At 40.1% G+C, this 113,896-nt stretch overlaps 7 protein-coding genes and 1 pseudogene across 11 annotated transcripts in view; 2 read left to right on the top strand and 6 right to left on the bottom strand.

The window, feature by feature from the left end:
- Positions 1-4,277, top strand: part of LOC119739138 (NFX1-type zinc finger-containing protein 1-like) — a 6,111-nt gene extending 1,834 nt beyond the window's left edge. The window contains exon 1 of the mRNA XM_038213966.1: positions 1-4,277. This exon is cut by the window's left edge and continues 1,834 nt beyond it. Within this exon, the coding sequence (XP_038069894.1) occupies positions 1-4,186 (4,186 nt within the window). The 3' untranslated portion in view covers positions 4,187-4,277.
- An 18,366-nt stretch (positions 4,278-22,643) lies between these two features.
- LOC119739527 lies at positions 22,644-28,582 on the bottom strand (annotated as a pseudogene).
- Positions 28,583-38,946: 10,364 nt separating this feature from the next.
- LOC119739431 lies at positions 38,947-50,461 on the bottom strand. The gene is made up of 8 exons (XM_038214381.1): positions 50,343-50,461; positions 47,387-47,575; positions 45,349-45,398; positions 44,638-44,699; positions 43,631-43,846; positions 42,476-42,643; positions 41,351-41,468; positions 38,947-40,682 (listed from the first exon to the last, which is right to left on the bottom strand). Exons 2-8 carry the CDS (start codon positions 47,542-47,544, stop codon positions 40,291-40,293), a joined length of 1,164 nt encoding a protein of 387 aa, XP_038070309.1. The 5' UTR covers positions 47,545-47,575; positions 50,343-50,461; the 3' UTR covers positions 38,947-40,290.
- Positions 50,462-52,944: 2,483 nt separating this feature from the next.
- LOC119739088 lies at positions 52,945-59,626 on the bottom strand. Its single transcript, XM_038213922.1, has 6 exons — positions 59,415-59,626; positions 58,345-58,472; positions 57,266-57,378; positions 55,230-55,478; positions 53,651-53,744; positions 52,945-53,012 (listed from the first exon to the last, which is right to left on the bottom strand). The coding sequence occupies exons 1-6, from the start codon at positions 59,624-59,626 to the stop codon at positions 52,945-52,947; spliced, it is 864 nt and encodes a 287-aa protein (XP_038069850.1).
- Positions 59,627-61,534: 1,908 nt separating this feature from the next.
- Positions 61,535-64,703, bottom strand: LOC119739456. The gene is made up of 5 exons (XM_038214419.1): positions 64,460-64,703; positions 63,747-63,877; positions 62,892-63,004; positions 62,163-62,405; positions 61,535-61,943 (listed from the first exon to the last, which is right to left on the bottom strand). Exons 1-5 carry the CDS (start codon positions 64,678-64,680, stop codon positions 61,749-61,751), a joined length of 903 nt encoding a protein of 300 aa, XP_038070347.1. The 5' UTR covers positions 64,681-64,703; the 3' UTR covers positions 61,535-61,748.
- Positions 64,704-65,961: 1,258 nt separating this feature from the next.
- Positions 65,962-76,437, bottom strand: LOC119739452. 3 transcript variants are annotated; one of them, XM_038214412.1, is made up of 7 exons: positions 76,353-76,437; positions 73,194-73,310; positions 71,328-71,662; positions 70,639-70,769; positions 70,040-70,152; positions 69,242-69,490; positions 65,962-68,159 (listed from the first exon to the last, which is right to left on the bottom strand). In XM_038214412.1, the coding sequence occupies exons 3-7, from the start codon at positions 71,582-71,584 to the stop codon at positions 67,740-67,742; spliced, it is 1,170 nt and encodes a 389-aa protein (XP_038070340.1). In that variant the 5' UTR covers positions 71,585-71,662; positions 73,194-73,310; positions 76,353-76,437; the 3' UTR covers positions 65,962-67,739. The 3 variants fall into 3 exon arrangements, with proteins under 3 accessions (XP_038070340.1, XP_038070341.1, XP_038070342.1); XM_038214413.1 differs by having other exon boundaries at positions 76,310-76,425; XM_038214414.1 differs by having other exon boundaries at positions 76,271-76,425.
- An 8,222-nt stretch (positions 76,438-84,659) lies between these two features.
- Positions 84,660-89,571, bottom strand: LOC119739128 (solute carrier family 52, riboflavin transporter, member 3-B-like). 2 transcript variants are annotated; one of them, XM_038213956.1, is made up of 3 exons: positions 89,404-89,571; positions 85,805-87,200; positions 84,660-85,022 (listed from the first exon to the last, which is right to left on the bottom strand). In XM_038213956.1, the coding sequence occupies exons 2-3, from the start codon at positions 87,140-87,142 to the stop codon at positions 84,762-84,764; spliced, it is 1,599 nt and encodes a 532-aa protein (XP_038069884.1). In that variant the 5' UTR covers positions 87,143-87,200; positions 89,404-89,571; the 3' UTR covers positions 84,660-84,761. The 2 variants fall into 2 exon arrangements, with proteins under 2 accessions (XP_038069884.1, XP_038069885.1); XM_038213957.1 differs by having other exon boundaries at positions 85,805-87,222.
- Positions 89,572-89,595: 24 nt separating this feature from the next.
- On the top strand, positions 89,596-110,112 carry LOC119739130 (deoxynucleoside triphosphate triphosphohydrolase SAMHD1-like). 2 transcript variants are annotated; one of them, XM_038213958.1, is made up of 16 exons: positions 89,596-89,785; positions 91,327-91,597; positions 91,958-92,027; positions 92,504-92,600; positions 93,257-93,417; positions 93,797-93,912; positions 95,436-95,506; positions 96,061-96,201; positions 97,542-97,757; positions 98,144-98,235; positions 99,226-99,282; positions 102,897-103,095; positions 104,847-104,942; positions 105,775-105,879; positions 107,103-107,240; positions 109,135-110,112. In XM_038213958.1, the coding sequence occupies exons 2-16, from the start codon at positions 91,417-91,419 to the stop codon at positions 109,237-109,239; spliced, it is 1,845 nt and encodes a 614-aa protein (XP_038069886.1). In that variant the 5' UTR covers positions 89,596-89,785; positions 91,327-91,416; the 3' UTR covers positions 109,240-110,112. The 2 variants fall into 2 exon arrangements, with proteins under 2 accessions (XP_038069886.1, XP_038069887.1); XM_038213959.1 differs by lacking the exon at positions 91,327-91,597.
- Positions 110,113-113,896: the final 3,784 nt, after the last annotated feature.

Here is a 113,896-nt window from a genome sequence, read left to right on the forward strand (position 1 = left end):
GACACGTTCCCCAACAACTTCTTCTTCAGACGAATCAGCTCCTTGGAGGAGTTCCGCATACACCCAACCGTCGTTCGGAAGTGTGTGGACGTGTTATCGTTTCGATCAAGAAAAAGGGAGAAAAAATAGTGAAAAGAGAGGAATAAGCAATCTTTGCGAAACAAAGATATTAGAGGATTCATCTAATCCTGGCCAAATACCGATTCGTAGATTCGAGGCATGGCCTGGCGAGAGTGTTACCTGTTTAGACGAGTCACAGAGACGGGCCGTTTATGCGGCTCTGACGCAGGAATTGGCAGTGATACAAGGTCCGCCCGGAACGGGGAAAACCTACGTAGGACTGAAAATCATGGAGGTCCTCCTCAACAAACGCAACCGTGATGTATGGTCCGGCGAAAAGATCAAGAGGCCTATCCTCGTCGTTTGCTACACAAACCATGCGCTAGACCAGTTTTTGGAAGGAATACTTCAATTCGAGGGGGATGTTGTCCGCATTGGTAGTCGAAGCAAAAGTCAGACACTGGAAAAGTACAACCTTAAACATGTGAAGCAACAAAAATTGCAGGCAATCGATGATGAAGAACGACTGGACATCATCAAGGACAAACTCAGGCTCTTGAGAAACAGGGATGCTTGTAAGCGTTCAATCGAAGACAAAGTGAGAGAAGCGTCTGCTTTCACTAAGGCTGTGATAGGCTTTAAGAAGTTGGAGCGTGTTATGACTCCTCGGCACATTCAAAGTCTTTGTAGTCGACCAATCACAGATTCGGCCATCATTTCGCACTGGCTTGAACTGGAGTCTTTCCTGTTGAATTATTCACGATCTAGACTTCACCTGGAGCAGGTCCGTGGCCATCAAGATGATGTTTATCAGGAGGATTTAGACAGTGAAGAGGAAAGAATGCTGGACGATGAACTGGACGGTACATCTACCTTCACACGGATAGCTAAGAGAGGAAGTGTGACAGAGCACACAGGCGGTGATTTTATACTGGAACAGTTTAAGATTGTGGTGGAAAGGGGGGAGGATGGCCCAAACAAGCAAGATAAGCTGAAAGCATTACAATATATAGAACGACACATGAGAAGCACCGACAGGTTGAGCCAGAATGAGGCCAATGAGATAAACGATGTCTGGAATCTTCACATTGAAGACAAATGGAAGCTTTACAGGCACTGGGTTGACATGTATCGTACTGACTGCTTAAACGCGACCTCCAAACCTACACAAGAGTACGATATCTTAACGCCAGCAATCAAAGAGATTGAAAATGTCGAGGTGTGTCGTATCCTGAGAGACGTGAAAGTGATTGGCATGACCACGACCGGTGCTGCCAAATGGCAGTCGGTGTTGCAGCAGGTCGGGCCCCGCATTGTTGTGGTAGAGGAGGCTGCTGAGGTGATGGAGGCACACGTCATCACCACCCTCAGCCAGCATTGCCAGCATCTGATACTTATTGGAGATCACCAGCAGCTGAAGCCGAACCCTGCTGTCTACCGTCTGGCCAAACAGTATAACCTGGACATTTCCCTTTTCGAACGACTGGTCAACAACAACTTCCCGCTGCAGACCCTCGCTCGACAACACCGCATGCGTCCTGAGATCTCAGAGATTATGAGGAATCACTTCTACAAGGACCTGCAAGACGATGACTCGGTTCTTGGCAAGGAAAAGGTACGTGGAATAACAAAAAATATGTTTTTTATCAACCACGGGTTCACCGAGGATAGTTGCGATGACGGGATGAAAAGCCACTCTAGCAAGCACGAAGCTGATATGATAGTAGCTCTCAGCAAGTACCTTCTTCAGCAAGGCTACTCCGCCTCACAGGTTACTATTCTAACCGTATACACAGGTCAGCTGCTGTCTATCAAGGCCCTTTTACGTGACGATCCAAATCTAGACGGGGTGCGCGTGTCTGTAGTGGATAACTACCAGGGAGAGGAAAGTGACATTGTCTTGCTCTCTCTCGTCCGAAGTAATGACGAGGGCGTCATCGGCTTCCTCAGCACACACAACCGCATCTGCGTCATGCTTTCGAGGGCCAAGCTGGGGCTCTTCTGCATCGGGAACTTCGACCAGCTGGCTGCTAAGAGTGACAAGTGGAAGGCGATCACGGGTGAAATGAGAGAAAAACAGCTGCTTGGCGACAGTCTTGTCCTGGCCTGTTCTGTTCATCCCGAAGTAGAAACCAAGGTTGCCTGCGCTGCAGATTTCAAGAAGGTACCTGATGGTGGCTGCACTCGGCCTTGTGAGTTTCGCTTAACTTGCGGTCACGTCTGTACCAGATCATGTCATCCAGACGACCGTTCACACACGAGGTTTGTGTGCCGTAAACCATGCGAGAGAGCATTTTGCGAGGCAAAACACAAATGTCCGAATTTGTGCGGCGAGGAGTGTCCAAGGGTCTGCGAGCACACTGTCGTTAAGCAGCTTCCTGGATGCGACCATTCAGCTAAGATGAAATGCTTTAACAATCCAGCCTATTTCGACTGTGTTGAGAAGTGTGGTAAACAACTTCAATGCGGCCACACCTGCAGAAATAAATGTGGGCAGCCATGTATCGACAGACGTTGCGTGGAGAAGGTTTTACGTTCTGATCTGCCTTGCGGTCATCAAGAGATGATGCCGTGCTCTGACGATGCTGACCAGTGTCCAGCTCTTTGTGGCAATATTCTGGCGTGTGGTCACAAATGTCCCGGTAAATGTTCCAGCTGTCTTGGAGGAAGACTACACGTGTCTTGCAAGCTAAAATGTGGTCGAATTCTTGTGTGTGGGCACAAGTGCCGATTTCCGTGTGCCAGCAACTGTCCACCTTGTCAAGCCAAATGTGAGAATCGATGCATTCACAGCGAGTGCAAGAAAAAATGTTGGGAGCCATGCACACCCTGCCAGGAGCCCTGCAAGTGGAAATGCCGCCATCACAAATGTGGCAAGAAATGTAGTGAACCGTGCGATCGGCCACCGTGCGATAAGCCATGCATGAAGCGGCTCCGTCCTATAAAAAAATGCGGCCACCCCTGTATCGGCATGTGTGGTGAACCCTGTCCCACCAAATGCCGTGTCTGTGACAAGAAAGAAGTCACTGAAATTTTCTTCGGTTGTGAGGACGAAGATGGTGCCACCTTTGTGCAGCTACGCGACTGCGGTCACGTCATTGAAGTGTCCGGTCTGGATCAGTGGATGAAACAAACAGACCATTCACCCTCGGAGTTTGCTGATGGAAACGATGCAGATAGGCCGGTGGATGCGGAGGAGCCTACCTCTGTGTCCATTCAACTGAAGTCTTGTCCAAAATGTAAAACCCCGATCAGACGAAGCACACGTTACGGCAGTATCATCAACAAGATGTTGGAGGATATTGAGAGGGTCAAAAGTCAAGTCATTGGGGAATCCGACCAGAACAATCAGAGGAAACGAGAGATCAAGTCAATGCTGTCGGAAGTCAAAGAAAGTCGTCCTTTCAATGAAAAGTCCGTGGACACCATTGCTAAACCCCTACGATCCGAATCGCCGTCTCTTTACGAACTGAACCTGCTTCACAATCAAACTAATTTCGCAATTGAAGTCGTGAAACTCGACAAGCGACTCGCCCAGAAGGTAATGGAATCACTCTTGTACCTCCAGACAGCGACGAACACCAAACAAGTCGCACGTCGGCTGTTCAATCCAGCGAGACCTTTTCGAGGCACTGAGCAAGAGCTGCTGGATTTTCCCAACGAACTCCGGCGCCTCAATCTCTGCATCGATGCATGTGAGTTCACAGATGTCCTACAGACGTCGCAGAGCGGTATTGAGGAATTAAAAAGTCAGATGAAGAAAGTCAATCAACTGCTCCTTAGTGGCAAGCCACTGACTTCAGACGGCGAGCTGGAAACCACAGAGCTCTTGCAGAAGATAGGAAAGAGTGTGGGTGGTTTGGGCGTCAGCGAACAGACGAAGGTCATGATAGTCAAGGCGATGGGTCTGTCGAAGGGTCATTGGTACAAATGCCCCAATGGGCACGTATATGCCATCGGCGAGTGTGGTGGAGCCATGCAGAGCGCCAAGTGTCCCGCGTGTCAGGCAGAGATCGGAGGTGCGAGCCACCAGTTGGCTAGTGGTAACAGTGTAGCCTCAGAGATGGACGGGGCCCAGTACGCGGCATGGTCGGAGCAGGCAAATCTTGCCAACTATGACCTCTAGAATACACAACTCGACTTACCAGTAAACGGCCAGTTAGTGTTTGCTTAAATGTTTAATTTCAATTTGAAGTGTAAAAAAAACTCCTAGCTGCAAACCCGATGTAGAGGTTCGTGGTTGTTATTCATCAGTCTTCATCAAGAAAATAGTAATGATAGATACAAAAAAAGCAAACAGAACACTTGAATACTTGATACCTAAAATTCACTTGTAGTAACGCTGTAGGCTAGACTGATGATTCCTCTTGCTTCAATTTTGTCCTATTACTGTTTTCAGTTCAGGCAAGGACGAAAATTCCGGAGGATGGGGAAGATATCCTTCCCCAACTTTTGGACCGGGGGCATTGGATCATCCAGGGGGGGGGGGGGGGGGGGGGGGAGTGGGGGGCAGATTTTGTAGTGAAGAAAAACATGCCGATTGTTGTAACTTTGCAACAGTCCAAGTGTATTGAATAGTTTTGAAAGACATACAGAACAAAAGCTTTAAATGCACCGTTTATGGTTTTGATTCAAGTTAAAGGTCAGAGAACACAACTTTGCATATAAAAGATATACAATTGTATCTTGAACAGCGCCCCTAGTGACATGCGGTTTCAAGCTCCCCGCCCGTCCTTCCCCTCGAACCCCCACCCCCACCCCACCCCGCATGTCGAATTTCCACGGCCGGGCAATTTTTTTGATTTTTGGTCATCCCCCATCCCCCCACTCGCCGATACGGATTTACGTCACAGAGTACAAAAATACCGTTTTCCATACTTATACAAACAAAAAGATTTGTATTTTCTTGTCTATCATTTTATATTTTCCTTTTTTTGTATACGCAATAACACTTTCTTTTGGTGACTTTTAAACAAAGTCTTGATAAATATACTAGGAAAACGTACCAGATCCCCCTGCAAGTGTGCCAATGGTGCATGTATAACTCTGTCAAAGCAACTTGTATTGAAAATCGTCAGATAGGGTGCCTGTTTTGTATTAAGATTAATTCAGTAGTAATTTTTTTTTTTGGAGAGTGGGGCGGATTAGGCAAGATGGCATCCCCAGAAAGAAAGTGTGGCTGCTCGATATATTTTGCTGTTGTTGATAAACTATTCCAAAAAAAACCCCAAGGAATGGATCCAAAACGACAAGCGGAGTTATAATCATACGAACAGGTGTCTTTCACGAAAAACATTATTTAAAGATCAGCACACGTTCTCTTTGACCCCTGGGTCCATTTCAATGTAAATATTAATTAGCAGGAAGGAAGCCATCATGTTTTACAGTCATACAGATCCACTGGCTACATCATACTCGTTAAATAACGATCTTTGACATAAAAGAAATGCGAAAGTGTTTTTTTTTAATAACCCGCGATAGTGATTAATAATTTCAGTACTAGAATTATCATAAGTATGCCTTAATATTTTATCCTCTAAAATTACTATAGTCAAATAGTCGGAGCATTGCGTCAACAATTGTTTAATAAAAGTGATCTTAGTAAATGTTGGGCTTAATTTAGACAGGAATGTTGAGCAAAAAAAATAGAACAAACAAACAAATTGGGAAATCGTTTACAATTAAAAAGTGACAAAGTTGATTTGAAGTGACAGGTGGATATTTGAATGGACTGGGGTTTAGATATCACTGAACACCCAAACACCTGCCAATGGCAAAGTAACGGGGTATTAAATATCCAAGCCTCACATCTTAATTTATCTATATATATATATAGAATGTATAATAATAACGGATTGTGTAAGTCTCCCGGTTGTGAACTCGTATCAGGTTAAATTCTAATTTGGCAGGATTTGGTGATTCCTCTCATGATTTTGTCGAAGAACTCTTTTCTGCAACTTTATTAGTTTATGCAAATTCGTAAGGAATGTATACCCCAAACAATGTTAGAGTAAAAAATACGGAAGTATTAATGGACTATATAGAGTATTTAATACCTCAAAGAGAACAATATGTTTGTTTTAATCTGTTGATAACCCCAATACTCTTAGAAACTTTACTTACAATCTCATCGATGTGATATTTCCAAGTCAATTTGTCATCGATGATTACACCTAAAAACCTAAACTTATCCACTTTCTTGATAGTTTTGCTATTCATTAAAATATTTAAGTTTGATGAGTTATTCTGTGTTTTTCCCTGTTACTGAAGATAGTATAATTGCATTTAAATAAATTAAGGGAAAAGCGGTTATCTTTTAACCAATTACAGATACTGATCAGTTCATTGTTGACAATATTATACAGGGAAAGAAGATCTTTGTTACAATAGAATAAACTAGTGTCATCAGCATGTAATATAAAGGATAATAACTTAGATGTCTTTGAAACATCATTAATGTAGAGTAGAAATAGCAAAGGTCCCAACAGAGAGCCCTGGGGTACTCGGCATGAGATGCCTTTTAAATCAGAGAGTCAATTATTAAAAGTTGTACACTGTTTACGATTATTCAAATAACTCGCAAACCAATCATGGGCAACCCCGTGGATACCTTATAGTAATTTCATTTATGAAGAAGAATATCATGGTTTGTAGTATCAAAAGCTGTTAATAAATCTAAGAATATACCAATTGAAAAGGCATTCTCAAATGTTTGGACTACTTTACCTGCTAGGTCAATAAGTGCCATTGAAGTGGAGAAATTAGATCGAAAACCATATTGATTATCAGAAATGAGGTTATACTTGTCTAGAAATGTTACTTTGTCCTATAGTACACAAATCTTTCAAGAATCTTGGAAAAACATGATAGTACCGAAATTTGTCTATAATTACCAAGCTCAGCGGGGTTTTCTTTTTTAAATATAGGAGTGACTTTGGCAATTTTCAATGTATCTGGGAAACCCTTTAGATAAAGATAAATTAAACAGGTGACACAGGGGATCGCTTATATTGGTTATGACAGATTTGATCAACCCTGGTTTGACACCATCCAAGCCAGGAGACTTATTATTTTTAAATTTGGAAACAATTTCATGAATTTCTGTTTTTGTTATAGGATTAAAGAAAATGGAATTTTCGTTAGGATCAGTCAAGTAATTCTCATAACTAGCATTTGCTTGAGGAAGATTTCGATTGAGAGAAGGGCCTATCTGTGTAAAGTAGTCATTAAATGCATTTGAAATATCTTGGGTGTTATTGTTATTTGTATGGTTTCCACGTTATATTGAATTCAGAAGGGTACTTTTTATGATTCTTTTTGTTTATTAATGAATTAATTATACACCATTATTTTTAGCACTACTTTCTACTTTTTCCAACTTATCTTTATAAAATTTTGCTTTAGTAATCTCGATGATGGCATTTAACTTGTTACGGAAATGCTTGTATTTGTCAAAATAGTTACTAGTCGAATTGTTTAAATATTTTTTGTATAGTTCATTTTTATGATTAATTGAGTTTAAGATTCCACCGGTCATCCATAATTTGAGTTTCTTAGAGGGCTTGGTTTTCTTTAGGGGAAAGTTATCTTGAAATATTTCTAAAAAGTCCATGTGAAAAAATTATCAAAAATGAAGTAAGGGTTATCCGTACAAGTGATACTCCAATTTGCAATGTTTAAGTTGATTTTGAACCTTTCCAATCTATCCGCTGTAATGTGTCTATATGAACCACCTGCATTTTGTTTATCAATGCCTCTAATATTAAAGGAAGATATCTGATAAATTGGTAAGTCGTCAGAAATGTCATTGCACACGATGCCGCTTTCTGTACGTCCAACACTGATATGATATTATCTATTAAGGTAGCAGTTTTAGACGTAATACGAGTTGGACTGTCTATTAGCGGTAAATATGAGTTGTTAAAAAGCGAGTTAACTAAATTCTGAGTTGGATTATGGGTATTGTAGTTTAATAAATCAATGTTAAAATCGCCCATGATGAAGGAAATTTTATTTTCCTTGTTTATATTTGCGAGGATAGAGGATAGTTGTCTCTCATTGCGCGGTGTGTGCTCCATCAGCTGGAGAAAACAACATTGACCGGGGGAGTGGGGGAGTGGGTGACTGTTGTTAGGCTCAGGAAGTGTCCCAATCATTCAAAGGACAATGAAGTGAGGGAACCAGATTAGCCTGCTGCACCTTTTAAACAGCTACAGCAGCTTTAATTATGTCTTTATATATATAGGGCATGACAAGTTACCCAGATTGCCATCCCTACTTCCTTCACAAGATTCTGTGAAGCTCATCAGCCTAGCCTCTTCCCTGCCCAGCGCCCCAGCCCGTGTTTGCAGGGCGGGGTACGTGGGAAACGCTATCATAAAGGAGGCACATCGGTATCGTGAACAGCTTCCCTGGTGTAATGTGGTGTCCTGGTGTAATGTTGTTTTCGTGTATTTTTAAGATTTTTTTTTAAATTTAAGGATGAGAACGTTCTGTTTGCTTTATATTTCAGGAAAATAACGTTTGATTACAGCCTGGTGAAGGACTGTTGGGTACAGCGAACGGAATAGGATAGAGGTCTGATTTACAGTGTTACCAAACAAATCTGCAAGAACAAATTATCGTGTTTTTTTTTAAACGTCCGTATTTTTTTGAAATAGTAGTGATGGAGTTGAGAATCTGTATCTGTCCAAATAAAAACAATAGAAGTCAGGCGCGGATCCACACGGAATTCAAACCCCCACTCCACTGGACAGCCCCTCCCCGCTCTGACACACAAAACATGCTAAAAATTATAAAATTATAAGATCGGATATAGACATCTAACGGGCATGAAATCTCCCCCACCCCGCCAAAATTCAAAATAGCCTACATAATAATAGGGTTCATTGTTGCGTAACGATGAGTATGTTAAGCACACGTGTAGGCCTACGACTAACGAGACTGCCGTATTATTTTTTTCAAACAAATGAAAACAGTTGACTCATTATACTGTTCGAAACAGACTTCAATTCTGTTTGTCATGAAACCAAAAACAGATGCACACAGCAATGTTCCAGGTTTCTCCGCCTATTATTAAAACAAATTGTTTTGGAGGAGAATTCTAAGGAAGCCTGATGGCCGAGTGGTTTGATCCGTCGTCCACGAATCGCGGAGTCCGGGATCGAATCCCGTCGGTGTCTTTTTGCTTTTCACCGCTCGCGTTCTATCCAGTCATTATAAGATGTTTAACTTCCCGTCGTAGAATACCAACAGTACCTTAGCGTAATCGGTAAGCACTGCTGCTGGTACTTTCCGCGAGTTCCAGGTTGGCACCTTCGTACAGGTTCAGGGCATGTGGTCCACTCGGAGGATCAGGGCTTAGGGGCCGCCCTGTTCCTTCCTTAGCTCTTTGCTTTTACATGGTGACTGGCCCTCCGGGGTCACATGGATGGACAGGGAAGGAAGTGTGTATTGGCCGGGACACCCGAGAGCCCAGAAGAATCCTAAGGGGTTGGCTGGGGCATTGTTATGGCTCTGACCGATCCCTGAATGCTTGGCTAGCACATAACTTTCTGATTTTTTTTTAGCCTCTATTATTCTAAAACTTTGTTTTTATAGTTTGATACATCTGCTCGGCAGGCCTACGGTAGTATTAAAAACAAAACAAAGGTTTATGAAATAAATCAATGAATTTTTAATAATTGACTATAGTCATAACAAATTTTGTTCTATCGATATGACAATACCATTATTAATGTCGCAATTTCCAAATGAAGTAAGAAACGCATTATGCAATATACGCGGGCAAAAATAAAAATGTACATTGTAATATGTTAATGAAATGTTTCCAAATAATAAACGTATCTTTAATTGTGAACATTCCCCAAAAATATAGTAATTCGCAAACTAGGAAAACGCAAGAAAACAAAGCCCCTCACCCTTAAAACTGGAAATACAAAAAACAAAGTCTAGTGTGACACCCGAATGTACCTAAGAGGATTGAATTTGAAATTCCATATGGTGCTTTTACAGACTTGCCTTTACTGTTAGTGACATGCAGTCACGGATCCAGAGGGGGTGGGGGTCGAACCCCTCTCCTGCTCTAACACACCGTAAGTAAATATATTCTGCAGTGGTTATTATGTATCTGACGGGCCTGAATCTGACGGGCCGGGAACCACTCCCCCTCCTCCCAACCCATCCCCAGCAAAAGTTGCTAGATCCGCCTCTGACGTAAGTTGGTACATTATATGAAATGTGATATCGACTTATCACTATTTTGATCCAAACGAAATTTCTGTAGCTCATATAATTAAAATTGACAAAAATTGCAAGGGATTAGCCTTACATTTTCGATGAAAAGAAGCCAGAATATGTATTTCTTTTAATTGATATATCTGCCCCTCGATCGAGTAAGAATGAGTTCGAGGGTCCCTTAGGAGTTTTTTTCAGGAGGTTTAGAGCAATTTCATTTTTTTGACCAAAATTGACAACAACTGCAAGGGGTTAGCCTTACATTTTCGATGGAATTGACCAAAATATGTTTTTCTTTTGAATGATTTGTCTGTCCCTAAATCGAGTGTGAATGTGTTCGAAGGTCCACTAAGGAGTCTTTTCAGGAAGTTTGGAGCAATTTCATTTTTCGACCAAAATTGACAAATATTGCAAGGGGTTAGCCTTACATTTTCGATGAAATATGAATTTCTTTTAATTGATATATCTGTCCCTAAATCGAGTTTGAATGTGTTCGAGGGTCCCCTTAGGAGTCTTTCAGGAAGTTTAGAGCAATTTCATTTTTTGACCAAAATTGACAGAAATTGCAAGGGGTTAGCCTTACCTTTTTTTATGAAATTTGGTCAAAAAAAAGAATTTCTTTTTATAGATATATCTGTCCCTAATTCGAGTTGGAATGTGTTCAAGGACCCCTAAGGAGTCTTCCAGGAAGTTTTGAGCAATTTCCTTTTTTGACCAAAATTGACAAAAATTGCAAGGGGTTAGCCTTACATTTTTAATGAAATTTGGCCAAAATATGAATTTCTTTCAATTGATATATCTGTCCCGAAAACCAGTCGGAATGAGTTCGAGGGTCCTTTAGGAGTCTTTCCAGGAAGTTTTGAGCAATTTCATTTTTTTGACCAAAATGAACAAAACTTGCAAAGGGTTAGCCTTATATTTTTGATAAAATGTGGCCAAAATATGTATTTCTTTTAATTGATATATCTGTCCCTTAAACGAGTTTGAATGTGTTCGAGGGTCCCTTAGGAGTCTTTCAGGATGTTTAGAGCAATTTCATTTTTTGACCAAAATTGACAGAAATTGCAAGGGGTTAGCCTTACCTTTTTTATGAAATTTGGTCAAAATATGAATTTCTTTTAAGTGATATATCTGTCCCTAAAACGATTTGGAATGTGTTCGAGGGTCCCTTAGGAGTCTTTCAGGAAGTTTGGAGCAATATAACTTTTTGACCAAAATTGACAAAAAATTGCAAGGGGTTAGCCTTACATTTTTGATGAAATTTTGCCAAAATAGGAAATTCTTTTAAGTGATATATCTGTCCCTTAAACGAGTTGGTTTTGTGTTCGAGGGTCCCTAAGGGGTCTTTCCAAAGGTTTAGAGCAATTTCATTTCTTGACCAAAATTGGTAAAAATTGCAAGGGGTTAGCCTTACATTTTTGATGGAATTGACCAAAATATGTTTTTCTTTTTAATGATTTGTCTGTCCCTAAATCGAGTCGGAATGTGTTCGAAGGTCCCTTAAGGAGTCTTTTCAGGAAGTTTGGAGCAATTTCATTGTTCGACCAAAATTGACAAATATTGCAAGGAGTAAGCCTTACATTTTCGATGAAATATGAATTTTTTTCATTGATATATCTGTCCCTAAAACCAGTTGAATGTGTTCGAGGGTCCCTTAGGAGTCTTTCTAGGAAGTTTTCTGCAATTTCATTTTTTGACCAAAATTGACAAAAATTGCAAGGGGTTAGCCTTACATTTTTTATGAAATTTGGTCAAAATATGAATTTCTTTTTATAGATATATCTGTCATTAATTCGAGTTGGAATATGTTCAAGGACCCCTAAGGAGTCTTCCAGGAAGTTTTGAGCAATTTCCTTTCTTGACCAAAATTGGCAAAAATTGCAAAGGGTTAGCCTTACATTTTCGATAGAATTGACCAAAATATGTTTTTCTGTTTAATTGACATATCTGTCCCTAAAACGAGTTTGAATGTGTTCGAGGGTCCCTAAAGAGTCTTTCCAAAAAGTTTAGAGGAATTTCATTTCTTGACCAAAATTGGCAAAAATTGCAAGGGGTAAACCTTACATTTTTGATGAAATTTGGCCAAAATATGAATTTCTTTTAATTGATATATCTGTTCCTCAATCGAGTTGGAATGTGTCCAATGACCCCTAAAGAGTCTTCCAGGAAGTTACGAGCAATTTCCTTTCTTGACCAAAATTGGCAAAGATTGCAAGGGGTTAGCCTTACATTTTTGATGAAATTTGGCCAAGATATGAATTTCTTGTAAGTGACATATCTGTCCCTAAAACGAGTTTGAATGTGTTCGAGGGTCCCTAAAGAGTCTTTCCAAAAAGTTTAGAACAATTTCATTTCTTAACAAAAATTGCAAGGGGTTAGCCTTACATTTTGGATGAAATTTGGCCAAAATATGAATTTCTTTTAATTGATATAACTGTTCCTAAATCGAGTTGGAATGTGTCCAATGACCCCTAAAGAGTCTTCCATGAAGTTTTGAGCAATTTCCTTTTTTGACCAAAATTGACAGAAATTTCAAGGGGTTAGCCTTACATTTTTGATGAAATTTGGCAAAGATACGAATTTCTTGTAAGTGATATATCTGTCCCTAAAACGAGTTTGAATGTGTTCGAGGGTCCCTAAAGAGTCTTTCCAAAAAGTTTAGAGAAATTTCATTTCTTGACCAAAATTGACAAAAATTGCAAGGAGTAAGCCTTATATTTTTGATGAAATTTTGCCAAAATATGAATTTCTTTTAATTGATATATCTGTCCCTAAATCGAGTTTGAATGTGTTCGAGGGTCCCCTTAAGAGTCTTTTCAGGAAGTTTAGAGCAATTTAATTTTTGACCAAAATTGACAGAAATTGCAAGGGGTTAGCCTTACCTTTTTTATGAAATTTGGCCAAAATATGAATTTCTTTTAATTGATATATCTGTTCCTAAATCGAGTTAGAATGTGTCCAATGACCCCTAAAGAGTCTTCCAGGAAGTTTTGAGCAATTTCCTTTTTTGACCAAAATTAACAGAAATTGCAAGGGGTTAGCCTTACATTTTTGATGAAATTTGGCAAAGATATGAATTTCTTGTAAGTGATATATCTGTCCCTAAAACGATTTGGAATGAGTTCGAGGGTCATTTAGGAGTCTTTCTAGGAAGTTTTGATCAATTTCATTTTTTGACCAAAATTGACAAAATTTGCAAGGGGTTAGCCTTACATTTTGTATGAAATTTGGCCAAAATATGAATTTCTTTTAATTGATATATCTGTTCCTCAATCGAGTTGGAATGTGTCCAATGACCCCTAAAGAGTCTTCCAGGAAGTTACGAGCAATTTCCTTTCTTGACCAAAATTGGCAAAAATTGCAAGGGGTTAGCCTTACATTTTCGATGGAATTGACCAAAATATGTTTTTCTTTTTAATTGACATATCTGTCCCTAAAACGAGTTTGAATGTGTTCGAGGGTCCCTAAAGAGTCTTTCCAAAAAGTTTAGAGCAATTTCATTTCTTGACCAAAATTGACAAAAATTGCAAGGGGTTAGCCTTACATTTTTGATGAAATTTGTCCAAAATATGAATTTCTTTTAATTGATATATCTGTTCCTAAATCGAGTTGGAATGTGTCCAATGACCCCTAAAGAGTCGTCCAGGAAGTTTTGGGCAATTTCCTTTTCTGACCAAAATTGACAAAAATTTCAAGGGGTTAGCCTTACATTTTTGATGAAATTTGGCAAAGATATGAATTTCTTGTAAGTGATATATCTGTCCCTAAAACGATTTGGAATGAGTCCGAGGGTCCTTTAGGAGTCTTTCTAGGAAGTTTTCTGCAATTTCATTTTTTGACCAAAATTGACAAAAATTGCAAGGGGTTAGCCTTACATTTTGGATGAAATTTGTCCAAAATATGAATTTCTTTTAATTGATATATCTGTTCCTCAATCGAGTTGGAATGTGTCCAATGACCCCTAAAGAGTCTTCCAGGAAGTTACGAGCAATTTCCTTTCTTGACCAAAATTGGCAAAGATTGCAAGGGGTTAGCCTTACATTTTTGATGAAATTTGGCCAAGATATGAATTTCTTGTAAGTGATATATCTGTCCCTAAAACGAGTTTGAATGTGTTCGAGGGTCCCCAAAGAGTCTTTCCAAAAAGTTTAGAGCAATTTCATTTCTTGACAAAAATTGCAAGGGGTTAGCCTTACATTTTGGATGAAATTTGTCCAAAATATGAATTTCTTTTAATTGATATATCTGCTCCTAAATCGAGTTGGAATGTGTCCAATGACCCCTAAAGAGTCTTCCAGGAAGTTTTGAGCAATTTCCTTTTTTGACCAAAATTGACAAAGATTGCAAGGGGTTAGCCTTACATTTTTGATGAAATTTGGCCAAGATATGAATTTCTTGTAAGTGATATATCTGTCCCTAAAACGATTTGGAATGAGTTCGAGGGTCCCTAAAGAGTCTTTCCAAAAAGTTTAGAGCAATTTCATTTCTCGACCAAAATTGACAAAAATTGCAAGGGGTAAGCCTTACATTTTTTATGAAATTTTGCCAAAATATGAATTTCTTTTAATTGATATATCTGTCCCTAAATCGAGTTGGAATGTGTTTGAGGGTCCCCTTAGGAGTCTTTTCAGGAAGTTTAGAGCAATTTATTTTTTTGACCAAAATTTTACAGAAATTGCAAGGGGTTAGCCTTACCTTTTTTATGAAATTTGGTCAAAATATGAATTTCTTTTTATAGATATATCTGTCCCTAATTCGAGTTGGAATGTGTTCAAGGACCCCTAAGGAGTCTCCCAGGAAGTTTTGAGCAATTTCCTTTCTTGACCAAAATTGGCAAACATTTCAAGGGGTTAGCCTTACATTTTCGATGGAATTGACCAAAATATGTTTTTCTTTTTAATTGACATATCTGTCCCTAAAACGAGTTTGAATGTGTTCGAGGGTCCCTAAAGAGTCTTTCCAAAAAGTTTAGAGGAATTTCATTTCTTGACCAAAATTGGCAAAAATTGCAAGGGGTAAACCTTACATTTTTGATGAAATTTGGCCAAAATATGAATTTCTTTTAATTGATATATCTGTTCCTCAATCGAGTTGTAATGTGTCCAATGACCCCTAAAGAGTCTTCCAGGAAGTTATGAGCAATTTCCTTTCTTGACTAAAATTGGCAAAGATTGCAAGGGGTTAGCCTTACATTTTTGATGAAATTTGGCCAAGATATGAATTTCTTGTAAGTGATATATCTGTCCCTAAAACGATTTGGAATGAGTTCGAGGGTCCTTTAGGAGTCTTTCTAGGAAGTTTTGATCAATTTCATTTTTTGACCAAAATTGACAAAAATTGCAAGGGGTTAGCCTTACATTTTGGATGAAATTTGTCCAAAATATGAATTTCTTTTAATTGATATATCTGTTCCTAAATCGAGTTGGAATGTGTCCAATGACCCCTAAAGAGTCTTCCAGGAAGTTTTGAGCAATTTCCTTTTTTGACCAAAATTGACAAAAATTTCAAGGGGTTAGCCTTACATTTTTGATGAAATTTGGCCAAGATATGAATTTCTTGTAAGTGATATATCTGTCCCTAAAACGATTTGGAATGAGTTCGAGGGTCCTTTAGGAGTCTTTCTAGGAAGTTTTCTGCAATTTCATTTTTTGACCAAAGTTGACAAAAATTGCAAGGGGTTTGCCTTACATTTTTGATGAAATTTTGCCAAAATATGAATTTCTTTTAATTGATATATCTGTCCCTAAATCGAGTTTGAATGTGTTCGAGGGTCCCCTTAGGAGTCTTTTCAGGAAGTTTAGAGCAATATAATTTTTTGACCAAAATTGACAGAAATTGCAAGGGGTTAGCCTTACCTTTTTTATGAAATTTGGTCAAAATATGAATTTCTTTTTATAGATATATCTGTCCCTAATTCGAGTTGGAATGTGTTCAAGGACCCCTAAGGAGTCTCCCAGGAAGTTTTGAGCAAACTCCTTTCTTGACCAAAATTGGCAAAAATTGCAAGGGGTTAGCCTTACATTTTCGATGGAATTGACCAAAATATGTTTTTCTTTTTAATTGACATATCTGTCCCTAAAACGAGTTTGAATGTGTTCGAGGGTCCCTAAAGAGTCTTTCCAAAAAGTTTAGAGGAATTTCATTTCTTGACCAAAATTGGCAAAAATTGCAAGGGGTAAACCTTACATTTTTGATGAAATTTGGCCAAAATATGAATTTCTTTTAATTGATATATCTGTTCCTCAATCGAGTTGTAATGTGTCCAATGACCCCTAAAGAGTCTTCCAGGAAGTTATGAGCAATTTCCTTTCTTGACTAAAATTGGCAAAGATTGCAAGGGGTTAGCCTTACATTTTTGATGAAATTTGGCCAAGATATGAATTTCTTGTAAGTGATATATCTGTCCCTAAAACGATTTGGAATGAGTTCGAGGGTCCTTTAGGAGTCTTTCTAGGAAGTTTTGATCAATTTCATTTTTTGACCAAAATTGACAAAAATTGCAAGGGGTTAGCCTTACATTTTGGATGAAATTTGTCCAAAATATGAATTTCTTTTAATTGATATATCTGTTCCTAAATCGAGTTGGAATGTGTCCAATGACCCCTAAAGAGTCTTCCAGGAAGTTTTGAGCAATTTCCTTTTTTGACCAAAATTGACAAAAATTTCAAGGGGTTAGCCTTACATTTTTGATGAAATTTGGCCAAGATATGAATTTCTTGTAAGTGATATATCTGTCCCTAAAACGATTTGGAATGAGTTCGAGGGTCCTTTAGGAGTCTTTCTAGGAAGTTTTCTGCAATTTCATTTTTTGACCAAAGTTGACAAAAATTGCAAGGGGTTTGCCTTACATTTTTGATGAAATTTTGCCAAAATATGAATTTCTTTTAATTGATATATCTGTCCCTAAATCGAGTTTGAATGTGTTCGAGGGTCCCCTTAGGAGTCTTTTCAGGAAGTTTAGAGCAATATAATTTTTTGACCAAAATTGACAGAAATTGCAAGGGGTTAGCGTTACCTTTTTTATGAAATTTGGTCAAAATATGAATTTCTTTTTATAGATATATCTGTCCCTAATTCGAGTTGGAATGTGTTCAAGGACCCCTAAGGAGTCTCCCAGGAAGTTTTGAGCAAACTCCTTTCTTGACCAAAATTGGCAAAAATTGCAAGGGGTTAGCCTTACATTTTCGATGGAATTGACCAAAATATGTTTTTCTTTTTAATTGACATATCTGTCCCTAAAACGAGTTTGAATGTGTTCGAGGGTCCCTAAAGAGTCTTTCCAAAAAGTTTAGAGGAATTTCATTTCTTGACCAAAATTGACAAAAATTGCAAGGGGTTAGCCTTACATTTTGGATGAAATTTGGCCAAAATATGAATTTCTTTTAATTGATATATCTGTTCCTAAATCGAGTTGGAATGTGTCCAATGACCCCTAAAGAGTCTTCCAGGAAGTTTTGAGCAATTTCCTTTTTTGACCAAAATATGTTTTTCTTTTTAATTGACATATCTGTCCCTAAAACGAGTTTGAATGTGTTCGAGGGTCCCTAAAGAGTCTTTCCAAAAAGTTTAGAGGAATTTCATTTCTTGACCAAAATTGACAAAAATTGCAAGGGGTTAGCCTTACATTTTTGATGAAATTTGGCAAAGATATGAATTTCTTGTAAGTGATATATCTGTCCCTAAAACGATTTGGAATGAGTTCGAGGGTCCTTTAGTAGTCTTTCTAGGAAGTTTTGATCATTTTCATTTTTTGACCAAAATTGACAAAAATTGCAAGGGGTTAGCCTTACATTTTGTATGAAATTTTGCCAAAATATGAATTTCTTTTAATTGATATATCTGTTCCTCAATCGAGTTGTAATGTGTCCAATGACCCCTAAAGAGTCTTCCAGGAAGTTTTGAGCAATTTCCTTTTTTGACCAAAATTGACAAAAATTTCAAGGGGTTAGCCTTACATTTTTGATGAAATTTGGCCAAGATATGAATTTCTTGTAAGTGATATATCTGTCCCTAAAACGATTTGGAATGAGTTCGAGGGTCCTTTAGAAGTGTTTCTAGGAAGTTTTGATCAATTTCATTTTTTGACCAAAATTGACAAAAATTGCAAGGGGTTAGCCTTACATTTTGTATGAAATTTGGCCAAAATATGAATTTCTTTTAATTGATATATCTGTTCCTCAATCGAGTTGGAATGTGTCCAATGACCCCTAAAGAGTCTTCCAGGAAGTTACGAGCAATTTCCTTTCTTGACCAAAATTGGCAAAAATTGCAAGGGGTTAGCCTTACATTTTCGATGGAATTGACCAAAATATGTTTTTCTTTTTAATTGACATATCTGTCCCTAAAACGAGTTTGAATGTGTTCGAGGGTCCCTAAAGAGTCTTTCCAAAAAGTTTAGAGGAATTTCATTTCTTGACCAAAATTGGCAAAAATTGCAAGGGGTAAACCTTACATTTTTGATGAAATTTGGCCAAAATATGAATTTCTTTTAATTGATATATCTGTTCCTCAATCGAGTTGTAATGTGTCCAATGACCCCTAAAGAGTCTTCCAGGAAGTTATGAGCAATTTCCTTTCTTGACTAAAATTGGCAAAGATTGCAAAGGGTTAGCCTTACATTTTTGATGAAATTTGGCCAAGATATGAATTTCTTGTAAGTGATATATCTGTCCCTAAAACGATTTGGAATGAGTTCGAGGGTCCTTTAGGAGTCTTTCTAGGAAGTTTTGATCAATTTCATTTTTTGACCAAAATTGACAAAAATTGCAAGGGGTTAGCCTTACATTTTGTATGAAATTTGGCCAAAATATGAATTTCTTTTAATTGATATATCTGTTCCTCAATCGAGTTGGAATGTGTCCAATGACCCCTAAAGAGTCTTCCAGGAAGTTACGAGCAATTTCCTTTCTTGACCAAAATTGGCAAAAATTGCAAGGGGTTAGCCTTACATTTTCGATGGAATTGACCAAAATATGTTTTTCTTTTTAATTGACATATCTGTCCCTAAAACGAGTTTGAATGTGTTCGAGGGTCCCTAAAGAGTCTTTCCAAAAAGTTTAGAGGAATTTCATTTCTTGACCAAAATTGGCAAAAATTGCAAGGGGTAAACCTTACATTTTTGATGAAATTTGGCCAAAATATGAATTTCTTTTAATTGATATATCTGTTCCTCAATCGAGTTGTAATGTGTCCAATGACCCCTAAAGAGTCTTCCAGGAAGTTATGAGCAATTTCCTTTCTTGACTAAAATTGGCAAAGATTGCAAAGGGTTAGCCTTACATTTTTGATGAAATTTGGCCAAGATATGAATTTCTTGTAAGTGATATATCTGTCCCTAAAACGAGTTTGAATGTGTTCGAGGGTCCCTAAAGAGTCTTTCTAAAAAGTTTAGAGCAATTTCATTTCTTGACCATAATTGACAAAAATTGCAAGGGGTTAGCCTTACATTTTGGATGAAATTTGTCCAAAATATGAATTTCTTTTAATTGATATATCTGTTCCTAAATCGAGTTGGAATGTGTCCAATGACCCCTAAAGAGTCTTCCAGGAAGTTTTGAGCAATTTCCTTTTTTGACCAAAATTGACAAAAATTTCAAGGGGTTAGCCTTACATTTTTGATGAAATTTGGCCAAGATATGAATTTCTTGTAAGTGATATATCTGTCCCTAAAACGATTTGGAATGAGTTCGAGGGTCCTTTAGGAGTCTTTCTAGGAAGTTTTCTGCAATTTCATTTTTTGACCAAAATTGACAAAAATTGCAAGGGGTTTGCCTTACATTTTTGATGAAATTTTGCCAAAATATGAATTTCTTTTAATTGATATATCTGTCCCTAAATCGAGTTTGAATGTGTTCGAGGGTCCCCTTAGGAGGTTTTTCAGGAAGTTTAAAGCAATTTTATTTTTTGACAAAATTTTACAGAAATTTCAAGGGGTTAGCCTTACCTTTTTTATGAAATTTGGTCAAAATATGAATTTCTTTTTATAGATATATCTGTCCCTAATTCGTGTTGGAATGTGTTCAAGGACCCCTAAGGAGTCTTCCAGGAAGTTTTAAGCAATTTCCTTTCTTGACCAAAATTTGCAAAAATTGCAAGGGGTTAGCCTTACATTTTCGATGGAATTGACCAAAATATGTTTTTCTTTTTAATTGACATATCTGTCCCTAAAACGAGTTTGAATGTGTTCGAGGGTCCCTAAAGAGTCTTTCCAAAAAGTTTAGAGCAATTTCATTTCTTGACCAAAATAAGCAAAAATTGCAAGGGGTAAACCTTACATTTTTGATGAAATTTGTCCAAAATATAAATTTCTTTTAATTGATATATCTGTTCCTAAATCGAGTTGGAATGTGTCCAATGACCCCTAAAGAGTCTTCCAGGAAGTTTTGAGCAATTTCCTTTCTTGACCGAAATTGGCAAAGATTGCAAGGGGTTAGCCTCACATTTGTGATGAAATTTGGCCAAGATATGAGTTTCTTGTAAGTGATATATCTCTCCCTAAAACGAGTTTGAATGAGTTCGAGGGTCCTTTAGGAGTCTTTCCAGGCAGTTTTGATCAATTTCATTTTTTGACCAAAATTGACAAAAATTGCAAGGGGTTAGCCTTACATTTTGATGAAATGTGGCCAAAATATGAATTTCTTTTAATTGATATATCTGTCCCTAAAAGAGTTGGAATGTGTGCGAGGGTCCCTTAGGGGTCTTTCCAGGAGGTTTAAAGCAATTTTATTTCTTGACCAAAATTGACAAAAATTGCAAGGGGTTAGCCTTACATTTTCGATGAAATATGAATTTCTTTTCATTGATATGTCTGTCCCTAAAACCAGTTGAATGAGTTCGAGGGTCCCTTAGGAGTCTTTCCAGGCAGTTTGGAGCAATTTCATTTTTTTTAAACCAAAATTGACAAATATGATGAAATTTGGCCAAAATATGAACTTCTTTTAATTGATATATCTGTCCCTAAATCGAGTTTGAATGTGTTCGAACAATAACACTGTCCCGACGTCAATTCTGGTAGCTCTAGAACATCTGGTGCATGTTTAAACAGAGAAATTCTGATCTTCTGAAAGAAAATGACAAATGGGTGCTGCAAACGACAATTATTCTGAAATGACGTCCAATACTTCAGTGCCTGTAGCCTATACCATTCATTAGCGCAGAACTACCGAAATTTAAAGGGAATCAATGTACAACATTTGCTTTTGCTGTAATTTTCAGAAATGGATGGATTTGGGGGGTTGGTATTTTATCGCAAATATTGTTGCACCGACTTGTTTGAAGTTTTGTGTTCGTAGATGGTAAATTGGGAGCATTATTTATAAAGGAAAAACCTCGGTCGGCTGACGAGCGTTGAAAGTTGATACAAAAATACAACTTTTCTTGAAAATATCGGCACACCAGGTGCCATGATATTACAGGATGTTTTAGACTGTCATTCACTAACAGTCCAGTAAGGTAATTCATAATTATTTGGTAATTTGTTGTTGTTGATGTTTTCAAATGTTGTATATTCCCTTGTACTTGTAGCTGTATGAGTCACGTACGGATCTATTCAAAGGGTGAAATCACGGATGTAGATGATCCGAACGGAAGCATGGGGGCGGATCCAGGTTTGGCTCCAGAATGGGCGGGGGGGGGGGGGGGGGTTAGCTCTCAATTGGGGGAGGAGGGGGGTGGGTAGGGAAAGCTTTGCCGCAACCCAGGCTCTTGCTCACAACCGTCTGAGGTGGAACCAGATGATACAATGCTCATCCATGCAGCGCCTCTACGACCCCAGCGGGTTACGGGACCAGTAAGCAGTAAGTTATTTTTTCTGCATGATTTTCAAATTTGTTTTGAACCAAGTGGTGGGGGTAGACCCCTTACCATCCGTAGATTTGCCACTGGAAGCCAATTCAAAAGGAAGACATGGTAAAGAAATAGCTTGAAACGTACGAGGTGTGCCATACATAATAAGCCTATTCCTGCGGTTTTTTGTTATATACATACATTGTATGAATAGCCTAGATGAAGATGTGGAAAGGCTCCATACATCTCGATACGGTTTAGGGAGGAATAGCAACGTCAAGTCAGTTTCATTAATCAGAGTCTGCTGTTAGCCTATAAGTTATCCTTGGTCGTAATGTACAAAGTAAAATGCGCCAACTATCCACGCCATTCTGTCGGATATACGGTACAATATTAGTACACGAGATTCGAGTACCGAGACATTACGAGACTTGACCAGTTTAGGGTAGGGACACAAGCTCACTTTACCTCCGTCAATTATGTCGTGATATGGAATCTAGGGCTTAAAGAAACAAAAAGAACCAAAATTTGTTGGTGGACCAAAAGAACTGAAATGACTAAAATTATGTTTAAAGCATTAGCTTCCATTTATTTAGAGCTTTTAGAGCATTTAATTGCACAGGACATTTCCCCCTTAGCCTGCATGATGTAGTTGGCACACTTGAATGAATTCGACTGATTTCCACCAGTACAAGGGGCGTAGGTGAAAGGCGCCCCCTGCCGTTTGCCTTCGCACAGTCACCTGAATCGAGATGCCCGAATGCACGAGGGCACCTCAATCGGGTGAACGTCGGAAATCCGATCTGCCGCCGGAAACTGACGGTTTAAGATCGACTCGTCATCGGCTGTGCTCGGCGACATTCGTGGAAAGCCTCGAATTCATTGTTGTGGCCTTTTATGATCTGAGAAATAATTTTCAGCAGTAAAATTGCAAAAATTATGAAGACGCATGATATGCTTGTACACCAGATGAAGTTAAGAAAATAGAAATATCAGAAACATGTACAATCCTGTAAGTACCGTTTTGGCAAAATGTGATTGTTCGGCAAAAATTTGACCTGATCAAGCTAAACGAGATATCGGAATCCTTGTTTCCCTGTTAATTGTTATTTTGTTATCAGGACGGTTTTTAAGTAAGATCTATCTGTTTTAGGTGATTTAAAATTACCAAACATTCAAGTGAAAGTAATGATTATGAAAATAAAGCTGGTCGTCACAGGGAGCTCCACATTTTGGAAAAAGATTGGTATAATAAGCCAGTTCGGTATTCCAAAATAGTCTGGTGCACAGCAAGATTCGACATTTTTTTCTCGGAATAACCGCGGCAGATAAATGCACACAAGGCTATGAGGAATGTGGTACAAATCTGCATTCTGTGCAATTTTTCGTGCAATCGAAAAGAGATGGAACTTTCGTTCGCACAAAAGTTTTGACACACAAGACACTTGAGACACTTCGCTGTCCAACTTTTTTGCAAAATGTTTATACTTCAGAACACGACGATCTCTTCAATTTTGCTGGTACCCCGCTATGCTTTTGCACGTATACGATGACATTTTTATCCCGGGCTCGGCAAATCTTGATGTGCACATGCGCAGTTGGAATACCGAACTGGCTGATTGGTACCTCCAAAAGACATTTTGAATTCTACTCAGACATGTACATGCACAACAGAAATGAACAAAAAGGCAAAAACATACAAGGAACGCATTTTGTTGGTGACTTGATACAACAAATTGAAATCAATTCTGTGCTTCGAAGAAGAACAATCATTTGCCTCCGTCGGAGGCTAGGAGGGCAGGAAAAAAATGTTGGGTATGATTCAAAACTCCAAACACATGCTCCCGATAGTTGTTTTCATCAGAGTTTTTTTTCCAACGTTCTAATAACCAGCATGTAGGTACGGTTTAAAAACTTTGAACAGATATGCCACAAATTGGTGGCAAGGAAATTTACGTAATTGATTAATACAAGTCTCTGTCATCGCGATTTTCCACGATTGGGCCCCGTCGTTCCACCCAGTTGAATTCACGCTTCGCTCGGGCGATCAACTCTTCAATGTCGGCCGCGATGTCCTGGGGTTCGACCGACGAATCGTATCGCTTGTAGGTCCGCCCGTTCCCATCCACTAGGAACTTCTCGAAATTCCACGTGATGTCGCCCACTTTGAGGTCGGTCCAGAATAGTTGAGTCTTGTCGCCGATTTCCAGCTTGACAGGCGGGCAGACGCTCTGTGAAGGTGGGAAGGGAGAAAGTAGAAATAAATCCACAGAAAGTCAATAACAATAGTTCGATGGTTGGACTATTCTAGTCAACTATTCAGGACCAGCCTACCCTGGCTGGTCGCGCCGCGATTTATAGCTGAATAATGAAAGGTTTGCGGAAACACCATGTGCGAATAATTTCTCAACTAAGAGAATGGTTCTGAAAAGAATCAGAGGTTCCGCAAACCTTTCATTATTTAGTATCTCCACCATGCAAAGCCTCAAATCTTACTGATTTATAGCTGGTTATCAATAGCAATTTTCATAGCACAGTGCAGATGGGACCAACTACCAACACATATGGCGCAGAAAACGAAACTGTGAGCGCTTAATTTAATTTTGATTGCATAGTTTTTATCATGTTAGTTTACGATTCTGTTACTTTTGTCACCATTGTACGTGATTATGTAAGATGTCCTAAACTACACAATCACTATTATTATTTGTGTAAATAAAGAGAAACAAGTGTTGAATTATTGTGCGACCGCCATTTTCTGACGGTCGTTGACATGACAATAGTTCGACTATAGAGTCGTTCGCACTTTATAGTGCGCCGTGGGCTAGGTATCACGAACCAACCACTATAGTTCACCACTGGTCCTTGCTAGAACTTGCCCCCGGGTGCAGGAATGCATTTCAACGCCATGTATAAGTTCCTCCTCAACGGTGGCAGAAAAGAGAGGAGAAAAATATACCCTAGTCATGAGGCAGCCCTTTTCGATCGTGTTCCTTGAATCTATTTAACAAATTGTAAACTGTTGAAAGGGATGGTGCCAGACTCTGTTAGATTAGAGTGCGTTCCAAGCCTCACTTTCAAGTTTGTTTTAAAATGAGGCCTAAAACAGGGTATTTTTTAATCACCAATTTTAAATTATTCATCAGAGCAGACTCGTGTTAATTTGCAATGAGCTTTTATATCATTTCTATCGCTACCACTTGCAAGTTTATTTTATTTTAATCGCTTTCAAGTTGCCGTTTCTCCATGCGTCTAAGACCAAAGACTATGATGGGCACATTATTGGAGCACTTGCCATTTGTATATTATTTTTTCGTTTGAAGCATCAAATTGCTCAACACTATTTTTGAGAAAACAAAGAAAACACTAACTGTTTTTTTTTTATTCAAGCGAAGTAATTTTATACTAGTCCTTTCTGCACTTTGAGCAAGGACTTTCTCATTCAATCGGATAATTTCGTTTCCGAGTGTTTACTACAAAGTTTCTATCTGCCTTTGAGTTTAATTTCTGAGGCAATTGCAAGTATAGAAACTTAAAGAGAAACACTCGGGAAAAAATATATCACGAAAACTTGACGTGCAGTTGTTTCCCAAACGAGACAATCTCTTTAATCCAGTCGAATTCATTAATTCATCCGGTGTGTGACAGCAATCGGCCGCGCGTATCTGCAGCCCAGGAGCAATTTACGATCTATGGAGGAGATGAAATATACGAATCCACCATATGTCGCTAGCAAGCCATGGAACATTATATTGCCTTGTCGTTCCTGTCATTATGCGGGTTCACAATGCCTGGCACGAAATAACTCTCATCCGAAATGTTTTTCTCCCGTAAACATTAATATTCATTCCCTATTGTGTTAAACATTATGTATTTCTGATGATAATCATTGAATGTCGTGAATTACTTTGAATCAATGATGACTTCAAAGTGATATTTTTTTATTTTTTACTTCATCGAGAGATGATATCAGAAAAAAGGATTTGGTTTTTGATGAATGATTCCTGTAAGGGATGGCTGAAATTACAACGCCAGTGGATTGATTGCACTTTTAGTGTGATTTCATATTTAATAACCGTACGCGTGTGCATCAATGCACACAAGGTGACTCTCCCATAGTACGTTCGATTTTGTTGATTTATGTTTATGCTTTGCCGCAACAAGAAATGACGGATGTTGACTAGAGCATTGCTGCAGATATGATCGTCTCAAACCTATTTATTGTAGTATATCGTTTGCATACATTGTACCAAGTTGGCATCAAGTGAGATATCCAAAAGGGCCACCATAATGACAGCCTTCATTTTAAAACGACTAAACAAAACATTTGCTCATACAACATGTAGGTATAGACTTAACAACTATGACATTTAATCAAGTGTCCGGTAGCGACCAGATAGCCGGATTTTAACGGGTCAAACAATGTTGTGGTGATGGATTTGGCCTTGAGACATGCTTATTCCAAAACAATTATACCACCTCGGCATATTTGAGGAAATTGAGATTTTTAATATGGCTTTCTGTATATTACGCAACGTATTCGCATACGTTGGCCCTTACAAGGTATACATGTAATGTTATTGGTCCATGGATCTGCTGTTACCATCCCCCTCCTTTCCCCATACATGTATAGCTGCAGCTCCCCAAATGGCCGCTTTGGTAGCCGTTAGTGTATGGCCCTAATGCCCTTCTATGACTGTGCAGCTTCTACTGATACCGAGTTTATGGCCCATCCAGTTTTATATTTCTGCTACTTACCGGTCTTGTGAAATATGCGGGGCTGTTTTAAAATTAATTGGAAACAAAGATGGCCGTTGGAAGTCCTGGAACATACCTTATACATTTCGCAGGTATTAGTAATAGGTGAACCTATTAAACAAAAAATGTCGAAACTATTGATACCACACTAAAATCATTTGAGAACCCTAAGTCACGACTTGGTCGCCATTTTCCTGAGTTGTATTATGTTCTGCCACTTCGGCGGCCATCTTGGCGGCCATGTTGGACATCTAAATTTTTCCAAAAGATGCTGCTGTCGCATCATGCAATTTTACGATCAGCAGGTCTCAAAGGCCAATATACCACCCAAAAATATTGCTTGTAATGAGTTGTTAAACTCTGGTTATCTGGTCCGCCGCCTGACTAGCTTCTTGCTCCGTATACGTCATATTACTGGTACATGTATATTAACTTGACAGCCATATTGGAAGCCATATTGTATTGCAAAAAGAAGACTTAAAATGGGAGGAAAGTGGTAAAAATGTATTCACCGACTACTTAAATCAGTATTCGTGCACTATATCATTTATCAGAGCGCACATAATGTATATTATGCTGATAGCCATCTTGGCGGCCATCTTGGATATCTCAATTTCCCAAGGATGCCGAGGTGGCATCATCCACATTCGGAATTGGCAGGTCTCAAAGGCTAAGAAACAATTAAGAAACTTTGTGTGAACGGTAAAACCGGGTCATGGTTTAACAAAAAAAAAAAAACGTTGATGCAGATTAGGCCAGGTTGCGGCCACAACCCGGCCATGGTTTTCAATCCCTTTTCAAAGGTGAACATTTTCTTCCAAAATATTCAAACGACTTTGCGCTGAATCTGTCATTAATTACTTTAATACGATCAGAACTGGACCAACTCTGACAACTCAAAATTTAACAGAGAAAAATATGTTAACCGTTGGAAGAAGAAATACCGTGAATGTTGCGGAAATTCTTACCTTTAGGTGTGTGTAAAGCTCGTGTTCGTTTTTGCCGTTGACGTCGATTTTGCCAACGATCGGGAATGCTGGTTCGAACCCCCCTCCAGGCCGCACGTACTTGATCCCATTCAATATCTCACTGTTCTTTCCCGGTTCCTGCATACCGAACTGGTTGCACGGAATGCCCAGGATCTGTAAAACGCCCCTGTACTGCTCCGTTAGTGCATTCATTTGGAGGTACTGGGAGGTGTAGCCTCAGTAGGTAGCCACGTTGATTAGAAGGAGGATCTTACCGGCGAAGTGAGACAAGGGCACCGGAGGGGAGGTTTCGTCCAAAGGGTAAAGCGAGTACTGATGTACGGTGGATGCAGCGCCGTCTGCCCGGCATATGGACTCCAACGTCCCGCCTGCTGCAGCTGCTACGGACCATAGGATCATCAGTACGGCTGATGCAGGCATCCACAGGCCTGCAGTAGCCATGGCTGACACTCGTTTGATAGCGCCGCTATAGGATCTTTGGTTTGAAGACTCCAGATGGAGAATGGCAATCGTCTTGTGCGAAGTACATGTATGTACTACTGTGGTACGGACTAGGTCTGCGACCAGATTGTGTCGCGCGTGATCTTTTATTACATCAGGTAATAACCTCTTTCAAAACGTCATGCAAACATAATGCACCACTGTCGCAACCTCATTCCAAGAGTCTGTTTTAACCTCCAGCCAAAGTAAACCCTGGCAGGATAACTTTGCTTCTAGTACACTGATTCGATGCCGACATAGCAAAAATTGGTTCATATCGTGTAGACAGTGGCGTAGCCAGGAATTTTTCAGTGGGGGCGCTGGGGGGGGGGGGGGGGACTGTAACATTTCATGGGGGGCGTCATGTAGATCAATGATAATTTTTTTAGAAACTAAAAAATCTCAGTGGGGGGTGGGGCGACTGGGGGGGGGGGGCGACAAGGTTTCATGGGGGGGGGGGGGGGGCTGTCGCCCCCCACGCCCCCCGTGGCTACGCCACTGCGTGTAGGCCCTACTTTGTGATTGTATTTCCAATGTATTATATTACCTGTTTTAAAGGAAGAGTACATCGTTTTGTCATCGGTGCATTTTTTTTCGTGTGAAGCAACAAAAGTTCTCAAATTTAAAGAAGGGTACTTAACTAACCCGATGAACTTTTAGCTCAGTGAATGCTGCAGTGAAAATGTTTTTTTTAATCACCCTGTACAGGTTATACTTGATGATATTGGTTCCATCATGGTGAATTCCATTCCAAAAGTTATCTCCAACGAAAAAAAAAACTAACAAGTAGAAAGCAGTTTCTGCATGAAATTATGTTCATCTTTTAATAATCGGCAATAAACTGTCTGGGAGCCAACCCTTCCCAATCATTAGCATTTGCCGTTGAATCTAACAGCTGTTTTGTTGCGGTGTTTTGCCCAAGCGTAACAGACAAGGTCTTTCTACAATGTTCTTTTTTTATAAATCGAGAATATTTGTTTTTACTCCAGTCGAGCATGTACGATCCATGGATGAATTTAGAATGAAAACATATGTCATGGAAACACTAATATCTCTGATGAAAATATCATCCTGTTTGTGGGTAAAACTGGGTGAGTAAAAAAAAAGCGGAACCCAAACCCAAATAAATATATGTAGTACCAAATTATGACTGGTAAGCTAATTTAATACACTACTTTTAGATGAAAACGATACTTCAATTGCTCAATCCTTTTAAATTGTATCACCATTTCATCGAAATGACCCTAAAATCTGTTTCGTCCAAAAATGTGATTTCAAGAATTGTCGTTACAATTGTCGTCACACATCACCAGCGATAACACCTCAGTCTAAAAGTTAAAAAAATATTCTTTTGAAGACCCATCCTTAAAACAAGTGGATTTTATAAATCCCCATGATTGTTAGCCAAAGCAGCTTTGTTAATAAAGATATTTTAATAGATACGATCAAAAATAGGGTAGGATGCAAAAAATCGGATGACAGGATACAGGGTACTTTATGACGTAATAATGACGTCACAATATACTACCGAGCTCGTACAGTAATTAATTGTAGAAAATAAGGTCGTGAAGCGTTGTGATGAGATTCCAAGTAATTAATTTGACATTTTGAGGGTCAGGGAATTGAAAAGTGATATTTTGGCCTTAGAAGACAAACGAAGGACGCTCACAGGGGGAACGGAATGATAGAAACGCGTTAAAGGGAATGAAACGAACTCCAGTGATGTGCACTGAATGAGACACAATAGCATGAATCTGGCAAAGGGACAGAGACAATGAGCATACAGGATGGAATAATACTTTATTTATTCAGATTAATTGGTAAAAACACCTGTCTCCCAAAAATACAACTATCCAATTAAAAGTAGTATACCAAATTTGATTAAAAACCGTCCAACAGAGTAAAAATACATTAACAACAATAATTCCCTTAATTAAAATAATTCCCTGAATAATATGAAAAATCTGTGTGACAATTACATGTGGTCGAGTATATTATAATTATTTTGAGTTGCATTATAACAGTGTATTAATTATCTCAAATTTCTGAAAGATTAACGAAATACAAAGTCAATTGCAAGACTGAGCAGGAAAATATATACTAGAAAAACTGCATAGTTATATTTCTACAGAAATTCTATTGATAGAGGATAGTCGTTGTGTTTTCCAAGCTTTTGATAGCATTTTTGAAAAACAACCGTTGAATGTCAATGAATCGAAAAATAAAAGTTTTGAATTTATGGGACGGAGCAGCGTTTTGTGCATTTTCACTTTGACGTAGGCCATGATGACATTTCATGCCAGATTGACTTATTCCTTAAACTTGAGCAGCCTTCGTATTTCTTAGACCTCATGGGTAGACTTTATGCGTATAGCGGCCATCTTATAGGGCATCCTTCGTTATTTTAATTCAGTAACAATGAGTGCTTAAAAGGTTTATTTCTGGTATGTCACAGCAAGACAAATGTATTGCCTTGATGACTGCTACCTATAAGGTCCATATACGCCTTTTTTTGAAATATTGTGGGCCAGAGAGAGCGCCTTTTTTCAGTGGGTGACCTCTCTTGTATATTCACCCCGCAAATGTATAATATTATGTTATTCATTTTTAAAAAAATATTTCATTGAAAATAAAACATGACAAAAAATAAAAAGCCCCGCTTCCTCCTTTTTTTCAAACACCCGGACGAGAAACATGTTTTTCTTATTCGGCCTAAGGAGCCTGCCGACAGGTTGCTTGTATGAAGCTGCATCCTAAGGCCCCCCCCAAAAAAGTCTCCGGTTTCTGGTATGCGCGCGCGTCGCCGTTGCCATGCGAGTAGGCAAAATGAAAACGTTTTTTTTTTCAATGAAAGATGATGTCTCAAAACCGCCAAACTCACTGGTTTGACTGGAATCATGCTGCTGCACAATTTTAACGTGTTTTTAGATTGGGTTATGGTCGAGAATAAGCTTTATGTGGCCTCTCTGGACTCCCATATATTTGCACTAAGTTTAGTCGGGCACCATTTGCAGTCATCAGCCGACATTTGAAGCAAAACAATCAGGTAAAAAAAAAAAAGCCGCGTCGCCGCACCACTTTTTGGGCAAGCTGCATTCCAGAAACCGGAGACTTTTTGGGGGGGCCTTAGAAGACAAACGAAGGACGCTCACAGGGGGAACGGAATGATAGAAACGCGTTAAAGGGAATGAAACGAACTCCAGTGATGTGCACTGAATGAGACACAATAGCATGAATCTGGCAAAGGGACAGAGACAATGAGCATACAGGATGGAATAATACTTTATTTATTCAGATTAATTGGTAAAAACACCTGTCTCCCAAAAATACAACTATCCAATTAAAAGTAGTATACCAAATTTGATTAAAAACCGTCCAACAGAGTAAAAATACATTAACAATAATTCCCTTAATTACAATAATTCCCTGAATAATATGAAAAATCTGTGCGACAATTACATGTGGTCGTGTATATTATAATTATTTTGAGTTGCATTATAACAGTGTGTTAATTATCTCAAATTTCTGAAAGATTAACGAAATACAAAGTCAATTGCAAGACTGAGCAGGAAAATATATACTAGAAAAACTGCATAGTTATATTTCTACAGAAATTCTATTGATAGAGGATAGTCGTTGTGTTTTCCAAGCTTTTGATAGCATTTTTGAATACAACTGTTGAATGTCAATGAATCGAAAAATAAAAGTTTTGAATTTATGGGACGGAGCATCGTTTTGTGCATTTTCACTTTGACGTAGGCCATGATGACATTTCATGCCAGATTGACTTATTCCTTAAACTTGAGCAGCCTTCGTATTTTTTTTAGACCTCATGGGTAGACTTTATGCGTATAGCGGCCATCTTATAGGGCATCCTTCGTTATTTTAATTCAGTAACAATGAGTGCTTAAAAGGTTTATTTCTGGTATGTCACAGCAAGACAAATGTATTGCCTTGATGACTGCTACATATAAGGTCCATATACGCCTTTTTTGAAATATTGTTGGCAAGAGAGAGCGCCTTTTTTCAGTGGGTGACCTCTCTTGTATATTCACCCCGCAAATGTATTATATTATGTTATTCATTTTTTAAAAATTATTTCATTGAAAATAAAACATGACAAAAAATAAAAAGGCCCGCTTCCTCCTTTTTTTCAAACACCCGGACGAGAAACATGTGTTTTTTTTTATTCGGCCTAAGGAGCCTGCCGACAGGTTGCTTGTATGAGGCTGCATCCTAAGGCCAAAAAAAAAAAAAACCTCCGGTTTCTGGTATGCGCGCGCGTCGCTGTTGCCATGCGCGTCGGCAAAATGAAAACGTTGTTTTTTTTCAATGAAAGATGTCTCAAAACTGCCAAACTCACTGGTTTGACTGGAATCATGCTGCTGCACAATTTTAACGTGTTTTTAGATTGGGTTATGGTCGAGAATAAGCTTTATGTGGCCTCTCTGGACTCCCATATATTTGCACTAAGTTTAGTCGGGCACCATTTGCAGTCATCAGCCGACATTTGAAGCAAAAAAACAGGTAAAAAAGAAAAGAAAAGCCGCGTCGCCGCACCACTTTTTGGGCAAGCTCCCTACCAGAAACCGGAGACTTTTTTTGGGCCTAATCAGTGACATTTAAGTAACAATAAGCTGATTTGCTGTTGCAGTGACGTCACTATTTTTAAATTTTCTTGAAAAATCTAAGCAATTTTGATTATGGACAAAAGTGCTACAATGACGGTATTTGTCACGCAGAAAATAAATTGTGTGAAATTGTGCGGCTCCTTGAATTTGGTCTTTACCACATCCATTTGTTTTGACCATTAACTATAGCTGGAAGACGTAACATTCTTATATGTGTTGTATATTACGGGTAATGAGGTATGGGTTAGGAGCCAGACAGAAAGGAACGTGGTAACCTGAAATAGATTAACAGAGTAGCCGGAAATGGTGATGGTACGTCCTTTAACAATGTATTACAAACGGGGGCCGCCCGATAGTCCGAAGGTCCAATAGTCCGAAGGTTCTTTAGTCCGAAGGTTCGATAGTTCAAATGCACACAATTTCCATAAGAGTGGGTTCGTTAGTCCGAAAATGAAATAAGGTTCGATAATCCGGACATTTGATGCAATAGTCCGAAGGTTCATTAATCCGAAGGTTCATTAGTCTGAAGGTTTATTTATCCGAAGGTTCGATAGTTCGAATTTAGAATAAGGTTAATCAGTCTGAAGGTTCAATAGTCCGAAACGAAAATAACAAGCCCGCGGGAACGGGGGGTGCTGTGGGTGCTGTGGGTGCTGGAGCACCCCCAACTTTTTGGATTGGGGTGCTGAAATATGCTTCAGCACCCCCCACTCCCGGGCAAAAATGTGTTCCAGCCAGCAGTGTTCTACGACGATGAAATTGCGCCGCTGCGCAATACATTATGCTTGCTCTACAAATATCTCCTTCGATTTGTTCGTTTCTAGTTTTGCCGCGGCTAAGCGCGGCGCTTCGAACGTCTAGCATAAAGTAACACTGTAAAACATCAGGAGGAGGTATTTTCTAAATCTTCAGGCAGTGCAGAATCGATATTTCTCTCAATGTATCTAAAATCATAACATGCTATGATATTTCCGCCATGATGGAAGCTTTGACCCGAAAAAAATTACCTCGGCCATGACAATGGTGGCAAAGTTGATTATGCTTGCCACGATTTTTTTCATTCGATCTTTCAATAGGGGCAAAGTTCATACCTTTCCCCTGAAGGTTTTTCTTTCCATTTAAAAGTTTCATTGACGTTGCTAGCATTCTGTACTCAACATTAACAAATAGCAAGGTTCACACACATCCCAACCTATAGGAGTGGGACGGGTTTCCATTGAAACTAGTTCCAGTGTAGTTTCGTTTTAATAAAAAAGCTATTCATGTGTTACCCTCTGCAAGTTTTTTCTCATAAAAACTCAGTAGACCGATAAATCCTTGCCTAGCCCCAAACTTGCCACCTATCGATCATAAACATAAAGATGCATTTGGTCTGTTAGTCTTTTATATTTGCCATTCCCTGTAACAAACAAATAACAATGCAAATATATCAAGAGCTACATCGTTTAGGCCTATGTGAATATTTTTATGAACAGAAATTCACCCGCTTCCAGTGGAACCATTTTGTTTTAACTTGAACCAAAAAACCTTCCTTTCGGGTTTTATATGTTTAAGTATATACTTCAGTATATTTCATCACAGTGCATCCAGAATCCAACATTTTCAGGGGCCTTTAAGCAGGCCCCACGCCGTAAGGGCTCGGAAAATAAAACAAAACATACACGACGGAATTTACTAAATGTAAGAAAGCAACCTAGCAACAATAATATTTACATGCGATGTTATGCATAATGACACAATTCTTTTTCCAGAATTAAATGGAACAAAGAATGGAGATAAAAATACAGGGTTTTCGACTTTTCAGTACAGTAGAAACGTTATAAGAGCAACAGTGTATTCTAAACAAAAAAGTGAAATAAATTGTCTTTATAATCTCAAAAAACGTTTGCTAAAAAAGTCATATGAAAGTGGCCAGGAATCGCCTCATATTGCACCACAGAGCATCCATATTTCAAAACTTTGGGGCCCTTTAAGCCACGCCGTAAGGGCTTTGCGCTCCGCGTTCGCATTAATTTTGTCTGTCCTTTAGAAATTCCAGCACCCCCCTGGCAAAAGTTTGTTCCAGCGGGCTTGAAAATAAGGTTCAATAGTCCGAAGGTTCGATAGTCCGAATTGACAATAAGGTTCGATAGTCCGAAAAGACTCTATGATGGTCCGAATCGACAGTTAGGTCCGATAGTCCGAATCGACAATAAGGTCCGATAGTCCGAATCAACAGTAAGGTCCGATAGTCCGAAGAGTCATACTGACGAACCGTATTGCCCATTCGGACAATCGAACCTTATTCTCAATTCGGGCTATCGAACCTTTTTCTCAATTCGGACTATTGAACCCTATCGTCTGTTCGGACTATCGAACCTTCGGATTAATTAACCATATTCTATTTTCGGACTAATGGGACCTTCGGAGTATCGAACCTTCGGATTATCAACATTCGGACTATTTAACCTTCGGACTAACGAACCTTTGGACTAATGACCATTCGGACTAGAGAACCTTCGTACTATCGGGCTGTAACCATTACAAACACAATACCAGTGCAGCAAGTCATGTCCTGCAGTTTGTAAAGGTTTTTAGTTTGGGACGTGACAAAGACAAACAATTATCCATGATGCACAAGCACAAGTGTGTTTCTCGATTAAATGCACCATCCTTGTCGTTGATGGACCGTCTATCCTATTGAAGTATCCATCAGACATCTTCTGTGTGACACGAGCAGAGCATTTCTGAAGGTCCACTGTGTGAGTAGTTTATCCTTTCTTGTTATCTTCCACAAAGCTGGATTGCGACTGAGATCGTGCAAATAAATAATCTTTAAAAAAGCTTCATCTGTAGTCTTGTTTATTAATTATTAGAGATTTTGGTAAAAATGAACAGAAGTCTTTGTAGAAATTGTAGATATAATTCATCTTGCGCAAAATATACCTTTGCAAGTTTACAAACTTCCACAAAACGTATTATTTTGCAACAATGGAACGTATAATTGGTTTGAACATTCTACCTTTTTATTGCTTATGTGAACTGTTACTATCGTATTTCAGGACAGTCATCATGGATTGGACTGCTTGCATTATCTGCATGCAAACTACACCAGAAAAACTACGTTGTCCACAAAAAGGTTTAAATTGTAACGCCGGAGAAGTATATGCTCAATTCCTGGCTAATGTTGAAGGGTTTAGGGCAATAAATGCATTGCCAGTTGATGTAGAATACGGAGCCGAAGGGACAGTAGAAACTTTTGTGGAAAATAATGCCTCGTGGCATCATTCCTGAGGTAATCATTTATGAGATAATCATGACGTAAGACATTGCATTTTAACGAATCATTGATCACAAGAGGGGATAGGAGCGAGGGTCAAATGTACATGTACATACATGTTTAATTTAATACATTAAATTAGGAAACATCCCTCATTTTATCAAACCATTTGTATTTAAATCTTTTAAAGATAGTCTAAGAACAAAATTGGCAACTGCACTGATTTCCTTGATCTCAGAAACGTATGTTAAATGTAAAAAAACGATCCATGGCTTATTCCTAACTAATATCTCAATTTTAATGTATAAGTGTGTAATAATTAGCTGATGACGTCATAATGATGTCATAAATGGCCCTTCCCATCATCCAATTTTTTGCATCCTACTTTTTTTTCGAAAAGGTAAACAATGGAGATGCTTTGGTGTGAAAATTGTGCTTTTGTCCACCCTTGTCACGATGTTATCACTAAGGTACCTCACTTTTCCGCTTATCTTTGGAACAAGTTTAAACATTTAAGATACTAAAAATCAATTACAAAAACTCTTTTGGCATAGAATTTGAGCCTTTCTCTGTGACTTAAAAACAACATCTCACAATACCACATACTGTTTGCATGTTAAAACAAGGTGTCAAAGTGACTACCCAAAATCCATGATTTTAGCCCAAAAAACAGGTCTTTTGACCGAAAAGGTTTTTTTGACCCACAAAATCACCCTCAACTATATTCCATCCCAATGACATACCGCTCAAATGAAAGATCTTGTTGTCTCCTTCAATTTGATACCAAATTTGTTGTTGAGATGCTTGCAGTTCTGAAGATTATTATTAATTTATATTGTTTCATGTAATAATTAGCTGATGACGTCATAATGACGTCATACATGCCCTTTCCATCATCCAATTTTTTGCGTCCGTCTTTTTTTCGAAAAGGTATACCATGGAAATGCTTTAGTGAAAAAATGGTGCTTTTGTCCAATGTGTAACGATCCTTAGCATTTTTGTTACTAATGTACCTCACTATTAGAGCAAGATGTGCTCAGTAGTTTTTGAGTTAGACAAAAAGTATTAAGGAGGGGGGGGTATTTTTTGGTTGAGTTTAGTTGAGTGTATTTGACTCTTGTGCCATGTGTCCAAGTTGGGCCCATTTTCTGACTGGCTATATGGTGTCTGTTTAGTGTTCATGCAGGTTGAATATTACACACCTCTGCACCTCTTCTCAACTTCCCAGCAACCTCGTTAAAGTGGAAATATTTTCTCGTTAAAGTTTGGAAATTTCTCAGGGAGGTATTGGGGAAACTCAGGGAGTAGAGTTTTTTGGTTTCATAAAGTGCTCAATCCTGCACAAATCTACTGTATCTCCTGGAAAAATTTGAAGAGTTTGTGAGGGTAAGGGCCAGTTTTCCATGTCCATGAAACCTTTGTACTGAGAAAAACGATCGATTTTGCAACTGAAAGCTCAGAAAAAAAGTAAACGATTGAAACCAAATGATCCAAAAACGTCAACTCTTACAACACAATTTTAGAATAAATTTTAACATTTACAGAAATATATGAACGTAAAAAAAATATAGAAAATAGTTTGTTTAAAGTGTTAATATTACCAGTTTCATCAGATATTAACATAACATTAGATTAAATATGTTGACTCTGTAATTTTTTGCTTACTTTGTATGGTGCAGATGTTGTCTGTTATTGATTCAAAGAAATTATTAATTGGAACAAACTGGTCCATTTCATATTGGTTTCCTTTGTGAAAATAAACAAACTACTTGTCTCTTCCGGCCCTGCTCTTTCTTTTCCTGTGAAATCATGTAAGGAGTGGAAAACAAAAAGATCCCCAAAATACGAAGATTGGGGGGAAAAGGGGGGGGGGAGGGGGTGGGGAGGTGGGGCTTGGGGTGGGGGAGAGGGGAAGAGAGCCCCAGAGCAATGTAGGGTCTTTGTTTTTTGTTTGTATTTGCTTAAAGGCATTTCCTTAAAAAACAATTTGTTTAAAAGCTTTATACTGGGTGGTGCAAACAGAAGGAAACTCACTTTTGACAGCAATTTTCACCTACTTGCTGAGCATATTTCACAAATTTTATTTACATGTAATGGTATTTAAAAATTGCTCTTTAAACATAAGTGACCAAAAAATTATTGCAAATGGGCAATTCCACGGTTCCTCACGTAACATTTTTTAGGTACTTTTGAGTTTCCTTGGGCTGTAATTACCTTACTGAAAAGGTTTAATAACTGTTATTCCCATGGTAGATAGAGTAGACCTAGACCTACCTAAGCACCAAAGATGACATCCAGAAAAATGTGTTATGTATGATAAACTAGACGCACAAAATTGGTTACTCACGTTTACATTTTTCGTAGTACCTCAAAAATGTAACGTGAGTAACTGTGGAATTGCCCAAATGCATATTTTGTATCTGAGATATGGTAGTTTAAAAGTTTCATGTGCCAAAGCTGTTTGTCCACGGAGGGCTGGAATTGAAGACCAAAAAAAAATACATTAGACTTACACGTGGACAAAAGTGATTCTGGTGGCTGGTTTTCAAATTAGCATAATAACACTATTCTTGCAAGATTTTTCATGATTTTATCAACACGTTGAAGAGCTATACTTTACTACATGTACATCATAAAATGTCCGATGTAAACAAGCGGGTTTTTTCGTCTTTTCTCGGGAACGGTAAGACATTAGGTTGGTTTCCTTTCAACCAGATGTTTGATATAGGCTAGGTAAACAATCCAAAACATAAAGTTTTCGGGGATTTCAGGACCTAGTGTCCTTTTAAATTCCAACTTAATTTTTCAAAATCCTAAAATCATGAAAAATACAGACAAATAAATTGTACTCGATATTCATTGCAGCCAATATTGTTGGATCAGTTGAAATCACACCACTGTGCTCTCAGTGAATATTTCAGAGACTCTGTTTTAGAAAAGTTAATACGAAAGTTATCTTTTGCCTGATTTGTAGGGCTCCTCTCTGTACCTGTTCTGTTCAAGGGCGAAAATCCTAGGGGGTATGGGGGGGGGGGGGGCGGATATATTCACCCACTTTTTGAGGGTGCGGGTGGACCATTGGACCACACACTCAGGATTTTTGTGGTGAACATTAAAAAATTCTTTGTAGCAAATTTAAAAAAATCAAAAGTAAAACGTGAACTATTTAAAAAAAATGTACCAAATTGAGGTAGAGCACTCATAAAACAGTACCACTCATGTCATAGATTGATCTTTATGCAGCTTTATGAACAGCGCCACCTAGTGGCGAAAGTCCCTCACCCTGACCCAGATTTGCAACGTCTGGACAAGTTTCAGGATTTTAGGGGTGTCATCCCTCCTCCCCAGTCGTCGAAACAGATTTACGCCACTGGTTCTGTTTCATAGTGGTAAAGAGTTCATACTTTTGCTTTGTAGACATATCACAAACTTACTGACCAAAAAAAACCAACGAGTGTGTAGTAGGCCACTAGGCCTACAATCGAGGACAACAAACTTGAAACTGTTGGCCTGTGGTGCTGAAGAAATATACATGTATCCTGAAACCCCGCTTGGGTCGTGAAAAATGGGAAGATCTTGCAGAAAAACGTAGCACATGCCTGCTCACCTGTTCCTTGACAGCTCGTTTTGGCCCCCCCCCCCATAACCAAAGTGGGTCCGCCCCTGATTCACTATGGCTCATAATATGGTAATGTACTATGTACAAGATAGAAAGGAAAAAATATAGAAGAGGACAAATTTCAGAAGACACTTATAAAGTGTAGGGCACTACTCCCTTCAACCTGCCAGTGCATGCCTTTCGTCGCAGCGCATGGTAGCCGTTCTGAATCATGGATCATCTCACACCAAAGGCAGATTTCTTGGAAGCAAATGTACATGGACCGTCCTGGATTTGGCTGTAAGCCAGCCCAAGTATTAATTTTGTGTTCATTTTCTTGAAGTGCTTGTGACCCCGTTTGACCAAGATATCGTGGTCATGTGACTAAACGTTGGGATCTGATTGGTCAATGCCTACTTTTTGATTGACAGGTTAGGAGGGTCCACCGGTAAGGGAGTGGTCAATCACGATTTCTGGGCGTGGCATTACCTTTCATCATATCACTCCATCGCCGCTGATTCCCAACTTCTCCTGCAGCATCTTGGCGGTCTTCCGAAAGTCCTCCTCCATGCTCTCCATGTGTCTCAAACCCTCACTGACCGTATCCTCAAACCGGGTGTGGCTACTGTTCCAGGCATGGCCACTGTTCCGGGTGTGGTCGCCATTTTTGGCATAGCCCCCATTGGCCCTCTCGTCCTCATTGAAAAGTGAGAGGTCCTCTCCGCTTGGTTTTGATGAAGACGGATCCCCCTCCGTCATCTCAAAGATGCGGCCGGACGCAGCTTTGGCGGATTTAGCTCTGGGTTTTGAGGAGCTGGAGGGTTTGCCGGACACAGGGTGTGTGGTTTCGTATTTCAAAGGCCGCTCCCCTTTGGTTGCGGCTATGACTGTAATGAGTGTAGACAATGATGTCAGTGAATACAGTGTATACATTTCTTTGGTATTATTTGGAAAATACCACGAAACAAGGATTAGATTGTAAGAAAAATGTGACCAGCTATAGCATAATGAGGAATAACCCCCACCTTTGGCTTTTCTTATGTGCATCGTGTTGAAGTGCCAATCATTGGCTTTGTAATGATCCCAAATTTATTTCTGTAGCTAAATCTATTGCAACACTGCAACGCTGTCCTACCATATCTCGCAAACCTCATTTCGAGAAAAACAGCTTTGAAAAACAAAAATAGACATGCATTGCCCCACTGATGGCAGTGAAAAACGTCCTTCAGTTTTCGACTTTTGTGAGTATCCTCCCCCCCCCCCAAATGCATAGTGTGAATGTTTGATACCTTGGCTACTCAAAAATACAAATCAACATCGATCAATATGAATATCGATTTGGACATGATTTTCTAGTATATCTGACTTCCGACGTTGATTTACTCAAAACAAGGTTTTTTTTTGGGGGGGGGGGGGACATTCCTCATTTTGCCTCAGTAGGTCACACATTTTTAAAAATATGCCACGACAAATCTTTGGTAAACTGTGTTGTTTTGTGGACATCCGTGCAAATTATTGCTCATGAGCGATCATTTTACATCTTTTTGTTGCTTACCGGCGCTCTTAGGCCTTGCTCTTTGGTTGTCTTTGAGTTTCTGGTTCCCACTGCTGGGACGCTTGGCCTTGCTTCGGTCTGGTACCACGTGGCTTGCGCTAAACAAATCATGCTGATTCTGGATGTGACAGAAGAGAACCACGGTCAAAAGGGGAAAAACAAGATTCGTGAAAATACATGTAAACTCACACACACACAAAAAAGCATGGAGTCCTTGCAATCGCTTTCAACGAAATTGACCGAAGCAGGATTTGAATCTCTGATATTCTGAATATTTAAGCAGTCAATGCTGGAGGACGTGTATCCACAATCTGGCAATGTATATTCGCAAGGGCGAGTAACAGGTTAAGTCGTCAAGCTTTCCCCTATTCTCCGGCGGTGGACCTGTTCACACGTCAGTTGTTCCCACTGAATTTGTACACATGGGCTGTCGTCTTAGCAAATATCACTCCACTGCGGGGCATTGGAGTATTGAAAAATATGAAGTTAACCCGTTCCACACCGGGATTATTTTGACATTGACCGGACCCAGGCGCGGGATTGACGGGTTCAGGCGGTCATCTGCTGGTAGCACACCCTGATATTTCTGTCCTCGCTCGCTGCGAGCGAGTCGCTGACAAGATATATTTCCAGTCTCGCTTGTTGCGTGTTTATCCGTCATCCGTTCCGAGTCCTGCAAAACCTTTGCGTGCACACACGTCATCCAACGGGAACTGGTTAAAAGGTGAGAGGTATCATACAAGTACTGTACAAATGACTCTCAAGTGGTTAAAAAGTAATCACCAGTAAATCACAAGACGACCACAAGACAAAACAATCCCAAGACAAGCACATGTCAATCATAAGTAAATCACATTTCAATCACAAGATGATCAGAAGTCAATCACAAGTCAGACAAATGTTATCATGTCTCAAATCCAGGGACAAGCCCTTTAAATGAGAGGCAAGTTATAAGGCTTAGTTATTTTCAACCTCTATTGACTCTTGATCGACTGGTGATTTAACTATGATTGACTTGAAAGTGACTTGTGATTATATGTGCAATTAACTTGAGTACAACACTGTTGACGTAGAGAGTTTATATAAAAAAGCCCAAGTCAAAATTTGCAAAGAAAGGAAACCGACCTCCCTTTCCATCTTGGCGATATTGGCGAGGTGCTGCATCATGGTGCTGGCCACGACCGGCTCCTTAGGAGGCCGGAACTGCTTAGGGTAGTCAAACTCTGGCTGGGCCAGGGGGCTGGGTTTGGAGGACTTGGGTCTTGAGTTCCAGCTGCTGTGTGGCTTCTGGGGCTGAGGAAAATCAGTTTGCATTCAAGTCTTTTTTTTTAAAAAGAAGAAGAAATTCCATTGCTCCAATCCTAGTTCTTCATGATAATGGGTCATGATCAGAATGTTGTATATTCCCTTCAACTGCAAAGTTCATTGGGACTGTTTCCATTAAAAACTATCTTTTCATATTTTGGTAATGGGGAAATTCATTAATTGTAATTTTTGCTGGTCCCAGAGGGCTAGCCTCGTGTCCTCTTTGTACCTATTTCACTGACTCACGGACTGACTACCAGTCTGACTGACTCACTCCCCCACAATTCCCCTGTAACACCAATGAATGGGCTAATTGTGGCAAACTGTGTAGACCAGCAGCCGATTTCACAAAACTGTGCGTAGCTTGCACCATGCGTAAGACTTACGCAACAAATTTGTTACGCAGCTGCGCAATAAACTTACGAACGATTTCGCGAAACTTGGCGTAGCTGCGCAACGTTTTAAATAATTAAAACATCTTGGATGAGGATAAAAACAGCATTGACGACGGCTGTTTGTGTGAGAATTTGTTCTTTCGGGAAACAGTGGTTGGATCACCTCAGCCGGCCATTTTGAAAATTGTTTTGTCTGACGTTCTTTGGTATCGTTCGGCAACTCTAAAAATTATGTTACGAGTAAAATAGAAATTCACTTACTTCAAACATAAAGTTGTGAGTGTCTTGTATTAACCTTGTTAAGTTGTGCAAAAACGGGCTCTACGACAGTGCCGATTTGCTCGTAAAATATGTCATTGTCAGTGGTTATGCCACAACCTTACGCCACCTAAAATGATTGTGCAAGTTACGCCATAATTTATGGCGCAAGTCGTGGAGTGGACTTACGCACTATCCGACTTTCGTGAAAAGACTCTCAATAAACACCCATTCTGAAGTGGTTGAACAAAATTTTGTGCACTTTAACCTGCATGTAGGCTGGTCTGGGATCAATTTACTACATATGCCTAGCCTTATTTACCTCAAGGTATGGATTAGAAGTCTTCTTCACGTCGGCCAGTCCTCTGCCGCTGGCTTCTCTCAAGAGCGCCCTGTGCTTGGTCAGCTGTTGGTCTAGGTAATCCTGCCGTTCTTGGAGTCTCTGCTTGGCCCTCGACAAGGCTTGAGCTTCCAGTCGTCTGTAGTGACGATTCAGGAGGCCGATGGACAGCATCGCCCAGTGGTGAAGGGATCGGTTCTTAGGGGCAAACGTAAAGGTGATCACAAAGGCTTTTCAGAAGAGCGTTTTAAAACATTAAAACCATTCTTTCCTGTTTTTGTTCAATTTTTCTGTAAAGTAAAGAACTACTTTATTTTGCTCATTCTGACCCACTTCCTCTTGATTGTTTCATGTTTAATGTAAACAAACTGTTTTTTTAATAAGGCCAAAAAACAAAACAAAAAGTTCTGCTTCCGATTACATGGCATTCGAAAATAGGGCAGGTAGGTAGGGAATTTTTTTAATTTTTTTCCATTTTTTTGGGTGTACGATCATATTGAGGCGTCTGCGTGTAGTCAAGGGTAAAAGGTAGAAATTGATGGTTTTTGGTGTTTTTTCCCCTCATTTTTCCCATACAAAAATTAGGGTAGGGGCTGTCAGAAAAGGGTAGGTAGGGAAACCAGAAGCAGAACTATTTTTTTTTTTTTGGCCTAACTATTTTGGAAGTCTGCACCCCACCATCATATGTTTTTGTGTTGTTTTCACTCAGATGCAAATTCGCCCTTCACTTAGTCTGATTATGAGTCCCAACATTATCAATACCTATTTGGGGCAGGAACCATTCTACTCTGAGGGGAATTAAATTACATATACGTGTATTGTGGAGATGAAAAACTACTTCCAAATTTGTAGAGTAATTATTTCGTTAACCAACACCAGCTGATTTTGTTCTTTCAATGTCTCATTCAAAGTGAATATTTTTTGTATTGCTAGAAAACTGGCATTTTCTTTAAAAAAACATTTTTCAGTTAAAAAATTAGTATTATTACCTTGTTTATCGCACTGACTTCCTCGTTTTGTTCATCTCTGAGAAACTTGGGTGGTGCTGCACCTGAGAAGGGGGAATATGGGTAAAAAAGGTTAATTTGGTTAATTTGGCAGTTTTTGAATATTAGAGAACTATGTATCTGTGAAACTTGGGCAAAATCCTGCACAACTGATTCATTCAATCACAAGAACTTATTATTCTTACAAGCTGTTCTATTTGCTTTACTGTGATAGCCATGGGGGTGAATGATAATGGAAATTGGAATAGGCGAATGAAATTTAAAAAAAACCATACTTCTTGAATGTTATCGTATGCTTAGAATCATTTTGCTGTCCTTGAAATCAGGTTTCTCAATCAAAACACGGACCAGAAGACTTGGTGCTTTTGATGTGATTCTGAAGACGGGCAATGTGAATTAGAGTGCTTGTTGATAAGACATGAGTTGTCTCATTCCCTAATCAAATGAGTTGTGTTAATCTCAATCCATGGCAGCACTGTTTGAAAATGATTGAAGTACATCATGCTTAGAAAGTTTGTAAGCTACTTTTTTTCCTTTTAGCCAATAAAGTGCTTCTTATGAACTGATCTTATGAACAATATTCGGCAAAAACGGCTGCCCACCCCTTAGTTCTTTGCCGGTGGTTCGAGTTATGCCCTACATTTTGTGAGTGAAATTGGCAGCGGGTACATAGTGAGCTACGTGGAAACTTACCAACAATGTTAGCCACATGGACAGCGGCGGCCTGATCCCCCATCCAAGCCCTGTGTCAAAAAGCAACAACGTTGGGTTAACTTCAAATGCAGAGGGGCAATTCCATAAAATCCGACGCACGTCCGACCACATGATGTACATGTACAATGAACAAGGTGGTCGAGGGTGGGGATATCTTCAGAGTACGCATTCTACTCATTAGCAGTGATGTACATGTATCACATTCATTTTTCCAACAGCAGTTCATTAAAGTGGCTGACATACATGTACCTTATGAATCAATCTTTTCTGCAGTTTGTACTGTCTTCATTCACCACTCACATCACCCCCATCTTAAAGTCCCTCCACTTGCTCGATCCCCATCATCGAGTGCATTGCCATCATGACCCTCCTTGTTTTTCACTACAAGGAACTTCACCGGACTACGTAACGGATATTATCATGAAATATCAACCGTCACTAGTCTTCATTCGGCAAGCGTAAACCAGTCTTTCTCACGCACCGCTTCCGAACCCTGGCACAATCTACCCTTTGAAATTAGTCAGTCATCATCATTGTCTGTATTTAAACCTTCTCTAGAAACCCACATGTTCACCTCATGTTTTTGTGTTTAATTTTATTATTTCTGTCACTAATTTCTGTGAATCTAATTTAATTTCATTTTAAAATATAAATTTTTCTTTGTGGTATTATGTGCCATGAGCGTCTTGCTTGGTGGATACCTGTTTATTATTAATATTATTATACATGTAAAGGTACCACTAAGGAGACACGTTATCGTAATTTCTTCGCACAATAAGAGACATCAGTCATGTCACAGCCCCCCTTTAGAGGCACAATTTTACTGTCACAATTAGGTTATATTTGCTGCTCGTGGTCTAATTGGTAAACATACTGTTCATGGAAAAAAGGGCAAGGGAATATTGGGTTAGGGCACATTTAACTTTGAAAGATTTTCTGCACAAGTCTATGGGGATGTCTCCCAAATGTCCAATCCAGGGTAATACTTATAATTATTATTATTATTATATCATTGAAATTAACAATGTGTTTTGGTGGTTTTCTTTTCTTTTCCGTTTAGTACACTCCTCCTTTTCACATTATTTAGTCATAAAGGAGGGGGGGGGGTACCCCTGTAACTCTGCCACTGATTACAGGCCAATCAGTGATCTTAGTCCGAACGTGATCTTGGTGGGAATGGTTGACAAAGGCATTTAAAAGCATGATATTGCCCTCGAAATTGGACAGTTCAATTACCTTAACAAGATCATTTGCAATACCACAAAAGTAACAACTGCAACCAAATTATTATCAATCATGTTTCAAAGATCGTACTGGTACTATATACACTCCCGTGAAGTTGTTCCGGCTGTTTGTCTGTCATTTCAAAGAAATCATGAAATGTGTGTGACTTCTGACAAGCAGTCAACTGACTGATTTTTAGAAATAAAAGAGTGCTCAAATAGACAAAATCGTGTTTCATGATCATAAGGTTATGCTTGGTTTTTCGCTCGTTTGGAAAACTATAGGCCTAATATCTACTGAGCTGAAACTTCAACTGGTTAGGTTTTGAAAATCCTTCTTTGGATTTCAGTTGTGTTATTATTGGAAACGCATGAAATGCACGAAAAGCAAATGATCCTTTGGGCTTCGTGCACAAGTACTCCTTCAACGGCCAGAAAAAGGAGAGTTGGGGAGACCTATATTTCGAATGATCCAAAATTATTGGGGGGCAGGGATAAGTCTGGGAAACCATCGCAAGATCAATTCAAATGTAATCGCGCCGATGACGCCTGATGCTCACGTAAAGTTGCTGTGGCTAATAGCTATGGCACATTCAGGAAATCGTGCGTACTTCCAGCGGACTAGTTCAGTACAGAACACACACGCTATGTGTACTGTCCACAGGGATCTCATAAGTGGTAAAAACACACCCTCTATTGCTGGCACATGGAGCACCTATGCTTTTAATATACGGACCCGATGATAAAAGTGTATCCAGACTTGTTCAACAGGCATGGCAGGGTAGACTTTTTACCTTTTGACAAGCATGATCAGGCAGTTGAGCTGGTCTCTGACTCGCTGAGTCTCCGCTTTGGCCTCAAGCACCTCGAGTCTCATGTTGGCGATGGCTTCCCGAAAGGCCCTGTTGTCAGGACCAGCGCTGCCCGAGCGGAGGTGCACTCTATTTGACATTGCAGCGGGCACAGTTTTTTCTTCACAACAGCTTTTGAAAAAAAGAAAGAAAGAACATGAACAATGAAGAATGGATTCGTTGACTTAGAATTGGTGGGGGAGGGGAGGTAGGAGGAAGTAAAAAACTCAAACTTCAGTTTGAATCCCAAGTTTTGATAAAAGATATGTTTATGTTGTTCTAGGCCTTTGTACTTTAAAGTCTGTACACAGGCCAGGTCAGCTGTAGATTTTGGATTTTCGACCTGTAGGTACAGACTCTCAAAAAAGGGGTTCTAGCCAGTGTTGTAGTCGAGTACTTTTTTCCGAGTACCGAGTACTGCCGAGTACTTAGGTTGCCGAGTACGAGTACGAGTACCTCCGAGAACAAGAAAAGGTCTCCGAGTACGAGTACTTGTACTTCCGAGTACGAGTATTTCCGAGTACTTGTATTTCCGAGTACGAGTACGAGTACAAGTACGAGTACTTGTATTTCCGAATACGGCCATACGGCAAATGGTTCATTGTGCGTAATTTGCCCAGGCCCAGTCAGACCGAGAACAGACCCACTTGTGGCTAGATATTAAATGTGTTTGTCTGGACGTGCACAGAGGAAAATCAGGAAACGTCGATTTCTCCACAAGCCAATCAACCATTTCAAAGTATCGATAAATTAACCGCGGTAAGTTAAGCTATACCATTCCCCCCCCCCCCCCCCCCCCCCGAGTACTGCTATTCGAGTACGAGTACTTTGAAGGTCGAGTACAATTTTGACATGTCGAGTATGAGTAGGCCTACTTTGCTCCCCGAGTACGAGTTCTGTCATTTCGAGTACGAGTACACTGACATTCGAGTACAAGTACGAGTACTCCAAAAAAGTACTTGAGTAGTACCCGAGTACGAGTACCGAGTACGAGTACTACAAAACTGGCTCTAGCACTGCCACCCAGTTACTGGGTCTCGGTTTAACTTAGACCTAGTATACTTGTAGTATTGCCGCATATGTTGAACTCCTTATCTTCGGCTTGGATTGGTCTGGGGGTGATATAGCTGGTATTGCCAATCCGAACCAGAATTTACCACCCCAAAAAGAGTTTTAGTGCCCCGATTACTGGGTCTAGGTTCAGATACTTTGTTCAATCACTTTTTTTTGTAGCAGTTGGCAAGTATATTTGTTGGGAATTAGTAGGATAAAGAACTCATAGACTGATTTTATGTTTACAATGTGAGATGGGCAATTCCACGGTTAGGCCAACTCAAATTACATTTTCGATGTACTTTTGAGTTTCCTTGGGTTGTAATTACCTCACTGAAAAGTTTTAATAACTGTTATCCCCATGGTAGATAGAGTAGACCTAGATAGACTTACCTAAGGCTAAGCACCAAAGATGACATCCAGAAAAATGTGTTTTATGTATTGTTGATGTACCCTAACGTGGCGCACTTTGATTTTTCGCCTGTAGCGCCTAGCTAGAGCAAAAGTTTTAACTGAAATTTCACAGAAAGTGAAATTTCATCAAGTTATAAACACTCCCGTTCATAAATCGCGAATTTATTTACCCGCTACAAAGTTAAAAGAAAAACTTATTTTGGCGTGATTTTCCGATTTTATTTTCAAGTGCAAAGTGAACCCTTTGAAAATGCCCCGAAAAATAAGAAAATAATTTTGTGACAAACATCTGGCTGGGTATGTAAGTAGAGATAATAATGATTTATCAGAATTTATCAAGTTTTCAGAAATTCTTAAATGTTAATTTGGAATTTCCCGAGATTTATTTAAGTGCGCCACGTTAGGGAACACTCCGCCAAATTGTGCCCAATTTCCGGACGCCACCGTTTTTTAATTTCGGCTTAAATTTTATGAAACCGAAATTGTTCACAGAGGTTAAACAGCAAGCATTAATAAGGTAAAAGTACCAGTATTTCACTGCATGAATTTGAGGTTTGTCAACAAAGAGGTTTGGCAACACTACACGAGGAAATTTGGGTAAGCTTCGAAGTGCGCCACGTTAGGGTATAGCCCCATAAATGTGGCCTATTTACTGGACTGCCTCCGTAAACATAGGCCACACATCCACATGTACAAAAAACATGACAACTTTGCCAAATTTAGATTTTCACATTTAGGCTTACTTTTTACGTTTTTTTTGCTTTAGAAGCATTCTCACCCTCTATATAGGCTAATCAGAAAGTGCTGCCTTTTTCAGATGTCCATTTTTCGTAAAATTTCCAGATACACGTTTGCGTATCAAAATTTCAACATGAAATTTCACAAAAATTAGACATCTGAAAAAGGCAGCACTTTCTGATTAGCCTATATAGAGGGTGAGAATGCTTCTAAAGCAAAAAAAATCTACAAAGTAAGCCTAAATCAATGTGAAAATCAAAATTTGGCAAAGTCGACACGTTTTTTGTACATGTGGATGTGTGGCCTATGTTTACGGAGGCAGTCCAGTAAATAGGCCACATTAATGGGGCTAGTTAGGGTACACCACCATATGATAAACAAGACGCACAAAATCGGTTACTCGAGTTACATTTTCGTAAAGCATGAGGGAAAATTGATGTGTTAGGCGGGAGATAATGTGGAAGTTTAGTATGGAAAACATTCCAAAAAAGGCATTGGAATTTTCAAGTTCAACAAATTTCACTTAATAATTCCTGTTTCTCACGAAACCGATGCAACACAAATCACATTGTCTCTCCTGCTCTCAAGAGTTGGTTATTCGTCATACCTTAGCCCAAATGACAAAAAGAATGCGTACTTATCGGTCTTTTATAAGGAAAAAGAAATCATTGCAAACAAAGTTTGAATAACTTACCAAAAAACAATTCATGCATAAACTGATGACGATGAAACCGTAGATAGATCAGCGTTCGACAGAAGGAATGTCAATGTACGCGTTCCGTGTAGTCATGGAAAGTAGTCTGTTTACAACCATTACAATGCTGTATTTCCCCTAGTTATTCATTGGAAACTAGACCAAGTACGCTCGTGGTGGGCGGGGTAACCGGTCGTTAAGATAAGGGAGGGGGGGGGGGGTTGAGGTTCGACAGGAAAAGATACGATAAAATTAATTTGAGATAGTGTGTGTACGGGTTTTTACGGTGTGAAGAGGAAATTGCAAAATCTGTCAGAACTGTTCCGTCCGCGTACGGCCGAGATATACCCAAGGCGCAAAATCGGGCTGTATCATATAGTCCGATGTAGGCGCCTCATACATTTTTAGTTCCGACTCGGACGTACGCCTCATAAGTCCGATCAATTTCGGACTTAAAAAGGCGTCGGACTTACGAGGCATAAATCCGCCTCATAGGTCCGACGTCTCATAAGTCCGACGCCTCATAAGTACCACAATGGACAAACGCTGTTTCGGACTTATGGGGCGTCGGAGCTATGAAGCGTCGGACTTAATGCATCGGACCTATGAGACGGAATAAATAAATGTTATGCCTCATTAAAGTCCGACGCCTAAAGTCCGACGCCTCATAAGTCCGAAATTTCGGACTTATGAGTCATCGGACTTATGAGAGGACCCCGTCTACCGTACCGCTTAGCCTAACACTTTTAACAGAATATTTTGGCCTAAATATTTGTGCTAAGAAGCCTCTGAAAAGACTGAAATAATTAAAGTACCAGTAGTTAAAATCTCAGAAATGTGTTTCCCTGTCAAAGTGTTAGCAAATTGAATGATGTACAATGTAAAGTTTACCTCAAAGATCCAATAGTACGTATGTTACATCTTACTTTGATAACAGGCCCTACATGTTCGCTTCTGTTAGAATTGCCTAACATTCCTATGTTATTTTGTAATTATCTTTAAAGGGCAAGGCTCGATATGTAATGTATTATTTTTTAATGCAATCCTTGAAAATGAAATTTTGTGTTCCATTTAACCTTATTTTCAATTTTCATTTTTCCAATTTTGCTTTTGGGTGCCCTTTTTGTTTTTATGCCTAAGAATTTCCATATTCACAATCCCGTGTGATACTCATTTCAGCAATTTTTGGAGATTCGGCACATAAGTACAGGCGTCGCTAGACCATTTTGAATGGGGGTGGGGGGTGGGGGGGGGGGGGGTGCCATCATTACATCTGCCGATGGACCGTCCCGCAAATGAGTGTAATGGTAATTTCCGCCGATGGATTAGATTTTTCAGTTTGATAAGTTCAATTTTAAAAGTGAATCGTCACAATTTTGCCCTATATCATATTGAATAGTTTTGGACTAAATTGGAAATTATTTGCTCGTCGCAAAATTGCGTGTTCACGCTCAGTGAGTGGGCTCAAACCTTGTTCAGGCCCGTTCGGGGGGGGGGGGGTCTTTAAATCCTGAACAGGAACTTTTCATATAGCGCGCGCAGTATTGACTCTCTATATGTCGATCAAAAGGTACCTTAGCACAAACTTTTTACAAAAATTTGACACAAACTTTATATTGTTAGAAAGCTGATGAATAGGGCTACAGCATACAAAAGAACCAAGACTTGAGACTAAAATATTGTTAGAGAAAATGCAAGATGTAGAAACTAGGTTCTTAAGGTTTCGTTCTGTGCAGTGAATCTCGTAGCAAGGCCTGTTAGCGTCTCGCAGAATTGACTCTCTATATCTCGATCGAAGGTACCTTAACATAGGAAATTTTACACAAACTTTATATTGTTAGAAAGCTGATGAATAGGGCTACAGCATATTTAAGAACTAAGACTTGAGTTTAAAAATTGTTAGAGAAAATGCAAGATTTAGTAACTTGGTTCCGAAGGTTTCGTTCTGTGCAGTAAATCCCTTAGCAAGGCCTGTTAGCGTCGCGCAGTATTGACTCTGTATATTTCAATCAAAAGGTACCTCAACATAGGAAAATTTACACAAACTTTATATTGTTAGAAAGCTGATGAATAGGGCTACAGCATACGAAAGAACCAAGACTTGAGACTAAAAATTGTTAGAGAAAATGCAAGATGTAGAAACTAGGTTCCTAAGGTTTCGTTTTGTGCAGTAAATCCCATAGCAAGGCCTGTTAGGGCCGCGCAGTATTGATTCTCTATATGTCGATCAAAAGGTACCTTAACATAGGAAATTTTACACAAACTTTATGACCTAAATTGGGTAAAATATGTCCTTTATCAGATAAATGTGCGCAACAGTTGCCATGGATAATTAGCGTAATTATTAAAGTAAAGCTCTTGAAGCTTTGAAACTTCGTGCAATGGTAGGCCTTGATGAATAATGTTTAGAAATGTAAAAAACTGAAAATCGAAAAAAATATGGAGTGTTACTTCGTGGTGTCGGTGACGAAATGTCGTTTCTTTATGTGTGTCCTGGGTTACATTTACACCATAAACATGTGCACGATGAGGGATAAGCTTATGACTTAAAATTGGTGCTATAGCTGCTTGACTTCGTGACCTTGTGACCTCTGAATCGTCCTTAGTTCTCTTCTCGTCCAGCTACGATGGAGTCACCAACACTGGGCAGAGGAGCTTGGGTAACGGAGGCTGTAATGTCATACAAAATAAATCAACTGATTTATCAATGAGCTGAGATTTTAGCATGGAAACTATTGCTAAACCCGTCAGATTTAGAAAATAATTTGTCAATGCATTCATCACCTTCATGTTTGTGTGTCATGAACAAAACAAAGACGCACTATACCCATGCAGCTATATACTATAGTCAAATTCAATGTCTATGATATGAGAGCAGATTAACCTTGACCTCGAGATTATGACCACTTAGCGGGCGCCTTGTGTCGGGTCTTCCGTAACCGGTTTTTGTATTACAAAAACGTGGCAGCCAAATTGACCAATCAATATTTAAGTCCACAGTTCTGATCGAAATGACGTCACAATTTCCGAAGTCCGATTGTTTGGCGCGCGGGGTGGCATAAAATTTGCATAGCTCAGATTATATCAGACGTTGGATAGGGAGAGAGCAGTTTGTCTGCTCCGTTATACCGCCTACCAATAAAAAAAATCTGGTGGTTAAGAAGAGCCATATCACACCACACAGTGTGCAGTGCAGCAATAATATGGATGAGCTTTTGATTTTTCTCCTGAAATAAAATAAACTCTGGTACCCTATGTTCTTCCTGCGGAGGCTCGAAGCACTTCCATCCAAGTCAGCTTATTGTTACGGACACTTCCCAGCTCTCCTAGAGGTAGAAAGACTATGACATTCACGCCCTCGACACGCCCACCCAAGTCCGTCACCAGTAACGCCCTCTGAACCTGAAAAATAAGAGTATTGGGATACATCACTGATCGCGAGAGGGCGCCACAAGGACGTGATTCAGTAGTCGAGTACTTTGCCATGAGTGCCTATATCGTCCGTACGAGCACGGGTAAAAAAAAAAGTATTCGAATAAAAGTAACCCTAGTACGCGTACAATTAAGTACGAATACCCCACACGAGCTGGAGCAAATTTCAATGGGTACTGTGTTCTCAATTAATGTTCTTGATGTCTGAAAACAATCAGAATACAGTGTTGTTTTAATTAACAAAATTAGGATGGACACAAAGTGAAACCCCAAGAGAACTTAACCATCCGAGGGACGCATTGCCCCTCAAAATCACACAGGAAGGCGCCGGTCAAAAAGTGTACAAATCAATACTGTCGTGTAGGCCTATACGTTTATTATGACGGCAGATATAATGGGAAGCTACATCTCAATGTGCACAGTGATGGATGCGCTCTGTATATACAGTCAGTTCCGGTTCAGTTTTTATACAAACCGCTGGCTGGGCCAGTCCATGGTCGGAGTTTCCGTGTCTGAGCTGAGTGATATCATTTCGTAGTAAAATTCCTCCTCTTTCAAGTTAAAACCACCACATATTTTCACACAGACTGAACTTTGTAAAGCCGGGAAAGAAATCATGGATTTTGTACAGGACTGAACACGACAGTTGCGAATCACTTTCGACTGTACTGTGACAGTTCCAGATCAAGTTCCGTTTGGGCGAATGCGGCAATAAATGTATTTATTGTATTAGGCCTATAGTGAAGAGTATTACAGGGGCGTAGCTCAGTCTTTTTGATTGGGGGCAAAAATTTGTGAAAGGGCACTTGCACATCCGTGTTAAAATGTAGACACATTTTTTTTTCTCCGGAAACTCGGCCTCCGTAAAATCAAAAAGCGGGGGGGGGGGGGGGGGGGGGGGGGGGGGGGGGGGGGGGGGGGGGGGGGGGGGGGAATCGTACCCCCTGTTTAAAATTGACGATTTTGCACACTAACGGACCATTTATGGTGCTTTTCGGGGAGATACATCCGTGAAATAAAAAATTAAAAAAGACACCAGGAACGGCCGATGTCACACAAAAGTCACTTGTTCAGAAAAAAGGGCACTTCTTAACAAAAAGGGCACTCTTTATAAAATGTATTCAGGGAACCAGAATGTTGCCTTAGCTGTACGCTCTCCCTTTCACAGGTAAAATACAAAACAAGTAGACATTTAATTTGCTGAAATGGATCGTGGGTATAATGTTTGGGAAGTTTCAAAAATGTTTTTTCCCCGACACTTGAATAATAATTGACGTTTGTGAAAAAAAATATCTCGGGAAAAAAGTTTTTTTTTTAGACCTACAGTTGAATGAATTGTTATTTAATCAAATGATCCAGAACTGTCGACGATCCGGAACTGTCACATTGACTGTAGTATAATAATGAGACATCAGTGATTAACATCAAACGTGTCTTTTGGAGCCTTTGGCGTACCTTGTACACTGGGCAAACGCACAGACAGCAGGGAAAGCACAGCGCCCACCACATGGCTAGCTCCTCAGATTTGATAACATCCCTGCAAGCGAACACCTCCGCCTTCCGACCGTGGTTTGTTACGGTGACCTTACCGTGCATGCTGACGTACAGTGCCTGTCTGTCCAAGCAGGATGTGTCTCCATCGTCGTGTCCAGCCCACACGAAGGCAGACTGCATCCACTCCTCGATCACTTTATTGAAGTCAAACTGCACAGGAAGGGTTGCATTCCCACCAACCCAAAATAAAAGCGGGAATCGCTCGATTATCCGAAGGTTCGACAGTCTAAAGGTATCGTTAGTCCGAAGTTTCGATACTCCGAAGGTTCGATAGTCCGGAGGTTCGACACTCCGAAGGTTCGACAGTCCGGAGGTTCGATACCCCGAAGGGCGCTATCAGTCCAAAAATAGAATAAGGTTCGATCGTCCGAATAGACGATGAAGTTCGATAGTCCGAATCGACAATAAGGTTCAACTGTCCGAATTGACAGCATTGAACACTATTCTAAATTCGGACTGTTGAACCTGTAGTGTGTTTTTGGAATAATGAACCTCGGAGTTCGGACTATTGAACCATGTTTCGTTTGGGACTATTGAACACTCGGACTAATTAACCTTGTTCTACATTTGAACTTTGACCTTCGGACAAACTGAACCTTCCGATTATCGAACCTTCGAAATATAACGAACTTTTGGACTATCGCATTAAATACCCGCATTAACGAACATCATATCAATTCGTGAGCGCTCCTTTCCAAGCGTCCACACAGGAACTGATTTTTCCGCTATGGGAATTGCCAAACGGCGCCTCGATTGTTTTTTTTTGTACACCATTGGAAAACGGAGCACCGCTTTGACTTGTTAAAAGAATATAAGACAGATAATTTTATTCTACTTCATACTGATATAAAATATTGAATTTATATTAAAAACAAAGCCCGTACTTTTCAGGATATATATTGTTGTTTTAGCAGAATTTAACACGATTCTGTGTGTAAATCGAGGTTTTCAGTAAACCCGCACCGCTTCAACTCGCCGTAAACACAAACAGCGCCACCGTACGGCATTGTTAAAAAAAGTGTTGTTAGGGAAAGTTCTGGTCTAACTAATTATCTAACATGTATTTTGATTGGACATTGTTAAGGCCCGTACATTGAGGATTGAAGAAGATGATCGCCAATCATAACCCTGCTCAAATACGTCGTGGGCATTGCGTTGTACGTGCGTACACTACGCTCAAATCTTGTCACGCCGGCCGGCCGCTCACGTCCACACACAGTACACGTTGCGCGTACGCGCATTTGTATTACATTTTGTTACAATCGTGCTATGCGCAAAATCGGGTTGAATCAGGTAAAATAAATAGGAGCGGTTTTTGCCATAAACAAATTGATATGTATTTCATTTCGGATTAATGAACCATGGACAATTAAATTGTGTTCGGCCCTATCGAGCCTTCGGATCAATAAACCTTCAGACTATAGAACCTTCGGACAATCGGGCAGACCTCAATGAAAGCAATAGTCAATGAGCACTTTGTCACTTTGTGATGTCGCTTAGGCTTAATAAACATTTTTTTTGTTCGACATAATATATAGTTGAGGTTAATGATGAAATAACGAACTACAAGTATTGTTGACAGAACTACATTGCAATGCATCTTTTTATATCGTGTAATTATCATAAAGACAAGCCTTATCTTGGAATATGCTTCAACGGAACATACAACGTTTCAAACCAATGCTTGTAATAAGTAATTAAAATATTATGAATCAATGGGTTAAAAGCACTTTAACAAGGATCGAAACGCTTCACATCATCAATTATCCCCTGCTCATTGGACCAAAACATCTCTTAAAACAGATCATCGTTAAATGTTGATACAGACTCACAACCAATTATAATTATAACGATTTGTCAAGTGGCATTTGTGAAGCTTCGAAAGATGAACGATGACAACTTGACAAGCTCATTTTAAAATTGAGCGACTTTTGTACCTCGAGTGCGAACCTCTTTCCTTTACGCATCAGCCTCATGGCCTTTGAAAGCAGCTTCTCAAAGTGCTCTTTGATCACCGGATGCTGTGTGTTCACGATCACGACTGCTTTACCTGTGAATTTGGGAACGACTTTTTGTCACAATAAATCAGATTTTTTTTTCACGAAGTAATAGACAGAGGGCAAGCAACACCCAGAGCCAGTGCAAAAAATATAATATTTCTAGTGTAATAACAATAAAAACCAAAAATGGTCTTTTACGGAGACATTTCCATAGACTTTTGCACACAATTTTCCGACGTTCCTGACCCTAATTAACCCCAATTTTCCGTATCCTATACCCCCACAAATGTTGGCTTTCTTTACCAATCAACCAGACCACGAGCAATCGATCTAGTCTACTTGCGACACTAATTTTGCCTCTAAAAAGGACCTGAGACATTGGGGACGTTTTGTGTCTCCCAATGGTACTGTTTACGATATAATCTTATCTAATTATAAATTAAAGTGAAAATCAAGTGGGAAAACATAGATCACGTGGAGTTTTGTTTTGCAAGTTACAATTGTACGTTCTCCTCGTTCTCTTCAATTGTTCAATAAAAAAAAAAATAGTCTGCACTAATTGGGGCGCTCAGTTTCCCCTCCCCTCCCCCCCCAAAAAAAAATCCCTATGTTTTCAAGCATTTTCCCGATTGATCATTTTTATTCGAGGGCGGGCAGGGACAATTGTCCCCCCTCCCCAACCCAATTAAATTAACAACAATATGATTTTGCGCCTCCCCCCCCCCCTTTTTGGCCCCTGGGTCACGCGACGCCCATGCACAGTGAATTTCGGGCCGCAAACAATTCGAAATTTATAAAGTATATTGCACGTATACGATGGCAGATTTAATTTGTCTTTATGTCTATATCAGCAATATTTCCTTTTTAAAATACATCGTAAATGAACAGAGCAACCTGCCTCGGGAACAAAAACAGGATCATGACCGAAATCGATTAATCGACAGTCTCGAAACCGTATTTCCGTTCACTTAATTCTGTTAAGGCCCTTGTGCCACGTTTTAGTCGCCTTTTTTTACCTTTTTCTGCGATGGATGTGCTACCAGACTTGTGATAGCGCTTCACGAGAACACTGAAGACGAGTGGAAGAGTAAGCAGGTCCTCCGTGATCGTCTCAAGATCACTCTCGTTGCGAACCATCAGACATCTGATTGTCAGGGCCCAGGGGAAAAGTGAAATGCACATACGTTAGACATTTTTTTACGCACGGAAAAGGGGAGCGAAGTCAGGGTACACGTCGACTTGTTATTCCTTTTCCAGTGCAATGTAACTCTTTACTTCAAAAGAGATGTGATCATGGGAGAAAAATCACCCTAAAGTCATAGTTAAAGGGGCACTATGTCCTGAAATCCCAGCACACTTCATGCTTTGGATTGTTTACTTATCCTATTTCAAACATCTGGTTGAAAGGAAACCAACCTAATGTCTTACCTTTCCCGAGAAAAGATGGGGAAAAACGCATACGTTTTTCCTGTCGTTTTTATTCAATGTAAGATACACGTTGTGTGTTTAACATATATATTACACACAGCAATATAGTTTCTTACATGTCCGCAAAAGGCGAACACTTTACGGCTGAATTCACAACTTACAATTACAATTCAATTCAAGAAAACATTTATTCCATACACCTAAGAGAAATACATCCATAAATAAAAGAAATGGAAAGATAACAAAATCAATAAATAATGTCTCACAACTTAGCACAAAACAGCCTGATTTGTGGGGTCGCAACAGTGGACTGCGAAATTCGTTCTCGCACGAAATATCACAGAACGCCCAGTTTTTCAAGGACGGTTGTGTGGATATATTTATCTTACTTTTGAATGTTCTTTCCGATTAACATCATTTCGTTGAAAACGCGTTTTTTTAGCCCAATTGGGCGCTTTCCTGCACGCAGTTCCCCCTTAATTCACAAAATTTTGAATAAAAAGTGAAAGAGGTACATCAAACTTTAATTTAATGTATTGTATTTGAACACCTTTGTGAGACTTTTTCTCCGACGGTTTTCTTTTAGGTAGGGTATGATTGGTGCGTCTATGGCAGTTTATTCACAGGTCTACATAATATAGGAATACGTTTCCCTCACCCGCCTTTGGAGTTCAGGAACTTGGCAGACCGAGCGCAGACGATTACCCGTTCCGGGTCGTGAGTGAGCCGCGGACGGCGCCTCTTCTTTCGGCCGTCGTCCCGGGCAAAAGTGAAGAAGTCCGGTGGAGCTGCCAGAAAGTCGTCCATGAGCGCGACGTTCACTGCGGGCCCGCCGGGCGACAGGTTCAAGGAACGGTGAGCACGAGACATCGTGGTCACGGCTTATAAAAAGAACGGGAAGCAAGTGTGGGAGAACTTTGCTGAAAAAATGTCGAAAACTTCGATGCAAGCTGAGTTAGAGGTCGAGAGAGGCTGTTGATACATGTATCAAAGCGAGACTGCGCGAAACAATTTCGACGTGCGCTTCAGGAATGCTGGATCCTTTCTGTTTGTCAAAGAGCGCGCACTGACCAATCAGTGGCGCGTCTTTCGTCCGGTGAACACTGCAGAAGCTCATCAAACTTAAAAAAAAAACCCACCTTAACAGTGTGAAAAATAGAACAAGGAAATACTACACAGTGGTTTGCCTTCCTATAGTATCACAATTTATTTCAGATTTTATTCCTGTTAATCTGTGTTGTAGTACACAAGGAAGCTTTCACAATCGATTACTCATTTACAAACTGAAAAGGGCCAAGAAATGGAGAGCAAATGTAACCTGGATAAGATCTTTTGGGTCAAATGAGCTTCAACAATGGAAGAGAAAGCATAGGAATAGAAAGTGTAGAACCTATTGGTTTTCAATTTTAAATTAGCGGTTTGAAATTAGTGTTTGTTTCGCTAGTCAGTTCAGTTGAGGAAGAGTCATGCTCTTCACTGTACATTTAAGCTGAAACAGGATATATACTTTAGCCATGTTTGTAATTAATAGGCAATTGGCAGGAATAGCCCGCGAAAGTCTATTTCCAATGGGGTCCCGTGATAGAAGATGGTCAGATAGATATAGATAGATATCGTGATATAGAAGAACTTTGACATAATAATTATGAGAAGTTTTTCCCGGCTTAGGGCTGCACATACAGTCGACTCTCGTTAACACATACAAACCCAGCTGGACCTATATAGCCAAAGTATTTATTATATCAGAATTAAGTGGAGTGCCGATCCCATTCATTGTGTACATAGATCACAGTCGGGACCGGCTTTATGCTAGACTTGAAATCAAGTCTGTAATGAGTGCAGTGGTTTTAATCGCGTCTGCCGCGCGCGACTCAACTGCTAAGCTCTGTGCCGGTGTCACATGAAAATCCGACTCCTATGAAAATCGGACCCCTTTTTCCCTATTATTGGTTAATCCCTCGCACGTGACAGGTCACTCTCCCGAAACGATCCTAAAAATAGCACGGTATATTACTCACGCCTGCGTAGCACTATCAATGAGTCCACATTTCACGGAGTCGGATATTCACGCTACACCTGGGGTAGTACGTACCGCGTGCTGTCCTAGTAGCGGGGACGCTACGTACATGACTTTGGCATGAATGGTTGTAGCGCTCATGTAATTGCATGAACGGCGGTGGTATGCGGATTCTGGCGCTGATGACGGACATAAACCACTATAGTCTAACGACTTGTCATCAAGTCTAGCTTTATGCTGGCAATAACCAGAATTTGTATTAATATTGTGTTTGTGTTAATGAAAGCAAACTGTAATATTTAACTTCAAGAAGCGTTTCATTTGTTGCATGATATGAATAAAACTGGGTTAAACACTAAAGTTGTTCGGGTCGAAGCACAGAATAAAATAAATAAAGGTTTATTACATAATCCAATCAACGGTTAATTTATAAGTCAGTTATTGTAATTACGATACTAATTTTTGTATTTTCAACCACGAAAATGCACCGTTGCCCTTTGCAATTATTTAGTGGATTTTCATGCTCCCTGAATGTTTTCGTCAATTGCAAACTGTTTTATGGGATGGTGCCAGACTACTGTATGATTTGAATACGTTAAGCCTCACGTTCATTTGTTTTAATGTGGCTTACATGTAAAACATAAGGGCATGTTCACTCACAAGTTTTAAGTTATTCATCAGAGCAGACTGATAGTAATTTGTAATTAACTTTATTTCATTGCTTTCATTTCTATTCGCAAGCCAAGTTCCAAAAATGAAGATTTTACCTCGCTTTCAATTCAATATGGCCGACTCGTGAATAAATTATTGTTCTGGCGGACGCAAGCTCAAACCGTCGCTCCACTGAGTCAAGTTTTTATTCTTTTTCTTAAAATTTCCAATTAAACAGATCAGTTGAGTATCAGAAAATTAAAAGGCATGATTTGGAGGAAAAAAATCAAGACAAAGTTGGAACCCCACACCTAATTTGGTGTTTCAAAGAACCCTTCCAAGGGAGTCGATTTTGATCGGACTGCCGTTGGAGCGGGCGAAGCTCTGAACCGCACGGCGCATGTAGTCCAGACGGGCGAAGTCGGCGTCCGTGATTTCCATGGTCGGGTTGAACGCTGTAGCGTACAGCTCTTCGGGAAGCCGTCCGCCAAGGTCGGTCACTCTCAGGCATCGCTGGAGCTGGGAAGAAAACACGCGACAAATGTTAACTTCGACTCGAAATTTACTTCGTAAAGGAAATTTACAATCAAGGTATTAATGATTATCTGAAGGGTTAGAACTTAGAGCGAAGTTAATTGAACAATGATGCTTAACTGTATAGTTTGCGCAGACTGCGCTAGAACTTAGGCCTAAGATTGATTATTATCAGCAATATCTGTGTAATGGACATGTGCTAACCCTGTAGATCGGACAGACCACGCAGCAGCACGGCAGGAAGAAGCTCCAGCTCAGTACACGGCAGGTTGTCTTGCTGCAGTCCGGGCAGGTGAAACACGGCGCCCTCTCCCCGTAGTTGGTGACGGTGATCTTAGCGTGCCTGCTGATGTAGCGGGTGTTACCCCAGGGCCAGGTGTTACCCTCCTCGCCTCGGCTGACAAAGACGGACTCCAGCCACTCCTCCAGAACCGAGTTGAAGTCGAACTGGAGATTGATTCAAAGTAACCGCACTAAGTTATTATTTGAAAACCTATTATTATAAACGACTGTAATACGTGTTCTGTCACAATCGGATGCGTACTCATGGGCAGAGATTGAAAGGGACATGCGACCAAAATCAATTTAGGGTATTTGTTTTTCTTTTTAATCCCTTCAACTATGTGTTTCTAAAAATGCCAAAAATAAAGTGTAAATGTTTAAGGTCTTTATAATAATTGACGTCAATTGCTTTTGGGGTAATTTGCGGATGTGTATCAATGAGGGATGCTTCACCAGGACATTAATCCTCTGTTTCATCTTTTGAGACATTACCAACTTCAACTGTGTGTAGTTTGCTGGCTAAGAAAAGTCCGTTTTCAAATCGTCATTGTAAAGGGACAGACTCCCTCCGGTTTTTTTTTTTTAAACATTTCCGCTGGAATTTTGGATTATTTAGAATGTTGCGTTAATAAACTAACTTGACCAGTTTACCTCGACGGCAAATTTCTTCCCTTCGCGCATGAGATCCATAGCTTCTGCTAGCAGTGTTTTGAAGTGATGCTGGATCTGCACGTTTTGGGTATTGACGATTACCGCTGCTTTGCCTTCAAAACAAATAAATAAACATGAATCTAAACAAATAAAGTTGACACAAAATAAACACCACAAACAACGTGTGACCAGTGACGTATAACTTGGGCCTAATTTTGCAGAGGGCACTATTATATGGGGTTTCAATTTCTGGTTTGGGCACGCAACTGAGCTTACTTGTGTAACAGGCCGATTTGGAAGAGTATGCTTTACGTTACTCATAGGCCAGAGGGTGTCGTCAGGCCATTTTGAACCGGGGAGTGTCGAATGTGACAACAAACACTATGGGACAGGAAACTCTCGGTCATGTTAAGTGGTGCTATTCTTGCCGGCGTTCTGCCGACCGACACAAATGTTGCCGACAGGTTAATGGTTGTGCCGACAAAAACGAACATACTGGAGGAGGTTGACATATCCACGTACCTCTTATCAACGTGCCTGACTGCGCCAGTGGCAGACCTACGGGGGAATTAGGGGGTGTAAACACTTCTCTTGAACCGCGTAGAAATTCGCGTAGAAAAAAAACACAAGAAATGTCTGTTGCACCCCTTTGGCAGCTAAACTCCTCTCTTGATCCAAATGCAAGACCCGCCTCTGTGAGCAACCAAGTTATAATATAAACTGACAGTAGCCCTTGCCACGTTGCAACTCCGACCCTGGAAGGGGTCTAAATTGACCGGGGTGGTGGTTCTAGTGATGGGTGAAGTTTAGAAGGGCGAAGCCTTGGGGAAGGTCAATACATCCACGAGATTATACCTGTGTGTACAAGTGTCGTGTTGCTGGTCTTTCGGTGATCTCTCTTCAAGCACGCGGTCAAGAAAATGGGCAGGGTGAGGAGTGTCTCCGTCAGGGTCTCAAGCTCTGCCTCGGTGTGAACCCAGAGACACCTAACGATGCCAAGTGGAAAAACAAAAGATGAATGGAAGGGGTTTCATGAAACCACGGCTGCGACTCCAACTTCGGCTTGAAAGATTTTCTTAAGTCCCTTTCCGTGGGGAACTCGATCTGGTTCGATAATGGTTCAGAACAATGCATCCTATAATATTATTTGGCCGGAGTTTATAATGATCCCAATTTTTGGACATTCTGGAGACAGAGATGAACTGGAGGTTTCGAAAACTCAAAACTTGTTTTTTTTCTTTAAATATTACTCAATTCATACTTTTGGGGATCACTTTTCAAGAAAGACTATATAATGGAAGAAGAAACTTAAATTATGAAAGTAAAATTTGGGTGTGGTTACGCTGTTTTGGGTTTCAAAAACCACTTGCTGAAATACAATAGACTTCCCTTTATCGCATCAGATTTAGTATCGTGTTATTTCCCAACACCATTTTGTTTTTCAGTGTCAGTTCAGCAAGCACTTGATCCTCAATTTTTAAAGTTAAAGTTTTTTAAAGTTAAAATCTCAAAATTTGTTATATGCGGCCACTGGCAAATTGCAATTTCATTAACTGATAGCAACGTACCCTCCTTTGGAGTCCGAGAAGATGTCTTTTGCGGACCTGGCACACGACGTGATCTTGGTGGGGTCTGAACTGAGGTACTGACGGCGCTGCTTCCTCCACCGAGTCGTCCGCTCCTTGACGCTGAAGCAGGCCGGCGGATGCTTCACGAAGTGTTGCATGAGCGTCACGTTGATGGCCGGGCCGGTCGGCGTGAGGTTGAGGGGGCGACGTCCTACTGGCATTCTGGATCCACCGATATATTTGAAACCTCGCTGACAGAAAATTATGTTGGGGGAAATAATGTTTATTACGGTTCATACGTCCTGGAAATTTGAAAATGATTTCTCAATTCATAATTTTAATAGCATTGGAGTCATTTGTTACCGACGAAACAAAAATCGGCCATGGTGAGTTGCAGCTTCAACTTTCATTTCTCTTCATTTAAGAAAGGAGAACAATATAAACAACAAAACAAAAAACAAAAAAGTCAAACAGAGTAGGGAATACAGAAAGCGCTATATGTAGATGAAGTACTAAACAGTTTTCTCCATATTTTTAGCGGGGATATCAATTCATAGCTAAATGGTTTGCTCAGAGACGTATAATTTTGAACGGCTTTTAATTATACATCTTCACTTAAGTTAATATCTCGCAAATTATTCCAAGAAAATGGGACTGAAGAGATGTGGAAATCAGTTGTTGGAGTCTTTATTCCACGCAAGCCCTATGTAGTGTTCGAAAAATGATAAATTAAGATTATTTTACCGAAAATTGGAAATCCCTTACCTGCTGAAAAAGATTAGGAGATTCAATAGCGTTTGGTTCTTGCTTCGACGTCGAAGAATGTCACTTCCAAGCAAGTCCACTTGTAAACGATTACTGACAGATCCGCAGAGAAACATGAAATATCTCCAGTTGCAAGAACGATCGAGCCTGTCACTTTGAACTTAAATGCTGGCAACAACCGGAAGCGGAATAGCCGAACTTCTGATCCGGACGCGGATCTGTTAACAGGACATCGCCAAGGACAAGGTCACGCGAGCGACATCGCAGACGGGGATTGGACAGGAGTTGGGACTGGAGGCGGGATTTGGCAGACACTCAACTTAGTTTCAGGAATTCTTCGGCTGGTCATTAGACTTAATACAAGGACGTGAAAATACCACCTCTAGGAAATGTGCAAATGAATACATTGTAGACGTTTTCACCGCAGGCTGACGTAATCCCGCCTATGCACACGTATACACCAAGAAACGTAAAGAGCCATGTACTTAATTTTTCTTTAAGAACATATTTTGTGCAACTTTCTACTTCTCTGAAAATGTATAAAAATTATTTGACGTCCCTTTTTGGTTAATTTTAATGCAAAGTGCACTTCTTTAAATATTTTCCCCCATGGAGTTATCCGGACAACTGAGGGCACTGTTGCTGTGACGTCATTTCAGGAAGAAACCGGACGGACACTTGGCCTCCGTAAAATCAAATAGGTGTGGGGTGGGGGGGGGCTGGTACCAACTTTCAAAACAGGGGCCGCTCTTCAAAACCGCGATGCAAACTACGCACTGTGCGCCCATTGCTTTTCATATTCGTTCATATCAGAACTCTCTATACCATATGGGGAAATGGTTACTGAAAAACAATTAGCCGCAATTTGGGGAAACTTATTAGGGCGCTCGTTTTTGGTCACTTTTTTGGATCAATTTTCCGTATGAGGCGCCATGTGTAAATACTTTGTTCTAACAAAATTCTATATAATTCATTTGTTATTATTTATTATATGATTTACTTTTCCGGCTTATTAAGACTTATTTACTTATATGTAATTCATTATTTACATTATCATACATTTCTTCTCCGACAATTATATATTAATAATTGTTTGGCAGTTTGTTTTATATGTGAATGCATTTATTTGCCACTATATTATTTACCAATAACTTTTTTTGCAACATAATTATCTACAAATAATTGTTTGCAAACTATAATTATTTATATATAATTTTGTTTGCAACATAATTGTTTACAAATAATTGTTTACAAACTATAATTATAAAAATATATAATTTTATTGGGAACATATAATTATTGATAAATGCTTGTTTGCAAACTATAATTATTGATAAATGTACATAATTTTTTTGGGGCCACTTAATTACATGTTTTTGCAAATAATTGTTTGCAGACTTGTATGGGATTATTCTGATATCGTTTTCATGATGCGACACGGTTTCATTCTCCCTGAAATATCAAGTACATGTATCTTAAATGTGATGCGTGCACAGAATTTAAAAACTACATTTGTGTTCAAAATAATATACATGTACATTTGTAAATGTTACTCAAACAGTACAGAGTGATTTGAATAAATTTTGTACTATAGGAAAGCTCATTAATTGAGCTTTCATTTCCTAGATCTGGAAAGTACTACATGCAGAACTTCTTTACAACCTAGGGGGCGCCATTTCGGATTTCCTTTGTTTTTGTTACTTACTCCCCCTGTACTGACGAGAGTCAACTGTAATATTTAACACCGAGAAAATTTCATACTATATTCACGGCATGATATGATATGCATGAAGGCTGTGCGGGAAGGCTGCAGCACAGAATAATTAACATCAATAAAACTTTATTATATAATCCAGTCAAAATTTAATATATTATGTCATAATTATAATAATCACAATAGTAATCTCATGTGTTTACAAGCATAATATTGCAACATTGCCCTTTACAAATAAGATTTCAGAAGCATAAATGCAGCCATTTTATGTACAAAACAGCCCCAAACTTGGCAAAAATGGGGAACTGCCAACATAGAACTGGATACTAGCTCAGTTGGCAGAGCAATGGTGATGAATTCCGGAGGTCGCATGGCTCACTCTCAGCTCCGGTCAATTTTTTTCCCATCAAATTTTCAATCAAACAAATCAGTAGAGAATTAGAATGGGGTCCGCTCATAAGTCCGACGCCTCATAGGTCCAACGCCTCATAAGTCCGAAATTTCGAACTTATGAGGCGTCGGACATTATGAGGCGTTGGACTTATTAGGCATAAGATTGATTTATTCTGCCTCATAGGTCCGACGCCGCAAAAGTCCAACACCTCATTGCCCCGACGCCTCATAAATCCCAAACATCGTCTGTCCATTGTCGGACGATTTGTGCCTCATCAGTCTGATGCCTCATGGGGCATGGGACCTATGAGGCGTCGGACTTATGATACGGCCCCATCAGAACATTAAAGGCATGATTTGCCGAAAAACAATCAAGGCAAAATTAGAAACCTAATCTGATGAAGTGAGTCAATTTTGATCGAATTGTCCTTGGATTGAGCCAAGCTCTGAATAGCATGGCGGGCGGTCGAAGTCGGCGTCCGTGATTGCCATGTTCCGGTTGAGCGCTGTAGTGCACAGCTCCTCGGGTACCGCTCCGCCGATGTCGGTGGCTGGTCCTTGGATTAAGCCAAGCTCTGAATAGCATGGCAGGCGGTCGAAGTCGGCGTCCGTGATCGCCATGTTCTGGTTGAGCGATGTAGTGCACAGCTCCTCGGGTACCGCTCCGCTGAGGTTGGTGGCTGGTCCTTGGATTGAGCCAAGCTCTGAATTGCCTGCGGGGCGGTCGAAGTCGGCATCCGTGATCGCCATGTTCTGGTTGAGCGATGTAGTGCACAGCTCCTCGGGTACCGCTCCGCCGAGGTCGGTGGCTCTCAGGGATCGCTGGAGCTGGGAAGAAACATGCAACAAATGTATAAACATCCACTCTCCATAGATTTCTCTCATAGGAATATTACAACTGCGTATTCAACGCCATCAGGTGTGTGTGTGCGCGCAGTGTGCAAAAATGATCTAAACACACATGCGTGTTGCTCAAAATTTCTTCGAAAATACAGCACAGCCGATGTGCGTTTTGAAAATTTTACAAAGGGTGGTCAAAAAAAAAAACCCAAAACAGAACGACATACTTTTCACTACCTTGAGACTCAAACTGTACCAATTGATGGGTAATCCATTATGATCACAAAATCTCCCGATTCGGTAAAGTAGTTTTTGCTGCAGAGAGCCTACTTCAAGAAGGATACCTCTTTCATGTGGGTATTATTAGATAACAATCCCTTATCAATTAAATTGCAAGTCAAATTCTCAGGCACAGTTTAGTATTGAATTCATCGGTACAAAATGACCCCCACCTTGCTTCACAAAATATAGGCTCTAGAACAGAATACTTGACCAAATCGGGCAAGCTTGGTTTCATTTTTCTTCTAAAAAGACTCTCCATGCATTGATACACGTATACATGTATGTGGTTTGAGTCTGAGGGTACTAGAAGTATAAGTTCCAGGTTTTTTGGAACACCATGTATGATACACAAATTCACTTAGGCAATGAAGTCACACCCAATGCAACAGTGGAACAGAATAGGGCTCACGTACAGTAAGAAGGTCCGGGATCGAATCCCATTTAGAAGAGTTCTTTTTTTCCTGAATCGAGGCTCCGGAGGATTTTTTTTTAAAGCGAGGTAAAGTCCTAAATTTCACTACGCCTATAACCCCCAAGCTACATGCCAATGTGACTATATGGGGCTGGGTCTGGCAATGGCTTTTCCACTTGGTTTTCCACGATTTCATCTTTGTCATTGTTGTATTTTTTGGGTCATTTTCTGAGCGCTTTGTATCCCTAGGAAAAGGTGCTTTATAAATGTTATTACTATTATTATTTATTATAGATAGGCCACTATTCATGCAAGACGGCCCGGCTGATTGTGCACTTGCATTTGTTTGTTTTTCATGTAATGAACATGGGCTTACCCTGTAGACCGGACAAGCCACCCAGCAGCATGGCAGGAGGCAGACCCAGCTCAGTATACGGCAGGTTGTCTTGCTGCATTCCGGGCAGAAGAAAAAAGGCGGCTTCTCTCCGTAGTTGGTGACGGTGATCTTAGCGTGCCTGCTCATGTAACGGACGCCGTAACAGGCACAGGGCCCGGTGCTGCCAGCTGCGCCTTGCCTGACAAAGGCAGACTCCAGCCACCCCTCAAGAGCGGGGTTGAAGTCAAACTGGAGACCGATTCAAACAGACTGGTCTAAATTATTATTTAAAAACATACAGCCATTTGTAATAGAAAAACTGTGACATGTTCTGTCAGTAAAACAGATGCTTCAGTCTCGGGCAGAACTTGAAGTGGAGATGCGACCAAAATCTGCGGCCAAATTCTTCAAATATGTGTGGTACTTAAAATGTCTTAGCTGAACTGCAAAAGTTTCAGATCTTAATTTTGCCTCTGACGTTGATTGCTTTTGGAAAATTCGCAGAAGTGTATGATTCAAGAGATGCTTCACCAGGACTTTCATACCCACACTTCCTCTGTTTTCATCTTTTGAGATATTATAATATACATGTAATGTCTCAAAAGATGAAAACACAGGATGAAGTTGATAATGTTATTATCAACTTCAACTGTGTAAAATTTGGCTAAGAAAAGTCAGTTATTTAAATCGTCGTTGCAAAGGGAGAGACTTCCTCCCCCCCCCCCACGCATTTTTTTTTCACCCGTCAATTGGACTTCAGATTATGTTGCGTTAAGAATTGTAACTGGACAAATTTACCTCGACGGCAAAATTCTTCCTTTTGCGCATGAGGTCCATAGCTTCTGCTAGACGTCTTTTGAAGTGATTTTGGATCTGCCAGTTTTGGGTATTCACGATTACAAATGCTTCGCCTTAAAAAACAAAAACAAATAAATATAAATGAAACAAATATACTGAATATACAAAAATAACCATCAGACGCAACTTGTGACCAGTGGTGTAATAAAGTTGGACGGGACACCGTCGGCCAATAGCACTGTGCGACAGTACTGACATTGTCAGTACATTTAAAAGAATTGTTAATAACGCTGTTATTTTTCCCAAGGAAGCTAGCCAAAAAAGCATCCGAGTGCCCTTTTGACCAAGGCTGAATTTTTGACCCTGAATTTCTGAGGCAAAGATCAGAACCAGGCCAACTCACAATGGACTCATCTGTTTAAGCTATATACATGTAACCTCAGGGGCTGTTGTGGTGGGGTACATTGTGTATCTCCCAGTAGCTCTTGCCACAGTGTACAACTTTGATCGTGGAAGAGGTCTGAATTGAGGGGGGGGGGGGGGGGGGGGGAAATTAGCAAGGTGACCCTTGATGCAGATCAATAAATCCAAGAGATTACCTCTGTGTACAAGTGTCTGTTTGCTGGTCTCCTGTGCACCTCGCTGCAACTGGGCGGTCAAGAAGATGGGCAGGGTGAGAAGTGTCTCCGTCAGGGTCTCAAGCTCTGCTTCTGTGTGAACCCACAGACATCTAAAGACGCCGTGGGAAAAACACATAATGAGAGGTGAGTGGAAGGGATTTCAGGAAATCGCTGCCATGTCAAATTCAGCTTCAGTAGATTGTTAAGTTCCTTTCTGTGGAGAGTTCTGATTCAATGATGGACCCATTATATTCTGTTTGGGGAACGTTGCGTCCTTATATTATGTGGCCTGGGTTTATAGTGGTTAAAAACGTGCCTTCTTATTGTTGGAGTACGGAATCCATACACTATTTTCTGTGCCAAAAACCCACTCCACTGACACAATGGACGTCCTTTCGGTCAGATTTGATGTAGTGTGTGTCTTCACACTGACCAACACCATTTAAAAAACTTCAGTGACTTTTTGATCCGTTTTCAAATTTAATTTGTTTAATGTTGAAATCTCAAAATTTCAACATGCGGTCTGCTAAAACTGTAAAAAATAAGACGACCAATTTCTAGAACATGGGGCCAACATATAAAATGATATAATGAACCTGAGCTACAGTGAACCACAAATTAAACTGTTGACATTAAACTGTTTGACATTGTCGAAAACTTATACGTACCCTCCTTTTGAGTCCCAAAAGATGTCTTTCGCGGACCGGGCACACGATGTGATCTTGGTGGGGTCAGGACTGAGGTACTGGCGTTGTTGCTTCCTCCACCGAGTCGTCCGCTCCTTGACACTGAAGCAGGACGGCGGATGCCCCACGAAGTATTCCTCGAGCGTCACGTTGATGGCAGGGCCGTCCCGAGTGAGGTTGAGGGGGCCGTGTGCACACGGTGTGCCTCTTAATGGTAGAAATAGGGGGTGAGAGTACATTCTGGATCCACCGATGTATGTGAAAGCTTGCCGACCGACAATTATGTTTCGGGAAAATAACGTTCCGGTTCACACATCCTGGAAATTGGAAAATGATTTTTCAATTTATACATTTTGTTCAACATGAGAGTCATTTTGTTATCAATGAAACAAAATAGCCCATGTTGAGTTGTGGCTTAAACATTCATTTCCCTTAATTAAAGAAACGTGAACTCAATACAAACAACAAAAAGTGTAAAATACAGAAAGTGAATCCAGCAAATGGAATGTATACAGAAAGTGCCGTTTTGATAAAGTAAAACAAGAAAGGTTTCGCCCATAATTCGTGAGCAAGGGAATAGAGCCCGAAAGTGTGCCAAATTGTCTTTGAGCCATGTTAGCTGCCGGACGCCTCCATGACCCTTCTGCATTTTACAGGGGGCGGCCCTTTCTGTTGCTATAATTTTGGGCGGAATGATTTTTTAACCATTCTCACCCCCGAGAAACATTCATGTTGGAATTTTATCTTGGCATTCCCCAAGGGAAGAAAAAAATGACCAGTAATCAGTTTGAGATTGGTGAAACGATCATCAGAATTCATGCAACTTAAACAGAGCGTGGCGAAATGTTTGTCAGAGTTCTACAAAAGGGTTGCGCAAATGAAATGCATGTGATGACTCATGATGTAAACAAATGACTAGTATATTGACGGTAAATGACCAGGTTGGGGGCCAGCACCAAATATAGCGACGTTGCTACATTGTACAACAGCCGCTTGATCAAGCGACGTTGACGTCACTCTATTCTCGCGATATTTCAACAAGCATGACAAGTGTTAATTGAGATTTCCAGGGTACGCTTCCGGCCAGAAACCGTCGCTTGATTTAGTGACAGTGACATATCACTCTTTTTACTCTTTGACTTTGACAGGTCTTCTGGAAAACCCAAGGAGATTAATGAAGAAACTTATCAGAGGCATTACACTGACAAAAAGCTTAGCTAAAACTTATTTTCTTGGTAGCCTGCAATAGAAGCTTGGAGGACTAACAGGTCTATAATATTTGGTACAGCAGCCATTCCGGTTCATGCCGGGGACCTAAGCCCCTCCCATTTTACGCCCACTGAACCAATCAACTTTTGGAAACTTGTCAGGTGACTATATTGGAAAAATATTTGGCTATATTGGAGAATGCAGACGGGAATCATTGAATCTACTCCACGAAATCGATGGAGACATTTAACATCAACTAATGCCGTAAATTTAGCAGAACTACCATTGTACCAATGTTTTCTGAAATTAAATTTTGTCATTCGAACTCGCTAACACATAAACGGTACAGCAGTGATACAAAATTCAACACCGCCGGAAAAGCTAAGACGACAAATCTCTTCTATGCGATTTTAGAGAACCCAGATGGAAGGAATGTTGCTATTGGATGTTGGGTAGCATGCGTGGTGTAAACCAGGCCAATCATTGTCATTCTTAAGATTTAGGCCCATGAAGAAATCGAGGTAATCCCAGAGCTATGATCTAAAAATAACTGAAGAATGACGTCCTTGTCGCTTAATCAAGCGGCTGTTGTACAATCTAGCAATGTCGCTATATTTAGCGCTGTTCATGGTCACGTACCTGATGGCGGAACATGGTATGGTAAATGGCACAACATCACGGCTTGACAAGTTGTTACGTCACACTTCTGACTGGATTCATGATGATGGTTGACGTACATGGCTGGTGTAACATGGCCTATCATGAAGTAACGTAACATGGAACATGAATGATGAAGCATGGAGTATGGTTCGATTATATTGTATAAATTTAAAGAGAAAAAATAAAATATAATTCACTTAAATTAAATTTAAATACAATACACATACACAAACATGTGTCCAAAAAAACCTCTTAAAACGTGTAGGAGAAAGAATGCTAGGAACCTGACGCCACTTTTTCTTCATATCATCTCAATAAAGTCAGTCATTGCAAAATTGTTGTTTTATTAGGAAATAGGCCTAGGCCTAGGCCCTATACTATAGGAAATTTTCTGGACTCTCCACAGACTTTGTACACATGTCATGACATAACCGTTGAAGATCTCTATCCTTGAAGTAGCCCCACTTGTGTGGCCTCGGTATTGCTGCACTGTACGTTCGGCCACGCCCCTGGTTTTCCAACCTTAACTGAGGAGTTTAGTCCAAAGCCTGGCGCACTTTTTTTTTTTATTTTGGGGCCTTTTTTTCACATACCACTGGCACTGCATACGGTTGTATTCTGTGATGTCTTATCTTTTGCCCTCCGGGTAGATACGGTAATCTTTCTTCAAATTTTTTTAGAGAAATTTAGACATCTTTCTGGAATCCTCATAATGCAAGTTTCGGAATAAACTCCTCAGTCATGTCAGTAGATTGGGAAACCAGACGTGTGGCCTAACGTACAGCGCAGCAATACAGAACAGAGGCCACACAAGTGGGGCTATCCTACTCCTAGTATGAGGCTCATAGTTCTAGAAGTAGGGCTATCCTTGAAAGTTGAAGAAGGTGTTAATGACGCACATAAGAATTAGGCGGTGGATATTTTGCCGGAGACGGCAAACCTTTAGTAAACGTTAGTTTGCCGGATATGCACTGAACATGCGCAGTTACTGTTTTTTTTTACTTAAACATTTTCCGGTGACAAATTTTAGTCTGGCTCCATGCCAATATTATCGCTGTAACCTCGTATTCACAAGATGGGATTCAGACCATTTTATAATTTCGGACTTTATTTCCCTTTTAAAAAAAATCCTCCAGAGCCACAAATCTGAAAAAGAAAATGTAATCGCAGTGGCTATTGTTACGGCAGCCGTAACGCATTTCCCATTTTCTATTGTTACGGTATAGACTGCAACTTTTATAAAAACATGAGAAGAAAATAAAAAATTAGAAGGAAAAAAGTGAATTTGAACGTTATGAAATTCGGACTTTATTTCCCTTTAAAAAAAAATCCTCCAAAGCTTCAGGTTAGAAAAGGAAAATAATTCGAGTGCAAAACTGAGATGCGAACCTGCAACCTCCCGGTGCAAAATCCTACCCTCTATCGACTGGGCTATCGCACTGCTCGCTAACACGTGGGGAAACAAATAATAACCTGCGTGTGTATCAAAAAGGTATCGTAGAGGGCGCTAAACAACGGCCGCCGTAACGATAGCCACTTCGAAATGTAATACTCTGTAATAAAATGTTTGAGACATGTTAAAATAATAAAAGAAGAATATTCTTATTTATTTGGGGATGGGAAAAAAAAACTTTAAAATGTGGCGGGGGATCGGGATCGAACCCGAGTCATCCCGCTCACTAGACCCATGAACGTGGCGTTGTATACAACGCCACGTTCTTGTTTCATTTCGAACCTGGCGAAATCGATCCGACATACATAATTCCGTATGGGTGTTGAGTACTCACCTAGAAATCTAAATTTGCCCGTCCGATTGTTTCGGCTGTGTAATTTCGACGAAATTTGCCCATCAGTAAAGACCCATACGAACGTGTAGAAATTAGATTTTAACCTGACCCTGACAAATAACCCCGGACGCGTCTGAGTCGCTTGGACAGATTGACGGCTGTTTCATGTCGCAACCCCGAAAAAAAAACCCCGCAGACGATTGGCTGCTCGGCTCATCTCGTGTACAGTACGTGTGTGCACACACACGCGGGCGCACGTGCGACCGCGTGCGGTGCGGTGAGAGAGGAAAGGACTTGAAACTTGTCTAAAACGATGTCTCTTTTAGCTGCGACAGTAAACAGCCGTCGAATCATACGAAAATAAAACGCAATGCGCCTGCGTCAGTTGGGGAAAATGGCAGCTAGCTAGTAGCGGACGGACTTCATGAATCGGGGCCAGAATTTTCCTCAATTTTTGTCAAATGCAAGTTTTGACGAACAAATAGAATTCAAGACAGCTTCATATGTGAGAACTTATTACATGGGCAAATAAAGTCCAGTGTGTGTAACGGAGGGAGTCAGAGGTACACGTTCGCCAGGTTCGAAATGAAACAAGAACGTGGCGTAGTTTACAAGCCACGTTCACGGGTCTACCCGCTCACCAAAGCCTTTGCTTAACCACTACACCAAGCGTGCTACACAAGTTTTGATGGGAATTTAATACATCTTATAATTCAGCCCTATCTTAAAGAGTACAGCGCCCTCTGTTGATATGGATTGCAGCCGGCAAACCTTTAGTAAACGAAGTGGCTATCGTTACGGCACTCGTTGTTTAGCGCCCTCTACGATATTTTTTTGATACGCACGCAGGTATATAATTATTTGTTTCCACACGTTTTATCGAGCAGTGCGCCAGCTCAGCCGATAGAGGGTAGGATTTTGCACCGCGAGGTTGCGGCTTCGAATCTCAGTTTTGCACTCAAATTTTTTTCCTTTTTTAACCTGAGGCTTTTGAGGATTTTTTTTAAAAGGGAAATAAAGTCCGAATTTCATAAAGTTCAAATTCACTTTTTTCCTTCTAATTTTATATTTTCTTGTCATGTTTTTTTTATAAAAGTTGCCAGGTTGCAGTCTACCGTAACGATAGAAAATGGGAAATGCGTTACGGCTGCCGTAACAATAGCCACTGCGTTTAGTAAACGTTAGTTTGCCGTCATTACCTCCGGCAAAATATCCACTATCTAAGAATTAAGAGTTTCTGCTGAATCTTTGGACAACTAATGGAAATACCTTTCAGTCACACTACATTTCTTTCCAGTAATGTATCACCTTGTATTAAAATGATCTCCCAAAGTCCCATGCCCGAGCTCACCTGGTTTGTTCTGCACAACCATAAGCCGCACCAATATTCTTTTAATAGAGGGCGCGCCACATAAATAGTTGCCCCCCAAATTCGTTTGGTGGTGGATAATTATCGAGACCACTATTTATGTGGCGCGCCCCCTATTACATAAAAGAATATTGGTGCGGATGCTGCACTATTGTTGAACAAAAAATAACAACTCAGTTTCCGATCAATAACTCAAGAAATACAAGATGTATTTAAACTGAAATTTCGTGCAATTAGTTTCCACGATGTGTCACAGAGGGGTATTGAATACCACGAGAAACAGTCCGACGATAAAAATAATATGATCGTAACAATGTAGTGTTTTACACGCGAAAAATACACATTGATTTTCATTCGGATTGCACTTGTCGCGCTTAAAACACTGTATTGTTACGGTCAATATTGCTTCATTGTTTGACGTTTTTTTATGAAATTAAATCTCGTAATGTTAAACATAATGACAAATCACCAGACGAAAATTCAATTGAAATCATCTTGTATTTCTGGAGTTGTTGCCCCCAAAACAAGTTTGGTGGTGGATAACTATCGAGACCACTATTTATGTGGCGCGCCCTCTATTACATGAAAGAATATTGGTGCGGATGCTGCACTATTGAACAAAAATAACAACTCAGTTTCCGATCAATAACTCAAGAAATACAAGATGTATTAAACTGAAATTGCGTGAAATTTATTTCCACGATGTGTAACAGAGGGGTATTGAATACCACGAGAAACAGTCCGACGATAAAAATAATATGATCGTAACAATGTAGTGTTTTACACGCGAAAAATACACATTGATTTTCATTCGGATTGCATTTGTCGCGCTTATTAAAAACACTGTATTGTTACGGTAAATATTACTTCATTTTTCGACGGTTTCTTATAAATTTAAATCTCCTAATGTTAAACATCATGACAAATCACTAGACGAAAATTCAACTTAAAACATAGTATTTCTGGAGTTGTTGCCCCCCAAACTCGTTTGGTGGCGGATAATTATCGAGACCACTATTTATGTGGCGCGCCCTCTATTACATAAAAAAATATTGGTGCGGATGCTGCACTATTGAACAAAAAATAACAACTCAGTTTCCGATCAATAACTCAAGAAATTCAAGATGTATTAAACTGAAATTTCGTGCAATTAATTTCCACGATGTGTCACAGAGGGGTATCGAATATTACGAGAAACAGTCCAACGATAAAAATAATATGATCGTAACAATGTAGTGTTTTTACACACGAAAAATACACTTTGATTTTCATTCGGATTGCATTTGTTGCGCTTAAGTAATATTTTCATGTTCCACAAGTGCCAAGGCATCAATACAAACTACTTTCATTTTCTCCTCTCGTTGCAACGGTATCAGCGAAAAGGAAAAAGAGGGGGTGACGGCCACGCCCTCCGCGCTTTTAGGGCCGCTCTTATAAGTTAATTAGTCTGATCTAAATTGCTCTTAAGTTATATTTCCATAATCTACAAGTTCCAAACTATCAAAGGATACCGGTTTCGTTCTTGTTCTCAAAATTTTGATTCATTGCAAAATTTGCCACATTTGGCATGTCGCCAATAGGCCTTTGTCTAATCTATCGAAACTTTAGACTGGCCATTCTATGATCATCAGAGTCGATAAAACTATACTTTTAAGACAATCAGGGGATTTGTTCCTGAAATTTTGATTCAACCCTATCCAGCTCTCAGTCTAAAGTGTGGCCTAGTTATTTACGGAGGTAGTCCAGTAAATCGGCCACATTTTATGGGGCTAGGAGCAAGTTTTTAAGGGACACTGCAATGGCAACTAAACTTGGGAGAACCGTCATTCATCTTGAACCACGTAGAATCATTATGTACAAAGTGTGCAATTGTACTTTAGTCATTCAGGTGACCAATATATTTTCACAGGCAGCAACAATGACTCCGTCAGCCTATTGAGTCTTGAACAAACTATTGAGTCTAGCATTTAACAGGTCACGGGGCTAATGATTATTTCATTTGGGGGGGGGGGGGGCCTCCACACCCCCATACCCTCTTTTTATTGCTTCACCTCTGGTACAAAGGCAAGCGTTTCATCATATTTTTCTAATCAAAAAACATTCTCATTGTTGTCATTTTCAGGTACTGTATACCAAGGCAGCGTCAACCACTACACCCAAACAGATGTCATGCAGTCATCATCAGTTTTTTTTTTAAACAGTACATTTATATTGAAGAGGATATCATTTCTGGGAAGGAGGTCATAAGAATGACACTTGGATTATGGAGTACCCCGGCCCCATGTCCGGGGCCGGGGTACTCCATAGAACTTGGCCATAGGCTTTCTGTAATTGAGATTAAATATATACTGGTAATGCCCCTTCAATTTTCTGGTAACTTTAATTAAATAGCAAGTTACTAAAACCAAAGATACCAAAAAACAAACAAACAATAATTCCCCCTTTTATTAAATTGAAGCTGCAATAAAGCTGAATGCTATCAAACATATTTGTATGTCGCATTCATCACCTAGTAGATTTAATACAGTTTAAAGCTAGAGTCCATCATTTGCAGCCATCCGAAAAGTAACTGGCGTAATTATTGTTGAAAAACAAACTTGGTTGAAAGATAGTAAGGGAACTAAACTCCCTGTGATGTTATTCTTTCTGGGAAGCTGTCATTTTGAAGTAATCAACGAAAGAAGGCATTTCCAACGGTGATTCTTAAGAAGCACCGTAGGAAAATTTAAATTAGTAGTTCGTTTTGTTATTCAGCGCAGCGCGCACAAGTATTGGAACAACGCACACGCGCGCGCGGTTGTTGTAATTCGTCGGATTAGTGCGCGACGTCGCGTATAGCTGCAATTCAAAACAATTCAAAACATGATTCAGTAACTTTTGATTTGAAATTGAGATCTTAGAATGTTGTTTTTCTCGGAATGTGCAGCTGAAGCTTAGCTGAAACTTCATCAGGTTAGTTGCTCAGTATCCTTCATTAGATTTTGAACCCTCTTGTTGCTTCAAACGAACAAAATGCACAAATTACAAATGATGGACTGTAGCTTTAAAATGTAACAAATGTATAAAAAGGCAGCTTTTATTCCATGATGGCTTCGATATAACTTTAATGCAACTGCAGATACAAATAAAAAGTATTGTTTTTAAATAAATGTCATGAATGGGAAAGCATTTTTGTGTCTTGTCCACTGTCCAGCTTAATTGTGTAGTATATCAGCCAATTGATGTAATGAATATTTAAGAGCATTTACAGCCAAACTGTGCAAGTATGGCACGGGGGAGGGGGGGATATCCAGATTCGGATTCAGCACCCTCGAATCATCTTATATCAGCTATTTGCAAGTTGCCTAAAAAGTTTAAGTTGAAAGTCATTTTCTAGGCCGTCAGTTGACGGCCTATTAACATCATTGCCTTGTTTTCAAGCTTTTTGAGTCAAGAAAAAACAGGGGATGAGTGACCACTGATAAAAATAGCTAAAAACAGCTGAAAAAGGTGTAAAAAATGCTGAACTATGGAAATCTCCAATACTTTTGTACACAGCAAGTGAGGGGAAAAAGCTGAAATCCAAAACAAAAAAAAGCTGAAATCAGCTTAAGCTGAGATTTCACATCCCTGAAAAAAGAAGATGCATATGTTGCGGGTTTCTCAAAAAGTATCTATATACTAAGCAAATGTCGACAGCTTTCGATCAGACTTATTGTAATGTTGTTCCTTGAGTCTGAAAAAAAAACCACGCTTTTTCAAATGTGTTCATGACCTTTAAAGACTTAGCAGACATTGCAGTGAACCACACAAAATAAATGAAATAACTCAGGATAATTTATTCTTAAATTTACAAAATACTGTGAACAAAATGCCGATTTGTGTTTACACAAATAATTACTTAACTTTACACACCTGTGGAAATGCAACCTACATCAATTTCAAAGCAATAATTACCGAAAAGGATATTCCAATAGACATTCCAATAGACTTGCGCACATAAACCAAAAAAAAAACAACAACTAAAAACTCCTTCCATAACCCCATTTGAATATACACCCCCCCCCCCCAAATCGTTTTAAGCATTTTGTGACGATAACATTTTGTTCTATAGAACGGTATTTAAAGCATTGGGAGACACTAAAAATGTGTGTCTCTAAGGCCAAAAAAAAAAAAATACCTCGGTCTCTGGTCAGCGCATGCGTCTTTTTTAATCATGCGCGTCAACCTTTTTTTCCCTTCAAATTAACACAGAAGCTACAACAGCGCCCTCTACTGCCGCACCTTCTCAAATTTTTGTACCAAGGAGCACCAAGGAATTGGGAAATTGCACCAAGGCAAATGATAAAGGGCACTAATGCAAATTATGGAGGACACCAATGTATAATTAGGACACCAAAAAGCAAAATAGTACCCGCCTTATCTGTACAATTCAGGCTTGAAAAAAAAACACAAAAAAAAACACAAAAAAAACCGCGTCGCCGCATCAATTCCGAAATTTCGGTCTGACCAGAGACCGATTTTTTTTTTTTTTTTGGCCTAATGTTAAATAACTTACTACAAAGCGTGTCCGTGTATCGATCTGTGCAACAAGGTCACAACTCCATTCTGCAACAAAGTCGTATCTCGACGTCCATTGACTTTGTGTGTACATCCGGTTTACTTTAAGTGATATACATACACAACCTTTTAACATTCTGAAACTTGTACGGCTCATTTCAAGAGATACGACCTTGTTGCACGTACACGACAACATTTTAAGTGTCTCTGTAAGGTGCATGTACCACTAAATTTTGGAATTCAAATATGATACATTCAAATAATATTTTTTTTTTTTACGAAATAGATTTTATCACAGATCATTCTGAAAAGACTTCACTTAATTCTCCACAATGCAAAGCAAAAGCGACACCACCATATTTGTCCATTGCACAATAGTCAATACAGTTGTAACAAAATACTTTAAACATCTGGTACCATAAAATGTATGGGTTCTTTTACGAGGCATATACATTGTAACAAAATACCTCCAATGACTGTGGGGGCGGGAAAAATACTTTCAATGCATGCTCAGAGATCTAGTTACCACAAACCATAAATGCACCGTAAAACCTCACACACAAAATATACATGTATTCACAAATGTCACGTTCCTTGCCGTCTTATTGTAAACCAATAGAAAAACACTATAAAATTATATCACTAAAGCCGCCCCCCCTCCAAAATAAACCCTAAAACCTATTAAGAACCATTTTACAAATACTTTGTGGTAAAGACTTTCTGTGAGAAAACCCCCAAAAATCCTAATTTCATCTTAATGTCAAAATGATCATCTAAGTTAAATAGCAATCATAGAAATATGTACTGTGCGTAAGTTAGTGGTTTTCTCCACATAAGAATACATGTACATGTACAAATGTATATGTCTTTAAACTTATTAAGAGTAAACTGTCAGTTTTAAGGTATGAATATTTTGTAAATGGTGATGGACCTTTTGTTTTATTGTTTGTTATATTTTGGATTTTACAGTTATATAGCTTTTAAAAAAGTACATGTACAATTCTTTCCGTATTTTATTATTCTTTTGCTGATTGCACACACCAGAGAACACATTTCATGTAATTTTTAAGTGACAATTAAATTTGAACATTGAGTTTATGTGTGTGCCTTTCACAAGAAATGGTCCCAATGTTGTGGATCTGCTAGCCATGGAATTCTGTGCTTTTGCTGTCAGCACTCTTTGCTTAAAAGGTTTAAAAATGTTGCAACCTGACGCCACATTTTCCTTCATGTATCATCTCAATGAAGGTCATTCTTGCAAAAATGATGATAAGACATGGATCTGGGACTGAGAAACATTTCCAATTTTGTCATGTTTGTTTGGAAATACTTTCTTGACTCTCCATAGACTTTGTACACAATCGGGGAAGTGTCGTCAGGCTTCAACATTTTTCCCTTAAAAGTAATATACATGTATATATACAACATTTCCAAACATCAAAAAACAAAACTACCAAATTTTTATGAAATACCTCACTTGACTGTCAGTGAATAATAGTTTCAAGCATCCTGTGAAATCATGGCACCTGGTGTGCTGTCTTTCTCAAGAAAAGTGGAATTTTGTATCAATCTCCAACGATGGTCGACCGACCATCGTTGGCAAAAACAACCAGCCTGGTGCAAGCCAGCTAGTCTGGTTCCCTGACCTGAAAATTGCTCTGTTTTGTCTGAAGTAGGGTCAGGGTTTTTCCAGCATGTAGGAACATAAAACTTAAAACAGGTCAGTGTAGCAATATTTGCTATAAAATACTTACCCCCAAATCCATCAATTACAGCAAAAGTAAATGTTGTTTATTACATTTAAAGGGAAAATACAACATTTGCAAACATCGAAAAATAAAATGACCAAGATTTTACGAAATACCTTACAGGATGTTGGTAAATGACAGTCTAAAGCATCCTGTAAAATTATGGCACCTGGTGTGAAGTCATTTTCAAGATAATTGTATTTTTGTTTACATTTCCAACGGTGGTCGGCCGACCACCGTAGGAAAAACCTAACTATTTTTTACTACTGCTCCAAATTTACCATTTTTTCAGTCCAATTTTGTTTGCTAATTGGTTTTATGTTCATGAATGGGTGCAGGTCAGCTAGACTGGTTCCCTTAGCGTACAATTTTCCGGCATCTGTAAATTGATCCATTTCATCTTCAGTGGAGTCAGGGAACCAGACTACTTGAAATTTTTTGTTTTTTTGGGGTTTTTCCAGCATTTTCGAAAACAAAACTTCAAACATGTCAGTGTAACAATAATTTGATGTATTATACTAACCCCTCAAATAATTCATTTCTGAAAATTTAAGTATAAGCCAATGATGTACATTCCCTTTAAAGCTCACGCATTGACCTTCAATGCTTGAACTGTGCAAGCACAGAATCCTTAGCTACGAGATGTACGCGCATGAGCCAAAGCCCAACAATTCCATAACTGATTGAACATGCATGTACATGGATATAGCACCATGGAGTTCTTATTCCTCCATGGTAGCACGTACATGTAGCACACACTCAAATAACATTACATGTATAACACATCACCCACAGATTCTGTTATCTTGATTTAGTACTATACCCGTAGCAACCAAAGTACTTTACCCATAGCAACCAAAGTACTATACGCATAAGGCCAAAAAAAAAAATATTCGGTCTCTGGTCAGACCAAAGTTCCGGAATTGACGCGGCAACGCGGCTTTTATTTTTTTTGGCTTTTTTTCTTTATTTCTTCAAGCTTGGATTGTACAGACAAGGTGGGTACTATTTTGCTTTTTTGGTTTCCTCATGTACATTGGTGTCCTCCATAGTTTGCCTTGGTGCTTTCGATCATTTGCCTTGGTGCAATTTCCCATTCCTTGGTGCTCTTTGGTAAAAAAAAATGAGGGGGTGCGGAAATAGAGGGCGCTGTTGGAGCTACCGCGGAACATTTTGAAAAAAAAAAAAAGATCGACGCGCATGATTAAAATCGACGCGCGTGCTGACCAGAGACCAACTTATTATTTTTTTTGCCTAACACCCGGTACTGTGTGCAACGGGTGTGCGTGTTGCACATATTGTTCCCAAGAGCTAGCACTACAGAGCTAGGTTCAAACATTTCATGAAGAGGTAGTTTGTTTGGAAGTAGAAATACAATGTACATTTTAATTGTATTTAGATTAAATTAATCATTTATCTCTTAAAAATCAAGCAGAATCTGTGGGAGAGGTGTTATAAAGTAAATACTGACTGCTTTGTCTCGTGGTATAGTAAAATAGCCTTCCTGGGTGATCCTTGGAGCATTCCATTCCATTTTCCCTCGGCAAAGTAGAATGCTTCATGGATCACCTCGGGAGGCTGTTGCAAAGACATTTCTTTTGACATGGCAACGGTGTACCATTGACCAATCACCATAAACTTTATAGTCAAGGGTAAAAGGTAGAAATTGATGATTTGGGGTATATTTTTCTCATCAAAAAATTAGGGTAGGGGCTGTCAGAATAGGGTAGGTAGGGAAACCGGAAGCAGAACTATTATTGTTTTTGGCCTGAGCATAAACAACACAAGGTCTGGCCTGAGACCTTGACACAGTGCATCCTCCAAAATCAGCCCCACCTTTTTACTACCTCGGCCTCAATCCTCCAAAATCCTCCGTTTTGCAAAGAGGATTTTGGAGGATTTGAGAAGGTTAGGGTTAATAACACTTTTAAGCAATTAAACAAGGCTTCTTGCTCTCCCCATGATATTTTCAATTTTCACCCCAAAATAAATTTCTTCTAAGTGCTTTTTTTGCAAGCACTAACTTATTTCTTTGAATGAGGAATTGAACAAACCAAAAATATCCTACAAAACTCTTTTTCCTTGGAGTGCCATTTCAAGACGATTACAGCGCAGAGTACAAGACGTTGGATTCAACCACCTGACACCTTGGGAAACCCTCGCACACGTCTTCATAGTACGGCTGGAACTTGTTTACCACGTTGACCAGGGGCCACATGACAAAGGATCCAATCAGTGAGCCGATCTGGGTGACGCCGCCATACCAGATCAGCAGGCTACGGTTCCCCGGTTGGGTCCGCAGGATCCAGGCAATGGTGGCTCTGGTGTAGATGAAGAAACCCATCATCGTTATCCAGGCTAGGATCTGTAAGGGTTGCGAAGATGATTAGGCTTCATTATTTTTATTCAATCCAGAGTAATTTGCAACCGTCAAGATTCATTACAGTGAATCTTGTACTAAAATGAGGCCAGTTTTCTTGTCACATCATGAGAAAACTTTGTTGGTAGACATTAACCCCAACAATCCCCATCCAGTCAAACTCCAACACCAGGGTTTGTTGGAGTCTGTTGGAGTGAGTACTGCACTAGTAAACTGATTATGCTTTACATGGGGGCAGGCATACCATCATAATCAGAGTCCAACAGTTTGGGTGTTGAGTAATGCATTGTACATGTACCATATGGTGTTGGAATTTGCAGGAATGAGGAAGGTTCCTTGGGTAAACTTCACTCAAGGGGTTAGAGTTTAAGAAACATGTTTCATTTTCTACCTCAAAACTCAACAGTTATACTGAAACACATGTTTTTGCTGGGTTTTTTTTGGGGGGGGGGGGGGAAGGTAAAGACTGATATGAACATGACTCATTTCCATCAAGGGTTTTGTATGCATTTGGGTTGATCTTCCTTTGGCCTTTCTGTATTCACCTTTCTCAAAACTACTTGAATTATTGGCAAGGATGTTCTGATATTTAAAAATTGGGAGGGGGTGGGAGGGAGACCTCAGAGGATAAATCTTCTCCCCCAGGGTTTGTGTTCCTGGGTCAGACTGATGACAGACTGCACAAGCCTGGATCCCATTACCTTCAGCGTTGTGCAATGAGAAAATTCAAATAGTGATAACATTTATGTATGCAAAGATCAACTTACGATTAATGCACTGCCTATGGGTTCATGCTGTAGGGGTGGTGTAGGGCTGAGAACTGCCGTCAGCATGCAATACGCACCGACCGCCGTACCGCACAGCGTCGTCGCCCCAACCAAGGCCAGATTCGTGGACGGCACCAGCATGACTAAAGTAGCAGCCATCGGGTTGGCAATGTTTGCTAGCGTAGAGGCGAGCAGGTAGGTGTTGAGACCGTAAGGGCCGCAGGAGAAAGACTGAATGGACGGCAGGGCACCGTTACTGAGAGAACAGACAAAACACAGCACTGCAAAGAGGTAGACCCGCTGTCTTTTGCTCAGGACTCTGTAGTCTGTGGGAGCTTTGCTGCCAGTGCCATCCTCTGTGTTTTCCGGATTCTCCTGGGGCACTGGGAGTACGTCTACACTTAGATCTTCATCCCCAGGGTTGGTAGGGGGCAGTTTGTCAGTTCGGTGGGTGACGAGTGTGTGACTCTCTGAGGAGGTGGATGAACCTGTTGTGGAAGTTGATGCTGACGCAGGACGAGTGTAGATGTGTTCCTGCTTGGCCAGTGGAAGGTAATTGAGGGAGGTGAAGGCGATGCCACATGTGAGCATCATTGCAAAGAGGAAGCCAAAGAAATCCTGGGGAGGGAAACGAGCGGGCGAGTCTCTGCTGATCCAGTTGGTGCAATTCTGCAGGATGGTCTCGTTACCGACCGTGGTCCGGTTGATGTAGGTACCGTTGGCCACACACTCCACACTGCCGACTCCTTGGATAAGCGCCATCACGCTGGGGAGCAGGGAGCTCAGGCCTTCCCCGATGAAGTACCAGGTCAGGTAGGAGCTCTTGAGCAGGGACATGAAGGGCGTGAAGGCCACCGAGGAGGTGCAGTCAACGATGGACAGGAAGAAAGCCAGGACCAGCAGAGCGGTGCTGTGAAGTTTGCCATCAACCTGCCACACTGTGTAACGATCCCAGAAGAAGATGAGCAGCAGGGAGGAGATGCAACCCAGTGTGACGATGATGAAGACGGTAGGGATCTCAATCCGCTTGTCCTTCATCAGGAAATAGTGGGTCAGGGAGAAAGCCAAGGGTCCAACGTTGGCAAGCTGGATGATCACCGTCAGGTACGAGGCTAGGTTGTAGTTCTCGGGGATGTTGAGGGAGACTAGGAGTGGGAGCTCCACCCAAAGGCCGTTGATGGCGATCCAGGACCCGACACCAAACAAGGTGGTCAACAGGACCACGGGGACGCGGACTCTTAAGGGACTCTTCACTTGAACTGTTTCCATCGTGGCGACGGTGGCGGTCACTGTGGACTTGCTTAGGAGAGGCTCTTCTTCATGTGTTTCATGGATCATGAACCTGGATTGATGTCTGTGCTAGTTGGGCATGAAGCCAACTAGCTGGGCAGTCTATCTGTAAAGAAAGCAACAGTAGACTGTAGCCTTGTGTAAAATAAGTCAATGTAAAATAACCAGTTACTGTACATTACGAATTGTAATATGAGTCAGCACATGTACATCATTATTCTATACCTACATGATTTCCTAATCCTTTATTTTATGTAAAATGCCGGAGTCTGGGAGCATTTTAGTGGATTTTGCAACATCAAAATTAAGTAAATGTACATGTATTGTTATATTGTGTGCAGTTGTATACTGTACAGTAAACTCCAGCCCAGTCAACATCGCACAAGTCGTCAAATCGCTCAAATCGGCTGTCTAACTGTCTGTAATGCATTTGCATTGAATTTTTTATTTCTAAGTCGGCTTTAATAAGTCGCCATTTCGCTCAAGTCGTCGTGTTACTCTCGGTTCCCTTTCCATAAAAAGCACAACAAAATCCTTTGTGTAAGTTGGCACTTCCTGCACTGGGGTTGGCAAGAAGTGTCGAATGAAAAGTGGTTTGGCGCGGCCCCTGATCGCTGCATCGGTACGGTTCGTGGTGTCGCTGCACAGCCAAGCCAAGGCCAGCCAAGGGGTTCACTGCATGTATTGTGAGCATGTATCATCAATACCAATACCAGTACCCCTTCTAGGCCTATACGCATGCACTCTGTCCATTTTGGGTGTCGTCTTATTGAATGATGCAGTCAATACCACGCACGCATTTAATTCGTTAACTGTACACGTACATGTATGTATTACTATTTTGTTCACGTGGTCTCCACTATCATGACTATCAATACCCCAGCCCGTGATGATAACATTTGAGGATTATTTCGCTGGAATCAACTCAACTTAAGCATTAAGGAGATAAACCAGGGTAACTCGAAGCCAATTAGTGCAATGAATCGTATGTGCAAAAAGGCCGTTCATGTAAGTCGGCAAAATGATGACATACAATAGATGTCGGCATTCGCGTAAGTCGTCACAAATTCTCGGGTCCCGAGAGTGCCGACTTAGCCCGAGTTTACTGTATTTTCATTGCTTTGAGAACTGTCCCGTCTGGGGAAAATGTCCATACTCGATCGTTGGTTAACCTCATACATGTACAATGCACATTGTCAGATTGTGCGCGCACATATGCGTACGCACTCGTGACTCGATTGAGAACCACACGCCAATGCTCCCCTACCTGCCTACACGATCATCACATGATCATCGGTAAGTGGGGCAACAGTAGAGGGTGGCGGCGCGACAGTAGAAAGAGGACTTGTTAAATGTGATGATCATTGGTAAGTGGGGCGACACGAGAGGGTGGTGGCGCGACAGTAGAAAGAGGACTTGTTAAATGTGATGATCATCGGTAAGTGGGGCGACACTAGAGGGTGGTGGCGCGACAGTAGAAAGAGGAGTATTCCACTCAACGTGAATACGTACCGTGATATATTACTCATGAGCTTCTAGTGACGTCATATTTATGCATATTCATTACTCGCTCCGCTCTCGAACCTTTTTATGCTACCGAGCATGTCAGCTGGAGCTGGAGTTACTCAAGCTAGTTCAGTTGATTCCTAAATTTTAAAATTAAGGCAGTGTATATTTTGCCGGAGACGGCAAACCTTTAGTAAACGTTAGTTTGCTGGATGCACTGAACATGCGCAGTTACTGTTTTTTTGTACTTTTTTGTACTGTACGGTTTTTTTTGACAAATTTTAGTCTGGCTCCATGCCAAAATTATCGTTGTAACCTCTTATTCACAAGATGGGATTCAGACCATTTTATAATTTCGGACTTTATTTCCCTTTTAAAAAAAATCCTCCAGAGCCACAAATCTGAAAAAGAAAATGTAATACTTTGCAAAAAAATGTTTGAGACATGTTAAAATAATAAAAGAAGAATATTCTTATTTATTTGGGGGATGAGAAAAAAAACCTTTAAAATGTGGTGCGATCGGAATCGAACCCGAGTCATCCTGCTTACTAGAGCCTTTGCTTAACCACTACACCGAACGCGCTACACAACTTTTGGTGGGAATTTAATACATCTTATAATTCAGCCCTATCTTAAAGAGTACAGCGCCCTCTGTTGATATGGATTGCCGCCGGCAAACCTTTAGTAATCATTAGTTTGCCGTCATTACCTCCGGCAAAATATCCACTATCTAAAATTAAAAGTGCGCATGGGTGGAAAGTTAGCCGATAAGTCGTGTAGGTTCCCGAAAAATTGCGACTTACCAGCAAAAAAAACCCCTTTCCATCTGCGATTCTGAGTACATAAATGATAAAGACATAGGCTTAAGCCTTAAACATGACAAAAAACAACACGCAATTTCAGAGCAAGAGGTTGCTGCTGTCGCTGATGACGTAACATACAGAAAAGCAACAAAAGAGGGCGCTATTGCCGGCACAGTCGATCGAGCGCGAGCGTGACTAGACTCGACTCAACTAAACTCGCGTCGTCGGGGTCGAGCGAATTTCGAATCTGGAAAAGAATGGAAAGTAGACAAAAGTCATCTCTGTGATCTTTGTGATCAGTGGTGGTGATCTTCGTGACCTTCGTGATCTTCGATTACACGATAAAGAGTCAGCAACGAGTTAAATCGGTAGGAGTACGCAAGTGAGTATAAAATTCCTGATAGTGATAGGCCTAATCAACAATAGCTTGAGAAGTTGAGACTCCAGCTGACATTCACCACATAAGTTGTGTTTAACAATCGCATTCAGTTGTACTTTGGTTTGGTCTGTCTGTATGTATAGTTGGTGTAAAATTTGTCTAACATGTCTAATACTTAATAGCATGCCAAAAGTTTGTGTACAAACGATAACGGATTAATGTGCTTGGCAGGTATGGTCTGGGCATTTTAGTCGATAGGCAACTTGCGTTTAAAAACAATACGACCAGATTAGGGGAGACCTCGCTCTTGAAATGCCAGTCCAATGTTGAATTCATTAATTTCATCAATCAATGAAAAAAATGTGGGGGGGGGGGGGATTTCATGCCCCCACTTTGTATATTGGCCAGATGATTTGGGTCCAGTTTAGCATTCTAGAAGTAGGTAAAAGAAGGAATGCATTAATCGTTATTTAATTTGTTTATTTATTTTATATTTAAATTTTTTTCCTTTTTCACAACCATAAAAGTTACCATGTTTACAAACCCCTTGTTAATATTTAATAAACTAGTTATTGAAATAAATAATTTATTTTGAATTAATGGAAATTTGGATCTGTAATATGAAATCCTACTTGAAACACGGATATTCTCAATGATGCGCAATTCAGAATATTTTACAACTTGGTTAAAAAGTGTTGGGAAAAGGTTGGATTTTGGATGTCAACTGCCTGTTTAAGATAGAGATTTACGGTAGCACCATGTAGCAAATCACTTTGGTGAGTTTGTGAGGTTCTGAAAAGAACCGGAAAAAACTCAACGTCGTTCGTTTTGCCTGCTTGCAAAGGCTAGTCCTAAAATAATGAATGTTTATGAGTGCAATGGTAAGAATAATTTCATGTGGTGACAAATGGAATGTTCCATTCCAAGAGGGAAAGCCAAGTGGAATGGAACATTCCATCTGAAGCATTCCTTATTTGTTTGATACAATGCCTGAACACCAATTGTGACCTTGCAATTGAACTTCTTATTACCATGGAATGGAACTTTTATTTGCGCGGTGCAGCTCGGCCGGCTGTTGGCTGGGACGAATAATTCAATGACATGTGATAAACGACCCACCAATCAGATGACAGGCCTTTACTCAGGCGTTGTATAAATACAAAATATCCTTCGTTGCACCACGGCACATGGGCCTATTCACGAGTCGGCCACATGAATTGAAAGTGAGGTACATGTAAAACCTTCATTTTTGGAACTTGCGAAGGGAAATGAAAGCAAGTACATGACTGAATCATTCAAGTCCGCTTAAAATGAATAATTTAAAATTTGTAATTAAACATTCCCTGATGTTTTACGCCAGATTTGGGAAAAATCTGGAAAGTAAAATAAGGCTGCAGTCTCGCGCCATCCCATTCAACAGTTAACAATTCATGAAATGCATTCAGGTAACACGACAAAAATGGCTACCTCGTGAATAAGGTCCATTACAGTTTTTCAAGTCATGTTGGGCTGACATTCCTGCTTTGAAATGTTTCCTTTGGCAGGAAATTACAGAGAGAGATCCCACTTCCTTTAAACAATTTCCGGTGAGAGTGAATTGAAAGAACTAAGGCTGCCCCAGTGCCCACTCCAAAATGTCCGTCCAGCGTGCCAAACGTAGGAAACTCTCCGAGGAGTTTCTACCGTCACAGGACAATTCGACCAGCCAACCAGACAACCATTTTGATTTTGCTGACTTTGAGAATTGGACACCGCACGTCATCTGCAAGTATCTAACAGCTAAAGGATTTGCTAATGAAGCACAGTTGTTTAAAAGTAAGGAGAAAACATTATATTCAATAAATATGTTCTTGATTTTACCAGAAACGCTTACATGTACTTGTGTTTGTATACAGTATACAAGCCTTCCAAAAAAACCACAAAAATCCTCATCAATTGTCATGAACCACTACCATGACTGCTGGTTCCATATGGTTAAATTGTGGTTAGGCCTTATTCACGTGTCGGCCATATTAAATTGAAAGCGAGGTTGAAAATCTTCATTTTTGGAACTTGCAAATAGAAATGAAAGTAATGAAATAAAAGTAATGACAAATTAATACCAGAAAAACAACCAGATTTGGGTCTTAACGCTAGTAAATTGAGAAATAAAAGTGATGTTTGCTTGATGAACAGAACAAGAAATATCTGGCAAAGTTATGGACAAGCTGACAGAAGAATTGCTCCACAAGAAGATTGGTGTGAGGTAAGACAAAAATAACCCTTTTGTATCGGTCTAAAGAAACATTGATTAATTTTAAGACATGTAATTGATTTGTGTATTATAAAAATAAGTTTGTTGTTGCACCATGTGAATTGGAATCAGTTTTGGGAGTCTTCTGACGACGAGCAGATTAAACGGCGGTGCACCGGGGGGGGGGGGGGGGGGGGAGTTCCAGCCCGACCCCACCCCCCCCCCCCCTTGATTCGCTGATTATTTAGGCAAGACAATCTTATTTTGACTGCTAGATTTTAGTCCCACGATTTGACCTTGGTGATATATACATGTATGTGGCCTATTTTCGAGTAGTGTAATATGGGTGTAAATGCACCAACGTCAGCAGCAAGTTGGAATAATTAAACATAAATTATTTGCCTATTGTGCAAACCTTCAAATGTGCTTTACATCGTGGCTTTTTATGCTGTCTTTTTTTTGTATGACATTTTCCATCATACTCTCAGGGTTTTGGGGAAACGCTTAGAGTTACTTCAAGAATTCCAGAATCTGAAGAAATTGCGTGACAATGCCAGGCCCAAAGTCTTTCTAGATTCACTCAAGGTAAGTTAATACCTCATCTGAATCGGGTATGATCACTCATATGTCCTAACCCTGCTGAATCCAACAGGATCCAACTGTGTCATATACCCGATTGAGCCTGTTGGATTGAGCAGTTAACCCCTCGTGTACATTAATGCAAAATGTTGGATTCAGCAGGCAACTGAACAGCGTTATAACGCCATGTTGGACTCCTTTGGAATCGGCAGACAAATGAAAATGAGGCACGGTGGATTTAGCAAGAAACTCCGGTTGGACTCTGTTGGATTTGGCAGGGTAGTCCTGAGGAACTACTAGGGGTTAGGGTTAATTTATGTGATTGCTTTATGGAGGACTCTGTCGTGTTGTGTATAACTGTAGAACTTTGCACGAAAAAAAATAGTTAAATTTGCACCTCATGAAATGGCTGCTGAAACTTTCCGTTATTTTTAACCCACCAATTGACTGCTTTATCTCGTGGTGTAGGTAAACCAGCCTCCCTCGTTGATCCATGGAGCATTTTAATTTCCCTCGGCTTTGCTGCGTGACAAAATGCTCAATGCTTCTCAGGGGGCTAGTTTTACTACACCACTCGCAGCAGTCAATATACTTGTATAAGCTTTCCAGTCCTACAGTGTTTTAATGTGTTGTCACTGTGTTCATGATTTTTGTCATATTAGGTATTTAACGACCCAATCCATGGACATATTGAGGTGCATCCACTCTGCGTTCAAATCATCGACACCCCACAATTCCAGAGGTTGCGGTACATCAAACAGCTGGGCTGCAGCTACCTAGTCTTCCCTGGTGCAGCGCACAATAGATTTGAGCATTCATTAGGGTAAGAAGCAGCTTGAGACGGAGACTAATTTCATGCACAGACGATAGAACAGTGGACCCGCTTCAGTGGACCGCTTAACTGAACTAAAATTAGCTGAACATACCAAACCGAACCGAACCGAGCTGAATTGTTTAGTTGAGGATGTTTGGAAACACGATTTTTAGTGACGCATATTTTTTAAGAGTGCAATCAAAATAATCAAAACTTGAAAAAATAGATTATCAAATTTTACGTGTACTTAAAATAAAATAATATTTTAGGATGACAGTATCGACTTAAAATGAAGGAAATTCTCAACAATTTTACAAGAACTGGCTGACCTATGAAAGCTTAATAGGGTGAGCAGACAATAAACAATACGTTTTTCTTTTTCCATTAGAGTGAGTCACTTGGCAGGGATATTATGTCGGACTCTGCAGGAAAGGCAGCAAGACCTGAACATCACAGAGAAAGACATCCTTTGTGTTGAAATTGCGGGTCTCTGCCATGACTTGGGTAAGTATGCAAATTATGAACGTTTGTGAGTGCAATGGTTAAAGCTACAGTCCATCATTTGTAATTTGTGCATTTTGTTCGTTTGAAGCAACAAAAGAGTTCAAAATCTAATGAAGGATACTGAGCAACTAACCTGATAAAGTTTCAGCTAAGCTTCAGCTGTACATTCCGAGAAAAACAGCATTCTAAGATCTCAATTTCAAATCAAAAGTTACTGAATCATGTTTTGAATTGTTTTGAATTGCAGCTATACGCGACGTCGCGCACTGATCCGACGAATTATAACAACCGCGCGCGTGTGTGCGTCGTTCGAATACTTGTGCGCGCTGCGCTGAATAACAAAACGAACTACTAATTTAAATTTTCCTACGGTGCTTCTCAAGAATCACCGTTGGAAATGCCTTCTTTCGTTGATTACTTCAAAATGACAGCTTCCCAGAAAGAATAATTTCACAGGGAGTTTAGTTCCCTTACTATCTTTCAACCAAGTTTGTTTTTCAACAATAATTACGCCAGTTACTTTTCGGATGGCTGCAAATGATGGACTATAGCTTCAAAGAATAATTTCATTGAGGTGACAGATGGAATGTTCTATTCCACGAGGCGAAGTTCTATTTACCGTGGAAGAGAACTTCTATTTTTGTTGTTAGGCCGTGCCTCGCGTTGGGACGAATAATACAATGGTCGACGACCCACCAATGAGATGATGGGCATTTATTCAGGTGTTGTACAATGTTCATCGTTTGACTAGACTTGACGACAAGTCGTTAGATCTTCGTATTTTGTCCGTGAACTTCAGTCTAACTCCATCGGTGCTGCTGGTTTAAGACTAGTACACAATCGGCCGGGTTGCGACAAATCTAACGACTTGACGATTACGTTCTCGCACCATTATTCATATATGCAAGCAGCCCAATACATTATGCAGTGCATTTTGTGGTAAGATCCAATCGCGCACTACCAGCAAATGAGGACTCATTCATTCCGTTACACGGGTGGTTCTTCTCAATATGGTAAGGACATGTTTGCAGATCTGGTGACATATTATAACCAATACACTCAGCTTGGTCAGTAGTGTGTAGAAATAAAATGTATCATGGTTTTTTAGTCGTGTACATGTTTGCCCTATAATGAATTTTGTAATGTTACGCAACACAATGTATAAACCCTCGAAGTAATGAGAACGACCTTCCCTGGTGGCCTAGAATACACTCTGAAATCTGAACCAATCAGAGTGCTCGCATAGAATGCACTGCCGATTCAAAATACTCCCATAATGTTGTGTACAAAATTGAAAACGTTTTCACAAAGTTTGTAATTGGTCATCAGTAGTCAGCATCATTTGGTCTGGGATCCAGACTACGCGTATTGCAGCAATATTTAATGTGCGTGAAGCCAGTAACCGTACGTACAACTATTACTGACTTGGCACCAATGGCATCGTTCGACTGGTCTGAAAAGTCAGGCTTTCTTGCTTTACGCAGTTGAATATTCCCGTCATGTTACTTTCCATTCCTATTCAGGCCATGGTCCATTTTCCCACATGTTCGATCAGCTCTTCATTCCGGCCGTCAGACCAGATTCAAACTGGACGGTAAGTAAATACGACTAAACGCATCACCCCCATCAGAAAAAGAATAGGTTTTATATTTTATGGCTGCCTAAATGTATTTTGCTATGAGAGTACCATAAAGTTACGTGTACATGGTTTAACTTGAAGTTTGTACCTTCAAATTTTTGTGTGACTTTGCCACATTTTCCTTATTAAAAAAAATGTCAAAATTATTGAGGCAAACAAAACAGTCAGATATAACTACACATATTTACTAAGCATTAGTGTGTGCGTAGTGTGCAAAAAGTGTTACGAACACGCGTGTGTGTTGCTCGAAATTTCCTTGAAATACGGCGCAGCCAGTACACGTCACAAAAATTTGATGCCCAAAATGTTGATTCACGTCTGCACGTGGAAGTCTGTAGGAAGTGACATCATTTGAGAGAGACCTATTGTGCTTATTAATCTAGCAGACAAATTGCAGAATTTATGAAGCGAACATATTTTGAGTACTTGGAGGGCTCAGATGAATGCCATTGATACTATGATCATCCGTAAAAAGAAACTGTTTCACTTGGTGTTTGTTCTCTTTACAGCACGAGAAAGCCTCGATGGACATGTTTGACTATCTGATTGAAGCCAACCAACTGAAAGACGTCTTTGCCAAGTATGGCTTAGACGCCCAAGACATCAGTTTCATCAAGGAGCAAATTGCTGGGCCACAGGAGCAACATAATGTACGAACATAGTGCAGTACTGCCATACATAAGACCAGATGGGTTTTTTTTTTTTGGGGGGGGGGGGGGGAGCAGTGGGGTCCGTATTCTCTGAAGGAGGGGGGGGGGAAGAGATGTTAGTGGGTTGAGCATTCTCACTTGAATTTTCCCACCTGAAATTGTAGCTTCAAGCAAATTTAAAATGATGATTATTTTCTGTGTGGCAAATATTTTTCAGCATGGGGAGGGGGAAATTTCAGTCGTGGATGGGGGGGGGGGGGGGGGGGCTTGGGTACGCCTGGTGAGCATGGTGAGACAGCTGAGTTTTTCATTTATATTTGTATTCTCAATAAATACTGAAAGGTGTACATTTGGTGGAACCACACGTGAAAGCAAACGTGAAAGACGCTCAATACAAACCAAACCATACACACCAAAACATCGTTTCAACTTTGCTGGTCGTTACCGGAACCACTTCTAATTATTTTATAATAGTCTTTCTGGATTCTCACAGTCATGGAAAATCCTGGTATTTAAAGCTATCATGGAAAGCCACAGACAAATCATGAGATTTTGTTATTTTACAAGGGTCATGGAAAGTTGATATTGCCCCCAAAAAGTCGGGGAAAATTCATGGAATCCTACACAACCCATACGTGATGAAGCGTAATATTTGGCTATCGCGGTCTTCCAGTTTGCATTTCAGTTCACTATACTTCCTCTTTATGCATGTATGCTCTATACTTGTTGCATGTTCAATGCACCATTCTGATGCTTTTGTGGTGCTCAGTGGTCTTGTGTCAAACTGGAAGGCCGAACGGGAACATCCCTTTCCTCTTGTGATGACTGGCCAGTGTATTGTAAATAGGCTCCTATGCCAAAGCAGCATATTAATTGATCATGAAAAGCACTAATTTTGTCTATTCGTAAGATGGAATTTTTGCATCGGAGTGCTGTAAATCAAATTAGGATATGCCCTTCACCGACGTATAAACACTGCATACTCAGTGTGTTACCTCCCGAGTGAAAGTTGGAACAAAATCACCCGGATGGGACTCAAACCCACGACCTCCTGCTTTCTAGTGCAGATGTCTTACCACTCGACCACCGAGCTAACAGGATCAGTTGGCTGGTTTGAATCTAATGTACATAGCAGCGGGTACCGCATTAACTAATCATAAGATGCGTAATTTGATTAATTTTGTCTAGGAAAGTAAGTAAATTAAATTCTAGTTCGGTTTTTAATTGGGATTGTTGCTATTGTGTCTTGTTCTATTGTTAAGCTCTTTGAGGAATCTTTGATTCGTGTTGCATTATTATGAATGCTGTTTTATTTTTATCATCTCATTTTTTTTTCTCAGAAATCTTGGCCCTACAGAGGCCGTACCAAGGACAAGAGCTTCTTGTACGAGATTGTCGCCAACAAGCGTAACGGTATCGACGTGGACAAGTGGGACTACTTCTTGCGAGACTGCCACAACCTGGGCATCTCTAGCAGCTTTGACTGCCACCGATTCATGAAGTTCTCCCGAGTCATCGAGGTGGACGGCAAGAAGCAGATATGCGCCAGGGATAAGGTTGGTTTGGAATTCCAGCATCTGCATTGCAGTCGAGTCCTTTACATCTAAATCCAATCCACCAAGTACTCAGAATTGTATGAATTTAGTCTAAGTGAATATCATTGACTTGGTACTTTGAATTAGTTGAAATATGAGTTAGTCCCTTTCCCCCATATCGTAAGATTTTAAAATAGGCACTAAAGGAAACTTTGCAAACGTTTGTGATCTTTTTGGGTATAGCCAAGGTGAAATCGCCGGCAGCGTTCACGCAAGTGGTTCGCACCACAGTTTGTATTACATGTACCTAACAGGTGGAATTTTGGTCACACTAGGTGTTTCAGTGAATCCATGGTACCAGTACTTGATTGAATAAAAGTGTTGTTTTTTGGCTGTTCCCTATCCAGGAAGTGGGAAATTTGTACGACATGTTTCACACACGCAACAGCCTCCACCGCCGCGCCTACCAGCACAAGGTGAACAAGATCATCGAAAGCATGTGAGTTTGTGTCCAACATCTTGGAACAACCCTCAGTTCTTTTCAGTTTTTTTTCCGAAGCTGTTACTTGGTCCCCAGTCTCTTCCGCCATGTTGACAAGAAATCGCCGTTGCTTGTCAAAAAAAATCATTTGTTTTCATTAATTTCATTCTCTTCCAAGATATTTAAATTAAATTTAATTTTCGAAATGTTCCACTTGACCTTTAGTGGACTCAACATTTATTTCTTTTTTTGGTTGTTCCTTCAAATTTTGCTTTTTGATCTAGGCTGGTCCCCCGTCTCTCCCCCCATGTTGACAAGAAATCGCTGCTGCTTGTCCAAAGAAAACTTTTGTTTTCATTAATTTCATTCTCTTCCAAGATATTTAAATTAAAGGGAATGTACATCATTGGCTTTTGCTGTAATTTTCAGAAATGAACTATTTGGGGGGTTAGTATAATAGATCAAATATTGTTACACTGACATGTTTGAAGTTTTGTGTTCGAAAATGCTGGAAAAACCAAGAAAAACAAAAATATTCAAGTAGTCTGGTTCCCTGACTCCACTAAAGATGAAATGGATCAAACATACCAGAAAATTGTAAGGTAAGGGAACCAGTCTAGCTGGCCTGCACCTGTCCATGAACATGGAGCCAATAGCTAGCAAAACAAAATTTAGACTAAAAAAAAATGGTAAATTTGATGCAGTAATTGAAAGATAGTTAGGTTTTTCCAACGGTGGTCGGCCGACCAGCGTTGGAAATGTAGACAAATATACCATTTTCTTGAAAATGGCTTCACACCAGGTGCCATAATTTTACAGGATGCTTAAAAGCATGTCATTTACCAACCTCCTAGTAAGGTATTTCATAACAACTTGGTAGTTTTATTTTTCAATGTTTGCAAATGTTGTATTTTCCCTTTAAATTTAATTTTTGAAATGTTCCACTTGACCTTTAGTGGACTCAACATTTCTTTCTTTGGTTCCTTCAAATGTTACTTTTTGATCTAGGCTTGTTGAAGCATTAGTAAAGGCAAACGATCACTTCTTGGTCAAAGGAAAGGAAGGGTGAGTAGAAATAGCAACTGAATTTTTAAACAGGTTTAGGGCTGTGCCGAATATTCGGATATTCGGTTATTCGATCGATAAACGAATATTCGAATATTTATTTTCGAATAAGAATATTCGGTGGTGATATGCAATGAAATAAAAAGGTGAAAAAAACTTTATTTTTTAACAACAAAAGTGTATTCTCAAAGTTAAGTTTCAAGTTGCTGCCAAAAAAACCCATAAAAGTAGCTTGTATATATGCCAAGCAATAATGCCATACATATATTACTTCTGCTTTGGGAGTGCTTGCAGTAAAGCCAACCCATTTTTTTAACGCCGGACTGCAACACCAATCGCTGATGCTTCCGACAAGATAAACAAGACATTTTGTCTTTCATGTCTTCACAAAACACTTCCTGACACCTTTTCATATCAAACTTCTAGCATGAGTAGTAACGTTTCCGTTGTCCGTATTTTTGTTTGTTGTTGTCCTACTTACAATCCCTACTTTCAAAAGAAAACCGCCGCTGTTTTTCCCCGATGCGATCCTGGCAAGTTTCCCCGCGCGTTGGTGTTACATGTACATGTGTGCAGCATAGGAAAATGCAGCGTGGCATTGGAGAGGAGCACGTGTTAATTTGCCCACGTGCGCAGTGGGAGGGGCTTACTGGATCGGCTATTGACATCGCGAAAATGGCATGCCAACATCGATGTAGAAGACCTCTGCAATCTCATGCAAAGAACTTGATTTCTTTTTTCTGTGTGGGCCTTTGTATTTTCCGTTTTCATGTACTTATTTTGAGGACGTACTGCTCGCACAGGGTCGCACAAGAAGCGGTACATTACACTGATACAGCGAAGCCTATTCCCCCCAAGGTTTTCCATCGCCTGTTCAATCGTGTCGAATGCACGTGGTTATAGGGAATCGCCTTGCACGCAGTATGCTGCTCACAGCACGTGGCGGTGTTGTAGAAAACTTGTCATGAACCCCAACATTACATTAAAACGTTTTGAAAACCTTGGTTCATTTACGTTACGGACTCTGGGATTTTTCTAAAAGAATTTCTTGTTTACTTTTAGGGGTAAATTTATTATGGCTGTTAGATGTTCGCCTCAATGCCTCCGTAATTATAAACATGTACATGTACAAAATAATCTAGTTTTCTCAACTGATCAGAGCACCCTTTTATCGAACACATTTTCGTTCGCTCTTTGTTCGCTGGGTTAGTCTGCTAATTGCACCCAATATTTGCGCAAATAAAACATACATAAACACTTCAAAAACTAGTTCAGCAATTATACTTTCAGTAATAATAGCGGGAACCTCTGGCTTATGTCCTCCAAGTTGAGCAAAACGCAAGAAAAAGGGCAGACAACAGAGAGGATTTCAAACTCAAAAGAGCTCTCATTTATTTCGCCAGACAGACTTTGCGGTCAACTCACCGCACCGTACCCCTGATTCCCAGCATAGAAAACCCCAGCTAGACAAAATGTATCAAAATGTTGCAAGTTGGAATATCCAAACCTTTTAGTGGCCTATTTGTTAGAAATTTATCTCCAGAGCACGCACTTAGCCAGACAAAAGAACCGGGTCAGCGCACCTGTGCCCTAATTAGCCCGCCAACAATGCGCCCGCCGGAGCTCGGCTGGCGATTTTTAATTTTTTTTTGCTGAAATGTCACCCTTCGTGTTTTGGGTACACAGCTTATAATACATCCCCTGTGGGCAAACAAGGAAATACTGCTTTGCACGTGTCAAGCTGGGGCGTGTGTATGCCGCGCCCACGCCCATTATTTGCATAAACTTAAATATGCATTTACAATTCAAAGACCCATATTTCATTGAATAAAGACATTAAATATCATAGGTTTTTTTCTTGGAGTTTTTGGTTGTTGAGAATAAGTTTATTTAAAATGATATAAATTCATTTCCTCAATTCTTGGTGACAAAAGTGCGAGTTATTATTATAAAAGTGATTTTTTTATCCTCGATACTGTGACTAGGAAGTACACCGTTTTGTAGACTTCAAGAAGCTTCCAGTAATAGATATGCTCGGTTCCTGTTTGCGAGTTAAGGGTCGGAGAGTCACAATAGCTGACGCCACCCGCCGTGTTTGGGGTTCACGGCTTAATACGTCCCCCATGCAAACAAGGAATCCTTCACTCTAGCTTCTCTGGTTATTGTTAATCTTTAAATTACTGACGACTGAAGAACAACTGATTGTTGTCAAATACCTGACTTACCTGTGAAGAAATCATGCATGGCATGCTGACGTGCGCACGTACGTTGACTTCATGTACATGTATGGCATATTTTTGCTCTTGAGGGAATTTGGAATGGCCAAATAACCGAATATTCGAATATTCGTTCGATTGGAAGGTCGAATATTCGAATATTCAATTATTCAAATTGACTCAGCCCTAAACAGGTTCAGTGAATTTACGAACAAATGCAGATGGGTCCAGCAGGCTACGATTCCTTTGGAAACCGTGGCTATCCTTCAAATCAGCTAGGGCTGTCCCAAATTTACTGAATACTAGAATATTGGATCATCATACGAATATTCGAATAGCTTTTCTATATTCGAAAACAAGAAAACTACGCACATACACACACGACTGTGGTCACGATATTTAATTGTTTTTGCATCGCTTTATTGTCAGGTGACACTTTTTTGTTGGTTCTTTTTTTTTTGACGATATCTTTAGTTGTCGACAGCAGTGGAGTGCTGTGGCCTCGTGGTTAAGGGCATTGGATTCGTGGTCTGTGGGTAAAGCTGCAGGTCGTGGGCTCGAGTCCAGCCGGGGTCATGGTGCATGTGCCCTTAAGCAAGGCACTTTGTCACTCATTGCTTCTCTCCACCCAGGAGTAAATGGGTACCTATGAGGGCAGTGATGGTTATTGTGATTGAATTAATTAGCTTCCTTGCGCCTAACAGGAAGCATCGAGCTGTATACTCCCCAGGGAGCTGCGATGGTATTTGGCATGTTTAATTGGCCCAATGATTAAGGGTAATAATAATGTAAAGTGCTTTGATCTTAGTTAAAAGCGCTATATAAGAACCTGTTATTATTATTATTATTATTATTCCCATTTTGCACATCCTTTTAGCAGGTTAAAGCTCTTTACAGTTATAAAAATAATTATTGCAAAACACATATCCATTGCGGAACGCATATTTTAACTCTCGAGCTCTTCGTGCAATTTTTTACCGCCGCATCATACACAGTTGCAGCTGGCAGTTTTTAATATATTCGGACAAACGCAGTTTGTGAGTATTTTGTTTGTGTACGATCATATGGAGGTGTCTGCATGTAGTCAAGGGTAAAAGTTAGAAATTAATGGTTTTGGGGGTTTTTTTCTCATTTTTCCAATAAAAAAAATTAGGGTAGGGGCTGTCAGAATAGGGTAGGTAGGGATACCGGCCGGAAGCAGAACTATTATTTTTTTTGCCTAATTGAATATTTGGTTATTCAAAAGTGGAAAGCTCAAAATTCGTCAGTCCGTTTTTAGTGTATTTTTCCAGGATAACGGGACAGTAATACTTAGTTATTGTTTTCGCTTGAATGTACGTAGTGTTAACAACTTTTTCCAATATTTTTGGATTACTTTTCTTTATACACCCTGTACAGTAAAATGTTGAAGATATCAGAAGCGATCGATGACATGGTCGCCTACACCAACATGACCGACGACATCATCCTTCAGATCATGCGTTCCGATGACCCAGCCCTGGCTGAGTCCCGTCGCATTCTGGAGATGGTCCAACGCCGTCAGCTGTACAAGTGCATCGGCCAGACACAGCCCCCCGACGGAACCTTTATTGATAGGGTATGCATTCGCTCGTACTTTTGTAAATTGTTGGAGTTTTTTTAACTTTTGGATTTTTTTTATGGCTTTTGATGGAAAAGGTATTTATGAATGGGGATAATAGTGCAATGGAGCAGTTATAAGCATGATGTTTAAAGGTAGAGTAGATCATTTGCAGCTATCCAAAAAGTAACTGACGTTGTTGTTGTTGAAAAGCTTTTGTAGCAATAAACTCCTTGGAAAAATTATTCCTTTGTGTGCTGACATTTTGAGAAAAAAAAACACTAAAAGAAGGCAATTTCCAATATGTAAAATGACGCATTTTTGGACATTTCCATTAGTAGTTGGTTTGTAATTCGGCGAATCTGTGAAGGGTGCGCGCAAGCGTTGACACGACGCACATGTCAGCGAGGTTGCGACTATTTATCGGTACTGTGCGTGACATCGCGTAGCTGCAATCGGCTGAATGAGAACGTGTCCCGGATGCTGATTTCGGGCACAATTGACTCTGCAACTTTTGGATTGAAATCGAGTTCCTTGAATATCGTTTTCGTGAAAAACACAGCATTCACAGAGCTGAAACTTCATCAGGTTAGTGTGTTAAGCGCCCTCCTTTAGATTGTGAACAGTATTGTTGCCTCAAACGAAAAGAATGCACAAAGAAAAATGATCTACCCTTCCTTTATATCCAACGGCCAGGACCCAAACGGGTCTTAAACCAGACGTTTATAGCTGCTCCAACACACTTTTGTTGCTATGATTATACCTTGCGCGTGCATGTTCCCACTCAGTCTTGTGTGGGGTTGATTTTACTTTCTGATGTCGTGGGGCTGCTTTTCACTGATTCACTATGCCTCTAAGTTCCAAAAGTGGGACAGTTGCTAATACAGTGTACAATAATTAAAATTACTATACCTCATACATATTCATGATCGAGAGCCGAACGTTCACTGGTCAATTCACCATCACATGCCAGATGTTATTCTTGCTGTTTACCAAACGTGCGCGCGAGGATTCACGCACATTGTAAATACGCATGCGTAGTAGACTGTCGCATGGGTTACCCGTGCTACAGTCTACTACGCATGCGCTTTACAGAGCAATCGAGGAACTGTCGCACGGGTGCAGTACGCACGCGCGAACATCGCACAGGAGAGATGCATGGTTGCACGGTTCGCGTAAATGTTAATTTACAGAGCTCAATGATGCCGTACTGGAGAAAATGTATAGACCGTGTAAAGATGTCTCCTATACAAAAGAAAGTTGTACACATTGCAAACAACTGTATTTACAACTGTAGTAACTGTATTATATTGCAAACGAACCGAACTAGTAATTGAAGTTGAATCTTTTGGTGAGCTGTACAAGTTTCCCCAAATTTTGTTTTAGGTGCATAATAATAAAACAAAATTCGGCAACTGAATATGTATGAGGTATAGTAAAACAAATATAACATGGTTTATTTCGGGTGGACAGTCGATATTCGCTCCCCGAGGTATTGGAAGTTGACAAACTAGTTCCCTCGGCTTCGCCTCGGGAACTAGTTTGTCAACTTCCAATACCTCGGGGAGCGAATATCGACTGTCCACCCTCAAACCATGTTATATTTGTATACTAATGGGGCGTAAAAGTTAAAACACGGCCAACTATAAGTCTTCAAATTTAAGTGCATGCTGACACTAATTGATTTCGGGGAGTGAGGCAGCACAAAATTAATCCTATTACATACAGGGAGATACTATTTCATTTTTTTCCCCCGTTTTCGTCCACAGAACAGAGTTCCTGAGATGAAGGAGGAGATCATTGGAGCTCAGGAAACAAAAGACATGGACGGTGTGCAACTCACGGCCGACCAGCTGATCATACATGTGAGTGCTGTATCCGCTGTACGCTTGACCAATAGAGGGCGCTGTTTATCAATTTCATTATTCCATTCTCTGGTTCATTCCTCTGATTGAACTGTTTGTGCTTTTGGGTTAAGAACTGATTAATAACTGTTACTAACTGTGCACTATTTAAGGTGTAAATCACATATTTTTTTTAATCTTTTTTTTTAACCCTTTCATTCAACATTGTTTATTGACTTGGCTCTCCCCCGGGGCCAAATTGTTTGCTCAGTCATGTGGAAATCACCAGAACGTGAACAAAATGACCACAAGTCGAAAACTCACTTTTTACAACTCAGATTTTCACTGCCAAGGAGTGATTAAAATCATAGGTGTTGTGTGTAAAGTTTGAACCTTACTTTTTTATGTGATGTAAAAGTGAAGTCCATATTATGTGCAAATATAAGAAAGTTATGCTTTTTTGTTCATCTGGTCCCATTTATCAAACTGCAAGCCATTTCTCCACATGACCAAATGGCACTCCATACCTCAAATTGTGCGTGGATACTTCTGAAGCACTTTTCTCATATTTTTTTGTTATGGTAACACCCTTGAATAAAGTACACCATTAGAACGATCCGAAAACACTCTTTCAGCTGGTATATATATATCAACATGCCGCCTTTTTGAAAAGTGTTACAATATCTGTGTGGAGGGTGTTCTGTGTGTGGTTTCCTGGCGCCCATGGGAATCAGCAGGGGGGTACTTCTTGTCGACAAAAGTCGACCGTGGTAAGAAAAGGGTTAAGTTATTGGTTTTGCCTAGAAAGATACTTGATATTCAGCCGAACTTTTGTATGATTATAATTCTACAGATTGTGGATCTGAATTACGGCATGGGTCGGAAGAATCCAATCGACCACATGAGATTCTACTCCAAGGCCAACCCCCAGCAAGCAGTCGTGGTCCGAAAGGGTCAGGTAGGAAACAAAGAGAGAGACCGCTGGTCCAAATGACTTTGGCTACAGCTTTAATTCTGATGCAGCCACTAAAGCACAGTATTCAACGTTGCCGAAATTGTAGTCAGAATGTCCGTAGTGGTCTTTGAACAGTAAACAACAGGAAAGTTGAAAGCACGATCCACAACGATTTCCTCGTTTTTCACCTCACAATCATACTATAATGTCAAAATTATATTTTATGTCAAAAAAGTCCTACTTTTGCTACTGAATACCTCTGTTGTTTACCAATGGAATTAAACCAAAATTTTCAGATCATTTACACAAGGCATGACAAATTTTGTGCAGCAAGTTTCATTAGCTTTGAACAATTTAAACGCCATACAAAAAAAAAACCCTCACTTTCAGAATCTGCCTCTTTTGTCTCGGTGTCCTCCAATGTTGATACAGCCCTGGAGACGGTGGCGGAAGACTTGTGCTGCGGCCGAAAGCTTCTGAAGGAATGCAGGATCATCCCTGATGTCATTGCACACCTCCTCGATCGGTGCAAGACACATTAGATGAGGTGTGCAATGACATCAGGGGTGATCCTGCATTCCTTCAGAAGCTTTTGACCACAGCACACACCTTCCGCCACCGTCTCCAGCACTGTATCAACATTTTTTAAGTAATTATGTTTTTTGAATGGCGTTTAAATCTCACCCTGTTGAGCAAAGCTGATGAAACTCGCTCTGTAAAATTTGACATGCCTTGTTTACACGATCTGAAATTTTGGTTTAATTCCATTAGTATTAGGTAAACAACAGAGTTATTTAGGATCAAAAGTAGGACTTTTTTGGTCACATAGTTCATGTTTGCCATTAGAAATTAAATAACACTGTACCTACTATCAATGTAAATCTTGGACGTCCTGTTGCTTCCCAGTTACATGCCTGGATGTAAGCAATGCCAATACACATTTTACAACCAACAAATAGATGCAGGAACTTTGAAAGCTGATGCTAACTGAAAAATTAGCAAGGTTTTGATTCAACATGTGAACAAATAGGTTAGTGCGGACCTACAGAACTTCAGAAATATTGGCTCTTTGGTCTGGAGTGCTGAATGGTAACCCAAAGCAACAAGTGAAAATGCACGTGCTAATAGAAAGATGATTTCGCCGGCTGATGTAATCCTGTGCTGCCCTGTAGTTCCTCCATGAAATAAATACTAATATTTTTTTTGCGTTCCTCTTACAACTGCAGGTTTCGCAAATGTTGCCAGAGCGTTTCGCTGAGCAGCACATCCGTGTTTACTGCAAGCGACGTGACCCAGAATACATCAACAAGGCTTTCGAGTGCTTCCAGAGCTGGTGTGACAAGAAAAACTACACGGTGCAAAAGGTAAAGTATAGGAATTCACATCACGGCTGTTTTATAAAGCAGACAAAGGTGTGTGCTTGTATGTTTGTGTGTTCAGGAGCTGATTACGGGTGAGGCAGTGAAGCCGCCTATCCCGTGAAGTGAGTGAGGCGAAGCGTCCTTGAACATAACCAAAACCTTCCTGCAGAAGTTTGGTCCAATCTGAAGACTACAGTCAGAAGCCAGTTTTGACAGACATGCAACTTTTCCTCGAATCCACTGATTTCCTCATTTTTTACTTCTCATGAATGTCATTGCAAATTGAAAAATACTGTACAAAGTCATGTGTGGTTTGGCTTTTCCTTGTTTTTTTTTCTAAATTTCCAGTTGCATGCCTGTGTTGAGTTGGTACTCGTTCACATGTGAAAAATGCACCCTCGTTGCTTCTTCGACCAGTAGACTGTTTAAACTTTCTCCTAAATGCATGTGCTCCTCAAAATTAAGAACACATGATGTGTGTCAGCCATCGAATGGCATCGGGGCGTCTGTTGAAGATGTCCCCCCCCCCCACAAATCACTTCCCCCCCCCCCCAAGTTTGTACGTTTCAGTTTTGTCTGAATTCAGACTTTTTGAATCTGAGAGAGACATTAGGCCAAAAAAAAAAATAGTTCTGCTTCCGATTACATGCCTTTCAAAAATAGGGTCGGTCGGTCGGAATTTTTTTTTTTTTTGCCATTTTTTTTTTATGCAGATTTAATGGGGTATTCAATTATGTGCGAAGTTTTTAGCCTGAACTATTTCCATTGCACTACGAAAGCTATACACGAAATGGCAACAAAGAGTGAATAAAAACTACCTTTAATTATTGTAAATATATTTACCAGTATTTACGTTCGATAATTTCGGAAAATAATGGAAAATTCAGGTCGTTCGCACCATATGCACAACGCTAGTCAAGACGCGGGGAGCTGGTCAAAACTCTGAGGTGTGTGATGCGTGCGTGTGTGGCGAGCGGCCCACCATGGGCTGACAGACCTGTTTTTAAGGTCAAACATTTTGGGAAACACGCGGCGTGTATCACTCCAAATACGAGTAGTGCGATCTCAAAATGAACTCTTGAACACAGAAAATACATACACAGACAAGCTAGATCAATTCTGTAAATTAACTTGCAAAAATGTTCTTTCTCCATCGGTGTTTTCTTGGCATTTTTACGATGTCGAATCTGACCAGTTGACAGTGGCCTGCACTGCTAGCGTGCTATCGGTCGCATAGCTATGGACTGGTTACCGCATTTTCATCATGTCTTCGAAATTGGCCCCTGCGCGGCGCGGCGGGAACCAGTCGTCGCCACGTGATTATAGTCGCCGTGACATCGCATTGCGAAGTAGCTATATCGCGAAGCGAATTTGTAAAAATAATGGAGGTTTCTTTTGAAAAAAAAACGAATGTAAGTAAGAAAACAAATAAATACAAGATTTTTTTTTATGCAAAAGGGTTGTTGAGAGGTATTTTGTGAAGACAGAAAAGACAACAAAATTTTATTTTTATTTATTCAATCTTTTTTTTTTTAATTGCCGATAAAATTTTTAGGGTCGCAGCCTAAAAATAGGGTCGGTCGGGTAACCGGAAGCAGAACTATTCTTTTTTTTGGCCTTATCAGTACAAAAAGAAATCTTTCTTACAGACTTTTCATCCAATTTTCAGATTTTTTTAAATTGGCAATCTCATCCCTGGTTTTCCCAAACAAAAATTACCTGACCATTTATACTCCTGGGTGGAGAGAGGCAAGTGGGGGTGAAGTGGCTTGCCCAAGGACACAACACATGACCAGCAGCTGGATTTGAACCCCTGACCCTCTGATCATGAGTCACGAACCCTAACCACTAAGCCATATGTTTATACCAGTTAAAATTTCTCTCTTTTACATTTCAGGCCGGCAATGTGCATGACCCCGAGTTGACCCCGGCCAAGTCCGGGTCGCAAGAGGACAACCGGACGCCGGAGAAGCAGAAATCCCGAACCCGACTGTCCATGTAATGCGATGCATGCTGTGGGACACCAGTGAAAAACCAGCATATTCTGAGGTCTGAGAATGATAGAACTGCTCTGCTATCGCCACACAACGCAGAAGGAGACTGCCATTTACAATGTCGTGCCGTTGCCCAGGTCATGATTGGATCACATGGGATCTACGGTATCTTACAAGATTTTCCAATAAACCACGACAAAGGCTTTCCTTTGAAATTGTTCGTTCCTCGTTACTTGTGACCAGACTTGTGATCTACTTGTGACCAGATTTATGATGCACTTGTGAACCATCACAAGTACTTTGACAACATTTATATATCCCACCTATGTGGAAAATGATCCCACCTATGTGGAAGGTGTTATTTGCTGAACATTAGCCTCTCAAGATCTTTCAAAAAAGTAGAAATTTTCAGGATTTTTAAGAAGGAAGAGTACAGCCACTGTTAACATCAGACTTGAGGTCCTTTGAATCATGAAATGCAAGACTGTGTTAATGCACAGAGCTGAATTTCTTAGGATTCAAGAAAATTTCTTTGGGAGTCAGGGTTAAGGACAAATACCAACTGCACTAACATTTTTTTCCGCTTGCACTGATGCATGTGTAATTGGAAGCCGTGGCCAACACTGCCAAATTTATTCTTCAACTTAAGGCCAGTTCTTACTTGCCGCGAATTTCAGTTAGGGTAACGACAAACGACACAATGAAGCTTCAGCTGTTGGTGCCATGGAAATCACTTCGCTTTCGTTTCGACGTGAAGTATGAATACCAACTGCAGTAACATTTTGTTCGCTTCCATTGTGTTATTGGAAGCCGTAACCAACACTGCCAAATTTATTCAACGACTTAAGGCCAGTTCTTACTTGAGAAGAATTTCAGTTACAGTAACGACGAACAACACAATGAAGCTTCAGTTGTTGGTGCCATGAAAATCACTTCACTTTTGCTTCAGTGCGATGTATGAACACCGGCCTTTATTAGCTAACCTTCCACTTAATGCTAAATTCACCCACGGATGAGTTTCTCAAATTGGCGTTTTTTTTTCCGTGTTTTTAATCTTTTCTATTTACCTGGTCATTAAGCTCAAAAGCCTGAGTTTTTCAGGCAAAGTTTTCATTAGGGTTCATCGTGGTTTTAAAGTATGAACTCATGAGACATGTATTGTAAGCATTGTGCCACTTCAGAAATGTTTTCTGAGTAGGGTCCCTGTCAACCTACAATCCCGGCCATAATGGTTGGGACACTTGGAAATAACCTTAGACTTCCACGGTCACCCGCTCCCCCGGTCAATGCTGTTCTCTCCAGCTGATGGAGCACATGCACACCGCGCAATGAGAGACAACATTGACAGGGGGCGGGGGGTTGGGGGCCCAGCGAGATTTGGCCAGGATTGTAGTTTCCATTGATACAATCTTGCCGCGCCTTGTCGCTTCCCATCATGCCTTGCGCGACACCAGTCGATGTATCTAATGCGCGACGCAGTGCGTAAATTTTGTTTTTGAAGAATCAATTGTTTTTAATCATGAGATTTTGATGTCATGTTGTTTAGTTATTTATGTACCTTTGTTGTCCCTTTACAACACAAGATACAGATTTTTTAGGGCGAAAAACGAGGCTTCCATTATCCATATTGATAGGCATCTTACTGTTTTGAAAACAAAAATGTTTGTATGTGACGTGACATGCAGGAGATAATACGTGAGCGCATATAGGGCTTGAGTCTTAAAAATACGTGCGCAGTATGCTCTGAATAGCCAGTCAGTGTCGATTACGTATTCCTCACAACCAGTGGCGTCGCCAAGGGGGGGCCAGGGGGGGCACGTGTCCCCCCTGGAAAACCTAGTGCCCCCCCGAGTGCCCCCCCATCAAATGCTGGTGCCCCCCTATCCTCTGCAAAATTCTGCGCGTTGTTAAAATCATTACCTCAAAAATAGCAATTTCTGGAGATATCTTCAGATCGAATTTAGCATCAAATGTGGCACCATTTTGCATCTAGCCTATCCTCCGTATGCGAAAATTTTCCAAAGGGGAGGGGGGCACCCCCTCCCCTTAGACCCCTCCCCCAGGACGGCGATCCGTATCCACCTAAGTGCCCCCCCCCCCCATCAAATGCTGGTGCCCCCCCCCCCCCCTGTGCCCCCCCAGACTGAAAAGTCTGGTGACGCCACTGCTCACGACCAGGGATTAGAGAAAGAATGTGCATGCACCCATGGAGTCGAGGCTGGGTCCCTGTATTACTAGTCAAATTTAATGAGACAAAAGTCTGATGGTTGACTGTTTTATGATATACAGACGTTTCTATGAACTAGGTGGTTGGTGGTTGGTGCTTAAAGACTTTAATTGTAGTTCTTAAACAGTCTTCATTGTGATTTTCATACAGTTAAGATGAAGAAATCAATGAAATTTCTAGACTTCCCTGCCCGATGAAAACAACAACATTCTTACGTAGTGTATATTATATAACTGACATACAGATCCTTGTCATTTGATTGGTGGAACTCACATCACGTGGCATTCGTTATTTCTTCCATTCATGCTGCGGCTCAAAAAGTACTATCCGCCCATGGGGAATGGGAAATACTATTCAACAGTTAGGATCATGACGCGGTATTTGTGTGCAAATGCATGCTGGTGTGCGCGTTCAGCGTTGCGCATAGCGCGTATTGTTCCAAGGAGCCAGAGCTACAGCGTTGGGTTCAAACATTTTCGTGAAAGGGTGGTTTGGAAGAGAGAAATGCATTTTCCTCCAGTTTTGTATTGAAATAAAGTTCAAATATATCAAATGACAAGGATCTATATGTCAGTTATATAAAACAAATATTGAGTGGCTTTAAATTGTGAAATGGGAGGAATATTATCGCTCGGTAAAATCTGGACTTTTCCAGTTCACTCGGCGAAGAAAAGTCCAGATTTTACCTTGCAATAATATTCCTCCCATTCCACGCTGAGCCACTCAATATTTGTATAACGATGACGTAGAGAATGATAAATTAACAAAATAGGTGTGTCTATGTTACCCCAAAAAAGCAGCTGTTTTTTTTTTTAATTCACAAGAAATTTGTACGTACATGTACATGGGCATTATGCACTGTGATGAAAACATTATTATGTACTAATATTTATGAAGCATATTTTTATACCTTTGTAAGATGTTGGATTAGATACAGCTGTTTTACTATTTTATGATTGCGGGGAAAGTTCATGTGTCTCAGGATTGATTGAACTTAGGTATTTTTGTTTATCTGGGGTCACCACCTAAGTTTGGTTGGCTGAGATATTCAAATGAAATCCTAAATGTTCCAGGAGAGGGTGAAGAATATGTTTTGTTTTTTTCAGGGAAGTTTTTGCATATTCCAAAGTTTAGTCCCAAGGAAATTGGACTTTTCATCTTCGAATTCTCCCTTTCCGGTATACGCACAAGTCATTTTCATAACATTTGTCTGAAATTAATGCTTTATCATGTTTATTCCCCAAATTATCACAAAACAAAACTATTCAGAGAAAAACTAAGATTGCCCTTTTGAAGAAATTTCCTAAAAATGTCCGAAGTTTTATGAAAATTAGGCCAAAATTTCAATTTTTGTTTTAATTCTTTATTTGTCTTTTTAAAATTTTGTTAAACAATTGTTCTCTGAAAGCAGCACTTTTTCTCAGTTTTAAAAATTCAAAAAAACCTATTTAACCTTTTGATTAATTATACTGAATTGAGCTGATACCTGCTGGAAGTAAAAATTGGTGATTTAAAACTAACAGTTACATTTAGAGGTAATTTTAGGTGATGCAAATAAACTTTGTATTTTGAATCCAACCCTTTTGCTGAGCAACACTTTTTAAACTAACCTGCTTCAATAGAGAATAAAATGAAATCATCTGCATATTCTAAATAAAAACATCTTTACCTGTTCGGCAATATAATATTGATTTTGTTCAGAAAGTGTAGTTGGTGTTTTTCTTCAGAATGTTTGGTAGGTTTTGTTTTTAGTAGAACCTTTCTCATTTGGCCATAAATTAAAATGTTTACTCAGCTCCATGCATAGTAAGGAAACCCAAATGGTGCCCCTCATTTTTTTTTTATAGATTCTTTTTTTTTTATGTACCGCTTTCCAGATCTTGGGCACACTGCCTCACTACTACTATCTGGTGAGCACTGCTCCACATTTACCGTCAATATTTCCATGCTTTCCAGATCTATATTATGACAAAAATTGCTCTGCCTCTGTTAAATTTTTAGAAACATTTTATTCAGTCGGGTTTGTTTGTTCTTTTCCCCTAGCATTGGTTGTATTTACCAAATGTCACTTGAATATAGGGCACATTCCCGATGAATGTAGAACTGGAAGCATTACTTACACTGGTGACCAATTTCCCCATAGTATTTCTTAGAGATTGTATAGTTACAGTGGTTTAACTGGTTAATGGCAGAAGTGTCTGTGTAAAGCAGGCATTAATGAGTACGATTTGTACGTTAAAATACTGTGCGTATTTATAATCCAGTTTGAACGCGGCCGCGTACACGGCACATGCGCGTAAGTTTTTGCACGGGGAGTTAAAACTGAAAATGTTTTGGATTTGCGGTTTATTTTTCGGTAAACACATCGCCCGCCGAGGACATATTATTTACCTTTTCTAAACCAATCATTAATTCTGGACACAGGCAGTGTTGTATAC

This window comes from Patiria miniata, unplaced genomic scaffold (genome assembly GCF_015706575.1).
Source record: "Patiria miniata isolate m_02_andy unplaced genomic scaffold, ASM1570657v1 HiC_scaffold_30, whole genome shotgun sequence".
NCBI classification, from domain to species: Eukaryota; Metazoa; Echinodermata; class Asteroidea; order Valvatida; family Asterinidae; genus Patiria; species Patiria miniata.

What these genes read in the sequence shown, in the direction of transcription:
- LOC119739431 (XM_038214381.1), bottom strand. Translation starts at nt 47,544, where the DNA reads ATGTCAAATAGAGTGCACCTCCGCTCGGGCAGCGCTGGTCCTGACAAC. An exon ending in CTTCTAATCCATACCTTGAG is followed by an intron (nt 42,644 to 43,630) that starts GTAAATAAGGCT and finishes GATTTTCCTCAG; the next exon opens with CCCCAGAAGCCACACAGCAG. An exon ending in AGCAAGGCCTAAGAGCGCCG is followed by an intron (nt 40,683 to 41,350) that starts GTAAGCAACAAA and finishes CACTCATTACAG; the next exon opens with TCATAGCCGCAACCAAAGGG.
- LOC119739088 (XM_038213922.1), bottom strand. Translation starts at nt 59,626, where the DNA reads ATGTCTCGTGCTCACCGTTCCTTGAACCTGTCGCCCGGCGGGCCCGCA. An exon ending in TTCCTGAACTCCAAAGGCGG is followed by an intron (nt 58,473 to 59,414) that starts GTGAGGGAAACG and finishes CCTGACAATCAG; the next exon opens with ATGTCTGATGGTTCGCAACG. An exon ending in GCGTTTGCCCAGTGTACAAG is followed by an intron (nt 53,745 to 55,229) that starts GTACGCCAAAGG and finishes CTTATTTTTCAG; the next exon opens with GTTCAGAGGGCGTTACTGGT.
- LOC119739456 (XM_038214419.1), bottom strand. Translation starts at nt 64,680, where the DNA reads ATGCCAGTAGGACGTCGCCCCCTCAACCTCACGCCGACCGGCCCGGCC. An exon ending in CACGACACTTGTACACACAG is followed by an intron (nt 63,005 to 63,746) that starts GTATAATCTCGT and finishes TTTGTTTTGAAG; the next exon opens with GCAAAGCAGCGGTAATCGTC. An exon ending in TGGTCTGTCCGATCTACAGG is followed by an intron (nt 61,944 to 62,162) that starts GTTAGCACATGT and finishes TTTTCTTCCCAG; the next exon opens with CTCCAGCGATGCCTGAGAGT.
- LOC119739130 (XM_038213958.1), top strand. Translation starts at nt 91,417, where the DNA reads ATGTCCGTCCAGCGTGCCAAACGTAGGAAACTCTCCGAGGAGTTTCTA. An exon ending in GACCAGATTCAAACTGGACG is followed by an intron (nt 95,507 to 96,060) that starts GTAAGTAAATAC and finishes TTCTCTTTACAG; the next exon opens with CACGAGAAAGCCTCGATGGA. An exon ending in AACAAGATCATCGAAAGCAT is followed by an intron (nt 98,236 to 99,225) that starts GTGAGTTTGTGT and finishes TTTTTGATCTAG; the next exon opens with GCTTGTTGAAGCATTAGTAA.
- LOC119739452 (XM_038214412.1), bottom strand. Translation starts at nt 71,584, where the DNA reads ATGTACTCTCACCCCCTATTTCTACCATTAAGAGGCACACCGTGTGCA. An exon ending in TTTTGGGACTCAAAAGGAGG is followed by an intron (nt 70,770 to 71,327) that starts GTACGTATAAGT and finishes CGGCGTCTTTAG; the next exon opens with ATGTCTGTGGGTTCACACAG. An exon ending in TGGCTTGTCCGGTCTACAGG is followed by an intron (nt 68,160 to 69,241) that starts GTAAGCCCATGT and finishes GTTTCTTCCCAG; the next exon opens with CTCCAGCGATCCCTGAGAGC.
- LOC119739128 (XM_038213956.1), bottom strand. Translation starts at nt 87,142, where the DNA reads ATGATCCATGAAACACATGAAGAAGAGCCTCTCCTAAGCAAGTCCACA. An exon ending in CCATAGGCAGTGCATTAATC is followed by an intron (nt 85,023 to 85,804) that starts GTAAGTTGATCT and finishes CAACCCTTACAG; the next exon opens with ATCCTAGCCTGGATAACGAT.